Here is a 144179-nt window from a genome sequence, read left to right as displayed (position 1 = left end):
CTGATATAATTGTAGATCAATACTTTCAAACCCCAAAGCATGTGATGCTCGCTGGAACACAGAGCAGTTACAAAGCAAGACTATTCCCTCTTTTTTGGTACTTTTTATTGATTTTACTGTATATGCCCTGCCTTTTTAGATAATGCTTTGTCTGAGATGAACTACATCTATATGTTAATGTGTCACAATTTAGTATGAACTTTGGAAGCACACATGACAAAAAACCAAAGTTCCTATAAATCTCACGTTCTACGAACCAGTCTCTTATTCAGGCCACGTGTTCTGAAGACCATATTAGAGATCTCTTGTTCAAGTGCCTTGAGCGCACTTGGCAAGTCTGGCAGTAAAGGAAACATTTTCTTGTTTTCAAGCCCACTTTATATGCGACTCCCTGTTTTGTATGTGATTCATCACCAATATCAAGATCAGCCTCTTGTCCTCTACAGAAGCCCCACTTTTCCCCCAAAGAAACTATGTGTTTCTGGCAGCAACACTTGGCTGTGAGCAGCACAGGAGCCATCCAAAGAAAACCATACTCCGTATTTTTCCATCAGTCTCCAAATGAAGACTGAAGGGAGGGGAAGAGGAGCAATAAGAGGAGTCCTCTGACCAGCCTGCCCGAGGGCCCCCAGCCTTGCCAAGCATGCGTGGCCAATGCAGAATATCTGTCCCAGCTCAAAACCAGGCTCTGCTAGGTCTGGCTTTCAAGATAGTCTAACGCAAGCAAAAGAAACTCTTTCGTTTGTTTGGGCCATTTCATTTTTTTCTCCAAGAACCCTCCTATGCATGAAGGTTTGCGAGCCCTGAGGGAGCACACGGTAGGTGATGGTACTTTGTGGGTCACGACATGGGATTGACCTAAGGCACTCTCAGCTGCACATTTTTATTCCAAGTTGCCAGTGCTTTTATCCCACTCTCCCAGTGCCAATGGAGAGTGCTGCAAAGGATCAGCAGTCCTGAGGTCTTAGTCCCTTATGCCTGCTAGGACTTTCTTCTAGTGCTATTGAGAGCACCCCGAGCCTATGCATTATGTGGATGCCCAGGGAATCACAGAATCATAGAATGCTTTGGGTTGGAAGGGACCTTTAAAGGTCATCTAGTCCAACCCTCCCTGCAGTGAGCAGGGACATCTTCTGAAAGTGCCTTTGGATCACTTTCACTGAGCTGATGTGGGTGGAGATGTAGACATGAAAGAGGCAAGAATGGGAAAGCTGGGGGTAACTTGGAGCCAATCAAAATAACAAGAGACAGTTTACAAAGCTAGACAAAATGCTAAGAGCAGATACTCATAAATTAAATAATGTTATTGAGGTAGGTTTGGTGGTGGTTGTAGTTTGTTTTGTTTTGTTTTGTTTTGTTTTTTTTCCTGAAGAAAACTGGAGGAACAGAAAGGATCAGAGCAGTAGCTACTGTGCTTTAGCTGTTCCCAGCTGGTGGCTGGCATTTTAGGGGCATTCCCAGCAGGCATACTTCAGAATAGCTGTTTGATTACTGGAGACTGGGGCTCTTGATGAACCATCCTTAGAACAGCAGTGATTCAGCAGACCGTAGATGTGGTTTAGAATTTAACCCTATTTTTGTAAAGTGCCTAACACACACTTAATTTTTATAAAAGTAATTATAACCATAGCTTGCTTTGGGACTGCGCTGAAGTGTTTCAGGAATATCTCTGGCATTTCAGAGTTTTATATAGAGATTTTATCTCCTATATAAAGCTGTGTAGCTATGAATGCAAAAAAAGAAAAGAAAAAATTGAAATAATTATTTCCAGAATACCAGGTATTATAAAAGATTAGCAAAAGAGTTTAGTGCTCAAAATATTTTATTAGTATAATTAGAAACAATCTGCTATAGGGAAAAAAAAAAGATTAAAATATGAATCTGCATGATTGTTTAATAACCTTACCATAATTATTATAATATTCAGTTATAAGTGATACCTGAAATGGCAAAGAAGATCTTGGGGCAAAAGGTGGCTTTACTGAATGATTGTTTAAGTTTTTTAATTACAAGCAGCAATGTAGGAAACATTTCTTTTCTAAATCTTTTTCCTCCTTTCTGAGGAGCAAATGTTTGTTTTGTTCCCTAAACAACTTTGATGTACCGTATATGTTTCATTGTTTTGTTCCATTCCAGTATGTGCAAGTCTCCTTTAAAAATGGTTGTGATGTCTGTATACATTGGATTTATTGGCCATTTCCAATCTAGGATAGCCTGTGACAGATGATCTTAGAATCATAGAATCATAGAATAGTTTGGGTTGGAGGGGACCTTCAGGTCATCTAGTCCAACCCCCTTCATCTAGGGGCATTTTCAATCTCTTTGGCATCTGGCAGCAGGTCTAAGTGTGAGCTTGGTACCATCTATTAGAAAGAACTCCGCAACAGCAGCATTTTCAAACGTGAAATCTAACTGTATGGAAGTATTAACTTGAAACTCTTTTCCTTAGTAAGACAGCAAGAGCAAGAAAAATAACCTGATTATAAAAGTTCAGGCAGGTCTAGAGTTCTAACATAAAGCTTCAACTAGAATTTTCTGTTTCTCATTCCTCTCCATGTCAAGGTAGTAAATTTTCACTGGAGAATTATTCAATTTACCTTCAAAGGATTAAAATATATCTTAGGGTTTACTGAGAAAGTTTTTTTTAAAAAAAACACTTTTGCAATCTACTGAATCACCAAGAATGAGGATGTCAGGTTTATAAATATGAATTAAGGATTACATTGCTACTGGTAACATCACAAATAGCTGCAAGCATATAATCTCTCCAGAAAATGTAGTTTTATTGCAATGTGTAATTAGAAAACTTGTATTTGTGGCTTTGAATTCCTCACCGCTCTACAGATTTATTCCTACAAGTCTCTTCTTATGGTTTGCATTTTACATCCCTAGGACGTTTGGATTTAATCAGAATGTCAACAGTGCCACGTTCTGCCACAGAAGGAAGACTGGCGTTGAGTTTTAATATTGGAGGCTTGGCTAGTTAATGAAATTGATGTGTTTGCTGGAACATACACTTGAGATTCCCTTGAAAGCGAGCCCAGATCTAAAATTTCCAAGACAAGTTGTAATACTTTCGGCCAGAAGACCAAACCTACCATCTGTGAAGCTGAAATGTAGTTTTGCTGCAATTTGCAATAAACAGACCAAGGTCATGTGAAAATCTGCATATTGGCAAAAGTCTGATGAGGGGAATCTGGGGCTGAGGATGATGGTGCTTACCTTAGTGATGAGGGATTCTCATGCAGTTCCTCCATTGCCTGCAGCTTTTGGGTTGTATTTTCATGTGGCTCCAAGGCCTGGGCATCCTGTGAGATTAAAATGTGCTTTGCTTCAACTGACTTTGTCCTGATGGGCATCCCTTCTAGCATCAATATTGTGCCTGCAAACAATTTGCAGTCAAAACTTACAGCTTTCATCCACAGTACTCGGGAGTCACCGTTAGAACCAGAGTTACACCAGCATCACAGTCAGGCTGCTCTTACTGCTTGAGTATAGGTTCTGTTGCACTGTTTCGTGCATTATAGGAGAAGGATTCAATTACCTTTAAATCACGTCTAATAAAAATGAGAAGTCAATTAAAATGAATGCAGTCTTTTCCTTCAATGCTAACTTAAATTCAGGGGTTCAAAAGTTATCAAAAAGGTTGCTTGTTGCTTTTATTTAAGTTCATAATTGATAGAGAGGAACCACAGCTCCTATTTTTAAATGTGCTTTCCTTATGTAGTACTGCATATCCTTTATCCTCCATTGCTATGAAATATTTTGTTAACTAATTACTGTTCTAAGGAAAAAAATAATTTTGTCCTAGAGAAAGCAAATGCATTCTGTCAAATATCCTTCCTGAGAACTCAATTTATGAGGTGCTTTTCATCCTGGTAAAGCAATTTAGCCAAGATTTGAAAAGCTCCAAATGAAGAGAAGCTGTGGACAGTTTCCATGGACTCCTGAATGTCATTTTTCAGCTACTGGCAAATATGCCCCCTCTGTAGGCATATAGGTACAATGCAGAAATTTAAGGGAAGTAACATCAAAAGGATCACTGGCAGATTCAAACTGCGCTGAAGGGTCTCTCTCTGGAAGGTAAAAGGGACTGGAGGAGAGCAAGGAGAAATTACTACTCTTGTCAAAAGCCTCTTTGACAGTTTATGTCTTTACTTACTGACAAAATCTTTGGAAGAACATAGTGAGTATAACTTGTGATTCCAGTTTCTTTATGTAGAACTGTGATTGCCATGGGATACAGCTTGGAAGACTGAAGTTGTCGGTGCAGTGTCTTTTCTGAAGGATCTGCCTCTGGTGGACCAAGAGTTTCTACAATAACAGATGGAAGCCAGAATTTTTAGGGTTCAGACTGTTGAATCGAAGTTGAGTCAGAGATGATTTTCAGCTCCTGCCTGTCTGTTTGGCAGGAATATTTACCTGCACCCTTTACTAAGGAAATTACTGAGCACTCTTGCAGAAGCATAGTAAATGAGAACGTTGTGTCCTTAAAATATACTTACACTTTGATAAGTGATTGCTACCTTAAAGCCAAGTGGAGAACAAATATAGAACTTCTGCTTTCCAAGGTGTGGTGGGAGGTTTTTTGTGTACAATGCTGTCACATACAAACAGCCTTCATGTTTTACCCTCATTCATGTCTGATTTTGGAACACACGACTTTAGCTTTAGAGTCTTCTCCTTTTCTTCAGAAGATTAGAGATATGACTATAAATCTGAAGATTTTGTTCTTTTTGAAGTTGATTGCAAGCTATGTAATTTACTAGTCTTTGAGGAGGAAAAAAGGAGAGAAAAAAAAAAAAAAGGAAAAAGAAGGACCAATGGTGAATGCATTTTGAGGAAAACTGAAAGGACACTGTGTAGGCCTGTATTGCATATGTGTCCCTGAATAAAACCATAAGCACTCAAAGACTTTGTGACCCATGCCGTAGGACAGGGAAGGGAAAGGGAACCACCTGCAGAAAAACGGGATTTGATTCACTTTAGCCTTTGTTTGTTATGTAGCCCACCAGCCACACCTAGTAGGAACTTCACACCAAATGAAATATTACTGGAGCTATGGGACACAAATCATAGAATCACAGAATGGTTTGGGTTGGAAGGGACCTTTAAAGATCATCTAGTCTAACCGCCCTACCATGGACAGAGACATCTTTCACTAGATCAGGTTGCTCAAAGCCCCATCCAACCTGACCTTGAACACTTCCAATGATGGGGCATCCACAGCTTCTCTGGGCAACCTGGTACAGTGTCTCACCACCCTCATCATAAAAACTTTCTTCCTTATGTCCAGTCTAAACCTATTCTTTTTCAGTTTAAAATCATTGCCCCTTGTCCACTACAGGCCTTGGTAAAAAGTCTCTCTCCATCTTTCTTACAAGCTCCCTTTATATATTGAAGTTCTCCCCAGAACATTCTCTTCTCCAGACTGAACAACCCCAACTGTCTCAGCCTTTCTTCATAGAAGAGGTGTTCCAGCCCTCTGATTGTTTTCACGGCCCTCCTCTGGACCGAGTCTAACAGGTCCACATCTTTCTTGTACTGGGGATCCCATAGCTGGACGCACAGTACTCCAGGTGGGGTCTCACCAGAGCAGAGTAGAGCAGCAGAATCACCTCCCTCAATCTGCTGGCCACACAGGCTGTTATGCAGCCCAGGATACGGTTGGCTTTCTGGGCTGCAAATGCACATTGCCAGATCATGTCCAATTTTTCATCCACCAGTATCCCCAAGTTCTTTTCCACAGGGCTGCTCTCAATCCCTCACTCTGTATTGATACTGAGGATTGCCCAAATCCAGGTGCCGGACCCTGCAGCTGGCCTTGTTGAACTTCATGAGGTTAGCATGGGCCCACTCCTCAAGCCTGTCCAGGTCCCTCTGGATGGCATCCCTTCCCTCAAGTGAATCAACTGCACCACTCAGCTTGGTGTCATCTGCAAACTTGCTAAGGGTCCACTCATTCCCCCTGTCTAGGTTGTTAATGAAGATATTAAATAGTACTGGTCCCAGTATGGACCCTTGAGGGACACTACTCGTTACTGGTTTCCACTTGGACATTGAGCCATTGACTATAAGTCTTTGCACACAGCCAGCCAGCTGATTCTTTATCCATCTAACAGTCCATCCATCAAACATGTATCTCTCCAATTTCACGGCAAGAATATTATGAGGGACTGTAAATAACTCACTTCATCAACATAGCTTCATTAGTTGGTGCCTTTTAGGAGGTTTTGAAAAAAAAAATCATGTGTAAGTGAGGGGGGGCTCTATGATTTTTCTCAACCATGTAAGCATGGACTTTCCCCTATAATATGGCTGGAACTTCTTTCATTGCAGTTGTAAGGGACAGAGGATTTTTTTCCTTCCCACTGAGATTTGGGAGATTTCAGAGATTCCCCCCCCAAGCCGTGGACTGGCAGTCTCCATGTGGTGGCTTAAGGTCCTAGGGATTTCTAAGAAATTACTTCAGATTTCATGTCACTAACTAAAAGAAGCTTCTAGCTGGGCTTCTGTGATCCCCACCCTTCACAGCTGGATGGGGACATCAGCTATGCACCGGCTGGGACTTGATGTGACAGAAGACTTCTCAAAACACATCTCAGCATGGCAACTGGCCACTGTTTTCCTTAGGGCTGGCATACTGGGGGCTCTTCTCTTTGCCAGTCCATTTCTGAAGGGATAAAAGAACATCTCTTCTCAAGGCTATAATACGTGTTCAGAATTTTTAAAGAGAAAAACTTTCCATCCAGTAAAGAAATAAACATTTTGTTTATTTAAAAAAAAAAAAATCCTCTGGAAGGTTAGTTACAAAGGGAGAGCTGCATGTGTGAGCTGCTTGGAAATACAAAATTCTGGGCAGTTCTTCCTGAGGGGTTCCTCATTTCAAGTTCAGAGCAAGATCTGGTCTGTCTCCGATGTGGCTGCAAGGAAAGATTCCCAGATGTGGAAATGACTGAGAGGAAAAATGTCTAGAACGTCCAGAATCCTTTGCACTTCTCCAGTTCTTCTTTCACAGAAATGATCACATAAGTTTACAGATACTTGAGAAATTTCTCTAAGTGTTTATTTATCTTTTCCAATCCCATCCTGCCCTCCAAGGGGCCAGGGGCAGAGCTGTACTGCCTGCAGGTTGAAGAGTTGCCCAGGAGAAGGCACTGCAGTCAGTTTAAGTTTGATGACAAAAGATAGAATAAAAATTGAGGATGATCCTTGGCTAAATATAGCTGAGTCTTCACAGCTGACACTGAGAAGAGCCTGAGCCATGGGGTGACTTGCAGTTTTGCTAACTTACATTATGTACAAAGTTATGTACAAGCATTTGGGTATGTATTTTCAGGTTGTGCCACTGTTGTTGCTATATGTGGCATCAGTTTCTTATAACCCATGTGGATGGAGGCTGTGAGCCCCTCCACAGAGGTCAACTCGTCACAGTGCCAACGCAGGATTTCCCAAAGAGGAATGGGGAACACTGAAATGTTTGTGCTTCCTCAGCAGGAAGATGATAGTCTGGTACCAAGGGCCAGATCAGGGGGGCTTTCTAAGCGTTTTTTGGGTTGGAGGCGCAGGGAAGAAGAGCTGAAAAAAACAGCTCAGTTTCTGTGTCCTGCTGGGTCTTCACCTGCTATTAACAAGTGCTGGTGGAAGGTGGGAGGAGGGTGTCCCCCCACTACGTTAAGTTTCCTACATTGAAATTGGAGTTGTCTTCCAGCACAGCTTGACTGCTGCAAAGAAAGGTAGTAGAAAGAATTACTGTCATCAAAGAGTGTGCAGAAGACATAATTTCTGCTCCAAATTATTTTTAGAATCTAAAATCTCATAACTTAAGATGCTGCAAAATTGCACTATATTATGCTTCATCACTGCTGAGATTTTTTCTTCTCTATTTTTCCTTGTCCATTTATCATTTTTGTTTTCTTATCATTCTCTTGTTCTCATTCCAGTAGGTGTGTACTGTATCACAGCAGTGCCTGAAGAGCTGTTTATACAATGTGAGCAAACACCTACTGCAAGGAATATGTAGCTTTAAAAGTAAATCAGAAAACAGAGAGGGGAAAAATATAGTATTTTCTAGGTACTCAGATGAGCCTGTGGTCACAGAGGAGGAAGGAGTCAAAGCTTGGACTTAGAGTTTCCATAAAGTGTGAAGAATCATACTTCTTAGGCTTCCCGCAGCAGGTGATGTTATTTGTGAGGAGATCCTGACCTGCTTGTTACTCCTTGCATGGTGTTTCCCGGAGGTCACCTTCTCCTGCTCAGGGGGTTCCATCAAAAACAGAAGTGGGGGAGAGAATGAAGTCCCATCTGCGAATACTTCATTTGCACTAAGAAAAATCTTTCAAGAGAGCAATAAAAATTGCATGGACATGCTTCCTCCCTTCTTTTCCAGTAACTGTGCCCATGCCTCCACTTCCCCCTCACAGGATTATGTATGAAGTGTGTGGTGTTGTGAAATTTCGTGTATAATGAGGGAACTCTAATCCTGGAAGCATAGACTGCTAGAGAAAACGGTCCTTTTACTAGCTCTACTCTTTTTCCTTAAAACTCTCCATCTCTGATATTTGTGATTTCAATGCTGTGTGAATTTTCAGATATTGAATTTCCATGCCTCAAAGACTTGTTATAGCCTCCTGTTTGCCTGCTCACTGCTAGGTTTTCCTCCTTCCGTATAAATAGAAATTAGTGAGCTGTGAGTTCGAATCCATCATGGAAAGAAATACTCTGGAAATAAAATAGCTAACTGTACTTTTTGTGCTTTTCAAGGACATAGTTTCTTATGTGCCAGAGAGGAGGAACCAGTGAGTAAACAAAAAGGAAGAAACAAAAAAGACCTCCTGCACTCCAGACTATGACAAAGATAAATGTGAACCTAAGGTCCATCGTGTGGCCTGAATACTTGCCAAAACAATCAGTCCCTTCTGTGGCCGCATACCGGTATTATTGGCTTCCAGAATCCCCATTAATAAAGGGTTTTGCGTAGGAACCAATAGCAAGGTGCAGTTTTGAACAGGTATCTATCGGAATATTCTTTTAAACAAAGTTTGACAAAATGTACTATATTTAGACTTGTACTTTTCCACTGTGAAAACGTTACATCTCAAAACCCTGCAGAATGCCCTCAGGGAGACACACATTTCTGTATTGGGTGAGGAGGCAAGAAAAGGTGTGTCTGGCATGAACAAATCTTGGTCAAATGCTTTACTTTAATTCTTCTACTGCATGCTGCGTTTGCTCTGAAAACAATTAACAAGAAGAGAATGTTCCCCTTTCACTTTTTTCTTGATTAACCCTCTTCTGCCCAGGGTACTAGCCAGTTTATTAACATTTGGAAATAAGATTTTGTAGTTGAATAAGAGAAGCAAAGTGCAGGACTTGCAGTAGCACCACAGGGGTTCTGCTGTAAAATCTCATGGATCCCCAGTCGGTGCTTTCCAAACATCTCCCTCTGTGCTCTTCAGCCAATCTCCCTCTTGACCCAAACCAAAGCTGAGCTAAGAGTGTGACCCAAGAAGCCAGAAGAAATTGTCCCAGAGCATCTTTTTCATTTTTGACCATGCCCATTGACTAGATTCACATGCCTTGGAGTTAAGCCATTACACCAGCGCCATCTCTGATCAAGTACTTCTGCACTGGAGGAAGGTACCAGCATGAGACTGCCCTTTGGAGAAGTTTCAAGGATATGATTTGTAAAGCTAATGCCAGAGATTGTACCTTCTTAGAGGTCAGCAATGCAAGATTTGTTCCTGTACATATAAGGAATTCATTCAGAGTATATGAATCATGATACTGTGTCCTTTCTTTGGAAAATCATATCAGATGTGGTAAATAACTTGTAAATTTTGTCCTGTGGAACAATAGCCATGGGTTGTAATGGAAGATACGACCTTAAATGTTCACGCTCTTTGTCAAACCTTTTTAACAGTAAAAATAAAAGGCCACAGAACTCCATTTCTTGTGAGCAGAATGGTTCTTAGCTTCTCCCCACTCAGTATCCCAACTGAACGATCCAGTACACAGCCCTTCATATTCAAAGGGATCACGTGAGGCCAATTGCTTAAGAAAAGCAGCCTTTAAAGATGCTATTTGATACTAAGCTAATACACACTTCGTAAGTGTCTCCTCAATGCAGCTTCAGGCACTTTATGTTTATCTATGCTGTATAAAACTATTACTATTAGCTCAGACAGTGGTTATGTGGGAAAAGAGACTGTTCTCATCAGCATGGGTATTAAAGACAAGGGAGGGGGAAAAATGAAGCATTTAGCATTGTAACTCTGAAAAACAGCTGTACTTTGTTCACGGCAGGTAACATAATGTCTCCTTGAGAAAACTAGGTGAGTCAGGCAGTTTATTACTGTTTTCTAGTAAAGCTGTTTTAATTGACAGCCATATTTTGAAAGTGAAAATTTGTTCTTTTGGGATTGTTTGTACACTTTCTTTTTATTATTTTGTTCCTTGGTTATGTACAGAATAAGATTTCCAAGTAGGAAGTCTGCAATTTGTTTATTGTCATATGTGAAAACATTTTGCCACTTATAGTTTTCTGCTGACTCCATGCTGTGATAGTTTGATCAATTAGAGAAATCAAATGTTCTCTCCTCAGCACTGCAAGAACTTGGCCTCCACTTGTGTCATGCCCTCTTTTCACTGAGTGCACCATATTTTCATTACAGAACCAGCCCACTGAACATCTGAAAACTTAATTTAGAGAAGTACAATGGCATTAGTTAAAATATTTCATGTGTTTTATATAAGTGAAACCATGAAAGAGGGAAGAAAAAAGACTTCTGAGGAATGTAAATTACTAAAGTACAACAGAATCAATCGCATGCTACTTTGCTGTAAGTAATGAAGTGGCTCACAGGATCATTCAACTGCTAACTATTGGAAGGAGGATTTATTGCACTTACTGATAACTTCACTGAAATTCACTTCTTTTTTTCCCCTCCTAAAAACATTATTACTACCTGTAACAGGGAGTACCTGTAAAGAGCAGTATCTCAAGTGAGTTTGGGTGTGGTTGTCTATCAGTTTGAAAGAAAGGAGGAAGAGCATCATCTGAAAATGGTTTGGAGATCATCCCTATGGATCTATTTGCACTGAAGCTTGGACTAATATTTGGTTTTTCTTCTTGAAGCATGAGTTCTATAAAACAAAAGGCAAAGACCTTACAAACAAAGCACTTTCAAACACTAGAGATCAGTCTGAAGATCCTGATATTAAAGAAATCCAGCTCTCTGCATTATATATGTAGATGGCAATAAAATGTTTTTTATGGAGTGCCTTTTGACTCACAGCAGGGCTGACTGGCCAGCATGGTTACACTTCCATTGCCGCAGAACTTCTGCAAGATTCTGTTTGACACTAAGTCTAAAGAAGTGTTAGAAGAGCAGTTCATTTAAAAAGAATGTAGTGATACTAACATCTGCTTATATAAATGTTTTTGTTAAGCAAAGGGAAAAATGAATTTTGGGGGAGGAAAGGACAGTGTTGCTTTGCAATAAAACAAACCATAGCTGCTCTGCTTTTTAATATTTATAAGAATTTTTACCCTCAAATGATGCAAAATGCCTTTTTAAAATGCAAGAGGCATGGCAGACCACAAAATTGCGCAAGATTTTCCTATCTGCAATATGCCATGGCAGTCTGCCCTTTAAGGTCTAATTGCCTCTTTCAAAAGACTTGGGTGATTGTGCAAGCTGCACACAATTTCTGTTCCTAATTCTTTTTCTTTAGGGTAATAATGCTGATACTTGAACAAATATCTTGCTATCCAAACAAATGGAAAAGCATTTAAACAGTCAAAACACTGCTGTGGATATCAAACGTGTAATAAATTGTGTTTCCCAGCACAGAATATCGTCTGGGCTACCCATTCAGTGATGCTGGTTTGCTGACTGAGACACCATTGTCCTGAGTTAGACCAGTTTACAAAATGGAAAGACAGCTTCCACATCCAGAGGATTTTGGTCATAGTGTGTCATGGGTAGCACTTAGCTATGGAAAACACAGATCATTGCATTGCCCCTAAAATCCCTACTTATATCGCCACTAGAGGCTTACTCTCCTCTGCTATTTCATTCAGTAAAAATCTTTTCTATGCATCTGCCAAACCACTCATCCAGGGCCCTGCAGCACTTGCGAGCTTGTTTTGCAGGCTTACGTGCGGTCCACGTAGGAGGGGTGGGGATGTTTATGGTACCAGCAAGCCCTTGTGTCATCCAGTCTGAATAACCTTGGAAAGTGAATGCTATAGCTTGTGGTCCCTGATGTCATCACGCCCATTAAAAGTAATATTAAATGTTAAGTCTGTTGAGAAATAGTGAATGGTAACATGCTGTCTACAAGTTCTAATTGACCTCAACAGTTTTGATCACATAAGTAAACACTGCATGCATAAAAAGCATATAAAGCACACTTTATAAAATGAGACCTTTTGCTATCTTGTTTTCTACCTGCTGGCTTCAAAATGTAAAGGCAAAACACTAGTCTTCACAGAAATTAAGGAAAGGCCAATAGTATTCAGTGTAAAACTTACTATACATCTCATTTGAAAGGATACTGTTTTTCTGTGACTTATAAAACAAAATACATCTGATACTAAAAGAACAATAGCTTGAAATAAAATATTTAATGCCAGAAGCGGTGTTGAGTTTGATGTCCTTGTGCAGAGAATGCTGAATACAAATTACATAGTAAGCCTGGAAACTGTATGGTATTGAGGCTAAAAGAATTTTTTAGAGGAGCGTACCTCAATTTAAGAACTGCTCATTACATATAAATTGAAAATGTGCATCATATGAAAACAAGTGGTGCACTTACATTAAATAAAACTACAGATATATTTATTAAGGCTTCTGACAGTTGAATTTTATAAAAACAAAGAAAATCTAGTTCCATTAAAAAAATACAAACAGTCAAATAAGGAAGTATATACAAAACAGAATAATCATGTAGAATATTCTTAACCCAGAGGACATGGGAAGCATGGAGGATACTAAGAATTTAAAATGTTTGTGGGTGAGTGGATGTTATGCATCTACTAAATCGCACCTGCGATGTCTGTATTCACATTCGAAGCAAAGTAATTTCATCAGAAAGGATTTTGGCATCAGGAAGCCAGGATGACTTCAGTTTGCAGGAATCTGTTTAGATTATGAATTGTTTGGGCCACTGGTTTGTTTTATATCTGTGTATTTTAACAAGCTGAGTACAATCTCAATGCCAAACAAATCCAAATTCTCTGCCTCCATTCACTTTTCCTAGAAGTGCTGCAAACAGAAGTCAGAATAATGATGGTATTTATTAGAATACTTTATTCATTCTGATAATCCAATATCTGATTCCTATGGTCTCCTGTAGGATCTGCAAGGGCTAGTTCTGTGCTGTCGCTCCAGTTGCACTATGCTGCTGAGCTATCAGAAAGATGCTCTAAAAAAAGGGCCAGCACTCTCCACATTATCCCATACTGTCCCATCAGCCACAGGTGTGTCAAGAGAGAAAATGTAGGAGCAGTAAGAGAGGTAAGGTAAAACGTAGCCTTCTACCAGTTGATACAGCTGGTAGTTCAGTTGAACCAAACTGATAGAAATTAAACCACGGTTCCTAGGTAATTAAAGTGCTGAGCAATCAGAACACCTGAGTGTTGGAAGCTTAAGTCACAAGTGATCATAGCTGTTTGGCGCAGTCCTCAGACTTCTCTCCGTTTGGGCATGGAACACAATTTTTTGCGAAAAAATTGTGGTCATGCTCATAGTCTCTGTGCTTGGCCAAAGAAAGGAAAGTAACAGCTCCTAGTGCTTTGTGCTGTGCATCAACAGTAAGAATATCTTCCCTCTGACTGCGTTTTAAAATTATTTTAGCTCAATCTTGTACATTTGGCAAGTAGGAACTTTGTAGCTTATTAGAGGACTGACTGACACAGCTATAAGACTTTAGCAAGCAAATCTTGGGTATTGCTGCTGCCGTCTTTTGGTAAAGTATCATATTCTGTTTGGTAAGTCATAACCTGAGTAGACCATTATACTTGATGATAGACTGTTTCCAGGTTCATTTTTAAAAAAGATGAACTATTCATATTGGGTTACAGGCTTTTCTCAGTAACACTCTCTTCTGTAGGCCACTTAATCTCTCAATTGTAACAGTTCTTCTGTTCCTGCTCTGTTCCTCACAATAACTTTGCATAACAGTAAAATATTATTTTGGATTACAAAAAAATTAAAATATGATCTCTCGTCCTAAAAGCCCTTAATTTTGAAGATTCACTTTAATTTTTGAAAACCAAAGAATCACTTATCTTAGGTCTGCACGTGGAGGAACAGTGCTGTGAAACTCCTGTGCCAACTATTTGTATTACAGAGTGTGAAGCAGCATCTGTGGAATCAGGGCGTGGGCAGGCCCCTCTCCCTGCCTGCCAGCAAGCTTGGCCGTGCAGCTGTGCCAGCACACAGGGATAGTTGTTGTGCTAAATCTAAAGCTGCTGTCGGATACATTCTCTGCCCTTTCAGAGTCACAGTTTGCTTCTCGGGCCACTCTACAGCAACTATAATATACCCAGGATGTTTGGCAAAATCTGGTGGTTGTCTTTCAGTTCTTTCTTTTTTCTGTGTTTGCTTTGTAGAGCACAACTTCAGAGCCCTGAGTGCTGAGGCATTTGAGAATCTCTTGACCATCCATTTGGATTCTTTTCCGTACAGGTTCCTGACTTTGCTACTCCATACACTTTATGTTTATGACTCCTCTTTAAACGAAGTTATCAATACCAGCAGTTGGTGAGATTTCCAATTTTGTGGGTAAGGCAACTGAGATGGAGAAGCCACACCAACTTCTGTTCACTTCATGAGATTAAAACAGGGACAAAAATGAAGGCAAATTAATAACTTTTCTCCCTTCGCACGATCTGTAGCAATTGAGGTGTCTCATATCTCTCTCAGCCCCCAGACCTGTTCTTCTGAGCTTCTTCACTCTGTAGAGATCACCCCCTTCACACTGCAGATGACCCAAGGAAAGAACTTGTGGAGGACTTCTCCTGGTTCCAGAGCAAAGGGGACCGGGGCAGTGTCATGGCAAGTCCTAACATCAGAATGGCCAGGCAGGATGAGGTAAAGGTCATGTTTTGCTCATGTCCAACTTAGTCTGCTATTTGCCACGGTGGCCAGCAGCAGGTAGTAATTAGTGAAAGAATGCAGAAGAGGACAAGTATGGAAGGATGCTTTGCTGGTATTTCCTCTGAGCTTTAGGCAGCGTGTGGCATAGGAACTTCCAGAAACCAGAGTTTGTATCTGCATTCTTGTGCTTAATGGGTGTTGATGAACTTTCTATGAATTTTTCTAATTACTTTCTGTACCATTCATAGTTTTGGCATACACAACATCCTGTGGTAATGAATTCTGTGATTCAGTTATGTTGTGTAACAAAATGTTTCCTTTTCTTTAAATCTTCTTAGTAATCTCATTAAGTGCCCCTACTTCTTTTATCATGAGAAACAGTAAATAGTTTTCCTCTGATCTATTTTCTACTTACCTACATGGTATTTTTTTTTCTGCTTTCCTAGAGAGAAGCAGCTTGACACCTTTGTTGCCCTTCTTAGTACATTTTCTGGGTGCATTGCATCTTTTTTTGAGATAAGGTGACCAGCAGTACAATCTATATTAATGAGGAGAATTTAAAGAGTAGTGTAACTATATTATTCTAATAATTCATATTTATTTTGCGTTTCAGATGTCTGTTGACTGACATTTTCATATATCTCTTTACTGGATGGTAATAGCTCATTTAAAGCTCATCACTGTGTATGTATAAACATAGTTATGCACTCAGAGGAAAACTTGTCTTTACTCTGCATTTATCAACAGTGAATTTCACTTGTCATTTTGTTTATGATCTGTATTATGAAATAATTTTTAACTTTTTTCACTAGATTTGACTTTCCCACATAATTTTGTATCATCGGCAAACTCCATCACCACCTTCTTCTCTCCTCTTATCCTCATAATCCAGTAAGTTGAAAAGCATGGATCTCTTGTTGGGCTGCACTGACAATCTTTCTTCCTCTGTTGTGAAATCTGACTTCTTGCTTACTGTACTTTAAAGGATATTAAATGGTGAGCCCTCTCATCCTACAACAGCTTCATTTCCTTGGTGAGGGACTTTGTAAAAAGCTTTCTGAAAATATAAGTACACTGCTATCAACTGATTATTCTTATCTACATGCTTATTGACTCCTTCAAAGAAAAACTGTAGATTTACAAACCAAGACTTAAAAATTTTGTTGATACTTTGCTATTTTACTTATCCAGATGTCTTCTAATTCTGTCATTACAATTTAATTTCTTCATGAAGTCTTGAGTAACACCAGAGGTCCTTTACTACCACAGAGTCCATCAAAGCTTTCTGTGCAAAAAAAGTAAAGTTACTGGGGATCTAAAGTTTTTCTTCAGCATTGTTTTCAGGCTTCTAATAAAGATGATATTTAATTACAGCAATTAAGAATCTGTCAGCACTACTGAACTTCAAAATGAACAGCTGTAATTTTGGTGCTTGAAGAGACAGATGAGGAAGACCACAACAGCATATTTAATACTCTATATTTAAGAACTGAGTCTTTATCATCAACCCGTATTATGGTGGGTTACTAATAAAAATTAAGCAATTGCATTTTATGCAGAGTGAGACTTACTTATATGGCCCTGGTTTCCTGCAACAGCATCAACATCTCAGCACTCAACACCACTGCCTTATTCCTGCACCAGTGCATCATGCGCCTAGCCCATCTGATTAGCTGGACTAACCATTCAAACTTCTGGAATAAAAACGAGACAGTTGCACTACACTACAGTTAGGGTACTGTGCCACTAGATAGCACACCTTTCTTCAGTAACCTTGAGCTATGAGCCATACCCAATGCAGGACTTCAACATCAGATTAGCAGGAACTTGAGGGGCAAGTTCCATCATTATTCAAATATCTGATTTTTTCCTTTTGTATTTAATAAGAAAACAGATCAAGGCTAGAGAATAGTTTTTTATCCCTTCTATTCTCAGCATCACCTTTCCATTCACAGAAGTTTGTTGAACTTGCTAGGATTCATGGCTAAAACAGTATGCTGTATTTCCAACCTGGAACTAGTATAATTCATTAGCATTAGGGCCTATAGTTGAGAGGAATACACTTTAGACTTCTGCAAAACACAGCAACTGTCACTAGTGCTTCCCACTTAACCACTGTCAGCCAAATCACTTACCAATTCTGAGTCTTGATCCTGAGGCACTGGAGTAAAAAACCTTGACAGATAACCATAAATTACTTATTAAAACAATTGTGTTTCTTTGGGACTTTGTACACAGTATATGTACACAATATTTCATCCTCAGATGAAATACGGGGAAGACAGTGAGATATGCCATTAGGCATTCTAAATGAAGCCTACAGAAGAGCCCATCTAAACAAATAGAAGGAAATTAATCAGAGGCAAATAGGATCTGTAAAGCTATGCATGTGCATAGGTTCTCAATGGTGTATACAGTATTAGCTAAATGCGGCTGAACGCAAGAGAAACATACTGCAAATAATTTCTGGGGAAAACTCTGACAGTAATCAAAGACAAGATACTAAGGTGTGAGAGAGAGGTGAGAGTTAAGCTGCTAAATCTTAGGGAGAAAACTGTGTATAGGATACAGTTTCTTAATTCAGAGATAATACGGTAATGGACAGCCTTCAAATGATTTAGCTATCTAGAAGCAATGCGTTTTATTTTTGAGGATAAATTGTAGTAATGGTCCCCAAAAGGACAGAGTGAGTAACCATCCACAGGTTTTCTACATGATATTATGGGAGCAAATGAATCAGGCATACGCTTGTGATGTGGTGCCAGTGGGGGAGGGAAGGGGAAAAAGACCAGATGTTCCTTAAGAAGCAAGATTTAACAAGAAAGAAAAAGCAGAACTTCCTCCTAATAAGATCAACATACTCCTTCTTGGTTTTCATTCAAAAGAAAATTTCAGGAATGTCCTGCGCAGATTTAGATGGCTCAGGAAAAGGTATGTACAAAAGGCTTTCATACACTTTACTTAAGGACAACAACCACAAAAACAGGTAGCAAAGAATGGAACAGAATTCACTCTTTTTTAACTAATCCTTAATCCTAGAATGTACTGCCTAAGCAGGAGCAAGTAAAATAGAAAGTCAGTAGTTCTTATTACAAGAATAAAATTGCAACCAGAAGGATCAGCTGTTGCCATTAGCCTTATTCTGGCTCCTGATAAATTCTGATGATATTTTTGACCCATTTATCTAAAAAATATCACTGTACTTCAGATGGTATTCCTACTTAGAACTGGCATTATGTGCCTGCTCATCAGCTGTCCAGGTGTCTGAGACAGTCTTTTTCCAGGTGTCTGACAGTCTTTTTCCAGGTGTCTGACAGTCTTTTTCCAGGTGTCTGAGAAGAATCATTTTGTTCAGATCCATTAAAAAGATCCTTGTATCTTAGATAACTTCATGTCTAAAGGTTGCAACTAAAACTCATAACGTATAACTAAAAGCCATGATGTTTTCTGAACTGGAAACTGATCTGGTGTCAACTGAATATAATGGGAGCATGTGACAAGCAGTCGATTACATCTTCAAACAGACAGAACCTGGTCATTATATAGAGTCACTTCAGTAATTATTAATGCAAGCTTTTCCCCCCGAGACAGGACCATGGCTTTCTAAAGTATGTGGATCTTGCTATAAATATGAGGAATACAGCTGGTTGTGAGGTGGCAAGATATTTATCACAAAGCAGACATTTTTTGTGTTAATGATCTGAATCAATTGATTTGAAATCTCAGTTGTGATGATTGGTTAGTCTTCAGAAATGGTGTACAACAGAATTGAACTTTAACAACTCTATCCTACCAGAGGGACATTCTGTTTTATTATGAACCGATCTGGCAATGTAAAAAGGTCTATTGTGAATTGGAATCTGGTTCTATTGTTTCTGAGCAAGTATCAGCAACCTCCTTACAGGGATACAGTACATTAACAACATGATAAGCATTTAATGAGTGTTAAAAAAGAATAGTTACAGTTATACTGCAAAAAGGAAAAAAAAGGATTAAGGAAGGACTTTTTGCCTAAGATTCAAATACCGGATGAATAATCAATTTTCTGATCACCTTTCATAAGCAATTATTTATCATTTGCATAATTTATGCCTCTGGAGGATGGGATTAGCTAGTAAATACTATGGAGTCATTAATTATACTATCAGTGTCCACATTCAGTTTCAAAATACATGATGAAAGAACAAAATGTCAATGAGATGATGACATGAAGACAGGGAGACATCTTTGTCTACTGCAAATTAACTTTGTTCAACTAGTGTTATACCTAGTGAGCGTCCTTCAATTGCACGGGTGGTTGTGTGTGCATGCACATGCATGCATACCCCTCAGGGTCCAAGTTAATTTTCATGAAATTCCCTGAACGGAACGGAACGTTCTGTTTATAATAAGCCACTATTGACCAAATTAAGTATGAACTGAAGATCTGGAGGTCATTTCATGTTTATTTGAAATTTATCTATATATAGAGCTGTGTCACTGCAGTTGAAACTAAAGTTCTGCTGTAAACATGGAAAAGTCCCAGTATGATATTCATTTGTCCTCAAGGCCATATTTGAAAACTTTTGTGTTGGTATCTTTGATATCCTAATAAACGCTGACATGATATGTTATTGTAGAATGGACCATTTCGGCATCTAAGCACAAATATTATACTTTGGAAAAATAAGAAAAATACAGATTTAGTTTTAGAATATACATTTTTGTAATGCTGATTCTGTCACTGCTTTTTGAAAAAAAACTTCTAGCATAAATGAGAGTTGGATAGTGACTATGTGATAAAATTTTTCAGAGAAGATGGGTAACTGCAGGCCACAAAGGTTGTTATTTACCTGAATCTCTGAAAATTCAGACCACATACAGCTGAAATTTGGTGCTTTTGAAATCTGATCAAATTGTTTTGCAGGATGAGGTTAAGTGTATTTTGTGGAGTAAAATACACCCACTCACTTTGCACGCCCTTCTATTGAATTTCATGTGCTTAGTATGCATTTTTGTAACTATGCTATGTATGCCAGTACAGGACACCTGTGAATCAATTAACATTTTTTTTTTCTGTTTCGATAATGTCCTGGATTTGATTGTATGTTTTATTTGTATAGTGTTTCTATCTTTACTATCTAATTTAAATTATGGTATGAAGATTTTTGAAATCTGGCTAGAAAAGTAAAAATTGCTTTCTCCTCAAAGGTGAAAGGACTTGCTGGGCTGTCCTAAGTATAAATAGTCTGACTTGGATTAGGTTAGATACCAACCTAACAAACAAAACCATAACATTTATGTAGCTACAACCTACACCAGAACACACAAAGCACAAACAGGTCAGGTGTTGCAGTGGCATCTGACAGGAATGACTTGTCCTCTTGAAACTTTTTAGATTTGGTAAGACAAAATCTAAACACAGTGAATGTTACGGTACTTAAATATTATGAAATTAAACCTAACGAGCAGTGCTTAGGACCGCGTGTTTTGATGCTTAAATGCATTGTAAGGGGAGGCTGAGGTGCCCAAGGTCCAAATGTTCTCCTCAGCCTGGAGAAACCTAATGTCTAGTTCTGGTACCTTTATTTTATACACCTGCTACAAAAGGAAATGAAAGATTTATTGAGCCAGATTTGAAATACTAATAAAGCAGGAGTTCGATTCAGTTTTCTACTGAGACAGAAACTCCCCTAGAAGAGATGCTGTAATGGTTTCCTGTCTTTTTCAGTGTTATTTCAAGAATAATCAGATAAAAAAACATAACATATACTTGAAGTATCCCAGTCCAGAACCAAGAACTGCCAAATTCCCTTGTTCTCCATTTTTATTCTGTCTTGTCCCTTCAACATGACATTTTCTGCTGAACAGTGAACAGCATCATCGGTCAAGGTGGAGACCGACCCCTGTTTCATTCTAATCTTACAGAGAGCTGGTTAGTAAAAAGAGAATTCTGTCCCTACCTGATGAAGTCTGAAATTCCAGGTTTACCATTTCTGAGGCTAGTATGCAGATGACGGCTTCCTTCTTGCTGAGTGTCTAATCTGAAAAGAGGATGTGGTATTGTGAAACCTGTATGGACAGACATACTTAACCCACAGTTCTCTGTAAAGAACCTGTTTTAAACACACCCATTTACTTCGTGTCACCTACTTGTTATCTCTTTTCAACTTCTCCCAAATTTATAGTGACACTGAGTTGCCCTTTGGAACTATTTGGACCATCTTAATCACAAAAATGGATTTGTGCAACCGTTTTTACTTCTAGAACTGTGTACTTCCATATTTCATCATTCAAATTAGTGGGTTCGTAGGGAAATATGCCTGAGAATGTGGGAGTTCTGCATGCCTCAGTTCCAGTCCCTCCTTCAGGGACTGCATGTGCATTCTGTATTGTATTTAATTTTTACTGAAACAGCATTGGAAACAGACTGCAGTCTGTTTTTCTGTGTCTCAAGAGTTTAGCTTTTTCACTAGAAAAAAAAAAAACAATTCCTGAATTATTTTACATTACTAAAAATAGGTTTCATTAAAAATTAAGAGAGAGGTTAGGCTTTTATGCATGTTCTAATTCAAATCCCTATTTTAGCCACTCATTATAGGTTTTGCAACCACATCAATGGTAGGGTCTTGACCAGACACGGTAATTTAGAATACTTAACAAAGGCATACAGCATCCTCATAGCATCACATGAGAGTCGGTGCCTCCACAATGAGTAAGGAAGCTTAAATGAGGCATTTGGTTCAAACTGTCAAAATTACATACTTGCGTATAGGTTGCTTATATACAAATGAACACTGACTGATTGCCAAATGACTGACATCAAGAATTTCACCTCGGAAAGTATGTACAAACCTTGTTTCTCACAAAATAAAATAGGAGGCTTGTGTTAGTGCCTAGCGTACTTTTGCCTGCAGCTTGGTAGCACTGGAAATTTGGCAAGATGAATTGCAAGCGGCCCGGATCTTGTACACCAGGCATGTGAACTGGCCAAGACCTAAGGAAGGTTGCACAGCATCTGCTGGCATTTTGCCTGGATTAGTTGCTGCAATTTGCACTTAATTTCATGAGCAACAAATCTGTCCCCAAAGAAATGATAGGTCACTACCACTTGCTGTGTTTTTATATTTTTTTCTCCTTTGAAATACTTCTATGTATAGTTCTACGTTCAGATCTTGGAAATAGTCTTTCCTCGTTGTGTCGTTTTCTATTTGACCAAAACTGATCCTGCATCACCAGTTCTTTTAGGATGTAGCTGAAGCAGGTCTCTGCCTGCTCTGGTTTGGGACTTGGGGATCTAGGTACACGATCAGGTTGTGCCTTTATTTACAGCAACAGATTAGCATAATGTGTTATTAAGTGTTGCATCATAAATGCAGACCTATTCTGTCAGACATTTCTGTAGCTACTAAAGGTGTTTTTGTGTGTAATACTGATATGAAGGCATCTCCTCCACTTGTGCCACAGTTTCACTGTCACTTTGAGCTAACATACACGGGCACTGAAGACGAAGAGGCTGGCCTGCAGCTTCCTCCCTCCCCTTCCTCTCTTCCAGCCACTTCTACTCTTCTGTTGCTTTGCAACATGTGCTTCCACAGGTGTTTACACACAACTCAACCAGATCTGGAGATCTAACTGGGATAATATTAACCCCACAAAAAAATAAATATGTTTAGTTAGTTTTGACTAAACTCAAAGATACTTGTAAATGAATCAGCTTTACTGCACAGTTCATTCGCCTGCCAAATGAATGCTCGTGCTCACACTGGTAGCATGGGACCAGGCACAGGCAATTAAGAGCAGGTAGGACCAGCTCCTTCTTTTGGAGGGCCAGTTTTAAGTGACTGAGTTACAGAGATATGCTTTCTGTGCTAATACCACAGGCCAGAAAATAAAGCCAGGAGAGATCCTTGTTGCACATTCAGAGATCAAATACAAACTTATTAGCCATCCTCAGCGAAATCCTGGTTGTTTCTAGACATTGAGGACATAAAGGCAGTATGATCAAGTTTCTGTAAAGGTGTTCAATATCAATATAAGCGTAAAAAATTATTATAAATATTGTAGAACATATTTATATTTTAGTTTTATGGCAAAAGGGACACACATTGCTGATGTACATAGTGTTTACGTTGCTCCTACCAGGTAAAAAGCTGAGGAATGCTGCAAAGCTTTTCAGATGGAAATGTGGGCTATAATCTTAAGCCTCAGTACAGGAGATGTTATAAATGACACAGGATTACGCCTGGTCAGTTTTCAGACGAGAGATCTTTTGTCAAAAATCTTGCTATCATAGGTGTGGCAAAACTAAGTAGAAACAGCATCTTAAAGCTCATAATAGTACTACCAGATGTTTATGTTGAGGATGCCTACTGAAGTAGTATAGCTCTGACTATGTTCTTCACAATGTAATAATAATTGTATTACCTCAATGCCTTGAAATTTTATCAGTAGTCAATGAGTGTCACATATCCTAAAGAGTACTATTACCTTTTATGAGCACAGATACCTAAATCTTGTTTTTATAGTTAAGACAGTTCAATTGAAGAATTCGTTCTTCCTAAGTAAAAACATTGCTAAATGGATGCTTTTGAGTATGGGCAATGATTTTCAATACTATGAAAATCGGAAAATCGCATTGCAGTAAAAGGTGATCATTTTATACTTCAGTTAGACTATTTGTGAACAAAGCAGATGAAAGCAGCTAAAATGTAACAAATTCATAGTTATCAAAAAATTTGCCTTGAATACTTCATAAAAATGTTAGCTGAATCTGAATCTGTAGCCTCTGTCACTGCAATATAATGATAAACAGTGCATTATATGGGCTTGGAAGAGAAAAAAAAGAACTATTTCAAACCACAGAGGAAATACATGCAATCCATACAATAACAGAGGTGCATATGTGGCTAGAATACTGGTGGACAAGCAAGCTTAAAGTTTCAGAAGTGCTGAGCACCACCATGCCTGGTGCAAAGATGTAGGTAAATTTTGCCTAATATAGAATCAACAGGGCAAAAGACCAACCATAACTTCTTCACAGCAGAAACACTGTAATGAAATGAAAACTAATTACAGTGTTTAGGGCAAGACAGATCTGGTAGGCAGAATAGTTTATATACTAAACATCTAGTGGTACTTAGACCATGCAGTGACTCTGCAGTTCCTGATTTATTCATTAGTCCTGGAACAGACAGATTACACATCCATTTCTACTGGCAGGTTTGGGGGGGAGGGAGGGAGAGCTAATTCTGCTGCAAATTTCTTGTTCTGTTTCAGTGAAAAGGTTTTATTTGAAAAAAGTCTTGAACATCATTATCTCCTGAGCAGGAACTGATTTAAGTAGTAGAAAGGTTGATTTGAGTGTACTGTTTACATCAAGTAACCCTCAGAAATCAGCACTCCAAAATGCTGACGTTAAACTCTGATTTAATTGAGCAGCTGCTACAAGTGAATAGGAGTTGAGATAGCTCAGCACTTTGTTCCTCTGTTCTGTATGTACACAATAGATTTGGCTCAACAAGAGCATTTTTTATTGAACAATGCTTTCATTTGCAGCTAGATGCAGCATATAATTGCATCATACTCTGATTAGAATATAAGCACATTAGCTTACAGTTCTGTGTTCTTAAGGTCTATGGCACAGGTAGTAAATATAATGATGCGGCTGTTCTTCCAGCCTCAATACGTGCAGAATGCACGTTGTAAGGCAGGTGTTAATCAGGAGATTCAATGCCTTAGATATTTCTTTCTCTGTTAAAATGCTGGATCATGTTCTAACTGGTTTTATTTCTTCAAACCTTAAAAGTTCCAAGAATTGTGAGGACAAAGAATGCGAGGGTACAAATGAACACTGCAAATCAAACGTCTTTTTCACAAAGAAAGAAACATTTGTACACCTAGTAAGTTCTGCTGGAAGACTGAAGTGAGGTAGTCAGTTCAAAGGTTGAGTCGGGTATCGACGCTGGCGAACACTCCAAGGAGGACAGCGGGACGTGGCGGGGCTGGCGCAGCAAGGATGGCGGGGTCCCAGATGGCGGGAAAGCCTGAGACGGTGAGGGATCAAAAGCAGAACAGCAAAACCACACAGTGTCACAGCTGGTCTTGTTTTACAGTTACAGTGGTAAAACATCTTAATATCCACGACTGTGAGAAGATTTAAATTTAAGAGATTGCCTTGATTCTTGACTTTCATTCTTCTTAGTAAAGGGAAGCTGAGCCACGAAAGCTAGAAGTTAATAGCTTTGCAGCACATCGTTGTAAAGTGGTGAGCTTTCACAAAACATAACTAAAACCCCAGCCTGCGGGTAAGTTCCTAAAGATGTACAGGTGGCCGTGAGCCCGCCTGAGTCCCCAGTGTCCTGCCTACAGAGGCAGTACGGAGACCCAGGCGTCCGCCGCTCCCGTTTATGGCCGTCATGAAGCCGCCCTCACGGCCCACACCCCTAAAAGCCTTCTCCGGCAGCGGACGGGCCGTCCCCTTGCCGCAGAGAGAAGCCGAGGAGGCCCGCCTGCCCCCTCCGGGGCCCGGTGGAAACCTCTGGCAGATGCGGGCGCGGCGGCGGCTGCGGGAGGCGCCCAGTTGAGGAGAGGCTGCCCCTCCGCCGGAGGGCGGCCGCGGCCTGCACAACGCCGGCCCCGCACGGCGCCCCGCGGGCCTGCCCCGGCCTCGGGCACGCCTGGGGCGGGTGGGGGGAGGCGGCCGCAGACCCCCGCGGCGCCGCGGCTTCGGCCGTCGCGGCCCGCTCCCCGCACGGCCCCCGCGTCGCGCCCGTCCGCGCCCAGCGCCGGCGGCGGCGCCGCGGCCCCTTTAAATGGAGGCGGGGCCGAGCCCCAAAGTTTGCACAAGTTGTGGAGCGGGGCCGGCGGCCGCGCGGAGCTGCGCGTCCGGCCCGGCCATGGGGCCCCCCGCCCGTTAGGAGCCCCCCGCCGCCATGGACTACCTCACCGCCTTCACCGGCAAGGGCGGCCGCCTCCTGCGCGGCACCGCCAGCCGCCTCTGGGGGGCCGTGCCCGGCGGCCTCCGCCAGGTTCGCTTCCAGGACGGCCGGAGCCGCGGGGCACCGGGCCCCGCCGAGCCGCCGCCAGGTACCGGCGGGGAAGGGGCCGGGGGGGCGGCAGGGGCCGCGGCCGGTCAGGGGCCGCCCTGGGCGCCGGGGTGGGTTTCTCGCCCCTTCTGATCCTCCCTGGAGGGGAGCGAGCTCCGGGGGCAGCGAGAGCCTGCGGGGGCAGGAGCGGGAGAGGGTCCCTTCCCGAGCGGGGAGCGGCCCGCGGGCCCCCGCCGTGGCCCGCCCCGCAGCCCTGCCGAGCCGTGGCAGGGAGCGCTACAGCGGGCCGCCCTCCTCCGCTCCCGGGGCGGCTCTGAACGGCAGCCGAGGGAGGAAGGCGGCGAAGGGAGGGCGTGGGAGGGCCCGCACATGGGCCACCGCCTGCCCCGCCGCCGTGGCGGGGCGCCTGCCCGAGGGGGGGCTGCGCCCCGAAGGGGTTGCACCGCAAGACGGGTCTAATAACAAAAACCCCACAACTTTGCTCTTGCCGCACGTCTTCCTGGTTTCAGTGACAGTACTACTGCATTTGCTTTCCTTACACCCCACTCCTCCCCCCCGCACTTACTTTCGTGGTGCTTTTATTGACCGGCGTGACGGAAAGCACCTGGAGCACAAGCTCCTCCGTTTAAGCTCTCCGTTGTGCACAGGGTGGTTTCTGCCTCTTGTGTGCTCCTGAAGAACAGGCAGTAGTACTCGGCAAGTCGGTTTGGTGATGGTAAGGGCAGAAGTAGTACCTCTGCCTTCCAGTGGTCAAACAGGTCAGTCAGGAGACAGCAAGTGAGTCTTTGCCCTGTGTCTGGGAGTAAGAGGGCTGCTTTTGTCACCCCCTTTCTTGATCATGTCGCTGGGCTGTAAGTATGGGTATTGTAACTTACTCATCTGAAGTGAGCACTCGGATTGGCAAGAAATAGCAAGAAACCTGGAGGGGTGGCCAGTGAATGTACACAGACGGTGTATACAGAAGAGGACCGGGCAATAAGGACTCTAGGGAGGTAATGCTATTGACTGGCAATTAAAAACAAACTGTGACATAACTAGTAAAAGCAGCATGGTCTAAGGACTGCTTGGAAAGAAGACATATGAAGTTAAGTGTGTGAAAATGCTTTCTAAAAATCTGAAGAGCAGTATACAATAAATAGTAAATATTCTCTTTTTTTTTTTTTTTTTCCCTATTTCAAGAAGCTCTGTGCTAAATGGATGATCTCATGCTTGTCATTGTAGGCAAGTTTGAAGTCAGGTCTCTACTGAAAGGTACTGTTAAAGACCATTAAGTTTCTTTGTTACTTTAGGTTATTTTGGAAGAGTAAAATAGTTGTGTTTTATCAAGAGAAACAAGATCTGGTACTTACTGTAGGAGGCAAGGCAATAGGAATGCCCATGCTGTCTGTCAGATGTAGATGTCTCCTTGTGTGCCTTGGATCCTACTCCTTTCACAGAAAGGGTAATAGGTAATCACCTATGTTTACAGTGCCACTCTTTCTTTCTTTATTCTGTGTCCCTCTCCCCCAAGACATACAGGGAGGGAAAGAGACAGCAACTTGTGCTTCAACAGAGAAGTACCTTGAATAAGGCCTGTACAAACTGTTAAAGGCTTGTTGACAAAGATTACTTATATTCTTTTGCAGAAGCAAAATGTCAGTAAAACTCCTCAGCATCTTCTGGTCTTTTGATCAGTTACAAGGCCACGTGTTCAGCTGTTAGTCTAAAGCATCTCCTGTGATACATGTGATTTCTTGGAGGGAGATGCTCTCTGACTATTCTTCCCCTCTTGCTCTGGGGCAAAGGATTAACTTAGACTGCATTATAATATTTTGGTTTTTCCCTAGCATTGAGCAGGAAGCATGTTTCCTCAGATACTTTCATAATACAATTCTTAAAATTCGTGTTAATGAAAAGTGACTGCAGTTCTGGAATGCAGGGTGGGTTTCTGTGTATATTTGATGTGCCTTTTTGGTAGATCCATACTTTGTTTTTTTCCTAACCTAGGCAAAGCACACTGTGTCAGGGAATTAGATCCTGGCCCTCCCATGCTGTCTTCTCCTTCATGGGGTTTCTGTCAGTTACGGGCAGAAACAAATTCTTGTGACTGTAGAATTCTTCTGGCAAGCATTTTGCTGGCTTTCACAAACTGCCTGTGCACTGGTAATGGGTGCTGTGGAAGCTGTAACAATGATTACAGTAGTTCAGTTGAAATCCAACCTCTGTTTTAATTAGAGATGGGTCCCCTGACATTAACTTAAACCTTAATGGCAAATTCTAACTACTCCAAATGTTCAGTCTCTGTATGCGGTGTTCTGGATCCAGGCCTACCTATTACTGTAGCTATTTTTCCCCACTTAGGACTTTCAGAAGGATCTTTTCAGTGTTCATTTTCTTTGCATGGTTCAGTTGTGACTATGCATTACTTCTTAAAAGAATAGTTCTACATAAATACCTTAAAACCCTGTTTCCATGTTTCTGAAACAAAAACCAACATTTTTTTATTCTTAATTATTTTTAATTTCACTTCTACAATAAAGTATCTCAACTTTATTCATGTAATATTAGTAAATTTACATTTACTATTTTCTTGCTTGTCTGTCTAAGCAATTGAACAGCTGTTCTATAAGGTTTCCAAGTTCAGGGAGGCAAGTCTGTTCAAATGCTGTACCTTAAATCAGTGTTCTGAGCCTGTGTACTTCTTTGGGTACATGCAGAACAATTTATAGTATTTCTTAGTAGGGAGAAAGGGGACACTGGGAGCCTGAGTAATGCCATAGGAGGCTGTAAACCTGTTTAACCAGTTTACATTGTTTGTGTCAGCAGCCAAGTCAGTGAAATAACTTTAGAAAGGTATTTTGACTTTTAATGTTTGTGGTAGAGGATAAAAATGCAAGGAGAACCAGAAATTCTAGAGAAAGCATCTGGCTTTAGTAAAGGTGCTACCGATAATTTCAGAGTGTAAAATTCCTTTTTAAAAAAAAAGGCCTTGTGGGCTTTGAAATATAACTTCTAAAGGTAGTCTATTGATAATTTCTAGAAAGAGCTAGCCTGTATGTATTCAAGGCCTGGGTTTACCTAGAAACTTTAGCTAGAACAGAATGTAGCTTTCTTTTTTATTGGTATACGTTGTAGACGTTAGTGTGTTGAAGTTGCATGCGTTTTTATTGTCTTTAAGATGCAACTCAAGGCTTTAGGGAATGTGTGATTAAGGATTATCTTTACTGCAGAATTAACTTGAATGTTCAGTTTAATTTGAGTCTCATCTATATAAACCTCTTATTTAAATAAGGCAACAGCATGTCTAATAGTTCAGTATGCAGTTTGCTTTGCCTGCTGTGTAAGGGGGAGTGTGGCCAGCAGCGAGGGACATGGTTTTGCTTCTTTTCTGTGACACTGGTGAGGCCATACTTTGAATATGCTCTTTGGTTTGGTGCACCACTGTTAAAGAATGCTGCTGAGGAACTGTGGAGGGTCCAGCCGGTATGTTTAGGGGCATAGGGAATGTGACCTGTGAGGAGGGACTGAGGGAGCTGGGCTTTAGCTTTGCAAAGCGGAGACCCAGGTGGCTTAAAGGCAATCTGATTGTGACCTACATCTACCTAAAGGGGCACACTCTTCTCAGTAGTAAGAGATGATAAAAGAAGGGGCAGCAGCCATGGGTTTTAGCTTGCGAGGTTCAAACTGGACAATAGAAAAAGGAGTGGCCCATCAATGGGACAGGTTACAGTTTTAAGCGGACCTAATTTGATGTTGACAATATTCCTGCTCCAAACTGGAGGCTGGAGTAGATGTCCTCAAGAGTTTTCTTCCAGGTAACGCTTTGGTTCTGTGAGGATATACTTCCATACCTGGAGCCTCATGCTTCTTCCCTGCTAGGCATTTTCATCTCACTTCTGTCTGTGGTGACTTCATGGAGGGAGAAGATACACTGCACAGGCATTCTCCCATTAAGTACAGAAGTTAAAAAAAAAAAAAAATGAAAATCAGTCATTCAGAACTCCTTGCTCAGAGAATCCTCTTAACCAGTCTGTCAGGGAAATTGTTCTAGCTGCCTTCTATTAAAAGATTTTTTTTTTGTTGCTGTTGTTTTTCTCCATCAGGCTTAACTTGATTGTTCAGTTCTAAACCATGTGGCCTGTGGGTTTATTTACATTTTTTTCTTATCGGCTTTCGAGTCTTGGTTGGTAAGATAACCACACACAGTATATCCGGTAAGCCATGTGGCCTGTCAGTCCCATGTACTATGGTGAAGGTAGCAGCAGTGCATTAGAAAGATAAATGTGCAGGGCCAAGTTATAGTACATTTGTCAAGTCCTGCTGTAAAAGTTAGTATCTTTGTTTCTAAAAATCTGTCTCAGAATAAATCACACATAAGATTAAGGTAGGTTATTGCCTCACTTCATCCTTATTCAGTACTTCACTTTTAAGAAATTAACAGGTATATGATAAAGTATGAGAGAAGCTTAAATTGGGGAGACACAATTCTGCAAGTTTTCTTGTACACACTGTTCCAGATGAAGCACATGTAAAATGTACCAGCACCCTTTACAAAGACGCTAATGCTTCGCTTTCATGTCTGAAAATACTTCAGTTGGTACAGGCATAAGAAGCAAATGTGATCTTGGAATGTATCAGGCTGATGACTCAGTCATCTTGTGATATGTTAATTATGCACAATCTCTTCTTCCGACTTTATGCACTACTAGTATATAGAAATTCTTGACTGTTCCCTCGGCGTATGTGATGTTAAATGATCTTTTACTTCATGTTATGCTTTCTACTACTACATCTCACCCTGCTTTTTTTTCATCCAGGCTTTGGGGCTACAGAATTCATTGTGTGTCCTTTTGCCCAGCCTTTGCTGTTGATTGTGCTTCCGAGTTTGTTTGCTGATGTGCAAATGAACTGTTTTAAAAATTAGTTCATTGGGAACTCATTAATATACCCCTCCATTCTGCTAGTTTCTATTTTACTCTCCCCTTTAGTGAATTTTTGACATAGCTTACAATTCTTGGTCTGTTTTTTACTGTTCAATAGGATTCTGATGTATTGGATGTTTTACTGAAGTTTAGTTTATATCTGTTTGTCATCTACCAAATTAGTGGTATAGGGTTTGCATGGCAAGGTTTTGGTAGTGGAGGGGCTAAAGGGGTGGCTTCTGTGAGAAGCTGCTAGAAGCTTCCCCTATGTCCGATAGCGCCAATGCCAGCCGGCTCCAAGATGGAGCTGCTGCTGGCCAAGGCCAAGCCCATCAGCGATGGTCGTAGCGCCTCTCTAACATAGTTAAGAAGGGGGAAAAAAAGCCCTGCACAACTGCAGCTGAAGAGAGGAGTGAGAATATGTGAGAGAAACAGCCCTGCAGACACCCAGGTCAGTGAAGAAGGAGGGGGAGGAGGTCCTCCAGGCACCCTGTAGTGAAGACCATGGTGAGGCAGGCTGTCCTCCTGCAGCCCATGGATGTCCACGGTGGAGCAGATATCCACCTGCAGCCTGTGGAGGACCCCAAGCTGGAGCAGGGGGATGTGCCTGAAGGTGGCTGTGACCCCATGGGAAGCCTGTGCTGGAGCAGGCTCCTGGCAGGACCTGTGGCCCTGTGGAGAGAGGAGCCCAGGCTGGAGCAGGTCTTCTGGCAGGACTTGTGACCCTGTGGGGGACCCACGCTGGAGCAGTTTCTTCCTGAAGGACTGTACCCCATGGAAAGGACCCACACTGGAGTAGTTTGTGAAGAACCGCAGCCTGTGGGAAGGACTCACGATGGAGAAGTTGGTGGAGGTCTTTCTCTCCTGGGAGGGACCCCACACTGGAGCAGGGGAAGAGTGTGAGGAGTCTTCTGCCTGAGGAGGAAGGAGTGGCAGAGACAACGTGTGGTGAAGTGACCACAACCCCCATTCCCTGTCCCCCTGCGCTGCTCAGAGGGGAGGAGGTAGAGAAATCAGGAGTGAAGTTGAGCCTGGGAAGAAGGGAGGGGTGGCGGGGAGGTCTTTTAAGATTTGGTTTTTATTTTCTCATTACCCTACTCTGATTTGATTGGTAATAAATTACACTGATTTCCCCAAGTTGAGTCTGTTTTGCCCGTGACAGTAATGGGTGAGTGATCTCTCCCTGTCCTTATCTCGACCCACGAGCCTTTTGTTACATTTTCTCTCCCCTGTCCAGCTGAGGGGGGCAGTGATAGAGTGGCTTTGGTGGGCACCTGGCGTCCAGCCAGGGTCAACCCACCACATTAGTTTATAATCAAAGTACAGTTTATTCTGGTAGTCTGGTATCCTTTGGCTATATTGCATTTTATTTTTAATTTTTCGGATTAATTCCCATTTCTAATATTAAAACAGTTTTGAAGCTGCTGTTTTATTGAGAACCTGCGTGCTCATGGCTGCCTTTCATCTTACTACATGCATGAATAATACCTTTCTGTTCATTAGTAAGCAGCACACCTCACTGTTGTATGTGTGGATCCCCCTCTGGCTTGGTTTGGGGAGGCAAGGGAAGACGTGGCCTTAAAAACAGCTGCAAAACTTATTTTGGTGGTGGTCTTGTGCATCTGCATTGCCTGCCAGAAAAATGTGGGAGGAATCATAGTTACAGATAACTCGAATGGCAAAGCAAGACTGTTTAGTCCTGCTTAAAGTAGGGAAGACTATGACTTCAGGCTGGGTTTCTCAGTGCTTTATCCAGCTGGGCCTTGAAAATGTGCAAGGATGGAAACTGCACAACTGCTCTGAGCAACTAGGTTTTCACCTTTCATCCAGTCAGAAGCTCTTCTGTTTGTCCATTATGTCTGTTGTCTTTTGTTCTCCTGCTGTACATCACTGAAGAGCCTGGCTCTGTCATCCTGACACCTGTGAGGAAGCTATCTAGAAGGTACAGGAAGGCTGCTGTTACAGTCCCTCAAAACCATCACTTCTTCAGGCTGGAGAAGCTCTGTTCTCTTAGCCTCTTCTCACAACCCCTGACTACCTTGGTGGCCCTTCACTGAAATAGTTCTTGTTTATTAATGCCTGGCTTATATTAAGAGGGACTTGGGGGGGTGGGGGAATGGGATGGTGACACTAGAGCCAGTATTCCAAAAGCAGTCTGAGTGCCAAGTTAAGGAGAATAGCTGTTTCTCTCTGGCGCACTCAGTCTGCTGGCTATGCTCCTATTAATACAGCTGAGGATGCTGCTGGCTCTCCTTGCTGCCAGGGCATGCTGCTGGCTCATGTTCATCTTGCTGCCTACCAAGACTCCCAGGGTTTTTTCAGCAGAGCTGCTCCCTGGCTGGGCGGTGCCAGCGTGTACAACACAGGGGGCTCTTCCTTCCCACGCAGAGGACCGTTGTCCTGTTAAATTTCATAAGGTTCCTCTCACCCTGTTCCTCCAGCCTGTCTGGGTCCCTCTGAATGGCAGCCCTGCCCTCAAGCGTGTTGACTGGTCCCCCCAGTTCAATGTCATCTGCAAGCCTAATGCAATAAACTTGTACAGTAAGATGTTTACCGAAGCTTCCACATACACTGTAGATCTGTGGGCATGTTAGCAGAGCAGTTGTAGTGCACAAGTCTGCTACATCATTAGTTTAAGCTGACTGATTTTGAGCTCTTAGAAAAACTAGGTACCATTGGCTTAAGTGTGATAAGGCAAAGTAAAATCTTAAAGATGTCTAAGGATAACTTGATATTGCTGCTTGGTGGTCAAACTGCTTATGGGGTATTGTGTAGACTTGAAGATGTACAACTAAATGAGCTTAAATAGCTGAAACAGAAGGACAATAATTATTGTAAAAGTTGAATTCCTTTGCTGTTTCAGTAGAGCAGTCATGATTTCTGCAAGTTTTCATTAATATATACATTTGGTCTGCAGAGAGGTTGTACAGTAGGTGGAAATTGCAGTTAGGTAGCCTCTAATGTATTAGACTGTATACATGCATATTTTAGATGGAACAGGGAAGGAAGCTTACTGTTGTTAACACATACTGTGGCATAATTAGAAAATCTGGTGAAGCATTTCTGTTTACCCTGAATGTGAAGTGTTACTTTAGAAGAAAGCCCGTGTGATGAACGTACCAGGAGTGTCATGCATGGAGCTGGCTTTATGTCTCCTCGCCATTCAGAGAAATGGCCTGCCTTAAATTCGTTTCTATTGAATTGTTTTTCATCCTGAAATCATGCATTTAATTATTTCTGCCTATATGCTATGCAGCTGACCGGATAGCAGAAAAGAGGGTCATGTGTTATCATGAAATGAACTTGAATTAGTGCTGAATCTGTATTGCAGAAAAAAGCTATTTTGATGTTTTTGAAGTATTGATGCAGCATTAACAAGGTCTCGGATGCATTTAGTTTGGGGTCATGCTTGAGAAAAATGTGAACAAAAGAATCATGTGGCGAGCAGTGATAAGGATCAAGAGTTTTGAGAACATGAACTAGGAAAGACTGAATCACAGAATAAGTAGCAGTTGCTTAGCAAGAGGAGACTAAAGGGGGCATTGTTTATGACACTGCCTTGGTCTGAAAAACTACCATTTTGGCTAGAAAATTGCAGGCTACTAGCATCTTTTTAGGCTACTATTAGGGCCTCTTTGTTTCTGGTTCCTAAGACATTAGAAGATAACACAAAATAATATTCCAGTAATTAGCATAAGCATATCTAACTGCAGGAGGGGGAGAAGGGTCAATGAAATGAGACAGTTGCTGTACTGAGATGTAGCCCCTGCTGTTAGGAACCCCAAGTCACCAAGCCTTATGGAATATAAAGATTTCCTACTTTAATCTCTTTTGTTTCTTTATGAATAGATTATAAAGATCTAACTGTTATTAAGCAGAACTAATCAAATAAAGATGTAATATCTATTCTTCCTCTGTTTTGTCAATTAGGAAGTTGTTTCATGTGCTGCTGAATAACAACGTACTCGAGAATATTTCAAAGAAAGACTACTTTTCTTTCCTTACCTTCTTGTGATTCAGTTTTTAAAAATCTTTACCCCATATGTGCTGCACCTTTTTTTTTTAAGAACTGTGAAAAATTGTGTCCTAGACAAGCATTTAACAAGGCTGCCGCCTCTGCCTTTTTCTTAAACACACGTCAATCTAATGCATAACTTGCAGTTCTCATTTGGCAGGGGGGGAGATAAATCATGTTTTTTCTCATCATCTTCACCATAATAAGCTCAGTTATTAATTGTAAACAATTTGCATTAATTGTTGACTTGGCCAGCTTACTTGCTTTATCTCAAAGAATACTTGTTTGGTTTATCAATTTATTCCTCTGGAAAAAGTGATCTTTGTAGTATCTGTTAACATTGAAATGAATAGAAGATCATCAGCTGAGAAACATTGCAAGTTATTTGAAATTTAAGATTATCATGCAGAAAAATAGTAGGGTAAAGGAAAACTTAATACGTTTTGCTCTATGCAGACCTTGAAGATACTCCTAAGCAGTTCTTAGCATGTAATATTGCGTTGTTACTCGCAGTACCAATCTTGAGTTCTCTTTACTAGCTTTTATTTCCAGAAGTCCAAATCATGTGCTAGAATCATTAGCAAACAGAAAATTGAAGGCCTACAATTCAGCGCAGATGGCATACGAAGAAATGAGAAATGTCGCTTTTGTCATGTGAATTTGAACTAGCAGTGCCACAGGAATATTTTCAGTCAACCAAAATTCAGTGGCACAGGGCCATACAGAGGCAGTTATTTGAACTCACCTGTAAATATTGGAATTTAGCTTCAGTTGTCTTCAAATTACAGTTGAATAATGCCAGTGACTATTACATATTTTAAGGTCAAAGCTGCTTCACTGAAAGCTGTATGTTCATAAAACATAATGTTCCTAAAAATGCTTTTCCTGTTTTGTATAAATATGTTGGAACATTAAGTCCTTCTCTCTGGTTATGTTGATGATCATATGTAACCATTCTTATGCTACAGTCATTTAATCTTAAGTTTCTGTATGCTTGCATCCAGCATTCAGACTAAATATTGGTCTGATGTCACTTTGAATGCTGCCTTCTGTATCTTTCTAGTTCTAGTCTTTTAAATCCTAGACAGTTGTAATATTTTCTTGTAATTTGTGGATCTGATGTGCTTTTTCACTTCAGTGCTTCAAGCTGTTGTGGAGGCCCAGTCCTGTGAAATGGTAGTTCAAAATTAAAGCATCAACTCTGATGTGACAACAGGTCTGGTCTTGTTTCTGTCTAGAACAGCATGGCTAAAGATCTGATAACCTAGCCCTACAGATCCTCTTGTTTAACAAGTTATTGTTGAGGTTGTGCTCAACGTGGTCAGTGGTGTCAGGTTTTTCTTATACCTGTGGTCTGAGAACATCAGCCTTTGGTAGTCTCGCCAGCTTACTGCTGGCAGATGAGATACTGATTGTGTGTAACCTAGCAAGATGAGCTCACGTGCAACAGAATTATCATCAGGAAGATAAGTAAAATGAAAGCATGAGACTGATTCCCAGTGGTGCTGACGTCTTTTCAGACCACTGCATCCTATGCTGGCAGTTGTTTCCACTTTCACGTGCTTCCTAGAATACTGGGGGCACAAGGATGGCTGGAAGATTTACTTTCTTTGCAAAAATAAATAGCCTGCTCGTTCAGCCAGAGGTAGTTGGAGGCTTTGCACTATGCCATCAGGGTGGTTGAATTAATGTCTCTGCTACTCTGACCTATTTTCACAATTGAAATACCTCCTAGTTTTGTTTCTGAGATGTTAGATGAAATGGACGGGTGTGGTATGAACAGGCAGCTCAAGCACTAGGGCTGTGGGCAGAGATGTGGCGTTTGATAGCTGTGCCTGCTGCTTGGCCAGCTGGGTAGCCAGCGCGCACATAGCTCAGCGCTGCCTGCCTCCATCTCTTCTTGACTCAGGGGACTTAGGTCACAGTAGGTTTTGAAACACTTGAGTCCTGTATCCATATAGTGAGGGGAAAAGAAAGCTATCACAGAGGGAAGGAATGAAAGTGGGCACTGATGGGAAGGATAGGAATTACTGTCTTAGGTATGGGAGGGGATGACGCTAAAAAAAAAAAACCATGAAAAGCTGCAGATTATAAGCTCCTGGGGAATTTGTGGTAGGAGTTCTCCTGGCATCTGCTTTCCTCCAAGGTGCCTCCAACAGGGACCTTCCTTCCCCACCCCTACCCCCCGGTTGCTCTTACTTTCCTGAAGTTACCAGAGTGCTCTGAAGCCTAAAGCACAGTAGGTCTTTCTGCCCTGAAGAACAAATAACTTTCCTTTTTTATTTCTGGCATAAGGAACAGAAGTGGTTATTTGTGCAAGACTTTATTCTACTGTTCAGTTACTAGAAAGGGAGAAGATAACTTAATGACCTCTTTCAGTGGCACCTGTCTGCAAACTCTTCAGACACTTACACACAAACTAGTAAGCAGAAAAAGGAAACTTGAATTTGAGTTAGGAGAGAGAAAAAAAAAACAAAAACAAAAAACAAAAAAAAACCCAAAACCAAAACAAAACACAAACAACATTGGGCTGTATACAAATGAAGTGCATATATACATTTGTAGTATGGGGTTTCTTTATTCCCATCTAATAACAGGGGTGGGGCAGGGGAAGAAGGTGCTTGTTCTACAATAGGAGTGCTCCATGTATAGATTATTAAGGCATGTATGGGATCCTGGATGAGATCAGTCTGTCTTCAGCTACATCCTTTGACTTTTACTTAAGAGTATTTGAACCAGACTGGTGTTGAAAGAAAAAGATTAGGCTGCTGGCAAAGCTTTGATATGGGCTTAAAAACTTGGAACAGCTACACTCAAGCAGCTGTTGCAGTTTTTCAGTATCTTGCTGAGGAGGCATCTGTTGTGTTGCAAGGTCAGGTAGAGACTTTGGTAACAAAATATTTGACCTGGAAGAGGAGAATGTTGGCTACCGTTAGTCTACACACAAACTTCTAGTGTATTTTATTCCAGGGAGGTCCTAGCTGACTGGAAGTTAGCTAATGTGACACCCATCTACAAGAAGGGTCGGAAGGAGGAGCCGGGGAACTACAGGCTTGTCAGCCTGACCTCGGTGCCGGGGAAGGTCATGGAACAGATCATCCTGAGTGCCATCAAGCAGCATATATGGGACAACCAGGGGATCATGCCCAGTCAGCATGAGTTTATGAAAGGGAGGTCCTGCTTGACCAACCTGATCTCCATCTATGACAAGATGACCCGCTTGGTGGATAAGGGGAAGGCTGTGGATGTTGTCTACTTGGACTTCAGTAAGGCCTTTGACACTGTCTCCCACAGCATTCTCCTGGAGAAGGTGGCTGCTCATGGCTTGGATAAGTGCACTCTGTGCTGGGTTAAAAACTGGCTGGACGGCCGAGCCCAGAGAGTGGTGGTGAATGGAGTCAAATCCAGTTGGCGACCGGTCACGAGTGGTGTTCCCCAGGGCTCAGTATTGGGACCAGTTCTGTTCAAAATCTTTATTGATGATCCGGATGAGGGGATCTCGGTAACTTTGCAGACGACACCAAGTTGGGTGGGAGTATTGATCTGCCTGAAGGTAGGAAGGCCCTGCAGAGGGACCTGGACAGGCTGGATCGATGGGCCGAGGCCACCTGTATGAGCTTCAACAAGGCTAAGTGCCAGGTCCTGCACTTGGGTCACAACAACCCCATGCAAGGCTACAGGCTGGGGGAGGAGTGGCTGGAGAGCTGTCTGGTGGAAAAGGACCTGGGGGTGTTGGTTGACAGCCAGCTGAGCATGAGCCAGCAGTGTGCTCAGGTGGCCAAGAGGGCCAATGGCATCCTGGCTTGTGTGAGAAATAGTGTGGCCAGCAGGACCACGGAGGTGATCGTGCCCCCATACTCGGCACTGGTGAGGCCACACCTCGAGTACTGTGTTCAGTTTTGGGCCCCTCACTACAAGAAGGACATCGAGGTGCTGGAGCGTGTCCAGAGGAGGGCAACAAAGGTGGTGAAGGGTCTGGAGCCCAAGTCTTATGAGGAGTGGCTGAGGGAGCTGGGGTTGTTTAGCCTGGAGAAGAGGAGGCTGAGGGGAGACCCTATTGCTCTCTACAGCTACCTGAAAGGAGGTTGTAGCGAGATGGGGGTTGGTCTCTTCTCCCTAGTAACGAGTGATAGGACGAGAGGGAATGGCCTCAAGCTGCGCCAGGGGAAGTTTAGGTTGGATATTAGGAAAAACTTCTTCACCGAAAGGGTGGTCAAGCATTGGAACAGACTGCCCAGGGAAGTGGTGCAATCTCAGTCCCTGGAAGTATTCAAAAAATGTGTGGATGTGGTGCTTGAGGACATGGTTTAGAGGTGGACCTGGCAGTTGGGTTAACGGTTGGACTCGATGATCTCAGAGGTCTTTTCCAACCTTAATGATTCTGATTATTCATTACTGAGTTGGCTTAAGTTCCGCTAGAGACACTTGTAGCGTCTTTAAAAACTATTAATGTAATCAGAAGTAAAGGTTTCTTTTAGGTAACTTCTTAAAAGCTGCAATTAGTAAACAAGGGAAGAAATACCTTCTAATGTATTGAATGAAGATAGTGGAATGCAGAATCACAGCGTTTAGATTTTCAGAATTTCTAGAAAGTTTTTAAAAGTAGGCTTAAAGTCTTGACTGTCATCCATAGCTATAAAAACTTACCATAATTAATACCATATAGAGATCAATTTTTGTCTTCTAAGTATGGGAACATCCTCCCTCAGACATTTTTCAATATATTAAGAAAAGTAGAATTAGTCCAATGTTTATTTCCTTATTATATAAAGAATACCCCAGGAGAGTACTTACATTGAATCTGCTAGAAATCACTTTTATTGTTGCACTCTGCAGCTTGCTCAGTATAGCAAATATAAGGTATTTGCTGAGGTTTTATTTTTGTGTGTGTGTGTTTTGTTTCTTTTTTGACACTGCAGAACTTCCTGTGTATTTTGTGTTGTGGTTTTTGGTTTTTTTTTTTTTTTTTCCTCTCATATCTTGATAGTTTCAATTATCCATGTAGAAATAGGGGGGCAGGGGGGTGGGATATGAAATTCATGCAAGTATTTGTCTAGTCTCTTTTCCAGTGTTGCAGCCAGGATGCTAATTAAAAATAGTAATGCACAGAAGTTGCTGTCAATTTATAACAAGTTTCCTTAGTACCTCAGGTGAAGCTTAAATAGATGTACAGCATGTTTTCTATTCTTAATCTAGCCATACTAAAATATTTTAAAATAATGTATTTTGTAAGGTTTGGTTCTTCTATTTAATTTGGTTTGAAATATTTGACTAAATATATTCAGTTATGGTAACAGAAATTTGAATGTGTCAAAATGGGAGTATAACTAATCCCATTGTAGCATGAAAACCTAACATCTCATTCATGTAAGTATTTTGGGCTCCTTAATAGCAGATATTTAACTGTTGAAGGTGGAGGCCTTGTGACAGAGACATAACTTCTTAAGAGATTAATCATTATATAAATGGAAATGTTAAAAAAAAAAAAATCACTTTTCTAGAGATGTAGAATTAAATGCTTTCTGTTGACTCATGTAAGTACACTGTTGCATTGTGTTTATCATAAGTATCAATCCAATTAGTATCAAAAAGTAGGGTATACTTCAGGTACAAATTGTTGATTTTGCTTATGAAATGGAGGTCATCAAAATACAATGCTCCAATAAAAAGCACAGTTCTTAGCTTGTGTTATTTATTTAGAATCTTTATTATTTATGCATAGGCTGTATGTGTTTGCTACAGACGGGATAATTGTGAAGTTAAACACTAATGCTCTTTGTTTTATAAAAAAGCTGTAAATACTCTGTACTTAACAAACAGCATTTAGACAAAAAATTCCGACTGATTAGATCGAACATATAGGAACTCTAGATCATCACCTCTCTAGACAAAAGCAGACTGGGTATGATATAAAACCAATTAAACACAGTAGTTCCGGAAATGTACTCCCCCCATACTCGGCACTGGTGAGGCCGCACCTCGAGTACTGTGTTCAGTTTTGGGCCCCTCACTACAAGAAGGACATTGAGGTGCTGGAGCGTGTCCAAAGAAGGGCAACAGAGTTGGTGAAGGGTCTGGAGCCCAAGTCTTATGAGGAGTGGCTGAGGGAGCTGGGGTTGTTTAGCCTGGAGAAGAGGAGGCTGAGGGGAGACCTTATTGCTCTCTACAGCTACCTGAAAGGAGGTTGTAGCGAGGTGGGGGTTGGTCTCTTCTCCCAAGTAACAAGTGATAGGATGGGAGGGAACGGCCTCAAGTTGCGCCAGGGGAAGTTTAGGTTGGATATTAGGAAAAATTTCTTCATGGAGAGAGTTAGGCACTGGAATAGGCTGCCCAGGGAAGTGGTTGAATCCCCATCCCTGGAGGTATTCAAAAGACAGGTAGATGTGGTGCTTAGGGACGTGGTTTAGTGGTGGACTTGGCAGTGCTAGGTTAATGGCTAGACTTGATGATCTTAAAGGTCTTTTCCAACCTAAATGATTCTATGATTCTAAATGTTGCTTGCCTCATGGGATCAATCTCCTATTTAGTCTTCCTTCATTAATAGCTTCCTGGACAGCAGCAAGTACTTATGCAGTTAATTGATTCCCAGTTATCAGTGGTTTATATTGGTCAAATTCTAAAAGCATTGCAGAGGAATGAAGTCCCTATTCTAGCAGCTGGTTGTCTGTTAGACAGAGTCACCGGGAGCAAGCTGTGTAACTGGTGAATTAGATGTCTGCCCACGGGGCTGTAGTCAGCAGCCTGTGACAGTACTGAGAGAGGAAAATGAATTTAACACGCACGTTGCCTCAATTTTTTTCAGACACTGGCCAGAAGAAGACCCCAGACAAGAAAGATGGGCGACGAATGTCTTTTCAAAAGCCTAAAGGGACTATTGAATATTCTGTAAGTTACTGCTTTATTGTTAGAATATCATTGCTTAGCAAGTGCAGACTTAAAGTTTCATTACAAAATATAAGGAGAACAGTAATGTGCATTACCTTTAATCTTAGAATTTGGTGTATCTGACAGCTTGTTTTGACAGGAATTAAATCTGGAATTAGCCAGTAGTACTTGAGTAATGTGTTTTTTTTTTTTTTTTTTTTTTTTTCCTTTAAGTTACATTTTCTTCAACAAAAACCAAGCTAATCAATCTGTTGACTAGTTCACTTTTAGGTAACTAGCTAGAAATGGTAAATAACATTACTTATAAAATGACGTGCAAATTCCCTGCTTTCAGCATTATTAATAAACTGTTGACATCGGGAGAAATAACAGAATGAAGTTGCGCAGTGGGGGGGGAGCTATATCTTGATACTGCCCTTCTGGCATTCTCCTAATAATTTTCATAGGTCTATATCTTTTACTGTACAGATCTGTTTCTGCAGCAGTATCTGAAAATGGAGCCTTTCTCTGCCTGTTCTGTTCTTGAAATGACCCTCAAACTGTGCTGCAGTCAGCTTTTCACATTTGTGGTTACTAAGGGAAACTGAAGTGAGAAGTATCTGTCTTGTGTTATATACTGGAAATATAATTAAGCCTATAAATAGTGCTTATAGGGTTGACATTAAAATAAGAAAACTCTGTCACAGTTATCTTTGAACGCTTTTGAAGCTGGACATGATAAAATAAAAATTACAACTTCTTTACAAAAAGTCTTTGCTTGACCTCTTGCTGCTCTCTTATTCCAAGAATAAGAGATATGGGGGAGACTTACCACAGCTTAGCTTAACGTAACATTAAGAGTTATGGCTTAACTACTGAGAAGGCTGTGATAGTCATTTGGAGAGAGACAGTGGATGTGTGTATTGGAGCAAGAAGCATTCCATTAGTGTTGCTTATATTGGGAATTTGAATATCATCCTAGCCTATACTAAAAACTTCCTTGAAGTTGCAATTCAGAAAAGAAATTTCTTCTGCATAAACTCTAGCAGCTGAAGAATGACAAAGTAAATGTGACTGTTGTTTCTATTCCATTAACGCCATTTGTCTGAAATAATTGGAAAAAATGCTCAGGTGTAACTCTGTAAAACTGGGGTTCCTCTTCAGTCAGTAAATCCCTTTACTTGTCTCTTGCCACTATGTGTGTGCATTTACTTTGGTATGTAAGATTCCAGGCAAAGCTAAAGCACCAAGCTTTCCTTTTTAAAATTAGTATGTTTGTGTCAAGTTGTCATGTACTTCTGCAGGTTTTTGTGTTCCAGTAGGTGGGGTTTTATTTGCAAAAATAACTTTCTTAGTACATACTGAAGTATGTATCATTTCCTTGTGAGTCAAAAGGACGATTCACAAGAATCAAAGACTTTTTGTCTTTAAACTTAATCCCGATTCTAAAGGAGCCTGTTGTGTGTATGCAACATGGTGCATTTCAGCTTCACAGTGCAGTGTGCTATCTGGTCTTGCTGTACCTCTCACTCATGAAGTACTTAAGTAACATCAAGTTTTCAGAGCTTTTGGTTGTGTGTCCTGCACATATGTCTTAATACAATACACAGATCCTAACCTTTAGGAACCAAGGTTATGTTCACTATATGTGTAAGGGAGATCTAGTAACTATTGTGATAATTTGCTACTGTTATTATTTATGACTTTACACCATGTGGAGAGATAAACTTATGTCTGGTTTCTGCCTTCATCCTACTACCTCTCAAAGCAACAACACGCACACATGTATTTACGTGTCTGCATGTGTTGCTGCTTTGAGAAGTAGTAGAAGGACGAAGGCAGAAACTAGACTCCTCCCCCCTGCCCAGTATTGTTGAAAAGTTAGTGGAGTTTTTTTTGCGTTGTTTTTTTTTTTTTCATAATAATTTAATGGGTTAGCTTTTCCAGTGGCTACATGGTTTTAGGAGGGAAGGGCTTATTTGTATTCCTGAAGTTTAGAGTGAGATAGAATCTCACTGATGCAAACTATGGGTTTTTAAGGTAAAATACACTTCCCACCAGAATTTTTTTAAAAAAGAAAATCATTACTTTGGGGAAAAATATACAGTAAAGTATATTTTCTCTTTAAAGATAAAGCCAAAATGCAGTTAATGTTAAAGATTTTAATATAAAATTCCCAAAGCATAGAAACCTGGAACTACTGTTCTGTATGTTGTACCAGTGAGAAGACATCAACAGATGTGGTATTAAGTGAAGGAAACAAGTCCTAAGCCTTACCCAGGTTAGTAGGTTTAAAAGAATTACACTAAGTTAATTTTCACTGACAGGCTCTAAAGGATACAGAAAACTCTGGTTTAGTTTCACTGTTACTGCTTAGACAGTGAACAGGTTATTTTTTTTTAAGTTAATATAGTTTCTCTTCTTCTGAATGTCAGTCAACAGATTAGATGCAAATTGGTATTATCTGTTATTTCAGAATTCACAGCTGGTGCTCCAAGCCAGTTGTTTTCCCCTTCTGCACACAGCTGATGCATGTGAACAGGCTCTAAGGACTAACAGAGCTGATAGTTTAGGTGAATTATTGTTACTAGCTTGAACTTTTAGTCCTTTTTATGTTGTGAAAATAGCATTTTTATGTTGATTATTTGACAGCGTTATATTACTGTTGCATTAGAAGTATTTTGTGTTACATGTTGTACAAACACAACCAGTGTCTGCCTACAGGTGTTAGAAGAGCCAACTACAGATAAATAAGGGAGCATAAGCAGATAGTGTTGGCCACTGATCACCAATGATACTAGCATGGTCACAGTTGTTGACTTCAACAAAAGCCTTCTAACCCCTCTTCCTTCTGAGGAGAAAAAGGAAATAATTGTGGCTATTTACAGATAGTTGTTTGTTTGTTTGTTTTTCTCAAGTGCAATAGTCTGTACAGGAAAAACACTTTCTGTTGGAAAAAAATAAATTCAAGTGAGCAAATGGAGGCAGACGATCTGGTTTAACTCTGTTGGAGGCTCCACTGTAAGACCTCCCTTTCCTTGCCTCACTCCCTCCCCTTTAACTCTCTGGGGATCAAAGGCTGCACTCTTCTCCTGAAATAGCAGATGAGCACCATAACACACAGAGTATGTTGCCCAGATCATAAGAATAGCCTGGTATCAATTAATGAAGGTCACACAAGCCTATAATAGACCAGAGTCTTAAGACTGAGTTTTAAGCCAGACTCCTCAGTGTTGAACTACCGGTCTTCCTGCATGTGATCTTTTCCCAGTTATTTAGTGGTAAGTCCAACATCTGGAAATTGGGTCTTGACTCTTTTTTGTTTTAGTTAGAAACCAGTTAGATAAGTATACTAAGAGCAAAACTACAGAGGCTTCTGAAGTCAGCTTCTTAAGGAAGGAAGGAGGAATTTCTGATCCTTTCTTAGCTCAAGGGGCGTGGGTGGCAAGTTTTTTTTTTGTGGTGACCATCAAACAGGTGAAAGTTCACTAGAATTTGAACCCACATGAATACTTGGAATTTCTTGTTGTAATGATTTGTTGAATGTATTGATTTTGAGAGCAGATAAATGGTGAGTATCTGCTAATATCTTTCTAGAGTAACTGTGGATTTCACTTTCAGTCCTAGGGTAGCTTGGATAGAGTGCTGAAGGTTCTCCGCTCTGGTGCAGCTAGTTTTATTGTAAGCCTTTACAGACTTAGACTACTACATGCTTAGGAGTTTTTGCTTTTTTGTTGGTGCTCCTATTTCAAAGCCAGGGGTTGTGTTCTTGTCTGACTGTCACTTTTCTTTGAGCATGCCACTGTCATAGTCTTTTTACTATTTTTGGGGAATTTAGAAAATGTGGATCATAATGATGGCATATGACTTATCTGTTCTATCTTTTGCCTAATTTTAAAATTATTTTTGGAGTGGCTTTTATGACACTTACAAGTTCTGTTTTCCACTTGTTGCATATTATAGAAATTAGACCTATTAACAATTAGTTAATATTGTCATAATCTGTTATTTCTAAAGGCTTGGGTACAGCACCAAAGTTGTTGTTGTGTCCTCTTCTCCCCTTTGTCCTCACCCCTCCTTCTAGTCTTCCCATCTTTTCAATTTTGTTAGTTCCTTTTAATACTTTTAAATCATTGTTTTTGTTGTTTTCTGGTTCTTGGACAGCTAGTCTTGACATGCTTTAAAAAAATAAATAATTCTTTGTGGACTCTGATTCATATGTATTCAGTGTATAATTTTTAATGGAAGAATGAGTGAACTCCAATTGTTGAGATGCAATGATAGTAAAGTTCATTAAAATATCAGTAGAGAATTTGATTATAAATAAGGTTTTTAAGTAATTTTGCCAGCTGCTAAACTGACAGAAATGAAAGCAGTTTGAGCCACAGTCAGTGGTGACTCTGAAGCTATTTGTCTACTGGTGCACACAAGCACACCTGGCAAACAGGGGTATATAAGTAGGGCTCCGTAAGTGGAAGAAGGGGTGGTGGGATGTACCTCTGTTCAAATGGGGACACAATGATTTGAAGAGAGCGTTTGATTTGGGATTTTATTGCAAAAGGAAGACAGAAGGTGTGGCTCTTTCTGTACTAGTCATATCTGTAAAAACTGATTTTAGCTAACGTAGAATTTCAGACTTATCTGTATACATATGTAAGTGACTACATAAGGTAGAAATAACTAGGTAGTAAGACCTTATGTGTCTTAAGAGAGCTGATGACTAGAAGCTCTTGCTACTGAGTATAGGAAAGCTACTTCTTTTAAGAAGCTCTTTTTCAACAGAAGTTGTGTGCATTAAGTTTAACGCAGTCCTGACTAAGTGATGCTTGTTTTCTTTTTATGTTTTCATTACTTGGTATCTTTCAATCGTTACACTCAAGTCAGTATACTGAAGGAAGCAAAGCCAATGCATGATATGTATTGAACCACTTCAAAGCCCTAGCTGGCCTGCTCAAGTCCATTTCAGAGTGTTTCAGGGAATAAAATAGTGTTTTCGCATGTCTGTTGGTTGTTTTTCAGACGTTTGCTGGTATTTGAACAAATCTTGCCATTGTGTTAAAATCATGAAACAATGTAATCACTGTTCATCATACCTCTCTCTTCTCAAAAGGGGAAATTGTCCCATGAAGATTCAGCTTAGTGCTTTAATATCCAAATATTGATATAAAAGTCTTAATATTCAGAATAGCATTTAAATAACTACATGAATAATGTATAGAAAGTTTGTTTCCTGGGAGAGGAGTATTGAATTGATGGGGAAAAAATGATTGGAAAAGCTGGGAGGTGGCTGTGGTATGTGGTGGTGCATTTTTTTCTTTGTTAGTTCTTAAACTATGCTTTTCCACAAAGTTATTCTTCCAGTTTTTGCTGTTCAGATTCTATTTTTTTGAAATTGTAGAAAGCCCGAGAATTGGAAAATAGGCCTTTGAATATACGGAGATACTTCAGGAAGTCTTTATTACACGAGCAGCTTCTTTGTTTTAAGAAGATATCAGTGCTGCTCTCTGAAATCCCATGTAGCATGGAGATTTGCCTGTGCAAACCTTACAGCCAAATAAGAAAAGGAAATGTATATTTACCATTCTTGTGCTCGTGATTTATGAGATAAACCCTTTAGCTGCCAAGAGATCTCACCAGATGGTTTTATTTCTGAAGGCTGAAAAGAGTGAAAGGATTCTTAAAGGGTTTTTTGTTTTGTGGTTTTTAATTGAATGTTTTTCATTAATTTATTTTATATCATATCATAAGTTAGGTGAAAATCTCAAATATTTCAATCTTAAGTGATATGTAAGGAATATCTACCTAGCAGCTAACTGTTGTCCTCCAACACATATGTGAGAGCAAACTTTTGGATTAGGCAAAGCTTTTAAACCTCACTTTACAGTTTGTTTTAGCAAACCTTCTGTATTATGTAGAGTTTCTGATGGAAACACTACTGTTCTTTGATTTGGTTGTCAGTTTTGTTATCGTCTATGGAACAAGTAGTACATATCTGGTTGGGTTATGGTCCTGTTTTGATTTCTGCTTTAGTACCAATTAATAGTGGCATACAAGAATATTCTTCTATTTCACATATCTCTGTTATCATACAGCACTGAATTACTAACAGGTACTACAATACAGTCTTTCTTACCTGCAGTACTGGTACAGAGAGATATTTGCTGCCTCATTTAGCTTAATGGCATCCTATATGGAGAGTTGTCATAATAGAATTAGGAATTTATCTAAAAAAAAAGCTAATTGCCATTTCTCTGGCAATACCCCTCTTTTTTTCTTTAGTGAATCTAGGCTGACGAATGTACCTTTACAAAATGATGAAGAATTCTGTATGGAAAGGAATTCTTTAACTCTTACTTGTGAACCTTAATTATGTTAGTATCCCAAACTGCCCTGTGTTTTTTATCTGTTGAACTATAACAGCCTTCAAAGTACATTATATTTATAGCACTTTTTCTTGCAGGACAACCCACTTCTCTATTTAAAGGATATAGTTTGCTTCTCTATATCTGTCAGTTATACTTTTTTATTCCTGTGCTGTCAAGACGTGTTCACTGGCATGGCATAACTTTGAAAAAAGTTAATGAAGAGAAAGCGTTTCTTTTCCTAAATTCTTTTGGGGCTAGTGTTCAGTTCAGTGTTAAGTTTTGGAACGTTTAAGTGGGAATGCATTTTGAGGAGCAATTATTTAACTTTTCATATACTACTTTTGCTTTACAGGCAAAAGGAACTCTGTTTCCTAGCTATTCTCGCAATGCAAGTAAACTGTATTGAAATACTAAATATTTAATCGCCCAATATTAACTAACACTATAACCTGTAGATACATATTCTTCCACTCTGGCAAAATGTTTGCTGCTCCTGTAAAGAATGAATGTGCCTCGTTACATTGTACTGACAGCAAAACATATAATGCTTATTAGTTATATGGAATATACTAATTCGACGGGAACAGCCCCCAATAGAGTACGGCTAGAAGCAGGCTAGCCCAATGTATGTTTTACTACTCATGTCCGCTGCTGTACAGCTACTGAAAGAGAGCCGTTTAGTCTTTCTGTTCCAAATGCTGCCTTTTTCTGTGTGACTGTGTACAGTCAAGGTCTACTCTCAGAGTAAGCAGTACTAAAAGCTATTAAAACATGTATGCTCCAAGACTTTTCCTTCCCTCCCCTCACCCTACCCTCAATTCTTTTTCTGCCCCAGTTCAATCATTCAAGCAGAACTAAAGGATATCTACCTTTAAGTCTAGCAACAGTTGACAAGGTGTACAAGACATGCTGCCCCCACATTTTTTTAAGGAAGTGAGTGAAGAGCAGAAGATACCTAGTGGGTATGCAGTCAGCTAATGATATCCACTGGCTTTCTCAAAACAGTTGTGTGTAGAACATACACTATGAAGAAAAACGTGGTTTTGTCACTGTTTGCTCCCTTCCCTGCTTTTTCCTTGAAAATTAAGTAAAGAAAAGGAGATGTAAAAGAGAAAGTATTCTTTTCTGTAATTGTCAAGAAATCTTAAAGTTACGTGAATAGCCTGAAGACAGAAGGAAAACTAAACCTGTGAATAATTAGTCTAATGCTTACACACCTTCCACCCTATATAAATAGTATCTTCTGCAGGTGTAATAAGAGGGACAAATGAGAAGACATTTAAGACAGGAGTCAGTAGAATTTTCCTAGCTGTGCTCCATACCTAGCAACACAAATGTATCTATGCTTATATTGCTTCATCTTATCTTAACTGATAAGATTTATTTTTCCTGGTACAGTGTTTAAGAAACCCTGTGCCATTATGCAATAAGCTTCTTTTGGTTGTATGCTCCCTTGTCATATGATCTTCACCGTTCTTAAGGGCTTGCTGTGAATTCTTTATTCTGAAATCCTTTTGTGAATAAAACTTTTTTTCCCTTTGCTTTCCTTTGTTGGTTCATATCGAATACATTGTGGGAGATGGAGGTGAAAACAAGCTTGAAAAAATCCTTCCCCTGCTTGGGAATCACCTGCTCAAAATGCTTATGCTCCATCTGCTGTCATAGTGGTTGACCTGTTTTGCTTCAGTATTTTTACTTTTTCTCAGGCATATATTTTACTTGAAAGTCAGGTTAACAGAAGCTTATTTCAAAAGGAAGAGAGCATGATTGCGTTTATAGAGATTGCTTCAGCTTTTCTATCAGTGAAGAACAGAGAAGAGGAGTTGAAAAGGGAGAATGAAAGGTTCTGTGAAACCAATCAATCGTGCATTGGTCTAGTGGTACCCAGCAGTGAGTTTCTAGATCAGAAGTTCTGGTGCAGTAGCTGAGCCTATGGCTCAGGGTGTGCGACTGACACTTCTGGTCACCTGGAAACATAGTGGGAAGGCAGGTGTCCTTACATCGGGTTGCAACAGACTACTATTTAGGGGGTAGGTATGGTTTTTGGGTTGTGGGTTTTTTTTGGGGGTGGGGGGGGGCAATCATAAGATGTGAAGACTTAAAGTTCATCAAAATCTCGGTAAATCTACATGTGGTAAAATTTGTAAGCCACTATTTGAACTAACTGCTTACAGGTTTGTTTTTCTTTTTCTTTTTTCCCCAATTGATACAGGTGGAATCAAGAGATACTTTAAACAGTATTGCCTTGAAATTTGATACAACACCCAATGAACTGGTTCAGTTAAATAAGCTTTTCTCCAGAGCAGTCGTTCCTGGACAGGTACTATTACACTATATATGTTACTTCCAACAAAGACCTTTTTTCCTGTAATTCTCATCTCTACCAGAGAAAGTGTTAAAAGTACTTCTCTTATGGGTTTTCCTATTGGCTTTGTAAAAGACTTTTTCATTTTTCTCTAGTTTGTGAATTCCTTGTGCCTTTTAAATAACTGTCTAAAAAGAGAACATGTAATGAAGCTACCTGTCTCTTAAATAAGATCAGAGGACTTTTATTATACCATTAAGTATATCTAGTTTTAACACTTGGGTACAAGCTAAATTGTTACTTTGCAAATATAGCAGGCTGTTTACCAGCTCTAGCTCAGAAGACAAATTCAGGCTACAGGTTACAAACAGCATTCCTGACTGCATGTTACTGCCTGCAATTCTGTTTTAATGAATCGAATAATGTTTACATTCCACCCTGAAAACTTGCCGTCTTGACTGGCACTATAGGAGCTATCACTCACTTCTTATAGGTCACTATTGCTTACATCTTTTTCTTTCCTTTTTTTGCCTTCACTTTTCACTTCTCTTTGAAAGCCAGGCCTGGAAACAAGTGATAGGTCAGCTACGGTATTAGCCCTCTGTTTGAAAACATCCTGTGTTTATTTCTGATTCCTTCAAAACTTTGCCTAGGCAGCTTGAATGCCTACAATGGCCAAAATAATGTATTTAAGGGTGAATAACTTCAGTTGATTTTTCTTTTTTTTACATTCAGTGCTAAGAGCTATGTCTATGAACTTGTTCCCCAACCTGTTTCTTCGTTGCTCAAATAGTAAAGAGAAAAGAGAAGAAGTAAAGCAAGAGAAGTAATTGGGCAGGTCTTCCTTGGACTCTGTATTGGGTGTTTCTGGCATGCTGTATACTCTTAATGCTTTCTGTCTGAACTTTTTCCTCAATTATTATGACTAAAGATCAGTCTTATCTCAAGATAATATTTAAAAACTTTAAAAGCTGAAGTTAAGTGCTTTGTGTGGAACTGTTTATTCCCTCAACTCATAATTTCTGTTAAAATTAATGGGAGCAGGAATGGTTTAATGTAGCTTATTTTGAGAAAGCATAGCAAATATACCTGAACTAGTGGGAAATCTAAAGTAAACCTGAAAGCATGACTTCTAACTACATTATATCTTCTTTATAGATTTTGTATGTTCCTGACCCAGACTACATTTCTAGTGTGGACAGCTCCCCCTCTCTAAGTCCTATAAGTCCCCTATCACCTACATCTTCCGAAGCAGAGCTTGACAAGGCTACAGTAAATGTAGGTATACCCGTTGTCCTTGGAATTAACTTTCCCTTACAAGGTAAATGTTACAGATGCTATGCTTTCTTCTTAAACTATCCGTTCATTTTGAGGAGAAATTACAACACTTGGAGTTCAAAAGTAAAATAGTACCTTTTTAACGTAAATACAAGCTTTATAAGTGACAGTTTTCTATGTGAAAACTGATTTGAAGGCAAGTTATTTGTAGCAAAATACTATCCTTGCACACTGATATCTTTAATACTAGTTCCTGTTGCATTTCTGTATTTGTTACCTTTCAGAACTAGTTAAACATTTGTCTCTAGTCTTTTTGATAGTTTTTGTAGCAATGACACATTGGCAAAAATACTCAAGTAGCTAAACGGTGAGGACTCCCTCTGTTCCCTGCAGCGGTGCGGAAGGGGGTTCTCTAGTTTCAGTTGGCAAAATGAAGTAAAGAGGAAAAAAAAGTCTGTTTCAGTGAAGGGCTAATACAGAGTTGATTATAGCTGATTTCTACTCAGTAGGTTCTACCTCTGTAGACTTTCAAATACTAAAATTGTTTAGCCATCAAAGCTGCTCTGTAATTCAGCTCAAATGTAGGTTTTGGCTAGGAGCTAGCTTTGTAAAAGAATGTCTTTCCAGGAACATCGGTTTGCTGTCAACAGAATTCCATGTGGAGAACTCCAGCCAGGAAGATGCAGTATTGGAGCCTGAGCTTCTCTGCAATTTATGCAGTTATGACCTTATTCAGATGTTTCTTAATAGATCACTATTCTTTTCCCAGTTATTCTTATCTTTTCTCTCAAATTACAAATTTTCTTGATAGCACTGCTTGATAGTGCTCAGTCAAGCTGTCAGATGTCTACTCCAGGATTCTGTGTGCTCAAAGTTTAGGAATTGAGACTTCAAGCATTTCTTTCTTTATTTGCTTGCATGGCTTGGTCCAGAACAGTTTAAATATAAAGGTATTGCTTTGTTCCTGAATAGGTTCCCAGGCTGTGTTACAAAGGCTGTGATGACTCTTCTGCTGAAAATTACTATTGTTTTTGCTGTTCCACCTTTACTCTGACATAGCATGCCTGTTCTCATAAGGTGTCTGCTGTCATTTGTACTGAATAATTTCTTCTATGTTTTATGGCAAACTGAAGGTGTTGTAGCACAGTAAATAGACTAGTCTGCAGGAATACATTCTTCTATATCAGTCTTAATGACTGTAAATGCTAGGATAGGCCTACCCATATAGCATATGTTGTGAGAAGTGACTCAAGGGAAGATTGTTAGTTTTACTACTAGAAATCAGAGCTTTACAGTGCATTAGATCCCATATCAGAAAAATACCTTATTCTTGCTTGTGTGGATTATTTTGTATATGCTTGTTTGCATATAGTAGATAAAGAGGCTTAATAGTATAGCCATACCTGTATTTTTTTTTGAAACTTTTTTATTGACTATATGCACATAGCAGAGATAAAAGCTTGAAAATGTAGAAGAAACCAAGTAGATTAAAATACTTTAAAAGTTAAAATCCTCTTATGCAAAAGGTTATTTTGTTTAGTGTAGGCAGTTTGATGTTGGCAACAATTTGAGTGTTAAATTTCATTTAACCGACTCTTACTGTATTGTTGCAGAACTATTTTGTGTGTCTCGTTACATGTTGTGGATCACTACAAGCAGTTCTTAAATGCTTCAGGGAAAGTCAAACAAATAAGCAATGTGGCAATATATAATAAAGTGTTTCTAGAAGTTTCTGTTTCTGAGGTCTTTTGAAGTACATGTAAGGAGGGAAGGGATGTTCCTAGATGCAGTTTGTCAAAAGAAAGCAAAGAACAGAAATTGCTTGCATTTGTCAGTGTGGACTCTGTGTGTGTATGTTTGCTTGGTTTTGTTTGTTAAACAGCAACACAAAAAGCACTCAGTTTCTATTTGAGTGGTTGAGGCTGGAGGGTTTTGTTCTTCATCGTAGCACCTGTTTTCCATATTTCTCTTCTTTCTTTGCTGATTGCTATCCTTATGGACAAGAGAAATACTAGCATACATTCTCTAATGCTCTGTATTGATGTCGGTGGTCTTTGACTCTCCTCCAATTGTGACTCTAGATTTGCAGTTTAAATTTAAGCACATTTCAAGGTAAAGAGGATATGTTACTCTGCCTGTATAATGTAAAGGGGTCTTCCCTCTGCTATGGTCATAGAAATCAATGAGTTCTTTCTAGAAATTGAGTAAGATAACTAACGAACATCTGAACCTCTGTTGAGGCAAAATACAAACTATGATGTGCTTTGTTCTTTTGTTTCTGTTTTATCAAACATTGTAGTAGCTTAACACAACCACGTGGCTAATATAAGACCTGCATAACCCTGTTAAGTTTTTTATGTTGCTACACTTAGGCTAAGATTTCAGCATGTATTTCAATAAGTTCGCTAGTGTCAGTGTTTATGTAAGAAGTCAGCTTAGATTTTTAAGCCTTTCTTATGCTGCTGGGTTTTGTGAAGGATTTTTTCATTCAATCAGATGCACGTATTTGAGAAGATCCAATAAGCTTTACTACCTATAAAACTTAAAATCCGCTTCAAAATAACATGTAGTGACAAGGGTGTTGTCATTAAATTTGAAAGTCTGCCACCAGTATTCAGCTTCTGTGTCACGTGGCAATATGAATGAGAAATAGCTGGCTTATTCACAGTGGACTTGGATATCAGCTGGGGACTCTTGCAGCCACTTGCTAAGTTATATGCAGTCACAAAGGTGACCACATAATTTTTAGGAGAAAGGCATATATAGAAGGAGAACTCATCTCCAGAAAGTTTGCTTTTTAATTATATCTTCGTTAGCTTTTTCAGCAAAATTCAGCTTAGTGTTCTGTAAGTTCTTTCGGTTTTTTTTGTTTGCTTTCTAACTAAAATTGAAAGATGTAGGCAAAGGCTAAAGTAATGCTAGAGAGATGATGAACTGAAAACAATTGTGCATAATGTTCCTGGGTATGATTAAAGGCATTTAGCTGCAATCTGTACTAGTGAATAGAACTGAACAGAAAAGCAGAAAACCAAAGGGAACATGGAAGTTCACAGTTTTTATAAATAGTAGTATTTTAATATTAACTACTTAGCTTGACTAGAGCCAGGCCCTTGACACTGTTCCAAAGCATCCTTGTTACAATACTGGGGAAAAGTGAACTGAGTGGGTGGACTACAAGATGGGCTGGAAAAGTTGGCAGGATCTTTGGGCTTAAAGTGATTCAGCATTTGTGTGTGGTTGGTTTTGTTGTTTTTCTATGGTGGTGGACAGTTACAAATCCTTGAGGCTCCCTATTGGGGCTAACATTGTTTATAATCTGCCCATCAGAGACCTGAATGGTGGGACAGAGGACACAATGCACTGTCAGCAAGCTTGGTGGAGGGGCGGGCAGCAAAAATTAGGGAAAGTGGTCAATACACTGGAGGGAAGGCCAAGGGCTGCTCATCAGAAGGACATCGGGTTTGGAGAGATGAAGTAACAGAAACCTCGTGAAGATCAACAGCAGCTAAGACCTGTGGGACAGAAAGAGCCCCATGTGGTGGGGCTGGCTGGCTACATAGCAGCTTTGCAGAAAAAGACTAAGGGCCAAGGAGAGGTTGAGGCTAGCGTCCTGGTGGATGTGTTGAAAAACGTCCACTTGTGATGGTGAAGGCTAATCACATGCCAGGTGGCAGATGAAAGAGGAATACCAACAGGTTAAAGAAAATGATTATTCCCCTGTCTGGGGGGCTTGTGGAGCTGCGTTTGCAGTGTTGTGTCCACTTCTGGCACCTCCAGTATAAGACAACAATTGACATGCTGGAGAGAGTCCAGTGGAGGGCCATAAAGAGGATCAGGGAATGGAAACATATGAGGCACAAGGATTGGCTGACAGAGCTGGGGTTTTCTTAGTCTGGAGAAGAAAATACTAATGGACAACCTGATTTTTGTGTTGTACTACCTAGTAGACAGGTTAGAGGGAGGACAAGAAGAGTTGGGGTTTTCAGAGGTTTGTAGTAAAACAGTGGGCATCAACAGCTGCAAGTTGCTGCACAAGAGGTCCTGGTTAAATAACAGGAACATTTTATACAATGACGGTGGTTAAACACTGGGGTGGCTTTCTTGGAGAGGCTGTGGACTCTCCAGCCTTGAAGACTTAAACTCAGCTGGAAAGGCCATGAGCAACCTGACCTAATATAGGCTTAGGCCTGCTTTGAACACGGGGTGGACTAGCTGACCTTCCAACATAAAGTAGTGTATAATATTATGGAAAGATAAGAGACATTTAATAGGACTTCTGTTGCAGTTGAAAAATAATCCTTTCTGCTAACTTATACTGTCATACACAAAATTTGAGTAGATCAGATGGTTTCCTTGTGTGAGTTCTGATCATTATTTTGTTGTTTATTCCCAAGTTGATGCTGAATATCTTTTGCCCGCTTGCATTTCTTATCATGGGCTGGTTACGCTGTGCTTCGTTAGTTACATACACTCTCGGATCAAAGCAGTCCTTTAAAGTGCAGTGGATTTGGAACCCTATTTTTACATTTGCTTTCATGTCAAAGAAAAAGAACGAAAATTAAACAGCAGAAAATCTTTAATCTTGAAAAAGGCAGGTTGCTAAGTGTCTTGGGCTTTTTTTTTTTTTTATATTCCCTTTTAGGATCCAGATGGAGTCCAACGGAAAGAGTCTGCTGCTTCACCAGCACATGCATGTGTTCGTCCTACAAGAGTGGTATCATCCACCTCCGAAGAGGAGGAAGCATTTACAGAGAAATTTCTAAAAATTAATTGCAAGTACATCACTAATGGCAAGGTACTTAAATGTTCAGGTTTTACTGTTACTGTATGGGATGTAAAAATAAAGTACATTTAAACCATAAACATACAGTAAAATTTAGTTATAGACAGGTAGATGGATCAGCTTATATACATATATGTCTATATAAATATATTCTTTTTTTATTCACTGTTACCTTTGGATTCCCAGACCACTTGTTTCTTAGATGTGATGCAAGCAGTTAAAATGTGATTAACTGGTGACAAACTTACCTGTAGCCCTACTGTTAAGTGATTCTCTTGTGTTGAGGGCATGAGGTCTGTTTGTTCCTTATATTAGTATCTCTCATAAGTAATTCTCTTTACTTGCAGTGGGGAAAAGCATGCCTTAAACTATAAGGGAATATGTAGTTGGTAGCTTCACTTCCATTTTCCCAAAGCAGAACAGTGCGGGCAGAATTAACCTCTGATTCTGTAAACAAACACTTCTGTATTGGGTATAGTATGGTAGAAATCTTTTTTTTTTTTTTTTCCTTTCCTTTGAAGCAGTAGTTACAGTTCTTGCTGTCATTACACAACACCTCCAAGTTAGCGGCACTTAATTAACTTCCATTCAGCTCATAAGTGCACAAGTCTCGTGCAGATTTTTAGGGACCGAGGTCACGTCAAAAGACTTTACCTCAGAACACTTTAGGAGAAAAACAAAATGTATTGCTCTCCCACCCCACAGAAAATGACTATTAGACACTTTAATCATGAAAAATCATGCCTTCACTCAAGCTGAATGAATGCGAAGAAACTCAAAGTACTTGTAGTACTTCCTCCTTCACCTGAAGTTTGGGTGTATATATATATGAATACTGCTGATTCTGTGTTGCTCAGCAACAGGTTTGCAGATAAGTTACACTAATGATAAACAGATTAATAAGAATTGCCTAAAACTGCGTTTATTTTCTTTGCTGATGGAAAGGATTGCAGATCTATGTATATCTAGACTTGAAGCCTTTTGACATGTATATTGGTGAAAGTTATGTGTTAGAAGTTGGTGAGACAAGTACTGGAAAAGCTTTGTTTGTTACTTTGTTCTACTTTGCTGTTATTATGCTTCACTCCTTGCGTTCCGTCCCTAGGTGGCTTTTTTTAGGTTAATCCCAGACAAGTCATTACTATTTGGTTTTAAGTGCTCTGATGCAGAGGAATTGAGAACAGTGATCCTCTGTTAGAAATTGGCTGTACTGAAAAAATATAATATTATTTATGTGCTGTAATTCCTCATCAGAATATTATGACTGTTCACAGCATCTGTCTTCTTTAACTTGCATCTTTACAGCCTATTTTCTAAGAGCTTCAAGGAATATTCTGTTTCTAAAGAGTTGTATAATCCACCGCAGTATCAGTCCATACTTGGGGAGGTGGGTGGGGAGAGAAATGAATGCTAACTTGCTCAGATTTGAGTGCTAGATTCCGTAAGTTTAGCATGTAATTTAGCCTTTGTCACATGTGGTAGGAATGTCCTCTGGCATGTCATCTTACCCTCTCCTTGATACATTTCCTGATGATGCAGGATGATAAATATTCAAAGGTTTTCTGGAGAAAACTTAAAAGATTCATCCTCTGCTTCCCACTCCAGATGTGATTTTGAAGCTCACTGTTAACTGTTTTATAGGGCTTCAGATGTGAAGTCTCAGGCATCACTGTGAGTGATGCTTATAGACTAAAATCTAGTGAAAGCCTCTTTTTCAATGTGTTTAATGTCACATATGCAAAAGGGCTTGCATTAAGGTGAGACTGTCTCATTTCTCGCTTTTTAAGACTGCTTATTCTGTATAGGTTTGGAGTTTGTTTTGGTCACTCCTGTGACTTCCTGGACAAGCACACAGGAATTCTCTGAGATGCAGTGGCTGGAGCCTGGAATCAGTTGCTCTGTTATAGTATTTGCTCTTTGCTATCTGGTTATGGCTGCTGTTAGAGGCAGGGTGTTGGGAACAGTTAGAAACAGGGTGGTGTGAATATGCCACATCCTGGTCAGACAATAAATCAGTGCAGAGTAACCAGTGTGCTGCAGAGTCACACCTTAACCCGCTGTTTATTGCGTGTGTAGGCATGCCCTTTGTTGCAGCCACACTGTTTGCTGCTCTGTTTTTTTGTTCTTTGCACTGTTCGTTAGAGGCAGAAAAAGGTATCTTAAACAGTCTGCTTGATTGAAACTGAACTAATAGAGGAGCTTTGAAATTCTTTGTTCTTTTTTATGCTTGCTAGTTTATTTGCCTTGTTTTGAAAAGCAGTAGGTAAAGGAAAACTACTAATACTAAGGCTTAAAAAACAAACAAAAACCCCTACCTGTCAATACCAGCACAAAAAGCACAAACACATTGTTCATGAAGTGAAAAGGAGGACACTGATGAGGTTCAAGACTTCTACAAGAAACAAAGAATAAAACTAAATTGTTATCTTCATGATAAAAGCTTCATAAATCGTGAATTACAGTTTTTCTTCTACCTTGTGTGTTCAAGAGCATAAAACAATTACTTAGAGGTAACTTCTATTTGACTTCTGACAAGCAGTTTTCCTCTTAAACCTTCTTAAAGGTGTGTTTTACTGAACTGCCTAATCTTAATGTTTGGGCTCACCAATGTTATAAAGTTTGGCTCTAATTCTCCCTTTATTATGATTGTTTGCATTTCTGTCTCAATACTGTGTAATATTTACAACTCCCACTTCCTGAGGTTTAAGGAACTTTAATGGAAAGAAGTTAAAACCAATTCAGAATTGAATATCTGCACGCAGGTGCAGCTTAAGCTACTTTAAATGTTCATGTTTTTGCTTATCTGGATTAATATTTTCTGGATCAGCTTTAAGACTAAAGGGATCTATTTTTAATAACTTAGTGTGTCCACATGGTTTTCAGTAATAAAGTTGCTCAGCATTTCTCCTGGGGGTTGGGCTAGATGACCTTTAAAGGTCCCTTCCAGCCCAAACTATGCTATGATTCTATGATTGAGACTGTTAAATCTGAACTTCACCTGAATAGAAATTTACTTCATGTCTTTAGAATATGTCTTGCATACAGGACAGGACTTCTGTAAGTTGTATTTTGGGGAGTTTTGTTCAAGAACCAGAACCTCCTGTAACAGTATCATGTTCAACTACTTAGTAGCAGAGTCCAATTTTTACTTCAGTTTCATTGACAGACCTTTTGATACTTTTTTTCCTCAACAACTAGTTAGAAGTATGATCCAAGAGAAACAAGTCACTGGCTGTTTGGTGGAGGATGTCCGAACAAACTGTTTCCTACTGTCCTTTATCAATGATTGAGCTGCTTATAGACTTTTTTCTTTTTTTTCCCCAGGACTAGAAAATTAGGAGATTAGAGCAAACACTAGCAATATACTGGAGTCATGTAGGAATTTGGGCAATGGCATGCACACTACATACTTTTTGCTTATACTTTTGCTCTGATTTGCTGATTTGTCTCTCTCTAGCTATGTTAGTGGTACAAGTAATTTTTTGAAAATATTTTGAAAATTGAATTTGTATAAAATAAAGTCAAAGAGCTGTTTCTAAAATGTTCAACAAATACTTGACTACCATCGAAGGGATTTGTGCTGAAGACACAGCATGACAGAGCATGAACACAAAGGAGAAGCTGGGCTCATCTCCCTGTGTTGATATTGGTAGGTGAGGGCATAGGAAGGGCTTTACTTAGTCAGTAAGTCCCCATGCTATTCTTTACTCTGAAGAATACATTCACACTGAAAATATTTTTAGCAGCTCAGCCAGGCCAGAGAGGGAGCTTTGGAATGTTCTTCCTGCTCCAAAAGCAAGGAACCAAGAAGATTTTATGAGGAGCAGCCGTCAGGCTATCAGTCTTCTTCAGTGTTTGTAAGACAGTAGGGGAGGTCAGGTAATTGAAAGTCAGTCACTAAAGAACACTATGTTGTAGGATTTTTTCCTGGCATCAGTGTTGTCACCTATTTCTGAGTATTTTGTAGAACTACTGGGACATCTGCTGTCATAGTGCATAAATGTGTATGAGTAATCAGAGAAGTCACTTCAGAACCTAGAGTGTGTGTATTGGATTTGCATGGCAAGGTTTTGGTAGCGGGGGGGCTACAAGGGTGGCTTCTGTGAGAAGCTGCTAGAAGCTTCCCCTGTGTCCCATAGCGCCAATGCCAGCCGGCTCCAAGACGGACCCACTGCTGGCCAAGGTCAAGCCCATCAGCAATGGTGGTAGTGCCCCTGGGATAACATAGTTAAGAAGGTAAAAAAAACCCCACCTGTGCAACTGAAACTGCAGCTGAAGAGAAGGGTGAATATATGTGAGAGAAACATCCCTGCAGACACCCAGGTCAGTGAAGAAGGAGGGGAGGAGGTGCTCCAGGCGCCAGAGAGGAGATTCCCCTGCAGCCCATGGTGAAGACCATGGTGAGGCAGGCTGTTCCCCTGCAGCCCATGGAGATCCACAGTGGAGCAGGTATCCACCTGCAGCCTGTGGGGGATCCCATGCCAGAGCAGGGGGATGTGCCCGAAGGTGGCTGTGACCCCACGGGAAGCCTGTGCTGGAGCAGGCTCCTGGCAGGACCTGTGGCCCTGTGGAGAGAGGAGCCCAGGCTGGAGCAGGTCTTCTGGCAGGACTTGTGACCCTGTGGGGGACCCACGCTGGAGCAGTTCATGAAGAACTGCAGCCTGTGGGAAGGACTCATGTTGAAGTTCATGGGGAACTGTTTTGCATGGGAGGGACCCCACGCTGGAGCAGGGGAAGAGTGTGAGGAGTCCTCGCCCTGAGGAGGAAGGAGCGGCAGAGACAACGTGTGATGAACTGACCACAACCCCCATTCCCCGTCCCCCTGCGCTGCTCAGAGGGGAGGAGGTAGAGAAATCAGGAGTGAAGTTGAGCCTGGGAAGAAGGGAGGGGTGGGGGGGAGGTGTTTTAAGATTTGGTTTTTATTTTCTCATTACCCTACTCTGATTTCTGATCTGAATTCTCTCAGTGCCAGGAGGCACACAAGGAGCGAACATCGTTCTTCCACTTCGATCGGTCTGCGGCTGCGTGCTCTGGAGTCCACCCAAGGGCCACAGCGCAGTCTTCTGTTGGTTTTTTCCTCAGGACATGACCGATCCAGTTCCATCTCCTCCTCCTCACTTCATTACTGATTTTCTCCATCTCCGCCATTTCATTTTTTTTTTTTTTGAAAGTTGATGCTCGTTGTTTCTGCAACTTTTTTTTTTTTTTTTTTTTTTTTCGGGAGGAGGTAGTTGGCCTCCTGCCCAACCCCCATGACTTGGAGGGCCAGTGGTTTTTCTGTCAGCATGGCTTTCCCTTAGGCTGCGTTGGTTCACGGCACCTTCTTCAGTTTTATCTGGTGCACCCTCCAGAGAGGGATCCCCTATCCACCACCCAGGGGACGCGCCTTCTAGCCGTGCAGCCCCAGCCGAAGGTACTCTGATTTGATTGGTAATAAATTGAATTGATTTCCCCAAGTTGAGTCTGTTTTGCCCGTGACAGTAATGGGTGAGTGATCTCTCCCTGTCCTTATCTCGACCCACGAGCTTTTTGTTACATTTTCTCTCCCCTGTCCAGCTGAGGGGGGCAGTGATAGAGTGGCTTTGGTGGGCACCTGGCGTCCAGCCAGGGTCGACCCCCCACAGTGGTACTGAAATGCTCACGAGTTCATCGCTGGCTTACTCTGAGACAATAGTTCTGAAGTATATGTATTGTAAGAATGCTAACATAGAAGTCTGATCCATAATGGCAAACCAACAAGGGAATGAAGTTTCAGGTACTCTAAAGAGGATATGTAGTTTTTATCTTATGCAAAACTGTCGTGTTAGCTTTCAAAGGCTGGAGCTGCTTCAGTTTCCATCTTTCAGGGAAGACTAGCATACTGCAATGAGCAATTCCTGACCAGTGGTTGGCTAGATGCACGTATGCTCCCACTTACAACTTTTGTTCTGATGTTACCTGTTTTGTTTTGTTTTTTTTTTCCTCACAGAATCAGTAGCACTTGGTTTCTGTCCATGTTAGAAACTCCATCTGTTGAGTAATAAATGTTCCACAGGTTTTTAAGGAAGCTTTTCTCCTGCAAACAAGTTAGAAGGTGGTAAAGACAGAAGCTATTTGTCTTATAAAAGAGTCACAGAAATTGTCAGAGAAAGTGGCAGAAACACTGGCATGTCTGAAAAAAAATAATTAAAACTTGGGACAGAACAAAATATTTCTTTATCTGGCTGTTACCTGAGCTTTACCTAGCTACCTAGATTAACATTCAGTGATCCTTGGTAATAATAATAAAAAATGACAAAAATATTAATGATGTTTAGTGTATTATTGAGAATCTCATTTCTATCCTGTAAATTTGGGGCAGCAATTCTTCTCTAGAGAAGTACCCTGAAGTGTTTATGTAGTAACTGTGGACCATATCAAATAACTTGTGAGCCAGAAATGTTGCATTGGTCTGCCTCCTGTCGTCTTTTAAATAGATAACAATGAAATAGGTCATCTCTTGTTGAGGTGCTATAAAACCAGTGCTTTCAAGATATCTGTATAATCTTTCAACTGCTTATACTCATTGCAAGTGAAGTGTTTGATCAGCTTCTTAGTCAAGTACACATAAAAGCCTGATAGTTCCAAAGGTTTAATTCTCTATTTCTCTATCAGCGTAATAAATTTTAAAAATTAATCTGAAAGTGTAATTCCATTTATGCTGAGTATTTACCTATTGGTGTTGAGGGTTTCTTCTAAGACCAAGATAAGCAAGCTTTTAGAATTCTAGCTGTGTCTTTTGTTGAGGCTGCAGAGGTAGGCTTTAGAGTCTTTCATGCGTGTCCGGGACAATTGCCTGATGTACAGGTTTGGGGGTTTTCTGCCATCAGACAGGTCATTGTCAGACTGTTCTAGGAAGCTTCTATTTACGACAAAGTCTCTTTAAACTTGTTTTTCTTATGTAGTCAGTAGTCTTGCATACTTCTTTGGCTGAACGTTTGCCTGCAGAAGGATTGTATCTATTGTTCCTCAGTGTCCGAGACGTGAGGTACTACACAATTCTTTAAAGACATTCAAATTTGCCCTGGAAACAGACTTTTGTCCTGGATATGATGACATTTCTTTAAGATGTTGACAAGCCTGGCCTGTGGGTTTTGGGAGGGGTAAGTTGGTGTTTTCTGAACTGCTAAAATTGAAGCTGAAGCAAGGTAACTGAAATGAGAAGATGTGCAACTGGTTCTTCTCACATGGTATTCTAATGTTGTGACCCTAGTGTTCAGATAAGCAATGTAAAATTGACTTACGAAACTTTCAACTTATTTTGCAGTAAAATAGTCTTTAATCAATTTTTGAGCTGGACTGCCAGCTGAAGCAGTCTTTTAACTTGCTTTTGAGAGCACAGATAAATTTTTTTTAGATTAGATTTTGATTAGATTAGATTTAGATTTTGTGTGTTTCATAAAACCAGGGAAATTGTTGACGTGAGTGATATTTCAGTTGTGACAGCTCACCCCTTGATAGGAAAGTGTCATCTCCATTTATTCCTGAAGTCCTCTGCAGCCTCAAAAGCTTTAGACTTCCTTTGTACGTAATTTATCAAGGAAGGATCGTTTGTTCATGAAATAGTGAACAAGTGAAGACAAAATCTGAGTCTGAAATGAGGAGTTCTCCAGTGAACTTGATTACTGATTGCTTCTACTGACTAATACATCATTTTAGAAGTTGGTATTGAATGTTTAAATCCTTCAGCTAGAGCAGTCATACAACCTTACCTTTTTTTCTCTCCAGCCTGACAGTTCTGAAGCTTCACGTGCAGCAGGTGGGAAGTGAAAGAATAGAATATTTCAGTTGGAAGGGACCTACAATGATAATCTAGTCCAACTGCCATCAAGGCTGTGGCCTTGACTTTTCTGGGTCAGATCTGGAGAATATTGATAAAATTCCACTATTTTCTAGACTACAGTGGATATAACCAAATATAAACTTCTGTTCACAGTCATCCTTTTGGAGTTCCTTTTTGCACCTTGAAAGTCTATTTCCACAATACACCGCTGGGAAAGAAATAGCAGTGACAGTTTTGTTTCAGTGTCTTAAACTCCTTAGAATTATGTAAATATGTTCTGCTGACTTTAAAGTCTTTAGCATATGCTTTGCACTCTAAAAGGCACATATAAAACCTGACGGCACCAAACAACTAAGAGTACGTAAGTACAAATGCCTGAACTGCTTTTGAGACTGTTTTCATTTTTTTGTAATAGTGATACCATTGGTCATTGCTGTAGGCATTAATACTATTTTTGGTTTGTTTTTTATAACTTTTAATTTTGTGCTCACTATATGGCATCTTTGTTTTTCTGCTGTGAAGGTCATCAACCATCACAGTGCTGGCAACAAATTTCTGGAAATGGGAAGGAATGTAGTTGTACTGCTGATATGTTTTCTTAAAACAAAACTGAAAACAAACAATCCCCCCCAGTACACAATGTGTATAATCACTGTGAACAGTTTATCAGTGAGCTGGATATTTATTCAATTCCTGATAAGCTTCAGCAGCGCATGAAGCAATTCTTTTATGATTCTTGCACAGAAGTTTTGAATGCCTTTCTAAATTTGTAAAGTCCTTAGGATTTGAGATCTATAACTGGAGGATCACTATCATCCTGCTTAAAGCTACATTTCCTCCAGTTTATAGTTTTAGCTTCAACTCTACTGTGCTAATAGTTCAATGAATTTCCTTAGCAGGCAACTGGTGTTGGTGTTTGCATGTGTTTCTAATGCTTGGGGGAAAAAAAAAAGTTCAACATACTGTAAATTAGCTTGGTACCTGTATTGTTTAAGAACCCTACAGCTCATAGTATGAGTATCAACTTTCTTTAAATTTTTTCATACTAGTTTAAAATCTACTTGTATTTGTGTACTGAAGCAGTATGATTGTGATTAAATCCATCCAAAGCTGCATCTTGGTGCAGCTGCATCTTTGAAAATCTTTAATATTTTTAATGTAGTTTCATTCTATAAATGTATTTGTCCAACCAGTCAACAGGTCCATTAAGTTAGAACGGATACTGCTGTTGCTTTTGTGTAAAGACAATGAAGATAAATGACTGTTTTTAAAGATCTTCCTCTTTTGTTCTTAATTAAATAGTAGAAAGTGCTAAGAGTTAAGAGTCGGGTTTTAGACAGTGCTTGAAGTTTCTTGCAAAACGAGCAATAGGCACTGTGGTTATCCGGGAAGGATGTATCTCACCTCAGAGAAGCTGCCTAGCCTATCCTCTAGGGTGCAAGGGCTTCTCTTATTTTATTCAACGCAGCTATTAGGTAGTTGTGAGGAACAAAACTGTTTTCTTTTGGAAATGTAGGTGGTATTAATTTGCTTCCCCAGAAAAATGGTTATGTTTCCAGATGACTGCAAAACACAAGAAACTGTGTAAAGTTGCTTAAATAAAGAAATATTAAGATGCTTTAGAAACAAATTAGAAAACACCGTTTTCCTACCAGAAAATGGAGAATAAGCTGAAATATGAAGGAGAAAATTTACCACTTCTTCTTTTCCCTCTCATTTTAGGGTACAGTCAATGGTGTGCTGCTAGTGACGCCAAATAATATAATGTTTGATCCTCATAAAATGGATCCTCTGGTCCAAGAGAACGGCTGTGAAGAGTATGGCATCATGTGTCCAATGGAAGAAGTGATGTCAGCTGCTCTGTATAAGGAAATTGTGGACAGCAAAATTAAGGATTCATTAAGCATGTAAGAATAGCATTTATAAAGCTTTGAGTAAATATGAACTGTAGCCATATTGCTGACCATACAGAACTCGCAAAACCACATTTTCTTCTGTTTTCCCTTTTAAGAAAAACATCAAAGATTGGTGTGGAAAGACCCTTGAGAAAGCTTGCTTTACCTTAAGTTCTCACATTCTGTATACTGTATAGAATAAATCTTCTTCTATATACATGGATTCTAGTTTCCTCTAATAGTCTCTTTTAAAAATCAGTGTATAGCAAGAGGTACCACACCACTTCCTTTGCCCCTTACCTACTATGAAAACAATAACAGATGTGTTTGATTCTTCGGTAATTTAAAAACTGATGTACAGAATACAGAAGTCCAGCTTAAACAGCTTTAGGTGCAAATCTTTATTGTTTACCATTTTCTACTTGCGTCTCAAACTAGTTTCACATACCTTCTTGTTGCTCTGATAAATGATTGTAAGACTGATTTTCTGAGGCTTGTGTATATCTTTGTCACATTAGGAGTATATTTTTTGCCTTTTTGGCTAGGGGAGGAACTGCATATTTGCCTTTGGGTGTAGCCTTGTTTGGGGTGAACAGAGTGAATTTGGATTGGTGAGCTTTAATTGCTGGTGTTTAGCATTTAAAACTGACTTTAAGTAGCATTATGAAAAATCTTTATTCCATTCTATCTGCCTAATTTTTATACTGCCCTCAGAAATAGGATGAATCCTAACAGTAAAGCCAAAAAGGATTTAAAAAAAAAAATTTGAAAAATCATGCCACGTCTACATATCACAGCCTATAAAGCACAAACATTTGCAGACTACCTTGACTGTCTAACTGCAGGGAAGTGGACTTCTTTAACCGAGCTAGAGTTGTCTATAGGTATGGAAGAGTAAAGCTGTTTCCCTGATGTGTAACTAAAAAATGCAACCATTTTAAGTAAGCTATAAAGATACTTAGTGACTCTGAAAAATGCCCTTTTAGAGTTCTTACAGGCAGTATGCTAAGCATATCTTTCTTGATAATCTTGCGTATCTGGACACCCAGAAGAAATAACTTGTCTCATACCATTTTTAAGTTCAGTTTCAGCAGAGACCTGGTAGTGAACTGGTATCTTGGCACAGTCTTGTTTGCTGCCTGAAGTCATGTGTTTCTTGAAAGAGCAACTAATATATGTATTACTATAGTAGTAGTTTTGGGGCTTTTGATGTAGAATGATTACGCCTTCAGCATGACTGCTTTCTGGAAGTTTATTTTCCAGATTGAGTTTTAAAAAGTTGCTCATAGCTCCTCCTTCAACTGATATATAGAGCAAGTAGTGAGGTTATGAAAATCAGATGACTCTTCTTAATCTACCTGTTTGAATCATAATATTGCAGTTACAAAACAAGTCTCTTTCCTAGTATGTTTAGTTTCTTAATGAGCCAATGTTGACTTACAAATTTACCATCCATGCCCTGTTGATTTTTGTGCTCTTGTGACACAGGCATTTTCTATTTGTTTTGTTTATAATATAAATGTATATGGAATGAAAACGTGTCTGATAATGAAAGGTCACACTGTGTGTTCAGAGCCCTCTATGTCCAATCTTATTTATCTTTCTTGTCAGCTTTATAAACTATTAAATGGAACACTAACATCTAGCGTTTTCTTCAGTCCCAGCACTTTTATGCCTTAACCTCATTAAAATTTGAGGCATGTTTGTAAACTCTGGGGAAAATAAAATTCAAATTTCTTGTCTGTAACCAGAACTCCCAGCAGCTACAGCTAGATCTGACAAGACCTGTGTGTCTTGAGGTATTTGAGACTTAAGTCATGGTTTTTCACTATTTGGTTTTTTTTTTTCCTAAATATTCCACTGTTATAACTAACCCTCTCCTCCTCTCCCAATTTTGCCAACTGTCAAACCTGTTTGAACTTGGAAAAACAATCTGAATACTGAAAATAATGGAAACTGATCACAAACCCGATGGATTCTTTGGTTCTTAAAACTGCAATTTCATGTTGTATGGTTTCTGTATATGTCACAATCTGTGCTGAAAGTGGAAAAAAATATACATGAAAACACACAGATGTTTTTTACAGATTTCATGAACCTTAAGTTGTGCTTGTCCAAGAGCACCTATTACCAGCATAATCCTGAAAAATTAAGGAAACTGCCAAATCTAATAGGGGATAAATCCTAAACTCTACTCCACATGCTTTGTAAGCAAAATTACTATATCAGCACAACCTTAATATCAGCTTCATGTTAACATTTGAGTAAGAGGGTGCATGTGTTTTGCAAACATCCTGAATTTTAGCAATGTCTCAGTAGTGTCAGTAATATGACTTAACTGAATAAAAAGTTTTGTAGAAATGTGGAGTGGATTTATCCTTCTTCAAGATGGGAGATTAAGGTACAAGCTTCTTAAAAGCATTTGATCCTTGGTAATGGAAGATGTAATGTGCTTGTGGTAGCAAGGGAGTTGGCATTGAGAAGTCTAGTCAGAAGTATGCTTAAATATGAGGATTTTTTTTATGAAGGCTGTGTACTCCTCAGGTTTCTTTTGACAACAGTGGAAAAGCTTGAGTCCTGTAGATATAGTTGAGCATGTTCGCAGTCCCCTTGTCCTCTTCTTCTAAAACTCGTAGAATTTCTGGTTAGCTTATTTTGAAAGGCAGGTTTGAATAAGGTTATTTGCTTTGGGGAGAATAGGTTCTTTTGTGCTTGCTTTTTTCTTACGCTATTTATCAACATTTGATGTCTGCTCTTTAAATTGTTCAGTTTTACCAAGTAGTTTGGGATTTATTTTGCCCAACAGTGGTGTCCTCAAAGTTAGGTACCTGACTGGTGAAGACACTAATCACTGTTAGGTATTTCCCATGGGCAGAATGATAAGATCTACCTTGATGGTTCCTGTTGTTCTGCATTGACTAGCTTAGATAGTTAAGGTTAGACCAGATGATTTCTGCCAGTCATTTCTTACCAGTGAGCAAGGTGTCAACTTCATAAGAGAGTGGGACAGTTCTATACAATTGTACTGGCCTCTTTAGTAGACAAAGCTTAAAAGGTTGTGAAAAATTTCTACCTCTAGAGATTATGGTTGTGTGTAGCTTTTTGTTGTTTTCCCCATTTTTTTATTTTATTTTTACACTTCAACATCTTAAACAATCTTTATTGGTTTCAGAGGAGAGCTTCTCCTTGTGAAAGTAATGTTATAAAGTTGGGAAGTCCTATGTATGTCATGCTGGCAAAAGGTCTGCCATAAGCTTACCGACAAGAACATATTTTATTCTTCTTTCTTATTGCTGATGCTCTGGATTAAGTTTTTTTTAAGTTGTTTTTTTGTTTTTTGGTTTTTGGTTTTTTTAAGAGCACCTTTAAATTTTTTCAGCATTAAACAAAACTTAGTAAAGAAAAGAGTTCGATGTAAAAGGCATCAACATATAACAACGTTCTTATTTGCTCAACAGAGATGTAGAACAGCTGTCTGTAAGGGAGCTGTGCCATTCCAAGAAAGCCGCAAAGAGCAATACAGATGAAACGGATTCTAGGATTCGAGATACAGGCAATGATAGTGCTAGTACTGCCCCAAGGAGCACAGAGGAGTCTCTCTCAGAAGATGTCTTCACAGAATCAGAACTCTCTCCAATACGTGAGGAACTTGTTTCCTCAGATGAGCTTCGACAAGACAAATCTTCTGGAGCATCATCAGAATCTGTCCAAACAATAAACCAGACTAGTGCTGAATGTTTAACAATCATTTCAGACTCAAATGAAGCTGCCAGTGACTTAAAACCCAGTGCCGAAATGGTTGTAAATGTTAAACAGTTTGGTACCCACAGCTTAGGTTCAGAAAGTGCTGAAATGTCTATAAAGGGGGGACAAGAACCTAGTGAAAATATTGCAGATGTCCTCCAGCAGTCTTTGCAAGGATCACGTGGTAGTGAAGAGCACAACAAAGAGGCAGAAGTGGGCAACGATCAAGATTCCTCACTAGGAAAAGAACCAGAAGGAGAGAGTAAGACAGGAGAGGAATGTCCACGTTGTGAAGATACCACAAACTCTCAAAAGAAAGAGATAACTAGCAAAGGAAAAGTAGTGAAAGAGCAAACTCAAGACTCAGAGAGAGAAGTTGAGGAACTCCGCAAACTCTGGAAGACCCACACTATGCAACAAACCAAACAACAACGAGAAAACATGCAACAGGATTCGCAAAAAGAAATTAGTCGGAAAACTGTGACTGCAGGAGATGGGCACTTAGAAGGTGAGTGAGTCAGTATTTATGGATACAGTGTTAGCCTTCAGATTTACGATGTGTCTCCCTCCAGCTCATCAGAATTTTCATTGTTTTTCATTCTGTAGAACACATCTCCCCATATATTGCCTACATTTCTCATTGGCTTCAAGATATACCTAAGTTATACCTTATATAAACCCATGGGGAAATATTGCTCAGGAAACTGAAAACGTGGATACCTTTGTTACTGTCATTTTTCCTCATTGAAATTATATTTATGATCACAGCAAAACACAGTATCTTTTAGGGGAGATTTAAATAAGCCTGGAAAATTAGATCCATGATGCATTGGTCACTGTAGAGCTCAAAATTAAAAATGTTCTTTAGCAGTCAGCTAGCTGTCACTTAAATTTTGATCCCAGTGTACATGTGTATGAATGAATTTCAGGGAATGAATTTGATCTTACTTATAGTGCATCTGCCTTGTGGTTAAGGTTTGTGATGTGAGCAATGAACACTGGAGCCTTAACACTGATACTTTCAGAACTTTGTTTCACTTGCATCTTGTCATGCTTTCATGCTGACTAGAACAAGGATAAGCATACAAAAAGCAGTTCTCAGGATAAATAAGAGCTAGATGGTGAGAAATTAATGCTATGAAAATGGGGAACAGCTAGCTTTATTTCTTGAGTACCTTTACTCATCCGCAAAGATCAAGCCCTAGTATTATTAGTCAGAAGTTGTCTTGAAAGTCTGAAGTTACTCAAACCATATAAAAAATCCTGTATCTTTTTTTTAAGTAACTTAAAGATGTTTCTGTATGTATTTGATTTTGCTTTTTAAAAAAATTCATAGGTCGCTTTTTGATGCCTTACCATCTTACTAATGGAGATAAACTAGTTGTTTTAATTGTGAAATATTTGGGGGGCTAGAAAGAAAACATATCTATAATGCCTGTCACAAAGTAATAGAGTATATGTAAAGTGCATTTGAAGGTCAAATTGTTTATGTTGATTATTAATAGTTGAGATTATATTATATTCTTTGGTTGACAGAAATTCATCTTGCACTTCAGAATCCGATATGATAGTTTGGGGGTTTTTATCATCCTTCTGTTAAGGAAGTAACTGAATTTTGAAGTTTGAAGTAGATTAATAGTTGCATCATTTTGTGTTAAGTTTGGCTTTTATGCCTTGAATATTAGAGGAAATCATCTGGCAAAAATGTCAGCTAGCAGTAGTTGCTGGTTGTGACTTTTAAAAAACGCAAGCACCAAGCGTTCTTTGCCACAATTGCTGCTTTTCTTACGATTGAATATTATTTGTAATTCAGTTGTATTAGATGCTGTAGTTTTGTCGGTTTTCTGGAAGATTGTATCACTAAGTGACTGCAGGTTTTTCATGCATGGTGTTATCTGTACAGTCACAGAGTATATACATATATAATCAAAAAAGTGTCTGCACACAGGCAGAGGAGTGCTGGCTAGAAACCTTCTGCACGTGGTGGTATGGCCTCACTGAAGGTTGTGGGGGTAAAACAGAAGGAAAAAAATAAAAAAAAAAAAAGCACAGGTTACTTTTTGGAGATTTGTGCTAATGACTTCAGTCCGGCTTCAATTGCAATTATTGTGTGTTTGTTATTCTTGCATGTTGTATTAGCAGAATGCAAATAAAACAGTAAATTATGAATTAATATTTCTCAATCTAGATAGATTTGGTGAAGCTTCTACTGGCTTTGTCTACAGGCATGTTGTTTAAACAGAGCCAAGATAAAAGCATAGATCTATTGCTTAACTCTTGAAGGTCATCAAAGACTAAATATGACAGGTCTATTAACAGTAGGTCACTAAAAACACTAGGTCATTAAAAAAATTGAAACACTGTAAACATTTTCTAATATCGTGTCTATTGGACTAAAACTCTAGTAGTCACACTGAGTTTTGTATCATTAAGTTACCTAGATAGTATTTTTATTTCCTGAATATAGCAAGGACTTAACTGAATTTCTTCTCTTTTATGGGAGTTTTGAGCATCTAGGTTTTTGGGAACTACAATTTTTTGATCTACACAGAGGTCAAATGTTTCTGGGTTTGGAATTAATGATTTATTTGTTCTGAATGTTGAACAGGTGATGCAATGCAAGTTGATAACTGAGTAGACAAGAATAGCTAAAAAGGTCTCCCTTGTTTTGTTGTTTTTTTTTTTTTTTAATTATTATTACTCAGGACTCTTTTATATTCTCTTTTATTTTTACAGACACTTATATTAACTACTGGACTGAAATAAAAGCTAGATGTAGTTGATACTTTGGAGAAATTGTAATGGTCTATAGTTTTGTGTGTGTATAAACAAGCTGAAATCTCATTAAAGATAACATGTCTGCTGCTTAGCTAGCTGGATATTGGCAGAAATTGAAAGGAAAAAAAAAAAGCATGAGACACAATAACGAGTACTAAATTTTTTTTTTTCGATGAATTCTCTGTCAAATATACAAAAATATATTGGAGAACACATGAAAAAAAGCATCTTAAATAGTCCTTTTGAGATTTGGGGACAGGGTTAAATTGGTTTTTTTCATTCTCTCTGCTAGCTGGAACTATAATCTTACTTTTTTTTTTTTTTTTTTTAAGGTATGGCACAAATCCCACTTCTCTGAGCTCTAGATCAGAGAAGTTCTAAACTGCTGCATCTGAACGACCTAAATCCCCAATATCAGATCATTTTAAGAGTACTTCTCTAACACTGCCACAAAGTTCATGTGCCAGTTCTATGAAACAGGTTTTTTGTTTATTTTGGGTTCTTTTTTGTTTTGTTTTTTATCTGATAATTTACCTTTGAGCTTACAGATTTATAAAATACTTCCAAGTCATGCATATTATGACCATGCATATTCTACCATATTGTATACTGCAGTTATAATTCTAAAATGTTGTAAATGAAAATTAGGAGGCTCACATTTCAACACTTACTGATTTTGTGGAACAATGCTATTCTAAACTTTATGGTGAAAAACTGACTGAGGAAAACATAAGTAGAGTTTTTTTATAGATCAAGAAGGTGATATTTTCTATGCTTAGTGTATCTGTAGTCTGCATAGACACTGAATGAGAACTTCAGCTGTAAAAAGATGAGTGTCCTAGAAAATTGGAACATACCTGTATGTACAGGTAACACCAGAGGTAGGATAAATCCTTTGTTGTCATAGCTGATCATAAGAACTCTTAAATTTACATTTTCTTTCTTTGCTTCAAAAAGTCTCTTGTGGCTGGAACTCATGTTCTAGGATTTGGACAATTAATCTAGCAAAGAAACAATTTTGAGAAGGCTTCTTCCTTTACCTTGTGCTGACTTGACAATCCAGACCTTGAGGGTAATCGTATAATTCTATTAGTTCAATTAAATATACCACTAGTGGGTAAAATGCTGTACCGCAACATCCAGTATACTTCATCCTGAAGTGGTGTTCATACTTTTGAAGTGTTTGATATAGCTAACAAATTAAAATTCATCTCAGTCTTCTATTAGTAGTGCCAGAGCTCTTCTTTTTTAAATGAAAAGTAACTAATGAACAGCTTTGACATATGTGAATCGAGCCTAAGTACTTACTTAACGCTGTATATTTTGCACGTATGTGGAGTATCTTTTGAACAGTGGGAGGGTTGTCTAATTCAGTGTTGTGGGATATGCATTGAGAATACCTTCTAAAATACTTTCAAGCATGGATGACAGACTATCATAAGTAGAAATGAATGTTAGAATTATTCAAATGTTTTGTACTCTGAAGTTAATTCTGCTGATGCAATTTACGTAACAAAAAAAGGACAGGTAATTATTACTACCTATGTTGCCTCATCTCCTATTATTTATATGTACGTCCTATATACGTGTATTGCCTAATACAAAATTGGCTAATAATTTTGTTAAGTTCTTTTGTACATTGTGGATAGCTTACTTTTTCTTTACTAATAGGCTCTTCTCTTACGAAAGAAAAAAGACGGCATCGGTCTCACAAGTTTCTGCGTCTCAGGGTTGGAAAACCCATGAGAAAAACATTTGTTTCGCAAGCAAGTGCATCAATGCAACAGTATGCACAGAGGGATAAAAAACATGAATACTGGTTTGCTGTTCCACAAGAAAGGTAAGAAGGAGGTAGACTGTAAAAATCAACACTTTCCAATAGGTCTTCGAGGTTGTTTTTTTTTTTTTTTTTTTACTGCTCCATTCAAAATTTTTCAGTGACTGTGTCTATAAAGCAACACAAAAAAGGGTCAACAGCTGAGCATATTGATGACTGGCTTGTACTTAACACTGGAATACCTCATTACCATACTAAAGTTTTACTGATTTACTTGAGTTACTTGTAGGTTCAGCCAATAGTTTCTCATGGTATTATTTAGGCCTGTGTTTGTAGCAAGTAAATAATGAAAGAAAGATTCAAGTAAGTGGTGTCTGGTGAAGGAAGCGAGTTCTGCAACAAAGTTTTTAATGTCATTATCTGTGCTTCCCATTACTTGGAAACTTTCTAAAAATTCTCTCTACTTCTTAGAGCTCTGAGTTCAGAAGAGCTAGCGGGGGTTCTTTTGTCTTATCTTTTTATATGGAACATAAAGCTTTTCCAGGAAGCAACTTAGATATTTTTTCCAGTAGATATATTTAAGTTTGTTGCAGTGATTCAAAGACATGAGATGTCCATGCTCACTCACTGGTAAAGTCTTGAATTCTTAAATGATCTTTACTGCTAGGAAACTGTGATTTATTTTCAAGTTGAATGTGATTTTTGGGGGTATTGGAGATTATTGTATCCTTGTCAGAAGAGGGGGGGGAAAAGAGAAAGAGAAAAACAACAAAAAACTATCAGCTATCATCTTGTTTAAATACCTACACACAATGATCAAGTCACTTTTCCATGTTTTCTTTTGAGCTGAATGGCATAGAATGTCCAGTTGAGGCACTGCAGTTGAGGACAGATATGGATCAATTGGAGAGAGTCCTGAGGAAAGCAGCAAGACTAATTAATGCCTAGAAAGTGTAACATATAAAGAAAATTAGAAGTAAGTGGGGTTCTTTAATCTAAAGGAGAAAAGGTTGATTACAAACATAAAATCATTTCATACTTAAAAGTTGGCTGCAACAAGAAAGGCAGTAGTCTTTTTTTTTTTTTTTTTTTTTCCTGTCCACTGTGAATGGAGATGTGTAATGCACTGAAATTACATTAAATTATTTGAGTTTTCCAACAGGGAGAATCAAGTCTATGCTAGCGCATCACTAACCTGCTTTTAAACATCACCCCCGCTACCCCTACGTCGTGGAGACTATGCAATTTCTTGAGACAAATGTCTGTCACACTGATTCTGGTATAGCTAATCCTGTCTTGGCCAGGTGACCTTTTGTGGTTACAGTCAACTCAAATTTTCTTGTTCTATTCATATCACATTTAATTTGAAAACAGATAAATGTTTCACATATGGCAATGATGTCTAGGTCAGCTAATTAAAATGATCACTGCCTCTTTCAGTCACTTCTAATGTAGCAGAGCAAGTACTTATCTTCAGCATAAGGCAGAATTTATCATCTATTTCAGAAATAGTTCTTAGTGTACAGTCTATCTGATCTCCTTGGAAATTACTCCACCTATGAAGGGTTTCTCTCTTTAACTGCATGGGGAATTAGTAGTCTGTTCTTTATCCATCCAATGTGTGTCCTATATTTTTTTTACACAAAAAGTTGCATGTGGTGGTAGTGGGGTGTCTGTTTTCTTAATTCAGTGTCAACCTTCCTGAGTGCTACTCTGCATAGGTCGAAATATGTAGTGTCAACCCCGTCGTCTTTGTCACCTAGTGGTAAGAAAGAGAAAAAAGTAGTTATCTGATAAACTTGCATTATTTCAGTGTTCTTAATCTCAAATGAGCCGGTCTGGGAAGGATTGTCTTAGTTCCTTAAGCATCAGGTTTTATTTACTTTAACTGCTATAATTATACACAATTTCAAGTTCTTAAAAAGTTAAAATCAGGATTTTTAAAAAAAAATTTCCTACTTTTGTAAGACTTTTTTTTAAAATTGATACCTCATTCAGTGCATGAGGAGCCTGCAGCTTCTTGTTATGACTTTGTCATAGAACTTATCTAGCCCTATGCATCTGAAATGTTTTATTCTCTCTTACTGTAAGAGAAAGATTTGTCTTTTTTTTTTTTTTTTTTTTTTCCCTTTTGTCAGTGTTATCCAGGAACCTTAGTTTTAACAAGGGTGACTTTGAATAACTGACCCTGTTCGGAGACTATTGTTACACACCTGTGTGCTGCATCCTTTTAGGCATAGAGGCAGATCAAAATTATAGCTCCAGTTTTGAGAGACTTTGCTGTTCCGTATCTTTTGCTGTTCTTCCAGTATGCAGTTTTGCAAGGATTTAGTAAGGAGGGGGTGCGGGGGGGGAGTCCAAATATTGTTCTTCATGCTACTCCAGTATGCAGATTCACTGTAGCGAATATCTCTGAAGAGAAACATAAGGAATATTCAAACTCTTCGTAATCAGAGCTATAAAGCTCTGGCTCTGAAGCTGTCTTTCCTGTGATGAAAAGCTACTAGTGGATTCATTGCATATCCTTTTTTTTCTAAATGCCCCATCTGTGCACATATAGGAAATATTAAAACAGTATAGGCTGACATCTATTAGGATTGTAAATAACTTTCTTATGGGAATTTGGGCATTTTGTTCTTCCAAACTGGAGAACCATGCCATTTGTGGCAGATAACTTAAAAGGAGGTAACTTTTGTATCTTGATACTTACTGCAGTACTGCAGTTAGAAGAGTCTGTAGTTTATGATCAAGCTATATATATGCACACTTTCAGCCTTATTTTCTCATACCTGTAGTAATTCTCACAGTCTGTATAATTTTGGTTACATGTCTTGGGACTGTTGAGCTCTTCTTCAGGAGTGGGGAAAACAGACATGAAGGCATTTTTAAATTCCAGTTTTGTTTATGTTTTTATGTAATACTTTTTAAATAAAATATGAATCTCTAGTGTTTTATTTTGGCAGTTATTTTGATTGTAAACAGAGGTTTCCAACAAGACAGAAGTGCTTGAAGGACTGTACTTCTATATGAAAACATAGCTAGTCAGTTGCCAACTTCTTTCCTGTTTTTCCTCCAGTGTCAGCTTTGTATAATTAAAAAGGAAAAAAAATACTAACTAGCTTTTTTCAAAAGTCTCTGATATCTAGTAAAACATGAAATAGTAAGTATTTTCATTTTAACCTTAAATACTTCATAATTATTAGACATGACCTAAAAGATCACAAACTTACCTCATTTTTCTTTTCTGTATCATTATTTCACTTCTCCAGGACAGATCACTTGTATGTCTTCTTTATTCAGTGGAGTCCAGAGATATATGCAGAAGATACTGGGGAATCTCTTCGGGAACCTGGATTTATAGTGGTAAAAAAGAAGGAAGAGCCTGAAGCTAGTGAAGAATCTACTACTGAAGATGCTGCTAAAGAGTGGGAGGTAAGGAAGGACAGTGTCAAAGATTTTGTTTTTTAATACTTTCATAGGAACATAGTTAAAATAGTGTTAAATACTTTCCAATAAGAAAAACAAAGCAATGTGCTTTATTAGTTTGCTTACTATGATCATGAATGTTTAATTTATGCCATCCTAATGCTTTGCTCTAACACCAGTTCAGGGCAACATTTCATGATTGCAAGTCGTTCTTGTATGGAGCAAATTGTAACTTAAATCTCAGAGTTGAAAGGAATGTGAGTACAGCAAAGAAGTTGCAGCTTCGATGAAGCAGACTTAGTTTTCAGTCAAGTAGACTGACAGTTTACTTATTATTCCTGTATCTAGAATGTTGAATACTTATTGGTAAGTCTCAAAACAGGGATGAGACAACAAAAAAGGAAAATTAATCTATTAATGATGTGTTTTTCCAACAATCCAGTAATTGACTTCTCAGTTACAACTTCTTCATACATTAAGATGCTGTTGCATGGATTTTAGTAATATATTGTAACTGGAACTCTCTCTTTATTTTTTTTTTTTTTATAACAAACACATTTCTCCCATGTGAATCTGTGTCCACTGTGTTTCTATGGACACATCTTTACATGTCTACATGGTTTTGTTTTGTAGTGTACATACAGTTAAAGCACTTGTAGTCTTGTGCATTCAAGTGTCAGTCAAAAGTTTAATGATTCTTGTCATATATATTGTAGAAGTATCCCATCAGTACTGTTTAACTTGAGTCTCAGGGCAGCAGTTGCAATCTCTGACTATAAGACTGATTTTTTTCCTTTTTCTTCCCATTCCCCACTGCCCCTCAATGGAGCATGTTGAAATTAAGGAAGTCTATACTTCTGTTTTATGTACAGTGTAAAAAAAAAAAAAAAAACAAAACAAAAAAAACCCCAAACTTTAAAAACTGCAGTTGTCTAACTGTGGGTAACAGTTGTCGTCTTGCCTCCAAAATTTAGATTCATAGTAGAACTCTGACTTCAAGCTTCTCGCTTACTTAGCTGAAGTATTAGGCTGTGGTTACAAAACACTGTCTCTGCAGCTCAGTGATTTTGCATGGAGCATTTTTGCTTTGAGACACTGAAATTAGTATCATAAAAGCATGTCTTTGGAATCTTAATATTTTCAGCATATATACTGCTTGAGTATTTTTACTAGCAGTGTGTTTTGGTGTTGACTCTTCCTCAAAGCCTTTATAAGTATTTGATGTTTTAAAACTTACAGAATAATTTCTACAGAAAATAATATAAATTTTTCTTCAGAATTAAATCTTATAACTTTTTAAGGAGTTATTTCTGAAGATAGTAGAGGCAGTCCTTTTTCTACATGTATTAAAATCTGTGAGTTATTTACTACAGAATGAGGTCATGCCTTCAGCCTTTATTTAGGTCTCCTCTGGAAACAATTGTAAAAGACATATTTCAAAAACATTGTTATTTCCATATGTGTTATGTGAAAATTATGTCAAGTTTGTTTCTCTTAAGATTGTCGAATAATAATTGTCTGGATTTAGAAGTTAGTGTGATTAGTGAGATGGATGACTTTTTTTAAAAAAAGATGTTATGCAAGTACAAGGAATATGCTAATGTGGTCTTCTGTGCATTTTAACTTGAGTAATGTGACTTCTTATAACTGACTTCTAGCACAAATCTGAAAGCTGTTAAAAATTAACTTTTTAATCAGATATGTTTGACAGTACCAGATGGTTCAACCTGTCATTACATACAACTGCATTTTAGTGGCTTTTAACATATGTGCCAGAAAGTATCAGTACATACAGGGAATTGCAGCTGTTGTTGTCATACCCATTATTCCCATTGAATTTCAGTCATTAGTTTTAATCAATATACTTACTTCCTTCAATCCAACAAGCTTTTTCTCTGTCAGCTCTTGATCCAGGTGTAATCTAAGATGGCAGGTGAACAGTATCATTGAAACCTTTTTGTGGGTATTAGGATGAAAAATAGGCTGCCTTCTTCAGAACACAGTGATGGGAAACTTAGGGTGGAAGGGAAATGGAAAGTGAAATCTTGATGTACAAATGCAGCATGAAGTACTGTTCATTTACCGAAAGAGGAAGCTAGTGGAGTAGCTTTCTTTTCCAAAAAGTGTTCTCTGCTATCACTGTACAATATCTTAAAACTGGAGAAACAGGGAAGAGGATTAATGGGTAACCCAGGTGTGGTGCTCTGAGACAGCTTTTCCTTCTTTGATAGTCCTATGTAAACACATTCAGCTGCAGCTTTTTATCAAGAGACTTAAAGGAAGTACAGTGCATTTTAGTGGAAAAGCTATTATGGGAAGAAGGAACAAGCAAAAGCAAAGATCAGTAACATATAAAACAAGTAGGAGGGGTTGGTGTACAGGTTTATTAACTGAATCTTACTTTGAACTTACTCCAATTTTTCATCTGCTTATGCTTTCTTCTTCTACCTGTATAGAGCGTATATTTCCTATCAGCCTTTTCCCTGAAGTAATCCTATAGATGTAATCTCAGCTGATCTAGTGGCAAAGAGATCAAGAATCCTGCTGTCATGTTAAACACTGGTTTGATCAAACATGGCACTGTATGAAGTGTCCAAAAAAAAAAAAAAAAAGAAATCCAGGGACTCCTTTAGCTGATTCTTTGTATTATATGCTACACACGTAATAGATAACTGACCTACTAGAAATAACCATGAATCTACTACTATCTAACATTATCATCAGTAAAGGTGACTGATAGTTGTCAGTTCCTCAGAGTTTAAAACAGAGCCTGTGTAGGGTACCTTGTAGCTCCTGTTGCTGATGATGTTCCTCAGTATCTGCCTTCCTGAGAGGCCTCTGCCTGTCCCATTGGCAAAGCTCTCTAAAAAGGATACTCCTTCACATAAGATCAGTCCATGCTAAAAACTTCTCTCTGGTGTCCACTAGAAATGAATAGACAAGAATTTTATTTTATAAATTATGTAAGAAATGAAACTGTTCTGCTAGGTTCGTGGTGGTGTTATCCCCATCCGTTTTCCTCCAATTTCTCTTTTTTACCTTCTTATACTTAAGAGAATGGGCATATTCCAAGGAAGAGGGCGTTTTGGGTTGTGTGGGGGTTTTTGGTTGGTTTGGTTGGTTGGTTTTTTTTGTTGTGGTTCTCTTTTTTTTTTTTTTTTTTTTTTTACCATCTCTACTGAGCCTTGGGGATATAAAGTATATATACCATGGTATTCTTTTTATTAATTAGTGTGTATAAGTTCAAGTGCTAATGACTTTCTTTATCTGTTAGCACAAATAATTAATACTGTTTAGAAACTCATGTGTTGATAAACAAATACTTTCTCCAAAGCATATTCTGTACTTGCATCTAAACATGGCAAGATTTGACAGCAAGCTGACTGTTCCTGTTGTGCAGTGCCTTGGAAACAACTTCCGTCGGTGCTTTATGGTCTAATTTTGTTTCCTTTTTAAGTTCAAGTTGTGTATATAGTAATGTGTGTAGAAATTAATGATGTAGTGTTAAGGTGCTTGCTGTTAGGTAGTTGCTGATGCATTAACATTTTGGTGCCAATTAGTACCACAGATGGAAAGCCTTAAGGAGTTGTCACCTGGTGTTGGTAAAGGCATGGTACCATAGTATTTGAAAGCAGGGATGGGTCCTCAAGCACTGCTAATAGGATTGGTTTTATGAAGTTTAAGATGAGTGAAAAGGAAAAACTGCTTGAATTCTCCTACAGTCTCCAAATCCTGGTTGAGAAATGAGTTTTCAAGTAACACAACTGTTTCCTGTTTCTATATAATAACTGCTAATAGTTTCTTATAGCTGCATAAAAGATTGCTTTTTGGAGTGTTGTTGACATTCCCTGTAAAGGATAAATGTTATTCCATTGCATATATGTTGTATATTTTAAAAAACCAAAACCAAACAAACAAAATTCCAACAGATCAGAGCACAAATTATGAACCACACTTGGTCATAGAACAACTTGAAGAGAGAAGTGCTGCCCAGTATGCATTATTTTGTATAACCTTTCTTACAGACTCTAACTTTTTTAATTCAGGAAAAAAAATCTGCACTTTTTTTTTTTAAAAGAGGTGGGAGTGGGAAGTGATATCTCTGTGATTCCTGAGTCCTAGAAATTCCAATTATCCAGTTATTCTACTGTTGTTTTCCTAAAACGGATTGTAAAACCTTGATGGGCTAGTTTCCACTGCTGTTGCTATATGAAGTGACAAGTGGCATTTTGAAGTTGACCATTGGAGAAAAAAAGACGTGGAAGACAAGTATTCATGTAAAATGTCATTAACTGTATCAGGGATCTAGTATAGAGTTAAATGAGGTAAATCAACTTTCCACTGAACTTGTGTGCACATAAAGTGTGCTGATAAGCTCAAATATTTTTCTACAGAGGTTAGCATGCACGTGTAAATAATGCATTAAAATCTTTAGAGAATCAGTTTACCATATCTGGGGAGGAAGGACAACTGAAACTAATTTTCCAAGCAAAGTTTTTACAGTTTTAATAATGCCAGATAGAAAGGAAATTGCTGTGCTCTAACAATTCAGCACAGGGAGGAGGGCATTAGAGGGAAAACAATGGAAACGAGTACTTGAGTAAGAAAAATTAGTGCATAAAGGAGAAGTGACGCAATTTATGCTTTCCCATGTGAGTTTTATCATAAAATTTTTGCACCTTCTATTTGTATCTAATTAAAGGACTAGTTGGTCTCTTGGGGGAGGAGGGGGAGAAGGAAAAGAAATTGGAGAGATCAGAAAACCTTAATTTGCTTATTTAATGCTTCATCTGCTGGTCTGTGAAGCTAATTCTCAAAATTAATACATTCCTTGAACAATAAAGGGACCTGGTCTGTTGTGTTCTTTAAGTAGTCAACTTTTTTGATAGGGAGCTGGAAAACTGGGCTGCACTGTTATATTGACTGTATGTGTATAAATACACTTTTTATTTCTGTATGTCATAAAGGCTTATTGATTTAGACTGCTAATCTAGCTTTAGATTCCAGATTGGAATCTAGAACAATCAAAACAATATCTATTTAAGGTACTGCAGCTGTTAAGTGTCTTTATCATCATGCAACATATATATTGGAAATACAGGATTTGTGCTGCATGGATCAGATATCTGGTCATCAGAGTATTGATGCAAAAACAATATAATTACTGAGTGTGGCCACAGCTAAATGTTTCAGAGGCATTAAAGAAATTTCATCTTGGGCACTTGTGAAGAAATTGGTTAAGGAAATGAGTTCCAATTTAAACCTGAAATCTGTTAAGGAAACAGAAGAATTGCTCTGTACTAAAATAATATTTAAAACTTAAAATAATATTTAAAACTTAAATATTTAAAGTGTTGATTCTTCCCCCCCCCCCCCCCCCCCCCTGTCATTTGATCTTATTTATTGCTGTTCAGGGTATTATTGTTATTCAGGATTGAGTCATACTTCAGGTCCCCATAAATCTAAATAGTCATCCACAAGATACTTGAAAACAGGAAATTTCTTGTCTTAGGACCTGCAAGCTGGTCTTAAAGTAGTTGGAAGCTCATCTGTTTTATTGTTTCCATTAGCTTTTCAATTGTTTGGAAAATACAGAGAATCGGATTGATTTAAAGCTATCTAGAGGTTAACTTCCAAACGAAGCATGAGTTGATAAATATTTGCAAATTATTTTTCCCAGATTCTCTGGGTCATGTTCTGGACTTGCATTTCATAATCATTACCTTTTGGTTTTGCGTATTAAATTTTCGTAGAAAATATAGATACAATAGTTCTGGAAAGCAGTACTCTGTAGTAACTCACTTGTCAAACTGAATTTCAGTTGGAACTTTAGACATGGTTTGAAAATGTTTACTAGATCAAGCCGATAGTTGCAAATGAAGTTCTGCCTTCGTGAAACGGTATTTGAGTTAGACAGTCAACATTTCAACATTAACAAAACTGTAACTTCTGGAGTGTCCTGAAATTCTATTTTTGTGTATTTGTAGAAACATCAAGGTCACAAACAGTGATTATGTTTCCTGGTCAGGTAGCATCTGAAGAAAGTTTTTCAAGATTGGAGTATTGGACATAGGTGCTTAAGTTCTTCGTAGGATCTGGACTGTAACCTACTTCTGTATTAAAAGAGGCATTCCAGTTTCAGTATGCACTGCTGTCTCAAGTTTTTGTATTCTTAATCATGTTTTTCTATAAATTTGCTTCCATTCTCTATGCTTCAGTGCCTGGATGCTAGTGAAACAGCTGCTTGTTGTGTCTCACATATTTTAAAATGCGGTACAATCATAATGCTGTATGACAAGCTGGATAATAGTGGATCAGCAGAGAGAAGAGGAAGCCTGGAAGTTGTAGGGTTCTTGAATGAAAGATGCACCACATTAACAGTCCTCAAAATAAGAATATTTTTCCAATGTGCGTCTTGAAAGGTTGTCTCTTTATTATAGTATATTGGATATACAAGCTAGATCATTGTTCGCTTTTTACATCATGCATTGTCTGTTAAGAAATTGGATGTGTCACTATGCATGTGTTGCTGTGCGTTAACAAGCATGTTTAATGGGCTTTGCTCTTGTACTGGAAGATGAGTCTCTTGAATTTCAGCAGCCATGTGCAGTACTAGAAATGTTTCTGTTAATTTATTGTGATTGAGGAGAGAGTCTGGTGCCATTAACATAATGCAGTGTCCTTTTGTAGAGACTGGTAACTGTCATTCTTGCTTTTTCAATTAACTTGAGCAAATATTGTGCTCTCTAAACTTCATGCATGGGATATTTCTTGCTTTGCTCTATTTATTTTCTCTATTCAATCTATTTGGAATATATTTATAACTTGTAAGTGAAATTCAGATGTTTTCACTACTTGGAGCTGTCCTATGGTTAGAATCATGAATGTAGAATTGTAACTGATGATTGTTTCATGTATCTAATAGAGAGAACTGGGGCAGTCCCTCTGCTAAAAGTTGAAGCAGAATCATTCAACTAAAAAGCTTGTGCTTTTGAGACTCTTGATGGCTTTCAGCGTACCTTTGAAAATCGTGAGGAAAATTTTGTGGATGGAAAAATGCTGCTTTTTTTTCCCCTTCCCCTAAGCTGCTGAAAGGAAACAAAGGATGACTTCTCGAATTAGACTTCCTTTCTCATGGAAACATTATCGGCCAACTAAGCAGCTGTGCCAGTCCGTGTTGTACTGGATACCACAGGAGGTGGCTTTTGTACTGTTTAGTGTGTTCCTTGTAGCAGGAAAGGGGGAAGGGATCAGAGCTCAGTTAACTGTAATCCCATGTTAGCTTCACCTGAAACAACTATTACAAAGATCCGGTTGTTCTAGAAGGCAAAGTAGTAGTTATGCTTAGGAGCCAGTACCTGATTTTTATTATTATTATTATTTTTTAATTGTATTTTAAGTTCATTACTCCTGAACTTGGCACTCTTTCCTTAGTCATCTGAAAGGCTTTTTGTACCAAATAGAACTTGTCTGCTTTTATTAAAGATATTATTTTATTAAAGATAAACCAGACCTTAATTCAGCTGACTTTTGTGTGCCTTATGTCATCAAAATACGAAACTGCCTTCCTTTCACCTAGTGGGATTCCTTCCAAAGATGACAATTTAGGTGGCCTGAGCATCTAAATTAGGTGTCTTCCTAATCTTGAAGTTCTTGGCAACTTATATCCTGAAACTATAATACAAGGAGTAAACATACAGAATGTACATCTCTTATCAGAGCTGTAAAATGCTATTCTAAATTTTTAAATATTATAAGACTTATAAGAGTTTATAATTCTAGACTTGGTTTCTGTCATATTATACTAATGGGTAGCGAAACTATGCTATTTTAAACACTACTTGAGGCAGCTTTCAGTTTTTTCTTTTGGGCTCTTTGATGGGAGTTTTTGTTATAATCTGTGAAACATGCCTGTTAGATGTAATTAAATAGCAATCTCATCTCTAAAAATACATTCTAACAAGTAGATAGGCTACTGAAAGTGAAACTAATGTCATTGCTTATTGATTTGTTTGTTCCCAGGCAAACCAATACAACAGCATAAAAACAAGCTTTCTTCTCATCAGTCAAAAATGCAAATGACTTATGAATTGCACTGAGGCACTCGAGTTACACAATCTGGTTCCTGTGATTTATGTTTTTCTCAATTTTCAGGGCTGCTTCTGAAACCGGAGTATTAAATTCTGAGAACAATCTTATTTTGTACATATGCCTCATATAATCTTCTCAGGAGATGCTCGGGGATGCTTATCTTCAGTGCACCACACTTGTGGCTTTTCCTCACAAAACCTGGTCACCTACACGGCCGCTTCATGTGCAAGTTCTAAAGAAAACTGAGTAATTATGCCCTCCCTGCCCCCCAGTATCCCCTCCTGTAAGAGGGAAGAAGCAGGGAAATGAATTACTTTTTACTAATGTAATATCGATCAAAAAGCATGCATATTGAATATAGGGATTGTAGAATTCAACATCACAACTTTTCTATCGCTGTGGTATCAGGAACTGTGTTAGCTACTAGGGGAAAGAGAATAATGCCATCTGACCAAACGGCAAAGATGTTCTTGCACACCCAGTATCCAGTCTTCCTACACAAGTTTATGGAGAGTTATTGTACTTGCTAACCCGTACCTAGGTTATGAGATGTTATCAGCTGATAACTTTAAATCTGGTATTGCAAAAGGTATAAATAGATAATTTATTTGGAGTGAAAATAAAACATTTCATAAGTTGTACCTGTATTTGTTGGCACTCTCCTTTTTCTCTGCTGCTGCTTTTCAATATTTTTTAAGACAGATCAGTTTATTAGAAAAAACATCATCATGAATAACAATTACTGAAAAGACCATGTGCTTCTGCCTTGAACATTGATTGTGTGGAGATATTTAACTTGGTTGCAAACTAACAATGACAATAACAAGATTATCATTGAGTGTAATTAGATATGTTTCGTTTTGCTCTGTTGTCTAGGCAGCGAATAGGTGGACACTCTGAAGTGTGTGCTGCTGTTGTGCACATAGGTCGGGTCTGAGCCGGTATTCCTCTCTAGAATCTTTTTAGTTAAGAACTTACACGGCAAGGCATATATTAACTAGCAACAAGAGATGAGGTTCTGATTCAAATTAACAGATCAGTAATACAACCCGCAAATGCACAAAAGAATAAAAGGGCAGTTTATTTTATTTATCTTTAATTAGGGGATGCTCCTGGGGTCAAGCTTCTTGTGTGGGCTTCTTTCTCTGGCTTAATAGAAATATATCTTCCACCAATTTGGAAAAAAGACTGTTAAAGGGCTGGGGTGGAGGTCAGTCACAAGAGAAAGCTTTTCCCACTTGTCGGACTTCGCTGTTTCGTGGTGGTGCTCAGGCTCTCCTGACCTGCTTTCCACCCGCCCACCCCCTCCAGCAGATGCTCCCAGCTGCAGGGCAGCTATTAGCTGGTGGGAGCTGCTGCTGCTGGAAGACTGAACATCAAAACAGACTGGCAGGAGGTCCGATAGAGTTACTAGTGCATTTATTCCCATTCAACTTTGCAACTATAATTACATGAAAAAGCCAGTTGTCAGATCTAACACAGACATTTGTTGCGCTCTTTTCTTTTGAGCAAGTTTTTCAAATCCTCTTGAGGAGCTCTGGGAGGAGCCAGTTTTGTTTAGAGAGAAGCTAAAAACATCCACGTAAGTTGTTTGAATTGTTTAAGATTAAATGTTCTAGAAAAAAAAAATGGTGTGATGGCCCAGATTCTTTTCTTCCTCCCCCAGTTTTGGAGGAACAGTGTATTGGCTAGTGTTAGGGAAGAATGTGTTTTTTTTCTGAGGGGAAAAAAATGGCGGGGGGGGGGGGGGCGGGGAAGGTTGCTAGAATAGGCTGTGGGGGAGTTAGTTGTGTGGCTAGCTTTTGCCTTTTGGCTTAGAAGTTGCGTGTCCAGAGATAGTTCGAAATAGGTTTTTTTGCATACTCTCCACTCCTCTAAGAGTTGCCAGACTTTGCCGGGGGGTGGGAGAGATTGTAGCTCGTATTTGCTTTTTTATGTTGGTTATAATTTTCTCATTTGAAACAGTGTTAAGGTTGTCTATTTTTTTGTTCTTCTCTTACCTCAGTATTAGCTTGCATATTATTTTTTTAAAAAAATCAAATAAATGGGCATATCATTTATTGTTTGAATCTTACAACATTTGACTGTGTATCTAGTGTATTATTGTATATTTTGAGTTTCCTAAATCCCAGCTTTCAATGTCCCAGTGAGAAAAGTGTTCTTACTCGCCACCTTAATATTTCTCATAAGTTGGAACAAATTGATTTTTAGAGCTACCAGCTCCTGAGGAAGCTTTTACTGAAAAGAAAAACATTTGAGTTAGATACTAATGCAAGGTGAGGTGTTCCAGTGCACAGGGCTACAGTAGCGGTAAGTACACGTTCTGGTACTGGTTTTCTGTACTTGGGCATCTTGGCTTTTAGATCATAATGCAACAGCACGAGAGAGCAATGGTTTAATGTTGTTGTGTTGCTGCCTGCCACTGCCCTGGACTATTTAATACTTTTACTCAGGACTCAGAGCACTGGGTGCTTTGGGAGGAGCGGGGGGGGGCGGGGGGGAAGCCTCCCAGTGCTACTACAAGGAAATTCTCAAATTTATTTATCTCAAATTTGTCTCAAACATATTACTGTTGCACACACCTGTTTAAACACACGCCTGTTTAAATAAACATCCTTCCTTAATCAAATCATGATTCCAAAAATACTTTATTGCTGGGGCTAGCATTTAACCCATACGGCAAGTTTAGCTTATAGACAAAAGGATGCATTTTCTTCTTGTAGCTTACAAAACTGAAAATGCTGTGAGGTTAGCAGTTTCTGAATACTTTAAAACCTTTTTTAAAAAGAATATTTTTTTAAAAAACTTTACTGACCACTTTTTTAACTGATTCTGAACTCTAAGAAATAACGGACAGGGTTTAAATACAGTTGCCAACATAAGGAAGACAAACTATTATTTTAATATTGAGTGCAAATTTGTTACCATTAGAACTTGTTTATGAACAATTATAGTGTAACAGAATATTGCAAGCAGTTCTTGGGGTTTTTTTTTGTATTCTTCAGTATTGTATAAGAAAAATTAAGTTCTGTATCTTTAAATATTTTAGCCTTTTTAACAAACTAGTGCTCTGCAACCGCACTTGAATACAGGAAACCTTTCTTCTTCTGTACCGTCACCATTTGCGATACATCCCCCTACTGTACACTCGTTCATTTGCTCCCTGCCATGTCAGTCAAATGTGTGCATCCAGCAAACTATCCTGTCACCGTCGTGGGGCTCTGCCTGTGCCTGGAACTGACAGCAGGTACAGAGAATGCTTTCAAACAGCTTTGAATGATTTTTTTTTTTTCTTTTTTTTCTTTAATACCTTTTTTAGCTTCATTTTATTTTTAGAAGGGAAATGTCTCGTCTCTGGTATGGGAAGAAGGGAAGAAAGCACCAGCCAGTTAATCATAAATACGCTCTGGTAATTTTCAGTGTAGTATGTTCATTTCTGTTATTGCATTCTTGTAATGTTGTGGTGCAGAGACAGTTTCTGGAAGTTTAAATTTTGAATGTGGAAACAGGGTGCTAACTCGCAAATTTTCATTACTTTTAGGTGCATAACCTAATTGCTGGTATTCCATTGGCATTAGATAAGAGAAACTACTTGGAGCATCAAGGGGTTCAACAGTTTTAGGGTGTTTTTTTTCTTTTCTTTGGAGTAATCCATTGTTTCAACAAAAATGTCATTTATAGCTAAATACTGTGAACAGTAGTTTGCACTGGCATTTAATTAGAGAACTGTAAATCTCCTGAGTTACCATTTGATTATACCTTCTCAGAAGTCATTCAGCCATATGAAGGTCTGTTAATACTTCTAAATTGTTGGAGATGAGTATGCTGTAGTCCCGCTCTCACATTCATAATGAAGGGGGGACCAGTACCACTGTTCTTACAGTTTATTATATTTATGAAAGTAACTGTGGCATTTTTTCAGTGTTGTTTTCCCCAAGAAGACTTAAATTTGTAATAGTATGTAAAGGAAATGGTTCTCAGTGAGCCTTGCAAAACAGTAATATCTTGGGGATAGGGAGGAAGTGATCCTGACAGTATATTTGTTGTGCTTTTACCAGCTGGTAGATCTGGAAGATATTTTTCATTCACACTGCCTGTGACAGGCTTTTTACTGTCTTTAAAAGAGTTACAGAGCTCTGGGTTTTGGTTGACTTTGGGTTTTATTTTGGTCTTTACTTGTAGCCAGGTTACTTGCAGAATGTCAAATTGTCATGTGGCAACAACTGGTTCTGTAAACATGTGTTCCTAACTAACAAAATATTTTTGAAATAATAGGCTTTTAATTTTCCCCTGTGGCAATGGAATATAGAATGGTGATGTCATTCCTGAATTAACTCAAATACAAATTGAGCATACCCTGTAGCAGTGTAAAAGGTATCTGAAGTTTACCAAGAATGTGTTCTTTAATATATATCTATATATCTACATATATAGATATATTTTGCCCAGCTAATTAAACAAGTAGTATCCCTTGTTATAATTATTTCCCTTAGGACCAACACTTCATTTTAGCCAGAGTGTAACTATGCTAATAAAAGCAATAGTTACCAGCTCTTAAGGAGAGGTCGAACTGAAGAAAACTGTATGAGAATAGTCTTTGCTGTGAGAGAGGTAGAGAACAGATTATTTTAATGTGTAAAACAAGTCAAATCAGAAAACAGGGTATAGAAGTATCTACAGATGGGAATATTTTTAAAATGTTGCTATGTCGACAAGACATGCTCTATTCTTGAAGTTCCCTTTTTTCCTTCAATGAATGATCATAAAGCTAATGTGCAAGTGTAACCTTCTTACAGAAAAGAGGGAAGGAATATTGGTGCCATTATTTCTGTGTTATGCAAGACAAAGTGGGAAGCATGTGAAAAAGACTGGCAGCATATATAAAGTACAAATTTTCGACTAAATGTTTCATTAGTGGTTGTTCTGAAATGTGGATGAAAACCCATCTAATATGAAATAACATAATTGCTGGACCAAATGGAGTGATATAATAAAACAAGAATACTTGCTTGAAGCAACTAAGTTGCCCTGGATTATTTACTGGAAAGGCCTTTGTTATTTTCATGGTGATAGAGTAAATTTGGGCTGACCATTGTAGGGGTTCGAGACTTTTCCAGAATAAAAATAAAATCAAAATCTTAGTAACTAATCAAGGTATTAGGCTCCCCCTTCAAAAAGCCAGTAATGTTGGTTTCCCACTTTTTTTAATAAATGTTTGGTATTTACTGTGTCCCTTTATTGTCCTGCAACAGAAGAGATGCCAGTCAGTTTCTAGAATGTCAAAAATGCTGGCAACCATTCTTCTGTCAAAGCACTTTAGACAAAAGACATCAGACAGTGCAAGAGAACAAAAGGTGGATTGCCTTCTTTGGGAATGCTTGTCCTGCCCCAAATGCTTTGCGGAGCTTCTAGGCAGCATAGCCAAGGGGACAAAACCAACGAAAATTTATCTTTAGCTTTTATATTCTTAAGATATTATGCAAAGGGAATTAAAGTGGTGTTGGTTTTAATAGCTTGAATGGTTTGAGACTTGCACAACTTCTGAGGTTCTTGATTTGTTGGTTAACTGTAGTTGGTAAGCTAATGGCTGTAGTTCTTTGGCTATTATGGAGATATAATAGGGGCTTACATTGGAAAGATGAGAACTTATACTTTGTCCCTGTGGATGCCAGAACTGCAAGGTTGCATCAATCCAATAACACTGCTGCAAAGATCTTTTTAAAGTCAACTTACCGTACTAAGTTTTGTTTTAGAGCAATAAAGAGTGAACTGATGATCTGAATCTCTTTGAAAATAAAAAAACAAGAGTGCAATCCAGTACTTTCTTACACTGATCACTAAGCCTAGAGCCTTTCCTTGATGATAGATATTTGTCATACTCACTGTCCTAAATAATTAGGGGGTTTATGCATCATACCTCGACTAGATCTTCCCTTTAATTATTAGGTGCTGGATTGTTTACATTTTTAATAATTGTGAAATATTAGGCCTCACTACAAACACAGTCAAATTACAGTAGCAGATGAACATTTGAAAAGGTTGATTATAAGTTTAAAGAAAACAAATGAGTAGTAGAAGCTTATATTTTCTCTGTGTGTTTTTAATGGTCTGTCCTTAGTTCATGCTTTTTCCTGATGAAAAAGAGACAAATATTTCCACACTGGGCTGTGATTCAATTACCTACTTCTAAGCATGTACAGTACTTTCGCGTCATACTGGAGAGGATCTGTGCATGGCAGTGTCAGAACTGAGACGTAACCTTGCTCAGCCTGCCTTCTCCTGGGGTGGCAGCTTGAGGTCAGGCATCAGGTGCTGTGGTTTTGGCAACTGAACTTCTAGTTTCTCTGCTTGCTAGTGCTGGGACTTCCTTAAATTATTGCAAGATAAATCAGCTGGGCCTAGACAGCTGGGTTTTGTTGGTAATGCTGCTACAGATCTTTCTTCTTTTGACAAAGTCAGTCAAGCTGCCTGACCTGCCTCTTTAAGAAAGCAATTTTCATAAATCTAATTCTTAGTTCTTTGCTCAAACATCCTAAACTTTGTTTAATGTTTGCCCATGTTAAATTTAGTTCTCTTTCTGTCATTATCATATCTCTCAAATTAGTGATTTCTCTTATCTTGAAAAAATAGCTTATTATAAAGGTGTCCAGACTCAGTGTAACAGTTTCTGTGTGCTGCAGGCTTTGATTGCTTTCTTCTCAAGTTCATTTATTAATTCTGGTTATTGCAGGTATTTTAACATCTTCAGTATATGTTAATCATGGCTTGGTACAGTTACTGTGGGCTTAGAGCACCTTGAAGCAGATACTTAACAGCCCATCCTGCAAAGCTGTGGGGACAATACTGATCACAGGGAGAATGTTGCTGTCATGTAACTTAGCAATTCTGTCCATGCTCTGGAAAACACCTTGGTGTGCAGAACAGTTCTGACATGGCCAGTTTTAAAGGTATTGAAAGAGAGAAAGAACTGCAGTACCAGCCAACTCATGGGACTGCTGTGATACTCCGGTCCCTCTCCTCTGCTTAAAATGGCTAGCTCTTGTACTTTCCCTTCCTTGTCATCAGTAGAGTGGCAGAAAGCTGAATTGGCTGAAAACCACACAAGACGGAAAATGCTTAGCTTTGCAGCCACACCAGTGTCCCGAGCAGACTCATGTGAACTGTGTTGCTGGCCGTAAGGAGGGCCCAGAACCCTGAGAGCCTGCGTGCGCTGTCCTGCAAAGCTGTGTTAGGGTCATACCCCTGGGTTTCATTGTAGCATACTTTGCTTCAGTGCCAATTCCTGCTCTCATATGCATCTCCTAACACTTTCTGCAATTTTGTTAATGCTGGTGAATGACCAATACTGCCTGATTGCTTTCTCGTCCACTTGCATTTCACTTTTTTCTTAGACTGGCTTGAACCCAGAGGGTCCTTTTTTTTTTTTTTTTTTTTTTTTTTTTGGTGGGTTTGATGGAGTGGGGGAGTTGGGTGTTTTGGGTGGTCTTGTTTTAGGCAGTGCCCATCTAAAAGAATGGGGTCTAAGTTTTGAATTCCTAGATGCTGTTGGAATTCAAATAAGTATTAGTTGCCTCAATTGGTCTGTTTTCCTAAACTCTTCATGCAGTGGAGGGTTGTACTTGCATCTACAATCACTTCCATCTATGATTTGTATTTTTGGGTCCTAGCTCAAAATATATCTAGGAATACTTCTCATTGTATGAGCATGTAAATAGTCTATGATAGACGCAGCCGCACTCTTCGTATTACCTATTTTGTTAAACTGAGGCTTATATTTGCAAGGAGGCACATGGAAATGCTATGCATGGATTTTTTTCTTCTCATTAAAAATGAATCAAATTAAATTAGTGTTAGTTTTTTTCAGAATGATAACTTATAACTGTTTATCTGATGTGGTAAACTTCATGTATTAATACATTATTGTAGTGTAATCAATATGTCCCAAATAATAGTATCAGTGATGGAGAAGACTGCTTCTTCAATACTGCTTTCTTTCAAATAGCATCTCTAACGTTTTGGGAGGAAACTAAATTTGTCTGAAAAACAAAGTTAGTGTTTTCTTTTGAAATATTCATAACAGCATTCAGTTCACAAATGCACCTTTTATTTTCACTGAAAGATATTTACAGGCTTTAGAAAGGGTTTGATCCTTTCTTTCCCCTTTCCATTTACTGATGAATTGGAGATGGACTCATATTTTGGAGTAACTTTGTAAATGGACTGATAAAACTACATTGGCATTTATTTTTTCAATTAAATAACTTGGAACTTTAAAGGTGAAACTTTTTTTTTTGCTCTAAAGAAATAATGTTCATGAAGCTTGCAGTTAACCTAATTGTACACACATGTATTAAGATTCAAAGTAAAACTGTTCAGCTTTCATTCTCTTTCTTCATATTTGCTTTTTTATTTCATAATCACAGTTAATCATGAGGGTATAGGTAACTTAGGTTGAAGAGAACCACTTCTACCATTATGCTCCATACTTATCTTTCAGAAGCACTGCTCAGCTCCAATAAGATCCTCCCTTTCTCTAAGGAGACAGTTTCAGCAACTTGTTAACTCTGAAAGTTTAGCTGTACTTGGTTTGAGGGCAGCAAATTACACTGCCCTGTTATCAAACAAGCATTAGGTGCATGTGGGTTGGTGACTCTTGGCTTTGTTACACTGGCAGAGGACTGGGAAAGCCTCGTTGGTGTCTGCAGTTTCCATGTTTACAGCTGCGTATAGCAGATTGTTACGACCGGTGACTGAAAGGGCTGATGTGTCACCGTCTGCATGACAAACTGCACTTCATGGACATTCAAATAATTGTGACTATGTTTTCATGTGTGTTGTTGAAGGACAAAAGTTCCATATTAGGAATTTTGATTTCTGTTTTGCTCACTGTGTATGCCAGCATAGCTTGCAAGAGTTAGGTACTCTGACATACTTTCAGAAAAACAAGGTTTAAAACATGAATTTCTCCAAAAGGACAATACTAAGCCTCTTGATTGGTTGAATTATTAGTATGCAAACCTGCAATTTGACTTACTGCATTAAATATTAAAACTGTTGTGTGTTCTGATAAGTGGTTAACTCACATATACATGGTGTGGAGAGTCAAGCTGAAAGGCATTCATGCTATAAGAGTCATGACTCATCCCATGTTTTCTCATCAATGTTGCTGTTATGAATAGAGCAGGTAGTATTAGATCTCTAAGGATATCTCCCATGTCATTTCAAACTTGATTAGCCCTTGGAGTTGTCCTGTGGTAGACTGTTCCAAGTCCCTAAGCAGAATTATTTTTGCCCTGAAGCACACTGATCTCCTGGCTATATGTATTATTTGTTTTGGTCTATTCCAACCAGTGCCCAGGTTAATCATAAGAGGTTTAGCTGTTCTTCTCTTCTCCTGTATTCTTTTTGAAGCAGAAAATAACTAGAGAGAGAATAGAGGGTCTGTCAGGAACACTTCCTGATCCTCAAAAAGTAGCTTTGGGTATCAAGGAAACTGGACGCTGATCATGCGTAGTGAAGAGAGCGCAGCAAATAAAGCACGTAGCAAACTCATATAGGTAGGCCTGCACTTTAATCCTTGGCAGAATACTTAGATCGCTACAATTTTGGGTGATTTGGCAATTTCTGTGTAAGGACATGGGCTGTATTGGAATTCGGAAAGCCTTGTCCTACACTTTAAAGGCTTAAATGTTAAAAACTTGTCCAAGTTGACTAAGGACCTTGCTTATCAAACTTTGAAAGCCTCCAAGGATGTAGATTCTGCAGCCTTCCTGGGAAGCCTGTTCCAGTCCTTAACCATTAATAGCATCAACCCTTTGAGCCCAGTGGTCCAGCTGCTTTATCAGCCTTGATCTTCGCACATTTGATACATAACTGATTTGATTGCAAGGCTACTATAGGATAGCATCAAAAGCCTTGTTGAAATACAGATAAATGGCATCCACTGCTACCTGCCCAAAAATGAAAGAATTTTATTACAAAGAAACATTCTGTACTGAAAACTGCAGTCCAGTATGATGCATACAAAACTGCATTTGTCTTTCATGAATGAAAGACCTTGCTTTCTAAGTATTTCTAATACTGTTTGAAAAACTAATGAAGTTCCGTGTTTAAGAATGAAAGTTCAAAGTGGAATGAGGTAGAAAATAGCTCCTGGAATGATCAGGAGAACAGAGAGCTGATGTAGGGGCTGGGGGGAAGGGAAGAAAAGAACTGGTTTATTTAGCTTGGTGAAATAGAGTAGAGGATTAATATGACTACAAGGAAGGAAAATGAAGAAATCTTGACGGAAGAGGAAACAGCATAAGCAGACTATGAATTAAACCAGGTTATAACACAGAATAAACTTCTGGCTAATGATACTACTAACATTTCAAAACAGCCCTCTCAGGCCTTGCAGGGACAAAACGCTAGCTGTTTTCTTTCAGGAAGTGATTGAGATATATCTTGAAGTTCTAGAAGGTAGTTGCCAGTAGGCTTAGACATATATGACTTCGTGATTAAATGAGCTGCAGAATCCTGAAGTATATAATCTCATCCACTGCAAAGCAAAAATAAAGCATGTTGACCTAAACCGTATGCATTTTATAGAAGGTCAGGTACTGTATGTAGCTGAACCATTGAGGTATCTTAATGTACATTTTTAAAGCCTGCTTCCGTGGTGAGTGGATAACCTTGAGGCAGTTTGTCTTGTAGTTTACTTACAGAATTTGTATGGACTGTATACTTAAAATAAGCACTGGGTTTGAGAGGGTGGATTCCTTGCCCTTAATTTTCCTGTTGATAGTTCGACATTCTGTGACATGCTATTTATGATGTTTGTCATTGTATACAAGTGGTCTGCCACTATGCAGGCTTTTGTTCACAAAACAGATGTAAAGATGTAGCGTGATGGTGTGCAACAGGTTCAGGATGCCAAGGAGCTATTATTGTGTACATACTTGGATAAGTATCCATGTTTCCCTCAGGTAAGAAATTTATTAAAATACCTTGTGCACACTGTTCTGAGGATTCAGGTGCCCCTATGGCATATGAAAAGGTGTGTCAGATCTTGATCACTGAGCAAAAGGGTTGATAAGCAGTTCCCAGGTGCAGGATGTTGATAGAGTATGTGTTTGAGAAGTCGAGGGCAAGATGGCATTGCCGATAAAGTTGTATACATTCCAATTGTGAAACAGCAACTATATAATGCTGATGGGGGTGATGAGACTTTTTTTTTTTTTTTTGCAAGAATCTCCTTAAGTAACCACACACTTATGGCCCATTGTAAGTTAACTACTGCCTCTCATGTGATAGGGGCTGAGCTTAAAGAAGCAACAAGGCTAAAGGGTCCTCACATTATTGCTTTTCAGGATCACATTCATAAGGTGCTGGAGTGAGCAATGTAATTTACAATGAACTGTCATAGCAAATAACAGGATAAAACTACATTCTCACTTATGCTTGAGTGGAATACTGTTAAAGCTTTGCATATAGCTACTTGACTCAGAATACACAAACCAATAGAGTTTACAACAATTTTCTTGTTTGTTTTTTTTTTTTAAGACAACAGTAGAAAATGGTGGAAATAAATTGAGTTCTAGTAATTACTGATTATTCAGTAATAAAACTGGATGTCACAAGTATTCCTTTTTCCTTGCCTTGCAGTTGCATGGGGTAGAGTGAACCATCTCTGCTCAAGAGCCAGTCATGCATGACTGTGGGCTCTGTACTCAGGACAGTGGCGAGTATCTGGCCAAACTCCTTGTAGTAGGGGCAGGTAGATGGGGAGCTGCTGGACTTGTGGTTATCTTCCTTTGCACTGTGGTAGGCTCTAGAAGTTTTTAATACACTCTTACTACATGGGACATCCATTTAATCTCTCCACCAGCTGTTTTAAGATGCTTTCATACAAATGATGATTTTGAGTCATTCTCAAAATCACATTATTTGCTGTAGTTACATCAAAATGACTGTTGTAGTCCTTTAGCCAGCTTGTTCCACCAGAGCAGCATGTTCTAGAGCTTTCTGACTAAAGGCTTTATGGCTGTACACCTCCTGCCAAAGTGGAGGTACCATTTGGAGTGAATGCGTTGACAGATGAGCAGCTCATGAAGCTTTGGAGATGAAGAGAAAGTACAGGATAAAGATACTGTGGGGGTGGTATTGGGGAGTTATTAAACTTTAGTCCTGCTACCTTGTCTTTAACTGTATCTTCACTGTCAGACAGAAGAGTCAGAACCTACTGAGAAAACTGAGGTTTCCTCCTAGGTTTTATCCAGGAAAGCAAACCAGGTTCACAGGATTCATTAATCTGGGTGTAAAAAGTGTTTGAGAGGACTTCAGGCGGAAGAGTTTGGGTTAAGGCATGCAACTCAGATTGACTTCTAACTTAGCATCCTGATACTGGTAACTTTATGTGCTCCTATATCAGTTCTATATTCATCCTAGAGCAGTGAGATATGTCTGACTGCTAGTGCCATTAGTGTTTAATTTGTAATTTTGCTGTGTCTACTCATACGTCTAAAATCACCTACGTGCGCATTGTCCTTGCAGAAACACACATCTTTTAGCACTTCTTGTTTGTTATCATTGCACATTTTCCCTTCATTACTCTCCTCCACTTTTTTCTTTCTTACCTTTTTACTTTTCTTCAACTGTCAGTGGAATTATTGTCTTCCTGTCTCCATATTCAGGTAGTGTCAGTGGCTGAGTATCACCGCAGGATCGACGCTCTAAATAGCGAAGAACTGCGCACACTCTGCAGACGTCTCCAGGTGCCCTCTTCAGTAGTTTAAACCCCATCTCCAGATACTAAAACATCTTTCTTTGTAGTGTCTTTGATCAGGGCAAGTCCCACACTCAGTGGGTTTGTCTTGTCTACAGCACTACAAGGATCCAGCAGAAAATTCCTTTGTTTTGGATGTATTTAATTGTGCAGTGCTATGATGGAATCAGTAATTTTATGATTGAATTATTACTTTCAACTTTTTCAAACAGGAATTTTCTGTCAGAATTTGAAAATTTGTTCTCAGTACTGCTTGACTTGGAGTGATGTGTTTTAACTTCCACTTTAGACTGGTGTGTTGTGTTAGATAGAAGCTTTCCTAAAAAGAATGCAAACCAGGTGAAGAATTCAAAACCTTGTTGCATGGGTGTTTAATTTTATATAGGAATCTTTCATCAAGAATCTCACAGTACTTGGCAAGTATGAAGCTTCACAACTTCTGTGGAATAGGTAAGTATTTTTCTCGTTATGCAAGCAGGTAACTGAGGCAGTTCGACATGGCAAAGGTGATACACGTGGAGCTGATAATGGAACTGTCTATTCCAAAAACAGTACTTTGGTTTGAATTTTTGATGGTTTACTGATATGGACTTAAACTGATATTTGCATTCTCTTTAGGTGTTTCTTAGTTCTTTGACAGTTATAAAATTGTTAGCTGCTGTGTACATCATACATAACTTAGTGATGGAAAGCATAGCTTAGAACTCCTTAGAAGCATTGAGTATTTTGTTTTCCTGTAGTAATTGGCTGCTGAAACTGTAAAAAGTTTCAGTTCTGTTTTTTTACTTTGATCTTGGCTTTTTTTAACCTGTTATGTAATTACACATAAGAAAACATTTTCTTAGCTGTTTTATTTCTGTTTGTTTAATAATCAGTAATTAATGGCTTTAAAATGTTTTGTAAGTAATACGGTTGCATAAATCAATAATGAGCATGAACCTAAAAGCTGCAGTTCTACTTCTATGGGAAAACCAGAAATTTTGCAAAAAAAAAATTTCATTCCCACTTGAGAACAAAACAATTCTGTTTCTGGCAAGTGGTGGTGGAGAATCCTTGTATTAATATCCTGGAAGTGCAAGAGCTCTTTCCAAATACCTTTCACCTGGAATGCCCGAACTCAGGATTTAGGCTGACTTGAAAAATCTGATGTGATGGGCTGGAGCCTATAAACTCTCTGCTCTGAGGCCCCTTCAGTGTTTGTAGTGTAGACTGTGTGGCAGTTACTAGCCTCAGAAGCCCCTGGAATCTGACTACAGGTCAGTCTACTCTGTCAAAGTTTAGTGGGAAATAAATTTGCAGGTTTTGAAACTACACTGCGTTCTGTCAAACAGGTAGATAGATACCTTTGGACAGACGCGTCTTTGTCCAGTTCTACAAAGCAGTGTTGTCCCTAGAAGAAAGTTGCTTTACTGTAATAATAATAATTAAAAGAAGGCAAAAAAATCCAACCAACAACAACAAAAACCACAAGCCTCCCCCTCCAATCCAAATTATTCATGTTTTGCATGGTGCACTGTAGTCAGAATTAAAGAATAACAAAGGGAATAAGCTTTCTGCTGTACACTTGAACAATGCTGAACTTCTATGGAGTTGAAGAAGTAATATATAATGTATGAAAGGCATTTGAGGTGGAAGAGTTGGACTACCAAATAACATGTCTTACAGATAACAGTCTATAATGGCAGTCTGTAGGTCATCTTTTTGTACATGAAGCTGTATGGATAAATGCATATACTTTTTTGTTGTTATATGGAGATTAGTGCATAGTTTACATTGGAAATGCTTGTTACCTTCCATTGAAAAATGGAAGGCTTGAGATTTTTCCTTGCTTGATACTCACTTTCTTTAAGTGCACCTTTTCTTGAGTTAAGAATTAATATTGAATTAAGTTATTGTATGAATATACTTTGATACTTTGACTTCATAAGCCTATTTTTAAGTAACAGGAGTTTGTGATAGTAACTCTTTTCATAGTTCTTGGGGGAGAGGAAAGGGATTTTTTTTTTTTTTTTTTTTCCTCAGGTGGCTGTATTTGTTTAAATAGTCTTATATGTATTTCAGAGTTTTCTTTGGTTTGGCTTTTCTTTTGTTAACTAAGAAAGCTCTCTTTGCAAAAGCTTGGCAAAGTTTGTCATGGTGGTATGTGAAATACCATAGTTGTGTCCTGTATGTTTAGAGTATGAGGTGTGTGGCAAACACTGGTTGTTATTCTGGAGTTGGTAGGTGGTTTTGGCAGGTATTTTCTTGAAATTCTCAGGATTCAGGCTTTAAATAATTTGGACGCTCTGACTTTCAGTGAAACTTGGTTCAGGCTGATAAATTATTCAAATGCACTCATTCTTGTTACCTTTTTTTTTTTTTCTTTCTTAGCAACTCTTTCAACATTTTAATGACCCTTGCTGTGGAGGCTTAAGTTAGTAAACTTCCTTCACTTTGTCGTACTCCTCTGTCAGATTTCACTATCCCCACAGCAAGTTTTAACTATCCCTGCAGCAAGATTTATAGAAGGAAACCTGTTTGGGTCTCGGCCAGTCTAGTTCTCAACACGTGGCACTTCAGCTTTAAAGTGCCAATGAATGTGGACTGGGGTAAGAAGCTGTCATAAGCTATGATATCTGATGAGGAGTTTCGTGGCCTTCTGCCGCCAACTCCACTAAATGGTGATTTACAACAACTCAGTAGGGTGGATGTATGGGGCAGGTATTTTGAACTACTACAGGGTGTTTGTGCATAGTGCATCTTTGCCGGACCCCAAAGCTCACTATGCAGCATAAGTGTTACTGCTGTTTTCCCCTCCCCACCCACTCAATCCTCTCTTCTTTGATTCCCATAAGGACTCCAGCAGATCAGCTTATGGAGCAGCAATATTCCTAGGGCTCCATTCAGATGCTTTACTCAAAATACTTGACAGCAGTCTTTCCACATGTCTACTACATATCTGAAAACTTTCATGAGTATTCTGAAAGAGTATTGATTCAGAAACTACTGAGAAATATCCATGTTGAAGTTTCAATTCCTTTCCTGTCTGGGTTTTTTAATTACATTTAATGTAAATGCTGTGTTAGTATTAAAATGCAAGGACTTTGTAAGCTGACCTCTGAAAAGTGTTTGAAGTCCTTCAGCTGTGTATGAGGACTCTTTTTGGTTTTTTGTTTTCTTGGGTTTTGAGGGTTTTTTCCAAGCATAAAACCATAGCTTTCTTCTGAGTAGGTGTTTGTGTAATTTATTGTTAGTATATAGTTGAGTACTGGCTTGCTATTGAAAGCAGTGGAAATCTTGGTCAGATCAAATCTAATGGACTACTTAACTTTTGAAGGAGTTGCGTAACTGTAAATTGGTAACTGCATGATCTTAAACCTGCAGTTTCTCTTCCCTGCTAACAGAATTGCAAATACTTATTTTCTTCTTGTTCTTTTTCTAGATAACAACAAGAGAAGATATCAATTCAAAACAGGCAACAAATATCAAAACAGACCTGGAGCCTGAAGCATTCCGGCCAAATCTTAGTGATCCCAGTGAATTACTACAGCCAGAACAAATTGAGAAGGTATTAACTTATATATGTAATTTTTTAGTATTGTACATTAATATATCACAAATGCTATGACTGTAGTGTAAAACACACCAGTAGGAAGACCTTGTGTGATATTAAATGCATAAGCACAAAACAATTCATAGCTAAAATGTTGCCTTTTTTTTCTTATCATAACAATACACCATGACCACACTAGTCTATGTCTTTGCCCTTATTTCATTCTTCCTTGAAAACAGCTTGGCTTTCACTGCAGTTCTTGCTGTCCAGTCCAAAGTCATCTCATTAAATGTGTTTAGTGCAGGTTTGGATCAAGGCTGATTGCATTCAAAGGCATAGGAACAAGAGAGCAAGCATCCTTCACCCTTCAGCTTGTTACCTGTTGACTTGAGTGATCTAGTTCCCCAGTACTGAGACATAGTATTGTTATGTAAGAAAAACTATGTGGTTGTACTGTCTTTAGAGAAACCATTTAGAGACCTCACCAAACACGTGTTATTCAGTTGGTAAATCATTCTTCTCCTACAGGTCACTGGTAGAGGTAGGAAAATAAAGCTACTTTGAGAGACCAGGGATAGAAAATATACATGTGAAACTTTAGAGTTGGTCTGAACTAAACTAGCTTTTAAGACCACTTGTAGTAGTTCAAAGGAATATAATCAGCTTTCATTTATATGTAACATATTCTTAAAAATAGTAAAAAACTAAATGAGAGGGTTGTTATTATCTCGTTAACAGCTCACAAAGTCTCTTCCACCACGGACCATTGGATATCCATGGACTCTTGTCTACAGTACTGCAAAGCATGGCATGAGCTTGAAGACCTTGTATCGAACTATGCTGGGATTAGACACACCTGTGCTGTTGGTTATCAAGGACAGTGATGGACAGGTAGGAAAATGTTTACGTGGAGGTAGGGCACCTATCAAGAAAAATGTTTGAGGAATATAAAGGAATAGCTGAGACATCAGTCCGTCACGGGAGATAAAATTGTGTGCATTAAGCTGATTTTTCTCCTTGATAGTTGCGTAGAGGCTTTTAAAAACATGTTTCACTGTCAAGCAGTCTTGACACTACATTTTTAGGAAATACTTGAATGATACAAGTTCACTGTCACCATGCATGAGTCTTATAATACCCAATTACCGAATTTACTTTTAATATTCTTTTTTTAATGCACTTAAAACACGAGAAATATAGTCTCTAAAACTTTCTGATGCTGGAAGGTCTTGTTGAGTTGGAATGTCATTGCCAGCTGTGGCTGGTGTGTCTCGGTACGTTCTGTGGCTGCAGCCAACATCTCTCTCTTGTTCTAGGGCTGCGGGATCTTTGCTGCATAACAGATTTTTGTTCCTTGAGTCTCTGTAGTTGTGCTCTACTCTCCTTTGACTGGGGTATGAATTCCAGAAAGTGGATCACATCTGACCGTTTGAATAACAAACATCTTCTCTTGAGTATTCTGATAACAAGTGAATGTTACAGGCAGCATGAGACTTTGATTCTTTCTTTCTGAAACTTCTGTGCTCTCTTGTGGAAGCAAGTTACTGCTGTCGTGAAGAAGTGACAGAACCACTGCAAAATCTGTGGCATTTACTTCATTTATCTGTCCCACTTTGGTAACCACTGTTTATTTTCAGGAAGCATGGGCTCATATCACCTCATATCATTCAGGAGGGGCTGAAAACTGTAAATGAAGGGTATGTTTTCTAATTCAAGTCACAACTTGTTTTTTTTTTTCTTCTGTTTCCTGCCTCAGGGATCCCTTAAAAAGAAAAATCCCTTTTAGATTTCTGCTAGTGGAGCACTCTTTCCCAGAACTTCTTTAAAAGGGAACTTCTCTTCATTTACTTTTTAGTCTTGAAGATAAAAACTACTCAATAGACTTGAGATGTCTCAACAGAGACCCATCAGCCTCTTAGATGTACTTTGGTAACTTTCCTTCTCCGATTCCCGTATTAGCACCTCAAGATAAATTTGTACATCTACTTCCTAGTACCTGATTATCCGGTCCAGAAAGAAAATGTCCCTTTTCTGGCAGGGTTGTCTTGCCACCAGTATGTAGTATTGTTCTGTTGCTGGAAGAATTCAGATGACCTTCCATATACTTGCATGTTCAAAAAGTGTCATGGTTGCCCAACCAAACAGGGAATTCATAGACATGTCATAATTTTTTTGTGAAACAAACCATGACAAATCTCAACTTACAGGCTCATGCCCAGGAACATGTATGAAAGCATTCCTTAGACTTTTGGGACAAGTAGCCACCTGAACTTATATCTTTCACAGTGTATGCCAGATCTTATCTAGGTTCCACACAAGAGTGAGTGAAATTCATGTGTATTCAGCATGCAATGTATGCCACAGAAGGAAAGGTTCAGACAAGTTTTACATGCCGAGTTCTTCACCAGTGTAGTGAGACTGGTGTTTTCAGTCGTTCTGTCTCTCAAGCTATTAATGTGAAATGTCTTTGCATTTGACAGCTGAAAATTAATTTTACACTATCTTTGAATTCAAAACCTGTGGAAATTTAGTGTAGAATCTTTCTCCTCTTGATGGAAGGATCTACAATCATGAAAAATAAGACAATGGTAACCTGCTATGCCCTTTGATGGTAATTAATGAGGGCCATCCATCTTTTAAAGAAGCTATTGATTTTTTTGAAAGCAGTTAATTTATCTTTAATATCTTGTACCTTCATGGCAGATAGTCCTATAAAACTGCTTTCCATGACTGAAAAAGAATCTGAGTACTTTTTTATAGAATAGTGTATCCAGGAATAGTTCACTAGCAATATGCCAAGATAAATACTACTTATGCCCTTCCAAAATGTGTTTTAAGTGAGACCAGGTGTTTTCATATTTTATGCTCCAAGATCACTGCCTGTTTTCTAAGCTGTCTAGTTGAGAGAAGATCCCAAATGAGATTCAGCCTTTTTGAAGAATGACAGAATTATGACCAGATAGTTTCTTCTCATTTGCTGAGCATACCTCCTCACTCCTTTCTGGCGTTCCTTGTTCTGCCCACTTTGTAGCTTCTGTGTTTATGAAAGATACTGGTTTTGTCTTATGCTTGATTGAGGTACTTTTCCTTTGAACTAGAATTAATTTATTTGCTGGGCTACTTCCTTTGAGACCCTGTTCTTTGTTGTCCATGCTTATGAAGACAGCCTTTATCTGATGTTGACATTGAGTAAGGAGCAAGTGTACCTTGTAACTTTTCATAATATTTTTCATAATATCGTTCATTAAAGGCTGCTAAGCCTCACCTTATTTTTATTTTCTTTTCCAAAACCTTCTCCAATCTTAATTTCTCTTTAAAATCAATTAATAGTTTTACTTAAAGGGCTGTCAAAAAAAAAAAGCAGCCAAAACACCCAGCTTTCACAAACTAAAGCTTTATTTCTGTAAAAGCTGAACATCGTCTAGTTGAACGTTGGAATCTGAAGCCACCTAAATTGCCTGCTGTTGACAATTCTGGGAGAATCTCTAATAAAGGTGCTAATGAAATCTATAGATATCTACATTACAGTTGTTATGGACTGGGTGTCTGTTTACTGGTATGTGCTTCTGTTAGTGAAGACACCAAGATCTAGTGTCTATTCTGACAGCCATTTAAAAAGAAATTAACACCCAATTCCTGAACATGAGTCACTAAACAAGTGGTCTTCCAGAAGTGGAGTTAATGCAGTTAACCAACCAAAGCACTGTCTAGTTTTTTTTAAGTCATTCTTCAGATTGTATTATATACACTGGAAAGGTGTGAGACCTGGAGCCTAGAACTTGGGAGTTTGTTTGTTGGTCTCAACAACTAGCCACAACAATCTGATCTCATGCAGAAACCCTGTAGACCTCACTTCTCAAAGGACTAAAAATAACTGTTGGGAAGCAAATTGCTCTTTTGATGTAAAGCCTGATTCTTTTAATGTTGCTTATAGCAACAACGTGATCTTTCAAGACCCAGACTTGTTGATAGAAGCATATAGAACATGTACATAGAGAGGCTGTAGAATCCTGATTCCTAGAGGTACTCAAAGCTTAGCTGGACAAGGCTCTGAGTCAACCCAGTATAGCTTTGGAATTAGTCCTCCTTTGAATAGGGAACTGTACAAGAGACCATCTGAGGTTCTCTATAACCTAAGTTATTCTATAATTAGAAATAAAATACTCCTGTATCTGTATATGAAGCAAGCTTCAGAGTCTCTTAAATAGAACAGGTAAGGTTTTGCATATGGTTAGGATGTGCTAGCTTTCTGTTTTACTGGTATACAAATAACAGCCCTGAGATGATTCAAGACAAACAATGAAATAAGTGTTGTGTGACAAGTTCATACCTGTGTAGAAGCTGAACTGAGATAGTTTAGAATTGGCACAACTCTGTGTGTTGTTCTAACAGATGGTTAATTCCTCTCAAGGAATGTCTATTGTTAATGAAATCTTATACTTATTTAATTTTTTTACTTACATTTACTTACTAGATGTAGTGTCAGCCCTGAGGGTATTGATCTGAACACAGACATGTCTTAGCTGCCCAAATGTAGCTACCAGAGCTTCTCTTCAAAGAATAACTTGAGTCCTTAAAAGAAGTTAGGATACAGAGACTCGGATAGTTTGAAGCTACATATAAATTAAGAAATAATTGGAAGGGTTCAATGGCTTCACATTGCAGTGGAGTTGCTGGAAAATATTCATGTAGTTGTTTAAACATGGAGTTTTCTTTATTTCAGCAGCCCATTTTGTTCCATTCATGAATCACTTTCCTAATTTGAATTCAATATGGATTTTTACCTTAAAAGATGCTCTGTTTAAGTTCAGTTACCTGCATACAGTAAGCACAGTCAAAGGTCATAAAATGTTTGACAGAGAAAAGTTACACCCAGGTTTCTGAAGTCTAGCCTACTGCCGCAGACACTTGAAATCACAAGCAGGAAAAAAGTCTTACCTATTCTGCATTTTAGAGATTACATGTGCAAAGGTAATGAAAAAAGGAAAAAAAAAAAAAAAATTGTGTACTGATTTCTGCAGAACTCCAGCAATAGACAGAATGGACTACAGCAATTATGCATTCTTTCTGACTCTTTCATCTTTAATTTTTAACCTTAACAGTTACCGTTAATGGAGCAGGTGGTAAAGATCAGGTAAAAATGAAACACTGTCTTGAAGTTTCAAATTCTGTTGTTGACGAAAATATGCATGAAGTCAGGGTTGGAGGTAATTGTTTTGTGACACTGAAGTAACCGAATAAAATCGTAAAAAAATGTTATGTTGCTAAACAACCTAATTGATAGAAACTTGAGGATTAGTATAGCCGTATACTTAATATCGAAGGCTTTGATTTTTGATCAGTTGTCTTTGAAGGACAATGAACCAATAATTCTTGATGTTCTGAGGGAAGAATTATAATGAATAAAGTCATTAAAAACCTTAACCAAAACTAAGTAAAGCATGCCTAGAAGAATCCCTCTCCCAGCCTTTACTCGTAGAGAATTTTCAGCGATACCTAAAGTACCAGCTTAGAATGATTGACTACTATCAATCTCAAATGTCATTATCTAGTGTGAATCACCCTGTAAAGTCTTCTCACTTAAAACATATTTCAACTGAGCCAAGCCTATTTTTAGAAAAAGGATTTTAGAGTTAGTTTTCTTTCTAATAGGACAACTATTGCTTCTCTTAATTTAAACCTGAAATCAAACAGCAGTTTAAACTGCCTTCTCTACAATGTAAATTTTGAGTTCTTCACAAATTGTGGGGGAAGAGAACACTTTGCATGTCTTTGTAGCTCTAGACTAAATCAGTGTGATTATATTTAAGCCAACTGATTTCCCACAAATCTCGAATAACAATGTTCAGATCTACTTAATTCCTAATTTTATTTCCCCCCACGTCCCGTCCCCCCCCCATCATGCCAGAATGCAGGGGGACTTCTCTGACCTCTCTTTTTTTTTTTTTTTTTTAATTATTGTTGCTGTTGTTGACTATATGATTATTTAGTGTTCTGAGCACGATTTACTACAAATCTTGCGTTGGATGTTATACTTGGTCAAATCTCGCTTGAACTTTCTCTGACCCACAAGGCCATATAACTAGTAATGGGCTAAAAAAAGAAAAGTATTGAGACCTACAGCTTTTTATAACACTGGGGACTCATTTCAAGCCTACCTTAAAAAAAACACACACAGGATAAAAAAAAAAAGGCAAAACTAAAAAGCCTTCTGGAAAGTAACAGGAACACAAGCATCTTCTTTAAAGAATTCCTTTATTTTGGTCTGATTTGGTCTGATTTCCCCGGAAAGCAAAACATAAATGGTAGTTTTCTCTCTTAAGCCTGTTCTTGTCCTTTAGACTGTGAGATAATAGAGAAATGTCTTGCCAGTGTTTGATCCTATAATGTTGAATGAAATAAATGTCTGTGCAAAAAAAGGACTGGGTTAGTTCTCCTGTGAGCTTGCATTAAAGCAGAGGTACAGAAACTTCATGGAACTTCAAACTTTTAGACTGAATTTACGCTTTAACCATGCCTCCGAAACTGATACAGGTCTTTTCAAAGTGAGCACCTTTACCTGACTGTGATACTTTATTTCATCACTTTGTCAAGTAAGTTTAAAAATTCCTCCAGAGAATCGGATATTAGAGTGTAAATACTAGTCCCATGTATCCTCAAATGTAATTCTCTTTAAGTAAAGGAAGAGGAAAATATCTTGTTAGTGTAGTGATATTTTGTTCTTAAAAAAAATACATATATTATTATTACTACGTAATTTATTTAAGGAAGCTTCTGGAGGTGTTACGACTTTAAGTTCTGTATGTAAGTCCTACCTCTCTTCTGCTCTGTATCAACACTGACTTCTAAAATGTGCAGTACTACCTGCATCAAATTAATTTTGTTTGCTACTGAACATAATTTTTTCAAAATTATTAAAAGTTTATTGCAAGAGATTAGTGCTTGAATTCAACAAAAATATTTAAAAACATCTGCTATTGGCATGATTGATCTATTAGACTTAACACAGTCTGATGTGCATTATCAGGATGTTTGAAGAAAAGTATCCCTGATATTCTTTAGAAGACTAGCAGGTTGTTTTTTTTTTTTCATAACCATTCAGTGGAAGATTGTCTATTGAGGGCAGGAGGATGTTTTGTTTCATAATGAGCACATCTTTTATTTACATGATTCTTCTTTCAGGCTTGCTGTCTTGTATTTCAATTACAAGTTTCTGAACAAGAAACCTGGACCACGTAAAATTCCTGAAAAATGAGTTTTCTAATAGTGGTTGTTCTGAACTGGTAACTCAAAATTGAGCTGGGGCAGTCTTTATTAGATGCTTGATAGCCATATATAATCCTTGAATTCCAGATCTGAAGTTCACGCTCACTTAGTTTTGTGTTTGTTAACAGCTACTATAGAGCTCAACATGGAAAGGAATGCTTGAAAAACCTACCTACAGCCAAGGAGTTTCTTAGGATGGGCAGAAGAAAATAGTTTCTACTTTATATCCTGAACGTAATCCAAGTCAGGACACTAGCTTTAATGTCTCACTCTCATCAGTCCCATGCTTCTCAAACTCACTGTTTAATGTGAGCAAAACCACAGAAGCTTCGTTTGGGTTTCTTTTTTTCTTTCTTTCTCATACAGACAAATAAGAGTGCGGTAGTGGAGTGCTTTGGCACTTACATCTATTCTGCTCTTGCAGATGTTGAAACAAGCTTCCTACTAACAACAGAAATACTGATTTTGCGAGGGTTGTACTTCATTGGGGTATAGTTAATTTTGTATAATCATGCGGGGTTTTTTTCTAGTTATTCTAGTTCCTGAGAAATTGATACTACTTTAATCAGGTTTAAAAAGCCAATGGTCAGTCCTTAGACCTTTTTAACTACTGTTGTAATGTTCTAATTACTGAATATTAAAAATACTTCTACTACCCAGCAAAGTTTGTCTCTGTTGTAAGACAGAGTAACCAGTGCTTACCTGTTATTTGGATTGGAATGAATAAATTATATGAAAAACAACAACTCAGAAAATAGCCTAGTTGAAGTGGAAGAAGAGGTGCGTAGGAAGGAGCAGAACCTAAATATGTACATTGTTTCTGAGAATTTCTTGAGTTTAGTTTTTATCACTTTGATTTTTATTTTTTTACTACTTTAACTTTTTATTGAGAAAGAGTCCTCTTACCTTCTTTTTGTTGTACCACAAAGCACCATACCATATCTCAGTCAATGCATTTGGAACCGTGATTCTATGTGAGGCTTATCTTGTAGTGAACTCCAAATCTGGCAATGTTTACAACGTGATTTGTTTATCAGTTACTATCACTAGAGGTTCTCAGATGCCGTGTAGTTTTTCTTAAGTATTTTCTCTTGCATATTTTTGCTTACAGGTTTTTGGTGCACTAGCATCTGAACCATTTAAAGTGAGTGATGGCTTTTATGGGACTGGAGAGACCTTTATGTTCACTTTTTCTCCAGATTTTGAGGTAAGTAGTAATAACTTTGTATGCTTTTGCTTTTTTTTTCCCCCATATGCATTATCTTAAGATACTTACTGAATAAATCTAACAGTAAATAATCTGAAAAATTCTAGGAATTGGCCAAAAAAATGTCATCATAGTAGTTTTTCCACAGAATCAATAAGTGCACAGTAAATTGGTAGTGTTTGCATAGAGAAAAACATATTCAACCTGACTCTTCTATTGTACTGAAGATTTTTCTACTATTCTAAATTCTGCCAGGTATCTGTCTGAAAATTCACAAACTACATCCTTTTAAAGGGCATATTATCTAACCAAAACATATTTTCTCGGTATTTCTCATTGTATAGAAGTTTCAGTGCTCAAAGAAGACCTATTTTGGAATGGTCTTATTTTAATAGTATAAAATATAAGACAATTTGTCTGCATGTATCTTTTCCCTAAATTTTCTGTGTAAACTTGGTAACTTCATAAAATTGGCCTATAGCCACCCATAGTGTGTCTTTATTGGTGTTTGGTTTCCCTTCCACCCAAACAAAAAGTTCAGATATTTTAACTTACTGGTCTGGTTTTGTGTTTTTTCATTAGGTTTTCAAATGGACAGGAGACAACATGTTCTTCATTAAAGGAGACATGGACTCCCTTGCTTTTGGTGGAGGAGGGTAAGTTATAAATTCTTTCTGTCATTAGAGTCTGTTAAAAGTGTGTATGTGTGTACACCTTTGAAAAGAAAATCTGGAATTGACTTCAGTTTGATAGCTCAGGACTCAACAGTTACTAGCCGAGAGAGATTTAATATGTCAGATGTTTAGCTTCCTATGTTCGGGAGAATTAAACAGGAGGTTTGTCTTCAGCATAGTGTGGCATCGAGTTTCAGTCCTGCAAGGTTATGCTGCCTTGCATGCTCTACTTGCATGTGTGTCTTGGTATATTCAGAATGCACACAAGATAGTATGATTCTGAAGGTATGTAAATGTGAAAATTATGTGTAACTAGAAGAGGCTGGAATCGAAACTGTACCATCCAAAGACATGCCAGCGTCTTCAGAAATTTTATGTTGTCTCACCCCTTTTTTCCCCCATGCAGGTGCATAAGCTTCTGGGATGTTTCTGCCATTCATTATCACCTTTCTTCTCACATAGAAGAGTACTGTTATGCCTTTTTCTTAATACAAATGGAAGTGGCTGAAAACTGAGGAATTCTGATTAGCTTTTTATTTCAGAATATCTGAAAGAGGGATATTCCCAAATTAATAATAAATAGTAAAAAAAAAATAAGTCTTTGCAGCTTCAAATTTATCAACAGCTATGAAGTACTTGTGTTGAAAAAAAATGTATAATTCATCTTTGTTTCTGAATTCTGAATGAAAAATATATTCATAAGTTTAATGCTTACTCCCTCAGTCTTTTGCTTTAATATATTGTCTGTCTTGCAGAGGCGAGTTTGCTCTCTGGCTCGATGGTGATCTCTACCATGGAAGAAGTCACTCATGTAAAACATTTGGGAATCATACACTTTCTAAGCGAGAAGACTTCATTATTCAAGACATAGAAATTTGGGGTTTTGAATGAGTATTTAACTATTTCTACAGGGTATTGTCCCAAACCTGACAAGAATCAGTGCAGCTGAAAAATCCCTAGGAGCAATATAATGCACCGGTTTACCTTTTTGATTTTTTTTTGTAAGTTTTCGGTGTGGCCGTTTAGTTATTATTTTGAAATAGCAGACTTTTTTTCATGCTCTCACATCTGTAATATACTGTCCTACTTTTTCTAAGCTGGAGACACTTTTACAAAATATAGACCATGTGGACTAAAAATTAACATTAGTTACTTTGAGCCTTGCAGCCTACAAAATTTTCTTATCCTTATTACAGTTGCCTCCCAGGTTTCCCACACACACCTTTCTACCATCCTGCTAGGGGGCTGCTTCATTGAATATAGGTTATTATTTTTGTATTCAAATTATGTCTATAAATGAAGTTGCCCTCTGTGAACCTATATAAGAAAGCTGCGTGTGGGTAGTTGGCAGCAGTACTGCAGAGATTGGTCCGGACCAATGATGGGTTAATTCGTATGGTGCCACAGATAGATGAGAAGCCTAGCATTCCTTCTTAACACATACCAGTACACATATGGTGAAGTTAGAAGATCTCCAAAGTCAACAGTGCCACTTGTCTTGTTTATTGTTCGTGTTTAGAAAAAAAAGTCAGTTAATAGTGTTCTAGCTGCATGCTGATTGTATTAAAGAGTGTTTTGCACACGCTGTTAATGATCTGCAGGTTTGGGACAAATACTGACAATATTGAGCTACGTGGCAAGGACTTACAAAATAGCAAGGGAATGTAAGAATATGGTAGTTCCACAAAATTAAAAGGCTAAAGCAAGCAAAACTCAGTGAACAATTTGTAGCTATAGTAGGGCATTAAAAGTACAGAAACAGATGCATCTTTCTTCAACATAAAGTGTCAGATATATACTGTTATACTGTTGTAGCCGTGTAGCACATCAACTCCAAGAATATAGCTTATTCCTGTCCAAAGAAAAAAAAATAGTTGTGATGTTTTTGAGTGGGTCTATGTTGTAAATTTACAGTTAGCACCAGCTCTGATTAAAATGAGATAATGTACTATAGGTAGACAATATTGTAATTCAGTAGACTCGTGGAATATGCAAACTTACTGTCATGTGACCTCAAAAAAAAAATGACAGGCTAGAATACAGTTCCAGTAGCTCTTGTCCACTTTTGTAGGAAAATTGATAAGCCATTGTGGCAATAACAGCTCAACAAAACTGTTTGTTTCAAAGCTTTTATTCTATGTTCTGCAAAAACAAAACAACAACAAAAAAAAATTGCTGTTAAGTGTGACAGTGACTGACTTTGTGCTGAAATTTCAGCTATTTCAGATGAACATTGTATATTATCTTGTAAATTAATGTTTAAAGTAGTTTTGTTATTATAGAAAAGTGTTGATTGACGGGTTGCTTATAGCACTTTAAATTATTCTAGAAATGGAATAAAAGCCAAATGGTTTGGCTTAAGTAGATGTAGTTGTATATTATTTCAAAATATTTACATCTCTGGAAAGTTTTAAAACCTTATTTGAAGACAGCTTACTGCTATGGTAATGAGAAAGGGCAGATGTTTCATCTATAATATGCTAATGCTCAATATGAATAGAAATACAGGGCTTTGTTTCCTGTCTCTATGTATAGCTCTTTATCCTTATTAGAACATAGTGCAATGTGTAGACTAAATGTTTACAAAATAAGGAACTGTAAATAAATTGAAATGGCTTTTCTCCCCTTTGGTCTTCCACAGCAGTATTATTGTCTTTGTGGAGTTAAGACTGATTATTACAACAACAACAAAATCCTGTAATGGATTTTAAGTACTATAAGGTCACAGTGATGTATAGCAAATAAATCTAAATATATGTAAAAATAAACTTGACTTGGAATTTATTTAGAAGTTGGAGTTTACTTAGAAGCACAAATGCAGATTGTTGCTGTTCATTTAATAACTGTACTGAATATATAGGATGCATTTGCTCATCCGTTTTGGGATTTTTGAAAGCCCAGTGGGAAGCAGTGAAACACACTGTCTTCAGCCATTTTCAAGAGGAAAAAAGAAGTCTCAGATTATCCTTGCTGACAAACCCCAGTAATTCAAGTGCTTAGTCTCTATGCTAAGCTCATACTGCAAATGAAGCCTGTATTAGATTTTAAATGCTACTGTGAAGAATTTTATAAAGAATTATACTTTGAAGAATTATATAAAAGCACAGAATATCTTCAGTTAGCTGAATGTCTCTGAGTTTTGGACCAGTCTTGGAAAGGCACATGGGGAAAAAAAAAGTGGAAATCAAAGAACAGTATAGTAAGCAGTACGGTAGCAATCACGCTTGTATAAATACTAAATTAGTTAAGGAACAGAAAGGCATTCAAGTTAAAGTATAAATGACTGTGGTAACACTTAGTGATGTGACTAGCTGTGTGAAGGATCTACAGAGAGTAATGCATGTCTATTAATGAAAGACCATTAATTTTATTAACCAAAGGTGTAGTTAACTTCTGTATGTCACACATAAAAGACTGTATAGATGAGATCAAAGGCACTGTCTTGATGTACCTCCTGCCTTCAATTCAATATGAATTTTCTGCAGTATACATCCTTTCCATCTTTCCTGGCAAGGTTTGCTTCTATGACTGTAAAGAGTTGAGGTTTGACATATGCTGAAGGCTTTATGAGCTACATTTTGAAAGAGTTCGGTGCCAGAAGACTGTGTCTCAGCATACAGTACTCGGATGTATTCATTGACTAACTTCATGTTTTACTCAGATACTTGATATTCTTACCACATCATCTTTCAGCTCTAAATCCTATTTATGTTAATTACTGCTTTTGTATAATCTGCAAAAGGACATGATTTCTCACATATGGCTTGTGCTTTCATGCTCCTGCTCACCTATATATACTACATTAGATTTATTTTTTTTTTTTTTTTGTATGGGAGTTAGCATGTCTGCATAAAATCCAGTCTTTGAAGAGGAGTAAAAACATTTACTACTCACTCAATTTCAAATTAAAAAAATAATAATCTTGATTTGGACACTCCCCAGTATTCCTCATTTAGGACTTGAATCTTAAATCTCACTTTTATGTTCTTCCTTTGTAAATTAACACATCATCAGGGTGTTTTACTGTTGTCATGACAATAGGGAGCTCACTCAAGGGAACAAACCTCTACTCTTTTTCCCCTTAAGAGGCCATGGTACTGCAATATGAAACAGAGCTACACTGTGGTACTGGAGCAAAGAGAGTGTCCCGCTGAGTGCATAGTGTACGCTTGGTGTAGTACGTACAAACCACAGTGGTCCTGCTGGCTGTCCCACTGCAGTACCACCAGTGTCAGGTCTGTTTAAGCTCTGCTTTCTGCTGTCCTGCGTATCTGACAAGCTTTGTAATCCTTGTCGAGTTTCTGTTGTAATAGTTACGCTGCTAGTAGTGCACATGCTGTTGAACACTAAACTACTTTCGGTGTGTGCTGTGGTGGCAGGAGTGACTTTGGTTGAGATGTGGGTGTGGTGCAGTGTAGACATAGCAGCTGAAGTAGCTGGGGCAACAGGGCTTATCAGTAGTTGTTCTGTGGTCAATGATGAACATCTCGCCACAAATGTTACGCTTTCCGCTACAGCTAACTTTATTTCAGTAGCCTTCCCTTGCTTTATAAATGAGCTGTAATACCGAACCCTGGCTGCTCAGAAACGTTTTAACAAAGGCATTACTGCCATGGAGGAGGGAGCTGATGTCCAGCAGGTGGGATGCACGTCCAGTGAACCATCCACTTGCTTCAAGACACTGCAGAAACTGTTGTAAGACTTGAGAAAATACAAAGGTGTGAAAGTCAAATTTATTTCTTCTGAAACAAATTCCATGCTGTCACTTAAGCATGAAAGGTAGATTCAGAATATGGAAAATGAACCTCACAGTTTCTACAGAAGAAGAGACAAGTTTTTCAGTACCAAGGAAGGAACTTTCACTTTCCTAGCAAACTGCACAACCCTTGCAAGAGCAATGCAAGCCTCAGACAGGAAAATGAGGGAAATGTTATTTATCAGAAGGAAATTTGTTTCAAATAAAACACTTGGGGGGTGAATACAGTATTTAAGAAAATAATGTCCTAAGCTACCATGAGAGTAACTGAGTTGCTCACTCTTTGTCTAAAAGGTTGAGGGTTTTATTTTTGAAGCAAGTTAGAAATAGGAAAGCAGGTCTTAAATAAAATCTACAAAGACTGCTTTAATCCAGCAGTTTCTGACCTTTATCATCTTACTACTTTGACTTTAAATATGCTACTTAAATTCTGCAGAGGTCACTCTAGTTTCACAGGAACGTAACAGTTAAAGTATAGTAGGAGAGTTAGACTGGATAATTTATGGAGTACTTTTGTTTAGTTCCTTTTTAAGGAATTCAGATTTTTTTCCTCCACCTACTTTGCATGGATAAACTTGTCACACATCTTTATGTAAAAAAAAAGTTATAAAACATTTAACCTATGTGAAACACTTCCATACATCATAAATTATATCAATATTTAATATCTCTTACACAAAAATTGTAAATACTTTCCACACTTCACAATGCTTTGCATGGTACTGCCTACTCAAAGGTAAACGATGGAGGACAGTATGAGGCAAGTCATTAGTCATATCGTGTGTGTGGTTTTCATACCCAATTGGAAATAAATATTTTAACTGGAAAAACTGAAAAAGTTTTGGGTTTGTGGTTTTGTTTTTTTTTTTTTTTCTGCTGTTGTTGCATAATGTTTTTAATATTGCATTGGGATGACTATGAATGGGAGGCTTAAAAAGTTATCTGCAGTGAGCTATAGATTTATGATGTATAGTAGTGATTACATTGTTACACAGCTGATCTAAGGATTTAAAGGCAAGGAGAGAACTGAAGAGGGCTTGTGAGCTTGAAGGCTAGTCTTTTTTTTTTTCCCTCAAATGTCAATCGATCTCATGCTCTCTTTCTCTAAACCTATAATCTTGGTTTTATCCTATATGGGAAGTATAAATGCACATATATCTGGGTGTTCCAATATGCAAGAAGACATCAGCTAAATGAAGTGTTGAGATTCGAGAAGCAGAGTGCCACTGGTCCATTCTGCTGCTGAATGTGTTTGAATAAAAGTTACAGAAGTTCAGTTCTCCCTGCTATGTTCCATAAAGGAGAAAATGGGAAGGTTCCCCATCTCCTCGGTCACTGAATTACAGTTCAGCTGAGACGTTTGCCCCGCAGCTTAGGTCTGTCCTTGCCTCTCTCGCCCCCCAGTATTAGTATATGCATTATATGAAACTGTTAAAGCCTGGTCTTGTCCGCAGTGACTTCTGGTGGGCATACAGGAGCCTGCAGAGAAGTCAAATGTCAATAACCTGTTGCTCACAAATGTTTAAGTGGCTGAAACTTTTATGAATCTGCGCATTAACTTTGGTGCAGATATGCCTAAATTTCAGACATTACGACTGGGTCAGGAGCAATTGTTACCTCCAAAGTAAATGCTTAACTTTCACTAATGAACCTGGTGGAAGATGGCTGCATCTGAGAATGCCAGCAGTTTATTCGGTCCAAGTCAGGTGTCTGCCTCCTGGCATCGTATGGGGCGAGAGCAGTAAAATGCCAGAGCTTAATCTGCTTGTGATCCAGTCAGCCCAGTGTTTTTTGTCAGGCATGGAACAAGGCAGAGATGACTCTCATGTGAAGGAAAATTGTTGCTGCCTTCCTTTCATGTGATGATTTCTTCATTAGAAGCAGTGCTCAGCAAGTAGAAAATAAAGTAGAAAAGGCACTCAAACTTCTGTGTTCCTATCGAACAGGTAGGAAGAAGTGGAAAAACTTAATTTATTCTTCAGTTTCTACAGGCTAATTTCTTGGCTCAAGACCTAAACCAGGAAGGTTTGTTTTTTTTGATTCCTACTTCAGCAGTGCATGCCTAGTTGTATTGCAGATGTTTCCCTGAAGGTGAAGTAGTAGATGGCGTAGACTTCATATCAAAGCACAAGCTCTTGTTACGTGCCGCAAATGCGCATAATATTGAAATGCACTTAGTGGTATGCTATGCTTTGAGCGTTGCAGTACAAAAATATGTCACTCCTACTGTCTCAGGTCAATGAATGAAAGCCAATGTATATGATTCCTTATACAATGGTGAGGTGCTCTTGGGCTTTAAGTCACACATGAACATAACACTGAAAAAAACCATCTGTGGTGAGCTGTATTTCTGCTGTGTTGTCCTGTGGTAGGATGAGAGTTCTCGTAAGCAGAAATATGTAATTCAGTTACACACTAAAGGCACATAAGTGTTATTCTTTGTACAGGTATATTGTGTAAGAACTGTTTCATTTCCATCCACTCTGGAATCTCGTCCTGGTGCTTTGGACAGAGAAACCTTCACAGGGAAATATTTTAACTGCCATTGAACAGGAGAATGTACTTAAATTTTGAAAAAAACTCATTGATGTTTTACTTCACAGAATATGCATGCGTATTTCTTCTCTAGTGTGTGGGGAGGAATAACCCAAGAAATAATCAATTACGGGTTTTATTTGTAGTTCATGTATTCCTTTAACAACCAAATTTCCTCAAGACAATTTAGGGAGCTGTAAAGGTCATTATAGAAAGACGTAAAGAATAAGGTAAGAATATGCAGGTAAATATTCTGATATGTAAGTATTACACTTAGAGGTCAGTTTTGCAGGTTGACTTGAGTAGTCCAAGAGATCTCAAGAAAACATTGTTAAATAGCTGAATCCATCTTATAATTTATTTTTTTTCTTCCTTAGATTCACAATATATAACTGTACCTAAAATCTTAATGATTTACATAGACTTACAATAAACATATTAATCAGTACTTGTATCACTCACTTATAAAATATTTCATTTATGTGTTCATTGGAGCATCAAACGAGAGTACCTGTACTCTCATAATAAGTTAGCAATACTTGTTTTATCACAGAGATAAGATGTTCATACACCTTTTCTTCTGTAAGAAGATATTTGCTCTTTCAGTTTGAAAGAATCTTGTGGGGAAAAAAACTATTTCTTTTTCATTATAGAGATTACTTGCCCAGGCATCTTGCTCCGAAACAAATGTTTTTCACATGAAGCAGGTTTTTACCAGGTTACTATTTTTACAGTAGTAGTTTAGAGAAGCAGTGATTTATATAATACAGTAAGCATTATAGACCTTACAGAGGTCTCAGATTTGTGCATAATACAAACAATGTTAAGACCTGGAAGTATTAGTTCATTAGTATTTACTCCTCTTCAGCATCACCTGGACTGAAATATATTATTTCAGCGACATCAGAATTGTTCAAATAGCAAATGCTGTAAAATTAGGCCAGTGTTTCTGTGTAATGTGAAACACCATTTTCCTTAAAGTTAGTTGATTTTATTTATGAATGCTGTTTCTGTATCTTTTCTCACATGAGTGCATTTCAATGGAAGATGCTGATTGTAGTCCCTTTTTTTACTATACACAATAGTACAAGTACCTGACTTTTTTATGTTGCATGTTATTTTCCCCTGTATTTATAAGAACCGTATTTACATAGGTAATCGATGATACATTGCACCATGCTGCATAGGAGGTATTTTCTATGTGGCTATCTATTCAAAACTTTTTGGTGCATGACATTCTATTGGGTATTTTTCTCTCCAACATCCATAACTCTAAATATGAAACTATCTAATAAATTAGCTATATAAATACATAAATATAAAACCTCATTTATAAAAAGAAGGATTCTGTCTTAGTTTGTATATGATACGTAAGATAAAGTTGTGTCAGTAGTTGTCACAGGATAATACTGCAGTAGTAGTTGCATATCCTGTTTGTAAAGGAAACAAATGTGGTATCCATGATTCTGTGTTCAAATAAAACTATTTTTATGTGCATTTAAATAGATTAAGTAGGAAATATGTGCACAAGATCACTTTCACAGATCAAAAACTTGGTCTGAGTTTATGTTGTCATTCAGATTCTGATGTGGCATGGTTTATATTCCTGATATCCCAGTTTAAATAGTTGGGAAGATCTTGAATGTAAGAACAAGTAAAAATTGGAATTAATTTGTAGCTATTTATATTGCTATGGGTTTTTATATTCAGCTGCTTTATATTCAATATAGATTTTTCTCTTTATTTTTCATGTAGTAATTAACTGAAGTGTCCTGCGAGCCCTTCTGGTACAGAGAAAAATCCATTCGGATGCTTGTGTTATCATGCAGTAGTTAGTTATAAAATACATATTCAGAAAAATGCTCAATGTCTTTTCTGTGCAGATGACCAGGGGCAATCTTGTATTCAGAATGTGCAAATGCTAATAGCAAAGGAGAAGTGGAGAAAGTTTTTCCAAAACAAGTTGCTCTTGTTGTAGCATGCTTATTTTAATAAAGTAATTATGACATTATCATCCCTTCCTTGCCATAACATTTCTCCCTCAAAGTCTACCAGCCCGTGTTTCCTGGCTCTCATGAGAATCCCAACAACCTTATCTGAAATACGAACATATCTCTCGAAGAGTTCCCCAAAAGTGACTTGGATCTTGCCGTCGGGCCGTGGCTTAGCCATTGATTCAATGATGAAGCACATGTCTCTGATCTCCCGGTGGATGTGGGCCTCGGCTCTCTTGGCCCTTTCAGCAGTTTTGGTTCCTTCCTTTGGACGGCCGTAGCCTTCGTCTCCCTTGTGCAGGCGCGTGGACATGGCCAGCTCATGGTCAAATTCCTCGCTGAAGGGGTTCAGCTTCTGCGTTATGATGTGCTGGTCGGCCCATTCTTGCCACCTGTCCTTCAGGCTGTTAACGGGGCTGTATTTCCTGTGGGCTTTGGTGCTCGCTTCTTCACTAAACCTGCTTGCGCTGAAAGAAGCAAAAGGAGCATTTGAGCTTTGCATTTCATCGTTTAATTGCACAGTTCTGCTACTAATCTCTTCTATTAACTTGGTTACCATGTTTTTCCAGACGAGATGCTAACCACCAGGTGGCATGAGTTCACTACTTCTAAATCAGTTTTTTGGGGGCTTTTAGTCCATGGTCCAGTTTGCACTCAAAAGCAAATTCTCTCATTGCAAATTCTCTCATCCCACCTACATTACCACCCTCCAGCCTAGATTTGGGCCCATTTTGACAAACTTTTTCCCAGAATGACTTAACGCTGTAGGGGGGTGAAACAGTATGTTGCTGATTACCTGCACTTTCTGTACCCTTGGTTGGTCATGCGGCTCCCCGTTTCTGCCTGCCTAGCAGAGCCTGAAGTCTGCCTGCCCTGATGTTATAGATGACAATAACTGTAGGGACTGGGTCCCCAGCTATTCTTGGCTAAAAAACAGAGGGTAGTGTCTATAAAAATCTGTCCCCTCTAATGGATGTCAATGTTTAAAACAACAACAAAAATCTAATAGAGTACAGTAGCTCTGCCTACGCTTATGTATTTGAAGTATGGTTCTGAATAAGTATTGAAGTCCAAAATTCACATTCCTGCTGGCAGGGTACAAGCCTGAAAGAAACTTAGGGCTACAGAGATTTGTGTCAAGGTCAAAGGATGAGGAAAGCGCTTCAGAGATCTTTTGATAATTTTTTGTGTGTGTGTGTGTAGCGACATCATATTGCTGGATGGCTCCAGGCAGACAAATTGTTGATGCTCTTTCCTTTAGTGGCCAATCTCGCGTGTTGTGGGGGACCTACAGACAGTCTGAGCTGGTCTCTGTGCTGTCCACAGCCTGTCATTGTGTCTGTACAGAGCTCCGCTAGGGAGTATGCTGGGCTGTGGCTGTGCCAAAGTAATTTGTTTTCTAATATTTTTACTCCCCAGAAGGCTGCTCTGAAACCTCCCCAGAAGGCTGCTCTGAAACCTCCCCAGTAACATCAGCTGAATATTAACAGTAACACCAGAGAACCAAAATACAGTTAGCAAAACAGTTCAAAGGACTGCAAACCTGCAGAAAATTTTGTTTCCCCGCTGTTTGGGCATTCCTTTGTTTCCTACTAAGCTTGTTGAAAGACAGAATAGGAATGATAAAGATGTCTCCAGTTGAGGTCTGTGCACCAGAAGGATGCCAGTACTGGGCAGCACTATAGTGCTAGAGCAAGAAGTGCAGGCACTTAGTGCCAGGGATAGAAGAAAGAGTAGAAGAGCAGGACCACTCTTTTAGCTGTGGAGTTGCCATTAGCTTGGCTTAGCTGTATTGAGAAACTGTATTTAAAAAGCTCCAAAATACTCTTCCCCATCAATATGGTGAAAAGCGTCAGAAGAATCGAGCACATAGTGTTGCCCAGTAAGTGCACCTTTCTTCTGTGGTGTGACTGCAGAGTAGGCAGTGTGTATGTACCTGTGGTTTAATGCATGTAAATGATTGACAGGTAAGCATTGGCAGAAAAGCATTAAAATATGTCAGTGGGGTAAAGATAGACAATTTGTTTCCCAATGATAAACCAAATCCTCCTGTATATAAGCTGTTGTCATACAGAGAAAGGGAAAGCTGGGATCCTTTGCCCCTTGCCCTGAATTGTGACTTCATTGCCCAGAGGAACCGCGGGCACAGGGTTTGGTTACTCAAAGCAATTTGTCTCTTGAAACCTACGGATGTCCCAAAAGCCATAGAAACCCTGTGCCAGCGCAGTCCTAACTCCAGCTGAAGCTCGCATTGATTGCTTCCCCAGCTTTTCAAGTGGGAAGGTATCAGTGAAGAGGGGGAAACCCTAAGTGAATCAAAATTGCTTAGAAGAAGCGATACCAACAGTCTCAGTAGAGCTGATGAGCAGATCCCATCATGGAGAGCTTATCCCTCAGCCACAGCCAGCTGCTTCCCCTTCTCTCCAAGGGCCATGACCTCGGAGAGAGTCCTGGAGCTTCCGTTCCCCAGGCTGAGGGGACAGAAGCCAGTGAGTGAGACAGCATAACTCTGTAAAGGCCTTGTTACCTCTTTTTATTTAACAGTCTAGTAAGTATTCTCTTCTTTTCCTACCGAAACCTTTAATTCTCTTTTCTAGCTGAATACTATTATCACTTTTCTTATCCTGATCATCTTCTCAGTGGTTATCTATCTTTTTGCTTTTATCGTGCCCCATGTGGGTTTGAAAAAACCTTACTATCTTTTTTTTTTGATGCATCTTCTAATTTAACCATTTCTGATGGCCAAAGTGCAATTTTCCCCATTGTTTAGCTTAATGATAAGTTAACACAGTAAACTGTATACATGTAGAAGCATTTTTTTCATGTTTGTACAGCACCTACGCAATGGATTGTGGATCCAAAATGAAGGTTGTAAGCATTAACCCACTGGAAGAAGTGTTTTACCTGTAGCAATCAAATAAATTAACCTGTTAACCAGAATGATCACCCTAAATTCATTCTGAACTTCTAGGAGAAGAATGTCCATGTTCCGTGTCCCCTATGATCCTTCCTGTAGGGGAAAAGTATGGGATCCCTTTTTAATGTTAAGTTTCATATCACTGTTGCACCCCTTTGGCTCCTAAGCAGGAACAAAATAGTATTTCCTAGGCCTGTAGGCATTAATGTGCCTTCTGCTAAGGAAGCAACCTTATTTCAGTAAGTATTGCAGCTGGAAATGATGAAGGTGCTAATGCAAACTAAAAAAATACTGGAACTGATGTTTTTTTCCTGGAATATATAGAGGAAAATGGGAAATTTGCTTTAACAACCATGTACTTATGGCCTTTTTGAAGAAGATTAAGCCACACTGACAGGTTCATAAAAGTAGTAGGCTGAAATAATGTATTCTGAGGCTATAAAATAAATTTTAAAAAATAAATAGTTAAAAAATCCAGTCCTGATAATAGCACTGTAAGTGCAGAAAATGACTTTTGTGTCAGATTTCAGTGGAAGAGATAGCTGTAAGTAACATCAGGGGTGTTATTTCAATCATTTGCACCTCAGTAAATACGGCTAATGGGGTTTTTTTCCTAGGTAGCAGCACTAAAATTAGACATATGGGGGAAATACCTGTAAAGTTTAATAGAAAGATAGCTATTTTGTTTCTATTATAGCATTTTTATATGAGCAATTTGTTTTAATTGAGGTTATTTACAGATAATATGTTCTGCAAATGTATCCTCTTTCCCCACTGTAAGTGTGAAATCTTTGTTTTGAGGTCCTAACTTCTGTCAAAGGACAGTGCATGTGGTCTCTCCCAAAAGCAGGGGCCACAAACTTTCAAGCTCTAGGTTACTGGAAAGTTTTTTTCAGTTTGGCTATTAACTGTTTGCTCCTTGTGGTAGATGACTGGTCATCTGTACAGCAAAGCATCATTCTGATCCCCAATCTTAATCCCCAATCTGAACAGTTAAAACATCTGTGTGTGTTCAGATAGCTGTGCTAAAAAGTACCGTATGGTTGAAACCCATTACTATGTTAGTCATAGTCTAGTGTTGGTCATAGTAAACACTCTTTAGTAGCGAGGTATAAAACCTGAGCAGTGGGAATGGTACAGCCTGCCTGCCTGTCTGCAGAGGGATCACGAAGTCTTTTGGCATTTTCATCAGTGCTAGTCCCAGTTTGTCATTTCTGAAATGGCGATTAGGATACGGTATGAACATACTGGCCCTGAGCCTCCAGTTCCTGCTGCCTTGCTAGTCCTTTACACGCAGGTTAATTGGGTAGGTGAAAACCTTGCCTTCTCATCTCAAATTGCCTCGTGCTCAGCTCGCGCTCACGTTGCATGTGGGTGATGGACGCAGAGTACAAGCAGTGGAAACTTGGGCTCCACCGTTGGATGGCTCCTGGTAGGACCCCATGTCCCGGTGCCAGCCTCTTCCCTCCCTGTGGGCTTGGGCAGACGAGCTCTGCCCATCCCTGCCTTGGTTCAAGTTACGCCTCCAGCTGCCCTCCCTGCCCAGCGAAGCCAGCGGCACCGCGTGGGCTGCACCTTGGCCACGGCTCGGTGGACCCTGGCCTCAGAGGCTGCACTCTCCTTCATCACAATGTTACAGCTAGATGTCAGGTTTTACATCGCAACAGTTCAGGCTCAACCACACGTTCCTTTCTGCTGTCTTCGTTCTGGGGAATTACCAAGTTTGTAAAACGGGACTGGAACAAACAGCATGTTGTGTCTGTAACAGCTGCCTACAGTTTCCCATCTTGCAGCACTGGACATATGGATCTTTTAATCTTTTACCAAAAAAAAGAGTGATGAATTAATTTGGCATCTGCCCGTTGGCAAGTCTGGGCACAGCACAACTGCTCGTAGCTGTCTTCTGGCAAGGTGGTTCTGCTGGAGATCTCTGGGAAAGGAAACTGGAGGATTTCTACCAGTCTCTGCTGTTCCTCTGCTCTGCTGGGACACTTCCCAAGGACTGCATGGCTATGGCTGAACTCTACTTGTTTACTGCCTCTGCTCCAAATTTAATATGCGCCTGCTGTTGTATAGTAATCTTCAAGCGTGAGCCTCTTACTGAAAGAAGTATTACTCAAAACTGTCTGATGCTATGAATTTGCTACTTAATTCAAAATTTTAAGTAAGTCGCACCTGTAATAACTCCGTAGATAAGTAACAGATTCTGCTTCCTTTTTCTTCACACCATTTGCAGGCATAAGGAAGTCTGTATGTCAGGAACTTCTACTTGCATGACATACTCAATGAACGTGCTGCCCCCTCCCCATCCCTTATGACAGTGTACCCAAAGAGAGACCTTGAATTTGAAGAATCTATTGATGACTCAAATGTTCTTTTTTTGTCAAATGACTTATAACATACAGCGTGGTTCAAATCAATCCTGCAGATGTCAAAACAGGCTGGATGCTTTCTAATGTACGTTTGGGGTCCCAGCTCCCGTGAAAGTTTCCATTCTTTGACTTGATGAATTCCAAATCCATAGAAAGCTTCCAAAGAGAAGCAGTGAACCCAGCTTTTGTTAAGATGTACTTAAAAGTAATTCCTGCAATGCCTATTTTAGACATTCTCTGCAAATGACTCCTGAGAATATTTACAATTTATACTAAGCAAAATAATTAATAAGTATTTGGAAATATTATTTGTCAAGTATATTGTTTTAGACTTAACATTTGCTGAAATAAATGAATAGCTGTGGGCTTTTGATGAGGTAAAAATTGTTATTCTGAAATATGGACTAAAGTATTAAGAAGTAAGTAGTGATTTCGATGAACCAGTAAATCCAGTGTGAAAATTAAATATAATTACTATTTCCTCAATATAACTTCCTGTGTCTAATATGTGTATAGCACAGAAAACCCAAAGCTATAGTCAGATGTTGTTGACTATCTACTTAAGCACAGAAATATATACAAAGGGTTTCCTGGATTTTTTTTTTTTATTTTCTTCAAGAGTAATAGTTTCTCTTTGACCAGCTCCTACCATTTTTTCCCCCCAACTTCCTCATGGAAACCTGTACCTCTCTCCGGGTCTGCTGACCATTTGTGATAATGTAATAAAGATGGTTTACTTACAAAGATGGTACAGGTCGTTTAATCCTCACAGCCATCACCTCTCGGTCACTGTCTTCTTGCTCAAGTTTATCCTCTGCTTCCCCATAGCCACTGTCTTCTGCATCCAGGCTGTCATCATGACACTTAAGCAGCAGTTCTTCCTTAGCCCCCTCTTTGTCCTCTTGTTCCATCTGTTTCCAGCCCTTGGTCAGCTCTGATACCACATTTGAACACTTTCTCCTTATCGTTGGAGATAATTTGCCACTAAGAATTTTGTCAATAGCACTTGATTCTTCTTTGAGCTTGGTCATCTCTGAGCTACTGTTGTTACTCTCATATCTTTCACTGAGGAGGCTAACATCACCTCCTCGTTCGTAGGCTTTGCTTACAACTGTTTTGGTCACTTCTTTGCTTTTAATGCTGAACTTTTTGAGGGCTTCATCTGATTCCCTTGAATTTTTTTCAGCGTCTCTTATTGTCACTGATTCCTTCGCTGAGGATTTTTCATCATCTTTTCCTTGGTCCCTCTTGACAGATGGAATTGGCCATTTTTCGAAGGATCTTTCTTGTACAGGCTGAGCTGGTGAGTCTTCTGTAGGGGGGACCCATCCAGAGGGCTCTTGGGCTTGCTTTATGTGGTGGTCAGATACCCACTGCTGCCAGCCTCGCGCCAAGCTGAAGACTAGGCTGGCCATTCGGATCTTGTGGACAGCCCTTTTCGCAGGAGTAGTGCCGGGCTTTTCTTCAGGAGCCATGTTGCTGTCTGCTGCCATGCTGGCTTTTCCTCTTCTTATGCTAAGCACCTTCTGAATGAACTGCCTGAAGTGAATAGTGTCCCTCGAAGAGAGCTACAGAGATTTAAATAGAAGCAGGAGCAGTTTGTGCCCATGGAAAATATGTGAAACATTTCTCACAAAGATATAGTATCCTCACTGTTACGGAGGTCTTTTTTTAAAACGCAGGGTTACATTTCATCACAGCAGATGAATGATGCATGATGTAAACAGGGTGACACAGACCTGCACTGGAAATAGTGGGAAATTAACAGCTCCTTTAGTCCCCCTTCCCTGGGACTGCTCAATTCTCAATTTGTTGGCAAGGGTCTTGTTGTTCTGGAAGCACAGAACTTGGGTTAAAGATACCGAAGAGAGTGTCTGAAACTGCTAAATGTGAAGTGCTGTCAGTTGTTGCTGACAACTTTGGCCAGAGCAGAGGACCCTCGTCATCACAAGTAAATAGCGGCCCTCGTCATGGAGTGCAAGGCCAGAAGCAGACTATGAATGAGAAATTTTTAGATGCATTTTCTAAAAAGATGCTAGGTGATTTCTTCGTATTGCTCATATGTCCAAGGAAACCCAGATTTGTTAATTTTTTAAAAGGTATTTATGCGCTCTGTTCCCAGTCATTATCTATTAATGGCTGTCTATTCAGAACGTACCTTCGGGGGGGTCTGCGAACACTATCGTGTTTGGTGTCAGCGCTAAGGATAAGGGAATCACTATCTCTAGTCTGGGGATTAATATAGTAAGTCTGACTTGATCAGATGGATGAATGATCTCCTAGTGTGAGGATTTTTGAAATAATAAAGTATAGCCTACCTGACTGCTTTTCAAGAAAGTTTTATATAAAACTTAGTGTTTGCTTGTATATTATTTACAGCATAATTATGTTTAGTATGTAGAATTAAATTTCCTAGGAAAGTTTGTGATTTCTTCATTCCAGAGGACTTCCTGGAGTATGTTCATATTTGAGTTTGTAAAATTGTTTAGTGAATTGATACATCAATTGTTACATAATAATAAACAGACATTATCTGAGATACAGTCCAGTGGTATCGTATTTCTTAGTATAATGTTTCCTAAATAGGAACGGAAAATGGCATTGCTTTTTCCATCCATCATACCTTGCAGCTTGCAGAATGACCTGTGGCACTTGCCATGTGGCGCTCTGAGGCACACTGAACCTCAAGCAATTCTGTTGGCTTCGTTGGTGTTACACCAGAGATAAATATGGACTCTTGGTACTCTGTCTTTTTCTCTTCTCTCTATTAAAGGCTGGGCTGTTAGAAGTAGGTTAGATCCTATCTACCTCTTGTTTAATAATATAAGACTATATCATACCTTTGACTTCTAGGCAGAATTCCTCATTAATCTGTGGGGTCATTTCCTCTTCAAAACTGATGACGTAATGTAAGTTAGTGTTGCTATTTGATATTTACTCATACTTTTATTTTAGAAAGAAATGTGTCACCTCTGTATACTGTACAATCTCAGCTATTACCAACTGCATCATAACTCTGAAATGGCAATGATGTGAGGTATACTGATGCAACTTGATTAAGAAGCATGTGTTACCAGATATTTATTTTGGTGGCTTTTTAAGGCTAATCAGGAACGGCAGAGTCTTGTGTTTAAAAAGTACACGTGTGCATGCATGCATGCACACAGGGTACTGCATGTTCCCTAATATACAAGGAAGATGCAAGTGAAAGAAGGGAATAACGCACACGAAGAGTAGGAGTATAACATCAGCTCGTTATATCATTCCCTATGATTTCTTGAGTGTAAGGGTGGCCAAGGCTTTAGGAATGAGCTGAAAGCTAAGTACGGAGGTAAGGGGTGAGCCCAGGGAAGAAGTACAGTGAAATTTAAGCAAAAATACTGTGGAAGGACAATCTTGGAGTGTAAGTCCAAGAAGGACCCCTGTCCTAAGGTGGGATCGGCTCTACCTGCATCTACCTGTTCAGGTTCCTGTTTTACCTGTTCTCAAAGAAAGACTACCAGCAGTGGAGATGTACACCCACTCTGGCTAGGCAATCTGTTCCAGGGGTTAACTGGCTTAAATGAAATTTTTTCTGAGGTCTAACCTCCACCTCTGTCACAGCACTTTAAGCCTCTATCACTGCTGAAAACAGACAAATCCCACCCTTTCTGAGGCAGCCTTTTTTTGCCGAGACTGCTGTATTCCTCCTAAATCTTCTAAAGAACCTCATTTCTTCCCAACTTCTCTTATGTTTTTGTGATCCCTGATCACGCTTTTGCCAGGTTCTGGATTCCCTGCACTAGGTCCACATCTTTCTTCAAGTGTGATGCCCAAAATGGGGATGGCATTCTGGTTTAAACTTGCCTATGCTGATTAAAAGTAACAGATGTCTTGTACGCTGTGCTCCTCATTCATATCCTACTTGTAATCCCCAAAGTTTCCAAAGATTTTCCTGCTAAATGGGTATCTGTATTCACAGAGCTGACTGTTCCTTCATACATGACCACCTTTGTTGTTATTAAATTGTGTTCTGATTTGTCCAGATAACTTTTTCAATTTGTCATGATTAATTTGATTTTTAATCCCTGTTCCAGTGTTCTTGCAACTCAGTTCATATTTCATAAACGTACTGTTTATACCACTTTTGGAATCACAAGTGTGTCCTGGTTTCATCTGGGGTAGAGTATATTTTCTTCTGGTGGTGAAAGCAAAACAAAGGAAAATAGCAGGTAAGTATAAAGTAGATCCAGTTAACAAGCACATTCAGTTTGACAGAGAGCTATTGCTACTTATTTTCTTGTGGTTTTCCAGTTAATTTTATACTTTTCCAATGAATTTTGAATTTTGATAAAAATCGAGAACTTGACCAATATCAAGATACGTAGCATCTGCTGCTCTTGCCCATCTTTGGGGGTTGGACCAGATCACCTCTGGAGGTCCCTTCCAACCTCAAGCATTCTGTGATTCTGTGATCTTCCAAACACTGCTACTTTGCTGTAAAAAGAATTAATATTAGTTGAATGTAATTTGTCAAATCAAAATTGTTTTGTAACTGTCCTTGCTACAAAGGCCTCTGCTAGGTTTATTACTGTAATTACTGTTGAGGCACTTTTACTCTCATACTGCCTTTGCAAATAGATGTATTGAAATTCGTGGTACGAAAAAAACTACATTTCTGAGGGATGTTTGGAAATTACAGTACATTTGAAAGAACGTCTTCATAAAGAGACTTCTTTTTTCTAATGGACTTGGTCTTGGTGTACTGGTCATAGTCCCACAGACTTAATCTTATGTAGTTTAGACAAATGACAATGAAAAGTTACGGACTAATGAAAAACACCAAGATTACAGTTCTAAACTACTATTAAATCTATTGCATGACAATATGTTAAACAAATGTTTAGTTTAAATTGGTCGCTATTTTAAGCTGAAGTTATAACATCACAGACTTGTCCAAAGTGCTAGTGAAACCTCAGTGTAATTTTTCTGAGTATAACTAAATTTACGACGCTTAATTTTAGGGTGTACAATAATGTTGCCTTGAAAGTGTCGAATGGTGTCTTATTTTATATGGTGATGTTGCCAGCAAGAACTTAATCATAAGAAAAGTATAAATAATGTCTGAGTCATTCAGATTCATACTTTGAGGGTTGCTTACTTTACATATGATTTAGTGCAGTAAGAGTAGAATTTATTACTTCATGGTTATTAATTTTTATTCTTACTAGAATAACAGGCTAAGGGAACACCTGAACTTCTGTGCCTAATCTCCCTACTGGCACTTTTAAAAGCCAGTAGCCAGCCCTTAGGGCATAGGTATGTTTTACGCTGGCTGAGCCTGGACAACATTTTCTATGTGTCTTCCATACCTTACAAGGTATACTCCAATGCACAGCAAGGCTTGGTGAGGGTGACTGTCACAGACTCTCAGAAGCTCAAAACCTGTGCTTGAAGTCAGAGTTGAGGGACGATTTATTGCAGAAGGTATATAGGAGGAAAAGCATTTGGAGAAAGTAAATAGATGAGTGGGCTTGAAACTTATGTTGAAAATTGTAAACTCCCGTTTCCTTGCCCCTGACTGCATACAGTTCTGGGGTTTAATCTCTTTGACATCTTGAGACAAGTCTGCTCATGTTCCTAGGGCCTTGATGCTGCTTTTGGATTGCTGCATTTCACTTAATACCTCTGATTTCCTGAACCCAAAGTTATGAAGGACCAGCTGAGAGGTTGCCCATGTCAGTGTTAAAAGTTGGGATATTTTTGTTGTGTGTGGGTTTGCTATTTATTTGTTTGTTTTTTCCCCTGGATGGATTGTTCTCTGTATAGTTATATACTATTTGAAAATCCTTTGATTTTCTTGCTCATGCTGTGGAATACTAACAGTCTCTAGAGACCAGTTTGTCATTAATTTTTTTTTTTTTAGGATGCTTGCTTTAAAGGTAGAACTCTATCCTTCATCCATTGCTTTACCTTGTCAGACATTGATATAAGTTATTCAATGTTTTTGATGCCTTAAAACAAGGAATTTAATTTTCAACCAATTGTAAGTGTATGAAAGATGCTGTATTACTCCTCAGGCTTAGTGGTGAATAATGAAAACGAGCTGTGTTTCATGGTAAAGTATAACCAGCTGCCATTATCAATAGGAACCTCAAGACTGAATTTTCTATTCATCAAGACACTGTTAAAGTACATTGTGTCAGAACATCATACATTGCCAGTGATCACAGAAAACCTGGGTAAAGAGTTAGAGTTCTGGATTTCCTTATTTTTAGAGTGCACGTCAAACATATCACTTCTAACAGTAGTAATGAGAAACTGTGTCTCATTCAGTGTGCGGTTTCATGTACAATCCAGATGTCTGAGCTCTAAGAAATGGACCGACTCTAAGCCTTTGGACTGGGTCCTCTCTAGCCATTAGCAGAAAGCAGTCTACACATTTGTTGGTGCAGTTCCTTGTGTTTGCATCCTATAGATAAGCATAGACTTTTTTGCTGAAATTCTGTTGTACTGAGTAAACTACCCCTGTGTAATTAACAGGTAATCTTGAATCGGCATTTGATTATATGTCACTTCAGAATTCAACTATATGCAAGATCGGGGCTTATCCATGACCTATCATGGCAGCTGTGCTTCATGAAGAAAATATACCCAACAAACTGCCAAGAAAACCCTGATCAGAACCAGGGTTGAAAGACTCTTAGTTGTGGAAGGGTAGTGGGGGAGAGGGAAGACCCACCATCCAGTCCCAGCAACTATTTTTCACCACAGTCTGGTAGAGAGACCTAGCTGAGAGAAACCCAACGCAGGATGCAGAGATGCATCCATATATCTTCAAGTTCCTATACAAGCCCTGCTACTGAATTGACAAAACTCTTTGCTGTCTTGAATATGTTACTTCTCTAAAGTTGTCTTCACTTTACAGAAGACCAAAACTAAGATTAGGATGTAGAGCCTTAAAGCACTTTGGCATTCTCTTCCTACTTTTACATATAGTGTCCACTGCTTTCCTTGGGAGTTAGAGGCCTGCAAGGAATCTATGCAGTTTAATCAAGTTTATACAGGAAAAGAAGGCAGAGGTAAGCTCAGATGCTTTTAGTTCCATTGTACCTTCCAGCATAAATAATACATCTTTTGTCTGAATATGTGTAGGGAATGAACAGAAACAAGGAACAAGCAGTAATGACAAATTTCATTTAAAAGTGTTTAGCAAACATTTGCAGGAAATCATTTGCATTAGGCTTTTGGTTCTATTTGCATTATGAAGAAATTTCTGAAGATCATGAAAACAAGATGGCATTTAAAAGATATCTACAAATATGTTGCTATTCAAGTTTATATTGATCGTATCTCTTTGTCAGTGAATGATTATCTTTTTCTGATAAGAAAATTTAATATTATGAGCAATTTAATTTTGTGGTTCCAACTTGCTGACGTATCTTAGTTTACAGTTTACCAAGAAATAGTTTTATGGCTTTGAGAATATGACATTATTGGCTGCTAATGAAACCTGTCCCTGAGCAGAACATTGGATACGAGGAATTTAAAGCCTTCACATAGCTTTGCAATACGAGACAGATGGGATCCATACCAGAACAGGAGAACCTGAAATCAGACACCTAGATGTAATATGGTAGATGATAAATGTATTTTAAACATCTACAAGAAAGAATAACAAGTAAAAAAAAAAAAAAAAAGCACAGTTCTATATAGACAAAAGATGTTACAAAACCAGAGATAAGAGAGATAATCAGATCACCATCTTCCACGTATTAATAAGGCAGTGTTCCCATGCATTATAGCTTTCATTTTTTTTCTGTTAAAAATAACTGCATGTTTCTGTTTATTGGTGTTTCTCAGATTTCAAAGTGACAAATCTGAGAGGAAAAAAGCATTTTCACAACTTTTCCAAATTTTTTTCCTTTCAGAGATGGTGTCTTCTGGCTAATTAGAGCAGTACAGAGCAGAACTGAATGAATAAGTTTATAAGTATTTGCTTTATCATTGGTTTGTTTAAATTGCATTTACTTTCAGGTATTACTGGGTGTGCATCCCTTTGTTCTCTTGTATTATCTTTACAGTCTTCTGGTTTTGTTTAAAATCTGACAATACAGAGTATACAACATACACAATTGTGTCTTTGATGCATATAGTTGACCTACCACATGTTTTTGAAGGATTGTTGAAAATTTACATTTAACTTCTAACAGAGTTGCTAATTATTGTCTTTATATTGTAAGTCTTGCAACTTTAAAAAAAAAAAAGTCTTAGTTTCTGAAATCATGATTTGAGGAGGGAGAAGAAAATACTGGACGTCTGTTTAGGAAGCATGTTCCAAGCTCTTCAAACACAGAAAAACTTACTCATAGAAATAAAAAAAAAAAAAATAGAGAAAAACAGAGTTTGTCTATAAAATAAAATAAATGAAATATTTCATGATTTGCTTTAAAGTGTTGTCATTCAGGACTAGGCTCAGAACTGAGGAAACAGGCCTATCTCAGTATATTTTCAGTGTTTTATTGTGAGGTTTTTTAGTATTCACTGAGGGAAATACCTTGAATTAGGCAAATACTGCCATTTTTTAAAATCTCTCAATTAGCTAAAGCAATTAGCATATTTTTCAATGCCTTAGTCAAAATCATACTCAGCTCTATTGTTATTCCATATCCTTAAAGGTCCTGACACAAAGGATTGTTTGAAACAAATGATGTTATGGCCCAGATTTGGAGGTTTCCATGATAGAAAGCAGAAACCCCCTTGACTAGTTCATCACAGTATTTCTCGTAGTACAGGGGATCTCATTTTAAAAGTTATACCAGTATACCGAAGCTGGAACTGGGGCTGTGATTCTTGACCTTTGGGTAATGCAAACGAAGTCTCCCGAGTGCTGTCTGCTCTGCCCGCTCCCCCCGCTATCGCATTCCACTGCAACAGGCAGGACATACCGTTATTTATTAGTTCTCACTTAACCACCAACTGCTTTAACAGCATGCAGCTGTGTTATTGTTAGTAGAGGTAGACCCCTAACTTTGCTTGTCTTTAACCGAGCGAAAGTCCCATGGCCGGTCTGCGAGAGCAGGGCTGCTCTGTGAAGTTACTTGCGTGAGCCCGGCTGACATTCGGTGTCACGAAGTGAGTGATGGGAATTGTCAGGAGACCAGGCAGTATTTACACTGTCGTATGGGTATTTCCATGGCTCACGACTGGGCTTCAATTGCCAGTGAAGTTAGAGCTGAGATTCCCAAGGCTCTTTTGAGGTTAGTTTTGATCAAAAACTTCAAAAACATGTTAGATTAAGTTACATGGCTACCTCATTTTTAAATTACTCTTCAGACATCTGCCTTGTTTCTTACATTATGTAATTAATGGGCCATGATTAAGATGTAAAATTCTTTGCAAGAAGGAGATGAGAGCAGAAGAGTGGGATCTTGAGGACTATACCCCATGGGCATTGTTTAAAACCGCCCATCAGTTGATTTGCAGTACAGGAGCGAGCTATGCTTTCCTCTTGGATACAAGGATACCTAATTGTTGGTAGCAGCACCCAAACTGGAAATGAACTGTTCTGGGAGGGGATCACAGGTAGAGCAACTCAATTTTCTTCTCCGTTGGGTCTGCTAATTGTGTGGCTTCCTCATGCTCTGCTTAAGCACACAGTCAGATATGCTTAGTAATCCAGTGGATGATTTAGCAATTTTAAATATAGATCAGTGTATTAACAGAGATTTGGAGGGAAAAATAGACTCCCCACACCCTTTTCTTGACTGAACCAAGTCAACTTCCCTCACAGGTGGCATCAGCCATTTGAGTACAGAAAATTTGAGGAGGTGGTGAATTTTCAAGAGTAGCTTTTGATTTTTGAAAATGCATGACTGGTCAGCTTGAGACATTCTGCTTCTCGGGCAGGTAAACTGTTTCTAGCTCTCACTGGACTGGACTTTTCTAGCTCATTCCCTACATCACTAGTCACTGCTGACTTAATCCAGTGTTGTGTATCTCAGGAGATGGCTAGAGTGGGATTTGACTGAACAATAACAAATTCAGTTATTATTTAACAGCCACAGAATGCAACCTCAGCTTTTCTAGCTCTTTCCTGAAAATAAAGGGAAAGGAGAAGCACATGTTTGTGTTTGAAGAGTGTTATGGTACTCACATCACTTGCCTGGGTATGGTAATTTTAAGGCTACTGCATTTGCCTTATTTTCTCTGTGGAGCCTGTTATGGTTTGTGGCAGAGGCCAAGTGATCTGTCCCTGAGGGCTTAACAGGTTTTCCAATATAATAACAGTATCAGAAACTTAAGTCAGATGCAAGTAATTTATTTTTGCTCTTTTCTTAGTCAGATGATTGCCAATAAATTTTTTTGCTGAAATTGCTGCACTATATCAATATTGGTCTTTCTTTGTTTGTCCCTTGGTATTTCTCTTCACATAGTGATTCAGGAAAGAAAGAGAAAGTGACTGGGAGATTTTGAAAGGTAGGAGAGAGGTAATAAAGATAAAAGACTTCTTGTCATACACTTTGAAACCCACTGCGAATCACATGAGAAGCATTTCAGTGAGTGGAAGCTGCAGGCAAAGGCTGGCATTAGGCAATGCCCTGAGCCGGAATACCTACTCTCAAGCTCTCTTTAAAGGGCTCTCCTGTTTTGTGAGTTGAATAATAAAAAGGGCAAGGTTTAGTCAAGCCCCAGGGCTGCAATATTCCATACATTTGGCAACTAACTTAGGAAAAATCCTTACAGGAAATATATCTGCTCTGTGTACATTAAAAGTACAATAAAAATAGTTGGATGTAGGAAGAATGTTTCTCGTCATTGTTTTGGAGGTGCTGGTTATGAGCTTTCAAGGCACTTTTTCATGAGATTCACAATGAAGATACATGAGGGAGGCCTTGTGCTGTGATGAACCCTTAGTGCAGCTCCTATCCCCTCCACCCCTGTTATCAGTTCCCCCCAGGTTGCTCTCTCATGTAGCATACAGTCTTTTGGCTCCGTGTGCAGCTCCTCCCTGCTGGTGCTGCTTGTGCTGCGTTGTGCAGGTGAGACCAGATCCACGCAGAGGCCAGCAAGGCTGGGTACTGCTGCTGGCGATTGCCCGCGCTCAGCGCTGGGAGGAGCGTATGGTGCCCAGCACCGAAGGTCCTTCAAGAGCGTCATGGGAAGAGTCAGGTACCCAGAGCGGTGGCCCACAACAACTGGCCAGCTGAGGAGGTAAAAGGGAGGAAGACCTCCTTCTGTTGATTATTAATGAGATTTTTTTGATTCTGAGCTGATTACTAGGAATAATATTTAATAGTAAATAAAGCAGGTTAACAATACAGAAGAACTTCTAAGGGAAGATTTGATTTCTATGACTGAACTTACTCGGTCATAATATCTATTAAATTTGATAATACCAGCTACTTCACACAGAAAAATTTGTCAGGGGTGGGGTCTGCATTTCAGTACAAGATTTCAAAATCACTAGTTACTCTTACATTTTTCCCTTGCGAAAGAAAAATATATTAACAGTTCTCAGTCTCTCTCTTAGATGCTCTCCTATGTCCTCAAGCTCCTATGAGCCCTAAACATCTAATGATATTTGTCTTCATGTCCTGTTCCATTAAGTTGTTTCCACAGACATTGTCTGATAAGTAGTGATAAAGTAACTTCTTTTTTCTTCAGGCCTTCTCCTGTTCCTAAGGTCTCAGAAGGTGTCTGTTTTTCCTCTCTCTGTTTTGTGGAAGAAGCTAAAATTGTCTTCTCTTTTTTTAGTAAGTCTGCCTTGGTTGGTGATCACCTTAGAGGAGGAAGGAGGAGTTCCAAGAGAGTTTCTTGTGCATTCCCATTTTGCCAGTGCAGCTCCCACTATGAATGACTCCTTGCTTCTTGTTTGATTTCACACGTGGGCCTCCCGCTGCCTCCAGTCTTTGAAAGAGAAGTGTGGTCAGATAGTATAGGCTGTGCTCAATATTGGGCACTTTCAAGGGTGCCCCTCTCCAATTTATTAGTGCCAAATTAAGTTTCCTTTAGGTTCTTCAGCATTTTAAAGTGCTTCTCAAGCTGAAGTGGTTCAAACAAACATCACTGGTTTGGCAGGGGAGACTTCAGTCACCCAAGGGGTTGGGAGGAGGGAATGACTCTTCACATCCCTCACCTTCAGGCAAAGCTGTAACCTGAAACACCCGGTGATCAAGAGGCAAGGGAGGGGCAAAGAACAAACCCAAAAATCTCTACCATAGGAGAACACTTGCACTATGAAGAGCCATTTGGGGTTTTCACCCTATGTCCAATGTTGTTTATGCATTTTAGCCAATCAATCATCAGTGTAGGGCCCTCAACCCAGAATTTTGTCTGCAAACACTTGCTGTGCTTTCCATTAGCCTGAACAAATGGGCACAACCAAAAGCAACCTGGGTTGCGGCAACAAAGTCAGTGCCAGACTGAACTAGAAGACTGCAGAGGGCATTGACATGACCCATATGCTGTAAATGACACACTGATTGGTAAGTTACTCTCTGAATCTCCAAGGATATCTGTTAAGCATGACTGTAGATCCTATATATGACAACATGAAGACAACGAGAACTGCTTCCCTTATCTACTGCTGGAAAGTGCTAACCAGATGTTCAAGGGAATGCTGCAACACTGGGAAAGTAGCATCTACTAAGAACTCTTTGTTGCATTGTCTACTATGGAAAAACTAAACTTGCATGAAGGAATATAAATGCCAGGAACACTGCTTTCCACTCTTTTGGGGAGGGGGGATGGGGTGACAACACGATATTCTATTTTCCTTACAGAAATCCTACAGTTTATTTTAAAAGCAATTCTTGATGATTCTGGAAGTTTAGTGATTTGTTTAGCATGTTCAGATATGTGTATCATCATAAGTATATTTAGTATTTCTGAGCATAATTTTATCTAATCTTTAGTAAATAACTATACTGAGCCATTATACTTCCATCTGCTATTGCCTTTAGTTTGGGATGGTTCCTTAACATTTATTAAAAATAGACCAGTGACTAAGGTCCAGCTGTGAAACAGTACTTTTAGGAAATCTCAGTATTAGATACAAATCAAAATGCTGTAGCTCTCTTATTTAAACAGTATCATATTTTTTCTACATACAAGCAACACTGGATGTCTTTATGCATATTAAATGTTTTAGTACAGAAAGCAGTTCAAATTTAAGGAAATTTGAAAGGGTCAGATTCTGATATCTATTGCTGTTGATTAAGGCTTTTTATATAGTGACTCCCAGTATACCAGTGAGCATACTGGCAAGATAAGTGATCATTATCTGATATAATGAAGGGTGGTGGCCCATCAGAAGATGAAAAAAATTATATTTTAATTGAACAAAACAGTCAGTATAGACAGTATAGACAACTACAGACAAGCCCATGTTATTAGAACTAGAGGATATGGACAAGCGTGGACAAACCACAGGATGCAGGGCACAGAATGGAATCCACCACCCTCAAAGGTTCAGGGCAGGCCAGGCTAGAGGTGCAGAGCTTGATGATGGCAGTGATAATGCACATATCACATGCTAACAGAAGGGTAAGTAAACATTGCATAATCATCCAAATAAATCTGAATATATGATCAATGTTTTCTTGAGTGCTGGATGGATTTTCCCTGTTGAGGACATGGTACATCTTATTATATCAATTTTAGGAAAGTGCTCTTCCAGTTCATTTGGAAACTGTTAACTTTAAAGTGTTTGAGAGTAGCAATGGCAACAGTTTTAAAAGTACTTTAGTGACACTGAAAATCAGAGGATCATCAATGTATCACAAGTCATTTTTGGAGGTATCTTTGGAGGGTACGTGAGTTAGCTCCTACCCACTCCATTCTAACAAAAACGTAATTTGTCTGTCTTTAGTGTCATGAATAATCTTGAGCATTTGCCATAATACAGTCAAATACATGCATAGCTCTAAGAGGACTTGAGTCTTTCATCAAAATGAAGTTCTCAATCCAAGGTTGCTCAGGTAATTCTGTAGTGAAAGTGCAGTGGCTTCATTTGGACAGAATTCGTAAGAAGCGTGTGAAGCTTTAAAGCAACAGCTAGCACACTTCTCTGCCAAATGCACCCTTGATTTTGCTTTTGGAGATTTGCATTCTCTGTGACTCTAGGACAGAACAAGCAGCAAGGGTCCTTGCGCCTGTTTTTGCTTTAACCATGACACCAGGTGTTGCAGAAGAAATAATGACAGAATTAAGACAGCAACATTGATCCAGAGCTCTCTTACTGGACAAAACCAGTCAGAAACATTCTCCCATTAATGAGTGGTGTGGGTAACTTCTGTGTAGGCATGGAGCTATGACCTCCCTCTATTTCGACACTGGTATTGCCTGTTCATTCTCATGCTCAATATGTTCCCTGTACAGCTTCTCTAACGTTTACCTGCCTTCTGAACAAAGGGATTTTCATAGTCTAGTCAAGACTAGTTCATATAATTGCATTATTGCAGTGAGTCTCAAGTGTCACTTTCAACACTTCTCATCGTTTTCTGTTTTCTTGCTGAAATTCCGGATGGCAAAAGAATTCACGGGTTAAATTTCTTTGTACAACACTATCTGTCCTGCATCTGTGTTATTAGAACGTTCCAGCATCTCAAAAGAATAGATAGTCCCTACTCAGTGTGACTGTCTTTAAAAAAAGATGCTGACCTCCAAGCCAACATAAATAGATCATTTATGGAAATAAACAAATTACTGTTGGAGTTAGGCTTGTCCCAAATTCTTCTGTGAGTGGAGAGTTGGACATAATTGAGAGATCAAGAGTCATGAGGTTAATGAGGTCATACTGCCAGGGTCCGGTCTGGGTTTACTATAACATGAAAGACTCGGCTCTGATCCTGACTGGCACGTTCACTTAGCAGCAATACCATCCCAGCATCAGCCTGTTCAGAAACCCGAAACCACCTTCCATGAGCCGTCATCTTGCGGCATGACGCCGTCAGAAGACATATGTTCCTCTGCATGTGGAACCACTTAGACCATCTCCCTCCGTGTTTCTTGTAAACATGTTTGTTAAGGAGAAAGAGTCACTAATGGAGCTTCCCCTCTTTTAAATAATAAAAGGGTTATCAGAATTGTAGCAAACTGTGTTTGAAAACCCTTATTAACTTTCCACTTAGCTGTCAGTCAGCTCTATTCGAACTATGTAAAATGCTATATTTTACATTGCACACTAGCAAGAATGCTGCCATGGATATTTTTTTATTGATGATGTTTTCCAGATAGTGTGTGAAACAAACATCAAAAATGAAGTATAATGGCTTGTTACAAAACACTTTCTGCCCTGTGCACTGAATGAGGAGAGGTTTCTGTGGAAGCTGGACGCCTGGGGCAGAGGGGGAACAGAGCTGCAGAAGCATGGACTCTTTTACTTTTGTGAAGTAGTACTCCTAATACTGTGCTTGACTGTGCAACTTCAACAAAAACAGCTTTTTTGCATGCCACAAGATATTTTTTGAAGTTGACTAGAAAATTTTCTATGAAGCACTTTCTCTATTGGAATATAAAAAGTCATATAAAAATCAAATGTTTCTTGAAAATGGTTCAATTTCAACAAAATTCTTACAGAACATCAAGAATTTTCAAAACTGCATCTTTTGCTGCCACATAAGAAACACCCTGCCCTTCACCTGCCCCCCTAAAGCCCAAAGATTTTGTAAGGAAAAACTGAAAACAGTTTGCAAAAATTCAAAACATTTCCCTTTCAGAGCTTGAAAATGAAAAATACTCTGTTTCATTTTTCAGTGTTTTATTTCATAAATTACTGTATGTAATATTAAACGTAACCTCACACTGTAAACCTGCAATGAAACAAAAATCAAGCGCCCCTCCCCCCCCTTTTTTTTTTAAAAAATTAAATACTACTGCTTCCTCCATTGATTTTTCATTTTGGAAGGAAAGCAGACGACTTTATTTTTTTGCTGCATCTAAAAAGGGAAATCACTTATTTTCTCCCTATATCTCCCAATGTCTCACACGTGTACCTTGTGAGCACTGCCAGCTGCTGAACTAAGTTACTGCAGTCCTTGTCAGACTTGCTGCCCTCCCCTTGACTGTCATTGCCACACGGACCAGACATTGTCTTTACAAAATAAAACTGATGAGAATTGCAATACCTATAGTCAGCAGTTGTCAGGCCCTTTGAGACCTCAGCAGTTCTGTAGTCTCCCAGAAATTCTGGAAATAACCTATTAATATGTTTCTATAAAGACATGTATTGGAACTTCATTTCCACACATATCTCTGGCCTTTTTCATCTTGATTTGAGCTAAAAGAGCTCTGTGAACTCAGTTGTTTGTTACACTGAAATTAGGCTGCTCAGTAATTCTATAGACTAAGATTTCTTTTGTTTTTTTCTTGTCTCATTGGCTGCACAGGGTGGTTTTTCACCAGACCTGAATAAGTCTCAGGGTAATTTAAACTTAATAATGCAATGTGTATTAGGGCTGTAATAGTTAATTTAGGTTTTACAAAGTGCTATGGTCATGCTTTATGTTGATTTTTAATTGTTTTATTGCACCTCGCTGGCTCCTTCTTCATTGTTCATTGGCATTTGCATTTGACACAGTGTTTCTCTGAGCTGTTCTGCAGTAGTCCTTTGAACAAAGCTGATGATGATAGTCTAAAAAGTTTATAAACAGAATAGGCATCAAAGATGAGGGGATTTTACATTTGTTTAGTTTAAACAGAGCCTTGGGCTTAAAATTTCTAATCAAATACTTTAGACTAGATTGCAAATATTAAGCATCAACATGTTTCTTAATTGCATTTTACTCCAAAAAGAAACTGGTCTTAAAGTCTTTCAAATGCACAGAAGATTTAAAAAAAAAAAAAAGGAACACTGTGTGTGATGTGATGTGATGTGATGAAAGACTATCTTAATGGCATCTTGACCCAAACCTTGTGACTCTGTGCTATGATCTTTAACTAATGTGAGAATCATGGAGAACTGCTGCCATATTTGATTAAAATAAGCACCTCATCATTCAAGGAGAACTTTCCTATTCCTATTGCTAATACATCATAGCGGGGCCAGCTCTAAAGGAATGCCACTTACTACTGCTATGGACTATCAAACCTTCCATTCCCCAGCAATCACAAAGAAAATGCTAAAATCGTTACAAGTTTCTCTAATTGAAGGTAACACTTTAGATCAGTCACAACATGGATTCAGGTCATGACAACGGATGGAAATAATTTGAGAGTCAGTGATGGATGGTCCCCTGTTGGTAATAGATGCTGGGCAGGAACTGATCCACAGTTCTTAGGCCTCTCTGCAGACCACAGAAAAACAGCAAGACTTTGAGAAGTGTACTAAAATCTGATAGATTCTTCTTGGGGGTCCCCAAAAGGTTAAGAAAGGAATGTCTGCCACTAGACCTCGTCTTCTTCCTACTGCCATATTCTGTAAATCTCTTTTTTTCCCCACAAGTCTATCAAAACTTGTATGAAGCTGAGAAGGGAATGGATGAAGGCTGTGGCTGGATGTCAGCTGCTGAAGGCTGTCATGTTATCATTCCCTCTCTCCTCCCATAGCAGTTTATCACCATTTACTGGGAAAGGCAACACATGAAGGGTCCTTAAACAATACAAGTGTCCTCTCTCAGTCTTAAGACAGCAAGTTCTTTACTGCTTGTCTTCCAACTTGATGGATAAAGAACTTTCCTCATTTAAGCTTATATGCTTAATTAGGAGCCAGATGACAATAGGCACACAGAAATAATATTTAGGAAGCTTTAGCCAGCAGAAAGCACTGCTGCACAGATTACGAACACCTAATGTTTTTACAAGCACCTCAAATCTCTCCTGTTTCTCCACAGTGCCTTTCCATAGAAAAGAAGTCAGATTGGAGACCTTGTTCTTGGAACAGTAAAATGTTTTTTTAAATGATTGTGTAAAGCTCTAGGATGAAGTTCATCACTGAGAAAAATCATTTCCCTGGTACAAGGAAACCTTCTATTGTAATAATGATGTGTGGGAGGCAGAGGACTTTCCTGGGGCTGTTCTGTG

The 144179-nt window shown here is 38.7% G+C and overlaps 2 protein-coding genes across 4 annotated transcripts; one reads left to right on the top strand and one right to left on the bottom strand.

Moving 5' to 3' along the window:
• Window positions 1–26020: 26020 nt before the first annotated feature.
• On the top strand, window positions 26021–114427 carry OXR1 (oxidation resistance 1; the record flags this gene model as incomplete). 3 transcript variants are annotated; one of them, XM_082326682.1, is made up of 15 exons in its annotated part: window positions 26021–26174; window positions 41853–41935; window positions 50492–50599; window positions 51743–51862; window positions 56505–56657; window positions 66169–66353; window positions 69800–70593; window positions 74535–74703; window positions 77910–78072; window positions 98832–98912; window positions 102345–102470; window positions 103194–103346; window positions 110833–110928; window positions 111511–111584; window positions 112358–114427. In XM_082326682.1, 15 exons carry the CDS (start codon window positions 26021–26023, stop codon window positions 112491–112493), a joined length of 2595 nt encoding a protein of 864 aa, XP_082182808.1. In that variant the 3' UTR covers window positions 112494–114427. The 3 variants fall into 3 exon arrangements, with proteins under 3 accessions (XP_082182808.1, XP_082182810.1, XP_082182809.1); XM_082326684.1 differs by lacking the exon at window positions 51743–51862; XM_082326683.1 differs by lacking the exon at window positions 98832–98912.
• A 4610-nt stretch (window positions 114428–119037) lies between these two features.
• On the bottom strand, window positions 119038–127669 carry ABRA (actin binding Rho activating protein; the record flags this gene model as incomplete). The annotated part of the gene is made up of 2 exons (XM_082307802.1): window positions 119038–121354; window positions 126918–127669. 2 exons carry the CDS (start codon window positions 127667–127669, stop codon window positions 120877–120879), a joined length of 1230 nt encoding a protein of 409 aa, XP_082163928.1. The 3' UTR covers window positions 119038–120876.
• Between the last annotated feature and the right edge of the window lie 16510 nt (window positions 127670–144179).

This window comes from Platalea leucorodia, assembly GCF_965183815.1.
Source record: "Platalea leucorodia genome assembly, chromosome: 1".
In the NCBI taxonomy this organism is placed as follows: domain Eukaryota; kingdom Metazoa; phylum Chordata; class Aves; order Pelecaniformes; family Threskiornithidae; genus Platalea; species Platalea leucorodia.
The sequence above is the reverse complement of the archived record's forward strand: the minus strand, read 5'-3'. Positions and strand labels throughout refer to the sequence as shown.